Here is a 121,896-nt window from a genome sequence, read left to right on the forward strand (position 1 = left end):
ATATTTTTTCTTGTACAAAGATTAAAGTTGTAATTTATTTGATTTTGCCATCAGTTTTCAGACTCTCACCCTCGCCACTTTAAGTCGGAGTTCCTCAGAGTTTGGGTCGATGCACCTCCAGGTTCCTTTCTGGCTCCTGATTCTGGACGGAGCAGAAGCCGTGAGGAAAACGCCGCAAACCCACAAACCCGGCGCTCGGTTTCGTCCTACCTGAAGGCGTGCGTCTTGCAGTCCAGCCGTTTCTGTTCGTAGCACTCTCTGGTTCTGGGGAAGGTTCTGTTGGTCAGTTTCTCGCAGCAGTCCAGATTTATGATGGGGGAGAAGGACTCCACTGAACCAGCAAGAGGAAACGCAGCATGAACATGACTGTCTTCATGACAACGGCTCCCATAACGCTACTGAAAACGACGATAAATAATCTTTTGGGTTTTTTAAGATTCAGATTCCCTGAATGTGTGGCGTTAATTTCCTCTGTTAAAATAAATCATGTTATTTTTTAAATAGTTTTGGCTGATACACTGCAAAAACAAACTTTTACCAAGTGGTTTTGATCCTAGTCAATGCAAATATATTAATACATTGGAAATAAAACAAAACTGACTGACAGGCAACTGTAAGATATAGGGACTTGTTTTGAGTCAAAAATGTCTTAACATTGATTTAAAAAGTAGTAAAATATGTGAAAATGTCTTATTATAACTGAAATAATCTGCGTGTTGAATAAGTAGATTTTCATCAATATTAAGGCATCTTTTACTTTAAATAAGCTGCTATATCTTGTTGAAAAATGACTTGTAAGTTAGTTTTGTTTTATTTCAAGTGAACTAGGTTTTGTGTTTTGCAGTGCAGAATCTTTATTGCTCTGATCAGAAAATGTTTGAGTCGCTGCTAGAATTTTTCACTCTTATCTGTTGGAGATCTTGCATAAATACACCAAACTTTTACTTTTCCATCAAAAATGCAATTGGAAAAAACTAAAATTAAATGAAGTAACAAAAAATTACAGAAAATAAACAATGTTAGAAAACATGAACTGAAAGAAAGAGAAAATAGGCAACAAATTAAATGAACAAATTTGGTAAGAAGATTCTCATATGAATAATGTTTCAGTTAAAACAGAAAACATCCAGTTTTTACCTCCAGACGCTGAGATGAGCATCAGAGCAGCCAGGCTGAGCAGGAAGATCCAGGAGCTGCAGGAAAGAGACGACATGATGCTGAAACCTGGAGGAGACGAAGACAGGAAGGCTGCAAACTGCAATGGAGGAACCAGAGCAGGAGGATTTTTTATAGCAGCAAAATAGGAAGCAGGATGGTCATGAGACACATTTCTGTGGAAATGTCTGCTAACTGCAGCAGTAAGCAGACACACACCCGGGGAATCAGCCGCAGCGTGTCTGGATGTTTGGAAACGTACAGAAACCTCTGAGCTTCAGCAAAACGTCAGACAAACACGACAGGAAATAAACGTTTATTTCCTCTTTTATTTTAGCCAAGCTAAAAGTTACACACTGCAAAAACACAAAAGTATTTCTGCTCCGGTTTCTAGAACAAATATCTTGCTGCACTTGAAATAAACAAAACTAACTGATAACGTTTCAGCAACAAGTGGGAGCTTTTTGTACGTCAATAATTTATTGATATTGATGAAAACGTTCCAGTTCCACTGATAGATTATTTTATCTATAACAAGACATTTTCCCATGTTATGAGTGAAATAATCTGCCATTGGTAAAAGCACTTTTATTTTATAAATATTAAAGAGATGATAATAATTAAATTATTACTTCAGACACTACTAGTAATTTTTCATTAATATTAAGGAATTGTTTTTAAAAAAGCTCCTATTTCCTGCTGAAAAGTTACTTATTGGTTAGTTTTATTTCGAGTGAACTAAAATATTTACAGTTGAAAATAAACCAAAAATACTTGGAAATATTTTGTGTTTTTGCAGTGGATTAACTCCACTCACAATTATCAAATTAATAATTCAATAATCGATTATTCATGATCCTTTCAGTCCATTTCAGCTTCTTCTTTGACGATGTAGGAATCTCCCACACTGAGCATGAATGTAGTGACGTCGGGAAGGAAAACTCCTTTTTTGGTCATTATGCCTGCAGCTGTATTTTACTCCGCAGGGGGCCAGTTGTCTCCCTCATGGAGTAAAATGTATTTTAGGGGGAATCAGAAAACAAACAGGCCTCGTCTAATCAGGTCAGAGCAGAGGGGAAGTCGCTGCAGCTAAGAAAACCCCAGTGACTCAAAGCTTTTGAAGACCGTGAATCATTTATTTTCCACTGCAAATGATGCACCACTGTCTGTTGGGCTTTAATAAAACCTAATATACCTGCAAAAACAAGAAATATTAAGTATTTTGTGTTTTCTGGTGAAAATTTTAACATACTTAGATGAGACAAAACTAACTCAGAGGAATTTTTACAATACAAATTTGCAGTTCAAGGCCAAAGCCAGACTTTGACAAGACATGTCAGTAAATACGTTTTCAAAGCACTACACTGCAAAAACACAAAACCCATTATTTTTAGTGTAGTTTCTACTACTGCAAAAATCTCTGACCTTGAAATAAGACAAAACTAACTTACAAATAAGTTTTCAACAAATAATTTCTTGTTATTGATGAAAAATTCCGTTAGCAGATTATTTCACTTGTAATATGAAAAAAAGTCTTGTAAGTGAAATAATCTTCAAGTTAAAAACAAAACTTATTTTTAAAAATCAATATTAAGGAATTATTGACTGAAAACAATCAAAAATGTTTCAAAAAAGTTATTTGTAAGTTAGTTTTGTCTCATCTCAAATGTATTAAAATATTTACTTTAGAAATGAGATCAATAATATTTGAGTTTTTGCAATGAACACAATGAAGTCTGCAGATTTAATGCAGTTTTAGGAATTTAGATACTTTTGCAAAGATAAGTGTTTTTTGGAGGATTACTGACTGAATGACACAACGTTCCTTTGTGTCGTATAAACTCCAAACAGGGACATGTTTCACGTAATTCCACTCAGCGTTACACAACCGTCTTAGTTTATTAGCGTAACGACCGAGGCTTAAAATACTCATCTGGTTCTATTCTTGGGGACAGGAAATATGATTGCAGAAAGAATCAACAGTTCATCGTGTTATCTGGAAAAGTTCTTCAGGTGTAAATCAGCTCAGTTTACAACATCAGAGCATTAAAGTTAAAGTCAGTCACAGTGTTTAAAAACACAACATTTATTTTTATAACCATCCAACCTTGAATCAGACCAAACGTTTCTAGTTTTTGGTCAGTTAAGATTTTTTTTAATGATTTCTCTTAGAGACACAATAATAAGAAACTGAATGTTTTAGATATTTTTATATTCTTAAAATTCAATGGTTAACATACATTAGTTTAAGATTATTTGATAGAATAATCTGTTTCCTTCACGCAGCAAAAACAAAATATTACCAAAAACATCCGTCGACTTCCTGGTAGAAAAGTCTTAGTTTACTTGAAATAAGACAAAACTGACTTACAATGAACGTTTCTGCAAAATACAGGAGACTTTATCAGTCAATAATTCCTAAATATTTAGTTAAAAATGTTATTTCACTTATTAAAAGACATTTTTTCCTTGTCAGAATGAAATAATCTGCCATTAGAACTAGAACCTTTTCATCAATATTAAGGAATTATTTACTTAAACTCAGATATGTTGCTGAAAAATTATAAGTTAGTTTTGCCTCATTTTAAGTGTATTAAGATTAGAAACTGAACCATAATTACTTGGTGAAACGTATTTTTGCAGTCTGCTCCATCTTGGACAATATTTCTAAAGACTTCCTTTATTTTTAATATTTGCATGTAATTTTCCATGTTACAGAATAAAACTGAATCCTTTATATTCCTGGTCTGGTGCCTTTAAGGCCTGAGTTTTGTCCAACAGAAATGTGTCAGAAGTTATTAGTCATGTTGCAGTTGTTGCTCTTCTCTGTAAAACAAAGGAAATGAAAAACTGTTAAACATTTATTTCTTACCTCATGATCAGAAAAAAACAGATCCTCCATGAATGCATCATACAAACACAGTCAGAGTAGAAGATTATTAAAAAAAGCACCTCTTTGTAAAATAAAATTGAAAAATACATGAAAATAATAATCAGAAAATGTCCAGGTGCTGTTTGTTCTTTTAAATCTAAAGTTGCTTTTGCACCATAATAAATGAAACACTAACCAACATTTGGTTTGTATTTTTGTGTTTTGTTGAAATGTGCCAAACAAATAAACTTGATTAAAAAGTAGAATCAGCACTAAAAGGCATCGTAGTTCATGATGTGGGAGAAGTGGTGAGACAGTAGTGAGGTGTGCTGCAGGTCGGGATGCTTCAGGAATCTTGTTAACAGTAATTCAGGCATAAACTTCTGATAATCCTGCCAGCTGGAAGAAAACATTTGCAGACAATGTTGTAACCTGTAACCAGAGAATGGAGCATGTGCAGAAAGAAAGACGTAGAACTTCCTGTCACATGTGGTAAAAATAGACTGAGGTTAAAACTCAGAGAATGAGCAGGGAAGTATTTTAGTCTTTTTTTTGTTAGTGTAATAGACTGAAGAAGAGTCACTGCTGTTTGACACACACTGAATGTTATTTAAAGGAGAATTATTCCTGTGTGTGGAATGTAAGTCAGCAACCAGCTGCATCAGAAAATAACCTGAAAACCTTATTTTTATGGTTTCTTTCATAAATTAAAGGTGGATGCTTTGTGCTTTAATATTTTAACTGACTTCAAAAGGTGTTTTATTTCTCTTGATATTGGATTTATTGAATAAAATGACAATGTACTTTATCCTGATAAAACTCAACACTAGCAAGAAACATTGCAGATAACAGAAATTACATCACTAAACAATTAATGCATCGTATCTGCTTGAATTTCCCTCTGTTAGGAAAAAAGTGGGCATTTATGTTTTTAATTGGAAGATGATGAGAAAGAAACAGTAAATCTTATCAGCATGTTTGCATCATGATATGATAAATTTCTGCAACGTGTCTCACTGTTTCTTTGAGATGAGTCAATACTCTTAAACTTTCCACCATTCTTACCGTTTAGATCAACATTTAATCAGTAATCAACTGCAAAGTTTGCCAATTTTGATACCAAACTTTGAAAAATACAAATTTATATCTGAATATTAGCTTATTTTAATATCCTGGAAAGCTTTCACTAGTTGGGAAATATTAAAGACCAAAGAGGAAGAGTCATTTCACTTATGAAATATTTAACTGAGTATTATTTGACCTTTGATGCCAAATTAGGAAATGAAAGTTCATTAGATTACGATCACCAGGGAGTCATTGACTGTTTCACAACGTTTGTCTATTGCTAAAGAGTTTGAGAAAACCTACGTGGGACTCTGACCTAAAGTATTGCACCAACAACAATGTTCAGTACGTGAAGAGAAACAATTTCAGTTGATGTTAGCAAGTTTCAAATGACTAGGCAGATGTGTGATATACTCTTCAGGACGTTTAGAAATAGCCAATGAGTTCAAACAATTAGCTGGAATTTTAACATGGGAACCCAAATGTTTTTTACCAGTCGCAGCTTAAAAATTTCAATATGGCTGCAGAATGGATAAAAAACAATGTCATGTTTATTTCCAGTGCATGACATCGTGTGTGCTCCCTTAAAAGCAAGGAAAAACATTGTCATCAGCTCAGTCAGGAACCACATTTAATGAAACCAACTGGTAATCCAATTAGTCCTAATGGTGTACGCCTCATAAACTTGATTTAGTACGAACCACAACTTAATGGTGTTGTTAAACCTAAACTTACTGCGTATGAAAAACAGTGGGAAATGCTAACTGTTGTGCTACCTACTTGCATTTCATGCCAGAATATCCATCTTTTTCTTGTAATTATACTATTAATCTAATATTTGCTATATTTTATGATTATATTTATGTTGTTTCTTCTTTTTGCACCCTACACAAACGTAGATTTCCATTTATAAGTGTATTTATATTGGTCTCTTTTCAATTCTAAAGTTATTAAAAGTGAAATATTTTTTTTTAAATCTGCAAACCAAACACTTTTTCCTCTAGAATAAAATAATATTATTTATTCATGTTATTTTTTCCCCCCCTGTGTTCCTTATTTTTAAAAATCAACATAACTTCCCTCCCATCAACTTGATCAACAGGAATCTTTTAAAAATGAACGGTTTATTTTGTTATTGAACTGTACATCCTCACGTGTATTCTCGCGAGATGTGGTCAACAGCGCCCCCTTGTTTGTGTGTGGAGAAGCAGCACAGCGGCTAATGATAGCAACGAACACCAACGGGGAAAATAATTTAATATTGTGTTCTCTGACACTCTTAGGGTCCTGTAAAAGTTACGAGAGGAGTTAATTTTTCCTGTTCTATGTTACATTTTCTCTGAAATAGGAGGAATCTTTTTAATCCCGTGAACGGGGACGCGGCCTGCTTATGTAGCCGGCTTCCCGGTGCTGCTCAGGCGGCTTGCGCTGTCAGGAAAGCCCGGGGCTTCCGCTCGCTTGTTTTTCTTTGCCGCGACAGAACCGGCGAAGCTTTTTAATAATTTTTACTGTTGTTGTTTTCATGCCAGGAATCTATCGTTTCACCGCCGCCTCTCGCTGAGCCGGGGGTGCCGGTACTTCTCACCCAAAAGGACCATTTAAACCCCGGAGCGGCCTGTTTTGTTTTCGAGCCGCCATGAATCTCTGCGAACAATAACACAACCATAAATAACTAGCCTGCTACCGCCGGGGCTGCACCGCAACTGGAGGGTTTAATTAATGCATCATGCGCTACAAGCTGTGGACAACACGAGAGGAAAATGCATGTGGATAATGGATTCACATGTTGGAGCGCAGCGCAAACCGGAGCACTTTATCATGTGAATTTCGGAGCTGCTGCGAGTTAACCGGGCGAAAGCAGCGTCAAAAGGCGGGGGAAGCAGGCTCCAGTCCGGGTTCAACCGTCTTATTTTTCATGTCGTTTGGAAACAAGCGGAGCTGATGAGGATAAACCGACGACATGTGCATGATAGGCCCTTTAGGAGCTGCTCCTTGTCTCCCGGACCGGGACATCACGCCAAGGATGTGACTGGGGATGTGTAACAGGGATTTCTCTGCGCTCAGACTGTTATATATGTGGGATTTACCGACGGAGAACTGACCGAGGTTCCTGCCTCCATCTATGCTCTCTCCAAAGCCGCCGGACTCCCTCGACAAATATTTTTACCTCACAGAAAGCGGGAGTTGATCGGGGGTTAATTTATCTCTGTGTGGCTTCCTTCCTCTTTCTTTTCCCTTTCGTTTTTATGTGTTTTTAACGTACTGATCCACTTAAACGGACCGAGCCAGCCAGCGGAGATGAACCCGGTGAATGCGACCGCTCTCTACGTGTCGGCGAGCCGCTCGGTGCTGCAGTGCGACCCCGGAGATCCGCGGGAACTGGCGGAGCTCTGCAAGGTGCTGCCGTTTTTCCGCCAGTCCCTGTCCTGCCTGGTCTGCGGTGAGTCTCTCCTCGGTTTCAGCAGCTTTAAGCTCTTATTTCTGGGATAAAACAGGTTTCTCCCCCATTCCCATCCCCCCCCCTCCTGTCTTCAGCTAATGTGACAGTGGGGGCGAGCTTTTAAATTTATGCTGCGTTCAAGGACAGTCGGAAATATGAGCGTGTGTGATGATGTTTGGAGCTTTGCTGTTTGTTCCAGCCAGAAATATAATTTTAGACAAATTGAACAGAGCTAACACGTTAAGCTCTGTGGAGCTGGTTGGGTAAAATAACATTCCGTCATATGAAGAATTTTTTTAATTTTTTTATGTAGCTAATCTTCTTTCAGTTATGCTTATTTATATAGTTTGTTTAAAAAAATAAAACCTCAATCTGAATGTTCTCCAGGATTTGTTATTTCAGAACTTTCACTGAAGTTGTATTTTAAAAAAACGAACGCAAAACACAAATAATCCAGCGTGCGAGTTTTGAAGCTCTGAATTCCTACGCGCCATGAATGCAGCATGACACACCCCCGTATGTGTGGCGTTTTGGCTGCGGATGTTTACATTCACCAGACAGGACGTCTGGACGTCAGTTTCTCATCGCTTCTCACCTCATATCAAGAGATAAAAGTAAAACATTGTTACATAAGTTAACAGAACACTGTTTCGTTTACTTAATTATTATAAATATGTGAATTCATAAAGACAATTATTGCCTGAATTATTAAAAATTTGACTTTTTTTGTACGTATATTTTTTCGGTATAAATAAATTTTGTTTTTGATTTGTGTAATTGATATTAAACATAATTTGTGCTTATTTATAAACGTTCTATGTCAAAACCGACCAAATACTTATTAAAAAATTATTAGTATAATAAAATAATGTTAAATATTTTACATTTCATAGTTATTACACTAATGATAAAATCTTAATATTATAGCACTATTGTCGTAATTATTATAACACTACTATTATTATAGTAATAATGCTACTACCATAATAGTAACAGCTATTATTATTATTCAATAATAATAATATTATTAGTCTTATTACTGTTATAGTTTCATTACTTTACTGATAGTAGTAATAGTAATGCATAGTATTATTCTGATTATTATGGTATAATAGCAATTAGTAATAATAATAATTATTATTATTAATGTTAAGACTTACAGTGTTAAAATGCATTTTGTGGTTTGATATTTTTCTTTTTAGTAAAAAGTTATGTTTTTGTCACAAATCAGATAAAACTGGTTGATTCTATTCTTTATTCTTTTTAAAACTGTTTTTTAATAACTTGTAAATCATTGTAATCTGCTGGAGATCTTGTTTCAGTTGAACGTTTCTTTATTTGTCCTTTACTTCTGTATCTTTTTGAAAACCCGGACAGAACCTGATCAATCATCAAACCACTTCTAGTCATTAAAATAAACCCTGGAGGAGAACATAAATAACAGAACTGAAATATTATCACCGTTTTGATCGTTTTCCCAGCGCTTTCAGGTAACCTGCGTCTGTCAGTAATGCATCAGTGTGAAAGCCGACTGAGCTGTGTGTTAAATATAGACGTTGTGTCGTCGGGAGGCGGCGTCGGCGGAGTGTGTGCTCGCTTGTTTCTTATGAATGGACCTTCTTCCTTTCTCCCGTCTGCAGCTGCGTGCTTTAAAAGCCGGCGTTGCTAAGGAAGCTCCTCTCAAAGAGCAGCTGTCGCTGCGTCCGGCAGCGCGCCAAACACCGCAGCAAACACCGCTACCAACACCACGGCAAACACCGCAGCAAACACCGCTACCAACACCACGGCAAACACCGCAGCAAACACCACGCCAAACACCACGGCAAACACCACGGCAAACACTGCAGCAAACACCGCAGCAAACACCACGCCAAACACCACGGCAAACACCACGGCAAACACCGCAGCAAACACCGCAGCAAACACCACGCCAAACACCACGGCAAACACCGCAGCAAACACCACGGCAAACACCGCAGCAAACACCGCTACCAACACCACGCCAAACACCACGGCAAACACCGCAGCAAACACCGCTACCAACACCACGGCAAACACCGCAGCAAACACCACGGCAAACACCGCGCCAAGCGACGCTCAGGAGGTTAAATAAGGATTTAGATTCTCCTGCTGCTGTTTCTCCAGCCTGTCAAAGTGAATCTGCTCAGGATGAGCTGCCCTCCTGACTTACGCAAAAATATTCATCTACGCTTTTGATCCAGCTATTAGTTTAAATGAAGTTTCTTTTATGAGTCAATGAAGTTAAGTGTGAAATACTATTGTTTTATTCTTGTAACAGATTCTATATGGGAATTATGACTAGGCCCTTTGAACAAATAAATACTGATTCTCTGACCTCTGGATTTGTGGAACAGGTTGAGAAATTATCTTAAAGGGAGCAAATATTCACATGTTGCATGTTTTTAAACTAACAGGAACAGCTGAAGCATTTCACCAAAACCGTCCTGCTGGTTTTTGGCAATAAGTTGATGTTTTTCGGTGCCGTTTCAAAAGTTTCTGATAGTAGATGGACACTGTGCCGTTACCTAGCAACTCAAACTGAGTTTCATAAGCTGGTTTCACAGATGTACAATGGCTGCTGGAAAAGACAAGAGTTTAGTTGTTGACTCACCATCCAGAAACCACTTGCTTGATTTTTGTTGGTTGTGCAGGAGGCTCCAATTTTGCTTGTCAAAGATTTCTGTATAATTCCGAAAGCATCTCAAAATGGGCAGAACAGATGAGATTAGAATCTTATTATCTAAGAATAATTTTGTGCAAAAAATGGAATTAATATATTTCGTATAGACCGATACCAACCTGTTCAAGGAAACAAAAAGTGAAACAAAGTGTTTCACTTTGTATTAACAATTAATCAATTACTTAATCAGTTGACGATTATTTCAAGAATCCATTATTTACGATTAATGTGATCGATCAATTCAACTATACAATTTTTAGATTCTTACGTAAAAAAATATTTTTAAAAAATGATCGTTTTCCTCCCACTTCATAATTACATAATAACGTGCCGATCGCTCACAAAAATCTGAATTATTTTTTTGCTGAACATTTAAATTTGTTGTACAATAAATAGTCAATAATTCTAAATATAGCATACACAATAAATATAAATGATATTTAGGTGGGACAGGAACGTGTAGAATATGCATCAGCCGGCATTGGTGGCAAAGCTAACAGCAGTTAGCGGCTATCTGCTAACAGGTCCTTCCTGTCGTCATTCTCCTCTCAGGTAATCTGCTGCAGGACCCCATCGCTCCCACCAACTCGTCCTGCCAGCACTACGTCTGCCGCGGCTGCAAAGGTCAGCGGATGCAGCTGAAGCCATCCTGCAGTTGGTGCAAGGACTACGCCCGCTTCGAGGAGAACCGCCAGCTCTCGCTGCTCGTCCGCTGCTACAGGAAGCTCTGCCTCTACATCACGCAGTCGCCGCTGGCGCCGCACCTCGCCAGCGCCGCCAGCGACTCGCCGGACCTGCAGGCCATCCTGGAGGAGGGGCTGGCGCTAGCCGAGAGCGAGCCAGAGCCGGAGGTCAACTCCTGGTCGCCGTCGTCACCGCCGCCTAGGACTGCGCCGGACGAGGCTCCGCCCCCGACGGAGGTCAAGGACGAGGAGAGGGGCGCCACGGTGAACGGGCTCCACGACTGCAATGGCCTGGTGGGTGCGGACTCGCTGCAGCCTGTCGCGGTGGAAACGGGCGTGGCCAAGCAGGAGGGCTTCTCGGAGGAGCTGCCGGTGTGTGTGAGCGTGGCGGCCGGCGGGGGGACGGGGCTCTGCGACATCAGCCATTTTGGGGAGGAGCTGAAGCACGGGGGGGGCTCTCTGCTGCTCAGCGTGGAGGAAGTGCTCAGGACTCTGGAGACGGACCCCGCCGAGCCCAACTACCCCGCCCTGAACGGGCCGCACCGCCTCGACCCCGCCTGCCTGGTCCTGGACAGCGGCCCCCGGCCGTCCCACCCCCACCTGTTGCCCCAGCCCTCCGCCGTCGCCCCCCACGTCCCGCCGCGCTGCCACCGCAAGCGTTCCCGCTCGGAAAGCGACAGCGAGAAGGTGCAGCCCCTCAACATCACCAGCCTCCTGCGGGGGCCGGCGCTCCCCACCCCGCAGCACCACACCGCCACCGCCAAACACGAGCCCAGGTTCCCCACGGCCGCGCCCCACCCCCACCTGGTGCCGGTCCCCAATGGCGGCCCCCCAAAGGTTGGCAAGACGGTTCTGGTCCCCAACAAGGCCCTGAAGAAGACCATGGAGCACCACGGGCCCAACAAGAAGCCCTACACCAAGGCCCGGCAGGGGGCCCCCAAACCGCGCAACCAGCCCCGCGACAGGGCGCCGCCCCACCCACACCCCCTCTCTCACCCACCGAGCCCCTCCAAACCGCTCTACAAGAAAGCCGTGGAGAAGAAAGGCTGCAAGTGCGGCAGAGCAACGCAGAACCCGTCAGTGTTGACCTGCAGGGGGCAGCGCTGTCCCTGCTACTCCAACCGCAAGGTGAGACCCAAACTCATTATGATATTATATCATATTATATTATATTATATTATATTGTATTGGTTTTCTTATTACCCTCAGAATTACCCATGTCTTTGGTTTTTATCTGTTCTTAAATTAATTAATTTATAATTATTGATTAATCATTAATCAGTATTAATTTAAATGTTTCATAATAATGTAAAGTTTATGGAATAATTATGTATTTTTAATAAAACAATATTAATAAAGCTAATAACACTTTATCATGTTATTTAAACTGCACTTTTATCAACAATTCATTTATTCTAGAATTTTATTATTTATCCTTTAATTTGTTATTTAGATTCATTATTAATTTGAATCGTCAAATTCATTATTATTTAAACTAATTTATAATCAAGTTTATTCATCATAATAAATTTGACAATTCATCAGATCAATACATTTATTACGAGTGAATTATTAATTTATTAGACTTTCATTTTATTTTAAGTAATTTATTAATAATTAAATGAGTTAAATTTGATTTTAATGAGCTGAAATAACATCTAGTAGTGATGATGATGAGTCGGGTTCTGTTTGGTGGTTGAGTTTGTGTCGGTGTTTTTGGGTCAGGCGTGTCTGGACTGTATCTGCCGCGGCTGCCAGAACTCCTACATGGCCAACGGCGAGAAGAAGCTGGAGGCCTTCGCCGTGCCGGAGAAGGCTCTGGAGCAGACCCGCCTCACGCTGGGCATCAACCTCACCAGCATCACGGCGGCCGCCCTGCGGAGCCCCGCCGCCGGCTCCCCGGGCGGCGCCCTCCTCAACGTCACCACGGCGACCGGCGCGCCCGTCTCCGCCGCCTTCCTGTCGGGCGCCGGCCACGACAGCCGGGCCTTCGAGGAGTCGCTGGAGATGCGGTTTGACTGTTGAGCGGCGGCACTTCTTCCTACATTCCCGGGTCGACCTGCAGCGGAACCGGAACCGGAACCGGAACCAGAACCAGAACCAGGCAGCTACGCGGTGGCGTGTGGAGGAACACTGCAAAAAATTCACTTTTACCAAGTAATTCTGGTCTCGTTTCTACTGCAAATATGTTAAAATAAGAAAAAACAACTCTTCTGCAACCTATTGGAGAATAATTCATTCATTTAAAACTTTTTAATAAGTATTAAATTGTTTTACTTAAAACAAGCTCATATATATATACAGAAAAATTACTTATGAGTTGGTTTAGTTTTTTTTATCATAAACTAGAATATTTGCACTTGAAACCAGACAAACACTTGGTGAACTTTGTGTTTTTGCAGAGATGTAGCGTTACTGTATGCGCAGAGGTTTCATTTCACTTCTCTTTACTTTGTCTGCACTGCAAAAATTAAATCCTACTGAGGATTTTTGGTCTTTTTCTAGTGCAAATGTCTCAATACACTTAAAATAAAACAAAGCTAACTTTAAAGTAGCTTTCAGCAGGATATCCTGGCTGGTTTTAAATTAATAACTCCTTAAAAATGGGGGAAAATGTATGTAGGTGAAATCTACTTTTTTATCAATATTAAAGATAATGTGTTAATTTTGTTTTATTTGACAGAAAATAACTAAAAATACTCTGTAGGATTCAGTGTTTTTGCAGTGTATCGTGTTGAGCATGACGTCAGGATGTGTGTGTGTGTGTGTGTGTGTGTGTGTGTGTGTGTGTGTGTGTGTGTGTGTGTGTGTGTGTGTGTGTGTGTGTGTGTGTGAGAGGGCCCTGGTTTGGAGACAGATACTTCATCATCAGAGACTGGTGTAATTTATATGAAGACTTTTTTTCTACATCAGCGTTTTCTAACCAATCAGGAGCAGATCTGCATTCAACCAGAAAGTTTTCACACCCTGCAGGCAGACGGAGGAGCCAAAACTTTCTGACCCGCTTAGCTGTAGAGCCAGGATGTGACTTTAACCACCAGCCAAGGTTTAATATGCCTGTTGAATGTTTATACTCTGTGAGCCACTTAAGCTACTAAATATTACTCTGAGATGTTGTAAACTTACACAAACATGTATTTAAGTAGTAAAATTGTGAATTTTAAGTCTGGAGGAAAAATGGAAAGAAAAAAAAATCCCTGGTTTTGCTGTTTTTTAAATGTCGTCATTTTGTGTGTTTGTGAACATGAAGCACTTTCTCACACTGGTCACACACAGCTTAAAAACACACACACACACACACACACACACACAGCGTGTTTCTGCTCTGATGTGTTTAAAACCTCTGGTTGACTGCAGACGACGCTGTGCGCCGTTTTTCCACGAGCTTCTGGTCCCTGCTGCTAAAAACCCAACAGGACGGAGAGAGGACTCTTCTTCTGTGGTATCGCAGTATTTATTCTTCCTCCGTCACCCTTTCGGCCTCGCGACCTTTGCCCTTTCTGTCTCGGTTTAGTTGCAGTCGCCTTCTTTTGTGTCTGAACTGTTTTTGTTTTCTCCTTCTGGGCATTTAAATAACTGTAATATAACTGTAACATATTTCCATAAAAAAGAAAGGAAAATCAGAGAAAGTGTTTTGTTTTCTTTACATATTAATCAGCTGATTTGTAGCGCAGAATATAAACACTAGGGGGCAGCAGAGCGCTGGAACAGCCTTCATTACAAGACAGTTTTGCTACTTTTTACATTAATTTTTATGTTTTTTATTAAAAAGATCTCAGAATTTATTGAATTACATAATTGGACATGTGAAATAAATTTATGTTCTTGCCTGAAATGCATTAATAAACAGTTTAACTGCAAAAAGTAACTATACTTTGTGCAGGTTTAGCTTTAATACTGTTTAATATGTTGTTTTGTCAACTAATTTAATTTTTGGAGTCTGGATGCTCCAGTTAATCCATTACTACATGTGTTGACAATTATTTAATAATTGGTATGTATTTATTAATCCTCTTAATTATGAAATTTTTTATTTTTTATCTAATTATCAGCTTATTTAGCTCATAAATATACAAACAAAAAATAGATAGAAGCAGCATCATTCATTCACCACACAGTTCATTTTAAAATAAAAAACTTTATTACTGTTTATCAGAAATGTTTCTGCCTTCCAGACGATAAAACATTATTTTGGAAAAACGTAAAAAAAAAAAAAAAGCTTCTTCCTTTTAAAAATGTGTTTATTTCACATATTTAAACTCTGAAAAACATATTTATTTACATTCACATTCATGTGTTTTACAAATACTTTAGGAGCTTCAACTGCTTGAAGAATAAAAACTGCATTTTCAGCCTCGGTGTGTTTATCTGGTTTTAATATTCACATCAAAGTGAAAACCAGCAACAGGCCTGATCCCTTTTCTAAATCCCAAAACACATCCAGCTGTAATTAACCAACGGGAAAGTGAAAGTTTATGCTCTGTAATGACTGATGCGTTCACCTAACGTTGGAAAAAACAGTGTTTCTTTGTATCTCTGTCGTGTTTAGTTTATTAGAGTTGATTGCAGCTTCCTGCAGTTTGTTTTCCTCAAATGTAAACACAGAAAAGGAGGTAAAACATCTGATGATCATGTTTGTTTCCCCCAGGGAGCATCTGGTGTTGCTCACTGCAGCAGTTCATGACGCCATGATGGTTATTCCAGCCCAGCAGGTCGTGCAGCATAACACAATTACCAACCTAAGAGCTTTTAAACAGGCAGCAACGTGATGCAACCATCAGAAATGGAGGCAGGAGAAGGATTTCAGCGAGTCTTTTTGTGGCTTCAGGGTCATTTTGGAAAAAAATGGAAAAAGGTTCAGAAAAATAAAATGCACCAAGTACAGCTCAGTATGTACATCCTTTAAGAAAAACAAATCCAGGAAATCAGCACGCGTTTTTGACTGGACTTTGAAATTCACAAGTTTTTGCAAAGCATCAATCTGTAGCGTGAACTGCAGTTGCTCGGGTTGTCCACTAGGTGGCAGAAAATGAGATAGCAGCAGTAGAAAATGAAGAAGGTCCATCTTGTCCTCAGGTGGACTTAAATGGACAGATTTTAAAAGTCAGCGCTCTGCAAAGACAAACTTTTCCTCAGTCTGCCTTCCAGTGCAAAAACGACACTTAAAGTAAAACAAAACTAACTTAGAAGTAACTTTTCAACAAGATGTTGCAGCTGGTTTTAAGTCAATAACTTATTAATATTGATTAAAAAATACTATTTCCACTGGCAGATTATTTCACTGATAAAAAGGCATTTTTCCCAGTGGAACCAGTGAATTTTATACAAAGTAAGGAATTAAAATAAACTCTGGTATTCTGCTGAACAGTTACTTAAAGTTACATTTGTCTTATTTCATGTGTATTAATATATTTGCACTAGAAACTATACAGGTAAAACTTTGTGTTTTTACAATGCACATTTTTATCGTCTTCTAATGGTACAAAGAAGTTTGTTTACATGACACAAAAATGAGAAAAGAAAACAGATCTGGGAGTAAAGATATTATAAAATGACAGATATTTTGGTGTAGACGATCCAAACTTTTAATTCTTATATTTTGTGCTCTTGCGCTCTGCTTTTTATTTGCCATATTTATGAGTGAAAATGTTACTAAACTTTGAGGGTCATGGAAATATTTTTGGAAACAAAGTCAGATAGATTAGACAAATTAAAGTTAAGTAGTAAATTGATTTTCATTTTGTCTGTTAAATTTAGATCTGTAAAAGATGAACTTATATAAGTGATAACATTTTAAATATTATTCTTCTCCTTATGTTTGTAATGTTTTTAAGTCATCTTTAAACATGTGGCACATTATTTTCTTCATCCCCATAAATCAGGACTAAACAGCACCACCTTGTGGTTAAAAGTGAATTTGCTCCCTATTTGTTTGCGATTTTAATGGAAGCACTTTACCGCCATCTGGTGGTGGGAGTTATATCCAATTATAACTAATTACTAAGTCAGTTGTCAGTGCTATTTTCAAATTCACCATCCCTATGTGGCACAAACACATTTGCCTGATATAGTTTAAAATAAACTGAGGCTCAGATGTCTAAAGTGTTTGGCGGTAAAAATATAAATATTTACTGTCATAAAATTGTGAAATTGCAGTTTCTTCAAAAGGTATTTGGAGCAGAAGTCATTCAGTTCGTGTGGAAATCGGTTCTGGACCTGATCAGACCAGAAAAGTTCTCCAGATTTTGTCCTTGCTGTGTCCGGTCTCAGTTTACCCACGCTCCAAACTGTTGTTTTGGTCTCTTCTGCCAACCAGTGTTATCAAAGTTTTGTTCAGTTTTTGATCCCGTAAGACAACAGAGGAATTTCCTCAGGAGAGTCTGATGCTTGCAGCAGTTTGATCGATTTTAACAAAACCTCAATCGGCTTCGATCGGCCTTCTAACTGATGAGAAACGCTCCGAAGAAGCTGCTCTTTTCGTCCATGTCCACAGCAGAGGCGTTGGTCACCGTCACAAACAGGCGGTCGCCGGTGGTGAGTGGGAACAGCCCCCCCTGGTGGGCGGAGTGCAGAGAGAAGTCTGAACCGCGGGACCAGCAGGAGGTCCGGCTGGTCTTCATCAGCAGGATGGGAACCGGATAGGAGTTCACCTGGAGCAGAGCCACAGAAAACCAGACAGAAATACTTTCTGTTGTATGAAAGACTGAAATACAGCAGATCAAAGATTTTGTCAGCTCTTCTGATGAAGCAAATGCTTATGGTGAGCAAAAATAAAGCAACACAACTCCAACTGAAAACAGGTTTTCAGAAACAAGACTTTGGTCCAAACCCGGGGGGGCTAGCTGATTAGCATGTGGCTAAGAAATCATTGTTTATTAAATAAACTTGAACTGAACTAAAGTGTTTTGATCAATCAGGGATTAAAATTTGCTTTGAAAAAAGCAGTTTGCTAACACTGCTAACATGCTAAGTACCGTGCTAAATAGCTTAGCATGCTAACTATGCTAATACAGTTTATTTTCATTTATTTATGTGTATTTTGTTTGATATACATAAATAAATGTTTTTATGTATATTATAGAATAAAACATACTTTATTGATCCCCAAGGGGAAACTGCTGCTCTATTATTCTATATCAATAATAGAATTATAACAATACGATATAAAATTTATAGCATATGTGCCTAAGAGTGATGTAATTCAATATGACTGAATATAAATAAATAGCAGACACATGCAACTATGTTAATCTATCAATAATTTAAGTTACATGCATTGTAAAGCCTTAAAGTTTTATTCATGTAAAAATAAATATATCTTAAGATCAAAATGCCTGTAAATATGTTTTACCCAAATTCACATGGTTCATATTCACTAAAGGAACGCTGTTATTGCATTTCACGTAATAAAATGTTAATTTTCTGATTTAAAAAGACGGACCGTTAACAGACTTAACGTGTCTGTTAAGTTTCTTTCACAAATTAAAACAATCTATGTGAAAATTTTCTCCTTGAATTTTGCAGCCCAGAAAATCAATTTCTTTTGAGCCTCAACATCTGTGTCGGCGCCAGGAAAAAAGCAACACAAACCAGAACCAACACATGTGGGACGTCCTGCATGAAAGAGAGAAAATATCTGGAATGACGCTGTTTGTGAGGAAACAGTTCTCTCCAGAGCAGCTGATTAGAAAATGACTTTTTTTCAGGTGTGACTTTTAGTTTCACAGGTAAATAATGAGAAAAGTTTCTGTGAGTGAATGTAATTTGTCTCAGGCCTTTAATGAACTCCAGGTCTCACGCATGCTCTCTGTCTGACATTAGTCATCAGTTTTGACTGATCGAAGTCGGGGGATCAAGTCGGCGCTTTTGCTCATTCTCATGTGAATCATCACAAACTAAAGACATGAAATGTTCAGGACAAGCCGGCTTTTTTCTGAAAGGCAGGAGGTTTGGACCAATTATCACCAACATCAGCGTTTCATTTAAGTCTTAAATGTTTACTCAGATCCTTCTCAGCAGGGGGGGTGAGTCACCAAAAGGCAGATTCATGGTCCAATGTTATGCTAGGATAGATTAAAGCTCAGTTCTGCTTGTTTTGAGCTCATTAAGGAATGAGCTGTATAATTACATTATGCAAATGAGCTGCTGTGTTTACATAATTAGACATGTGAAAATGGCTCCAAATAGAAACACAGAGAGAAAAACAAAGAAGTGGAGCCTCCTGACCACAACCATCAAACCTTTAACCTCTGAAGGATTAAACACATCTGATGCACATTTATATCGTCACTAATTAAACTCTGAGGATTCACTTCAGCGCAGGGCGCCATGATGTGAAGACGAGCCGCTGAAATCAGCACAATAAGACAGTTTTTTTCTGCAAATATGTATTTGAGAGGTTAGAGAACAAACGCTTCTCCCAATATGCAAAAATATTGAAATACTGTCATATTTTGCGCAGGTACTGTGAGCAATGTAGCATCACAGACTTTCCCTCTGTGGATTACAAGCCTGTGATGCTACCAGGCTTTTCTTCAGGCTAAGATTGTTTGTTTATATTAAGTTTTTAAATGTAAGAATTTATAGTTGGTGTTTAGGAATTAATAGAAGAAACCTGCATCAGACACAGAGTTAGCAGAGGCTAGCATTCAGCGTTAGCTTATGCTAACAGACAAAAGATGTTGATGCCAAACAACAAAAGCAAACAGAAAAATGTACTTAAATTACCATCATTTGGAGTTTAGACACAAACAGTAGGAACAAAACCTTCCTCTAGTCCAAGTCTTTTGGTAAGTCCTGCCATGTACTGCTGGGAGTTTTCAGAGGAATCCTTCGTAAACTACAAACTACTGCAATGTCACAAAAACATTGCAAGTATAAATAAACTGAAGCCACGTAGCTCTGTCCTCCATGTCTGGAGGTAAATGCATCAACACATGCTGTGTCCTGCAGCTGATCAGAAAATATTTTCCTTTTCCAGCAGCCATTGTAGAGCGGGAGCTTGTAATGAAGTGGGTGGAAGTACAGAGCCATGAAAAAGTTAATTTTGCATGATAAGAAGCAGCTGAAGCGTGAAATGCAGCGGTATTGCTGCCAAATTAAAAAAGAGGAGTTCACCTTTTTGTAGACGTACTGCAGCAGGGGTTTCCCCCGGTCCTCCGCCTCCTCGCTGTTCTCCTCCAGGGAATGGGTGTGCCTGAAGTACGTCTGGGCGTAGACGTAGTAGAGGCCAGGCTGCGACACCACCAGCTCCCCATCCAGCAGCTGGACGTCCTGCAGGAACGCCAGGCCCTTCTGGCCCTCCCACCAAGAAATCTTCTGGCCCTGAACGCGTCGCCCTGCAGGACCTGCAGCTGAAACCAGAAAAAAGTTTCATTTTAAACACAAGTTGAGAAAAAACAATCTGGAATATATTGTCTCTGAAAAACTTTGAAATTAAATCATTAGCATAGCAGGTTTTGTGGTGGCTAAAACTTTTAGCAACTCAACGTTCATTTTATTAAAAGAAAGCAAAAAAAATTTTTTATCACCATTGCAACAATGACATAAATGGAAAATTTAAAAAAAATGAAATGCTTCTTGTTACATAGAAGCTTTGCAGTACAGCTAGTTTCAACAGGAATTTAGAAAAACATGACTTTACAATTTGTATTATTTGTAATTAAAAAAATTGTTAGCAAGAACGTGCAACAGAGGAGGACAAAATAATAACAAGAGCTGAATTCAAATCTAAGCATACTACTCCTGTTTACAGAGAAGCTAACATTAGCACTGGAGCACAGCTAGCTTGTACGAGAATTTAGAAACAACTTCACAATTGGAAATGTTGCTCAATTTGCAATTATTTAATCTCTTAGCTCAAGTTTGCAATGATAGAGGACAACATAAGAGAAATAATAATCTAAACATACAATTTTTCAGGTTAATGTAGAAGCTAGCACTCCAAAATCAGTTTGGTTGCAGCTGCTGATAAACTGAGCAAAGGAACGTAGAACATGAGGAAGCAGCGAGCGATCGGTTTACAGGAATACGAAGGCTCCTTGTTATTCAGCAAAATAATACAAGCGAAATATAGCTAGCATTGCTATATGATGCTAGCTGCATCATATAGCCACCACCAGCTAGCATCATCACCTGAAATGATGATGCTAGCTGCATCATATAGCAATGCTAGCAGGTATAATATAAGCTATACCTGCTTGTATTCACATATCATTAATGCAGATATTATTATCTCATAATGTAGGCCTGATATAATCAATGTATTCTTTATTATTACAAGGTTTGTTTATGTTGGACGCTGTGTCTTCAAGTATTCAGTTTAGTTTGTAAAACTGATTCAGGTCCAGTGAAAACACATTTAAAACAGGATTCTTTCTGTCAGATTCAGTCAGGAAAGGTCGTCTCACCTGCATCTCGCTCCAGTTTGGGCACAAAACTTCCCGTGACATGGGCGGCAACTTTGGGGCGAGGTGAAGCCCTGTCCTCCATCACTAGTGAGGGCAAAACGCGGGACACTTCATCTGTTATGGAGAGAAAAGATAAGGACACATCCTGTTTATTATTCCTGAAATGATTGACAGTTATTGATGATAGTTGATCAGCAGAAACAATACTTTCTCTAAGGTCAATGCTGATGTCTGGCATCATGTTAGCAAACACTAAGGATGCAGTTAACGATTATTTTAAGAATTAATTATTTGGACGATTAATTGATTAATAATATCTTTAAAAATGACAGATTCTACAAGTTTTTCTTTAATCACTCAAACTTGTTTATGTAATATTAGAAATACATTAAAAAAGCAAATAAACAAAAAATTCAATTCAGTTTTTACAAAAGAAATTAAACATTTCTTAGCCTAAAATGCAATAATTTCGCATTATTTTTAGTAAATCTGAACCATGATATTAAATGCAATATTTTTTGTAAGAATTTGGCTTTTCTTTGGCCTCTATACTCTAATAAACAATTAATTAATTGCTAAATTACTTGACAATTATTTAAATAATTGATTAATCATGATTAATCCCAATTAATTGTTTCAGTCCTGCTGTTATATATTTAATCTGACACTATTTTCACTCACTTTGTGATTCAGCTTTGTGTGTAATTTAGTTCTTTATCTATGTTTTGCTTTTGGGATTATTTAATCTCTTTTAAAACCCCGTACAGACTAGATTATTTTTCTATCATAAGGAGCGTTTTTTCTTGATTTTGTTGTTTTATTTTCCTCACCTCTCACTGCTGATGAAATCCGCCTCTGGTAGCGCTGAGACAGAGACTGCAGGAAGAACAGATGCAAACAATTATTTGGAGTCATACAGATTGGTGTTCGGTGCTTTGCTGGTTGCTTCAGTACCTTCACAAACTCAACAGCGTTTTTCTCTGACACATCTCACTTTAACAAGCCCTGAGGCATCCCATTGTGTTACTCAGTGCAGAACAACAACATGAGCTGCAACTTTAAGCCTTATCTGCAGCGAAAACAGTCGGCTCTGCCTGACAGGCGGCTGTTTGACCCTGGAAATGTGCTGACACCACGACCAGGAAGTTTCTTTCGCTGAATAACAAGGAGCCTTCGTGTTCCTGTAAACCGATCGCTCGCTGCTTCCTCATGTTCTACGTTCCTTTGCTCAGTTTATCAGCAGCTGCAACCAAACTGATGAAAAACGAAACTGAATTTAGAAGAAATGCAAGATTAAATTTAATATTTGAGCTTTTTCATTCTTGTTTCAATCAATGAAAGTCTTTTATTACATTTTAACTTTCTGAAATGTTGATATGCATGACTTTATCTGGAGGAATCAGTGTAATTTGGGGCTTAATACGAATAAATCTAGCAGTTAATTCTGCAAGGATAAATTGTGACTCATTTGGAGAAAAGTCCCTGGACAAAGAAACAGTGTGAAAAATCTAAATAAAAATCCATTCAACATAACATTTAGAAAGGAAACAAGTTCAGAAATGGACGTGTTTTAGCGCAAAATGTGTGAATAAAATCCAAAACAAAAGTGAAAAAGTTTGTGAAAATACGGGCTGAAGGGCCACACAGAGAGGAAGAAGCATCACTCCAAAAGTGACATAAAAAAACTGATCTGCACTTTGCAAAGTGCAAGTTAGAAAATGTGAAAAAGATCAGAATGTAACTAAAATTGAAGTTCCATCCAACAGTCAGTCGAATTTTGAGCAAATTTTTCAAATATTGCAAAAAGAAGAAAGAACAGAGAATTATGATTTATGTTTTTGGAGCGAATCAACCGGCAACACAGAGCTTAATTATGTCAGATATCGATGTTAAAATGTAGAGATTGCCAAGTAGAATGGACCACACATCTCAGAGAAATGGGTTGAGTAAAAGTATTTTATTTTTTTACATATTGGTTTAAACAGTCTCTATGCTGAGACAGTTTGGTTTGAAACAGATAACCTGTCAAAATATTGAGTTTTTCTGCCTCAATATTCTCACAGTCTTGTGTGATGCTGCTCTTTCCCCCCACTCTTTGCCACTGCTAGCGTTTTCTGTCATGAATGCTAGGCTAGTTAGCACCAGCGGATAAACGGTGTCCCTGTAACTTTTGATTGTTTTCCCGCCATACATGAGAATGATTGACAGCATTAAGACCCTCCTCTTGGCTCTGATTGGTTGTTTTCAGATTATCTGTCTCATATTTAACAAATATGTAAAAAACACTTTTTTATATGAAAGTACTGCAGCTTCAATGCAATAGTTCAAGATGTGAGAGAAATTAAAACGTGGAAAAATGGATCGTGTTGGATTTGTTTTAAACACTACCGAGTTTTAATTGTGAGTTTTTAGCATTTTTGGATGATTTCTCGTGAAGAACTGTAATTTTAAGGAATTCTCCATATCTGTAGGACTGACAGTTTTCTATAATTTATTCAAACTACAATTGATAAAACAACCAACTTAAGTTATTAAAGAAAGCAGCAAAGCCTGAGAAGGAGGAAAATGTGCAAATATGAACAGTGAAATGAAGAAACTGCGTGTGTGTGTGTGTGTGTGTGTTGTGTGTGTGTGTGTGTGTGTGTGTGTGTGTGTGTGTGTGTGTGTGTGTGTGTGTGTGTGTGTGTGTGTGTGTGTGTGTGTGTGTGTTGGAGCAGGTGAATGCATTCCTGCGCTGATTAGACCACAGAGGATCACATCACATCTATGAAGGAGCTCATTGTGCGTCTGACAGAGATTTGGATCATTTCGGCGTTTTTTCTGCCGCCTCTGTTCACAGGAAGCCACTGATAATCATATTAATAAGGATAACTGCCTGTCCTCCGCTCTGTGGAAGGAGCTTTCATTGTTCTCAGCTTATCCAAAACCTAAAGAATGAACCAAATTGTTGCAACAGTTGGAGTTTGTTTTTTCTCTTCTTATCAAAAGGTTGACATGAAAGAAGAAACAGCAGCGGCGGATAAAAGTAGCTTCTTGGAATCGTAATTTTCAAGGGCAGTTTTGAGTTTTGACCAAAAACTGATCAACAGAGGAGAGTTGAAGCTACATTTACTGGAGCAACGTTTTGCAAAAAGTAGTTTTACTACACTGTATTTTTTCACGTTTACTTTAGTAATATCTTTAACGAGGCCTGTCATGATTGTTAACAATAAATTCTCCCAGAAGTTATTGGGATAAACAATAATATTGTTGTTGTTAAAATGTCTTCCTGTTCTTCCATTATTATTATTATGCCATTATCATAAAATTACATGAAAATATTCTCAAAACAACAATATTATCATTTATTGCAGTAACTTCTGGGACAATTTATTGATCAGAAAAATTTATGGTGACAAACATTCATACATAACAAATTTTAACGTATCCATCTATTAGTTTCATTCTGGAAAATGTTTCTTTTGCTCAGATTATTTTGTGTTTTTGGTTCATCTTTAAGTGATAAAATTGGTCCATTTTTCTGTCTATCTAATATCATAAAATGTTATTATTTTTCATTTGACTTGAGTGAAAACATGCTGAGAATAGTCTGTGGGTAATCTGCTGACCAACAAGTGTTGCTGAGTTGCCGTGTTGCCAGGTAAGAGCCAGCCAGGTGTGGTACCTTTTGGATGAGCAGGTGAAGCTGCTGGGTCACCTGCCAGCATGGATCTCCTCGTGCAGCAGTGATACTCTGCAGGTCGGAGCCTGTCAGACAGGAAACGCTGCTCCTGGCGAACGTCTCTTTCATCTGTGCAGACAAAAATAAAACAGTTTCAAAGCCATTTTCCTGAAAATCCACCTCATGCATTGCTTAAAAAGGAGGCAATCTCTGTTTTCCTAAAAACCTGAGTCAACATAAAAGTTTCCTGGCAGGTGTCCCGTTCTTTGCTTCTTATCTGTTTATGTTTCATTTCCCACTTATTGCTGCTCCATTTTATGTGAGTTAATGATTAATTACTGTAAACACAGACCAGGAGTCTCTCTGGAATAAATCCAGGTTAGCAGAAGAAGCACGCATGCTCTGCAGAGACTCATAAAAACGGCTGCAACCCTTCCTGTCACCTCTGCGCATGTGTTTGCACAGGTTTCACGTGAACATGCATGGCTTAAAACGTCTGTCTTATCAAAATAGAAACGTTTTTTAGAAAAAAGTACAGTTTTTCAACATATATCTTGCAAGAGTTTGTATAAAAACGCAGAATCTGTTGCACCAGCATCAGTTTGACGCACAACGCGCGCTGTGCGCAAACAAACCCCATCAGCCCGCATCTTTTCCCCCGTTTGCTCACCGAGTTCAGAGCCGAGGTGAAGTGCAGCACCGTGATGGTGACGACCACCGTCTGCAGCAGAACCGCCACAAGCAGCAGGACGCCCAGCTTCGGACCGGAGCCCGTCATAACGACAGACCGCCGTCCGGTACCAGCAGCGCAGCAGCCGCGTCCCGACCCGTCTCCAGAACTCCACAACTAGAACAATGGCCCAGAGGTGGACTCTTTTTAACTTCTTGCCCTCCCCATTCCTGCACACAGGAGGAGGAGGAAGAGGAGGCGGGCCGGAGAGCGAAGAGCTGCTCCCTGTTTGAGTTCTGCGCTGAGAAAACACAGATAACTTTCTATAGTTTATTGTGAGGCTCATATCTGCACATCTACAGAAAAACAACTGACACAATAAAACCCGGACCAATGGCACCTGCGTCACTCATGTTAACATTTGAGCCCCGGATCAGGAGAGGAGAACTTTCTGGGTTTAACTGAAACTTTTCACAAATACTCACACAAATATGTTGACTTTCTTTTAGAAAGGCTAAAGTTAAAAAAAAGCTTCGGGAAATTATTTTAAGCGTGTATTTGTGGTTGCAGTTTACGTAAAAGCTAACATTAGCTTTTACGCAAAAGCTAACATTAGCTTTTACGTAAAAGCTAACATTAGCTTTTACGTAAAGCACTAGCTAGTACTAGCGTTATTACTAACGCTAGCTAGCTAGTACAAGCGTTATTACGAACGCTAGCTAGCTAGTACTAGCGTTATTACTAACGCTAGCTAGCTAGTACTAGCGTTAGGACTAACGCTAGCTAGCTAGTACTAGCGTTAGTACTAACGCTAGCTAGTACTAGCGTTATTACTAACGCTAGCTAGTACTAGCGTTAGGACTAACCCAATATGGCAACCGCAACTCCGTAGTTAAGTGGTTCAGTTGACCTTTCACAGTTATTGGTGATTGCTGAGTTTGTTATGACTTTCATTAATGAACATATTCCTTCAGAATTTAGGTGCAAAATAAATAAATAAAAACAACTTTAGCAAAAAATGACTTTGGACATTATTTTTGGAAGGTGACAATATCTAAAATATTTAAAAGAAAAATGTCACAGATACAATGCTACCTGATTGGGAGCCAATCCTGGAGCGTTATTTTTTTCCTTAGCTCTGATTGTCTGTAGCCTTCTGCAGTAATGTGTGGTAATGTAAATTCAGTTTTATCTGCTGTTAGACCTGTTAAAATGGTTTTAAAAAGAGTCGCAAGCATCTCATGAATGTAATATTACAAAGTTTCATTATTTGGTTGTGTTGCTAATGCTAGTTAGCCTGGTCACTGAGCAAAAATAATTACCAAATCTATGTGGGTGTAATAATTAGCAAAGCAATAAGCAAATCCCAGTAGTTTTCAGAGTTAAAACTGGAAAACGGTTCCACACAAAGCCCTGATTTCAAAATCCAATATGGCTGCCATACTTGTAAAATCTCTTTATTTGACCTTCTCATAGTTTGGGTTTCCTAAATTCATCACAAACTTAGTTCTTTACAACATTTTAATGAATGTGATAAATTTGTGTTCAAATGGCAAAAAAAATTAATCCCTCAAGTTTTCAGATTTGAAACTTTGCAAATAAAATCTGAACTAACAACTTCACAAACTGGAAACCGTGAAACGTAGCTGTCCAACTTGGACTGATTTAAACTTTTCAACACTTTTTAAATACTGAAACTGCACTGACTTCAGGGAAGACGCTGTTTTTCTCGCTGACCTCTAGAAGCAGGGAGTTCCCCAACTCGAGGGGCCCGGACCACATGGGTGACCTTTAAGGCCTGTCGAAGATTTAGGAACCACATTAGTGAGGCTGCACCAGATGATCTAGAGCAGTCAGCACTGTGAGTCAGAAGATTACAGATGCAGGCTGGAGCCAAAACAAAATATACACCCAGTGCTAACAGCGTTCGAAGGCCAACAGGGGCAGGAATGTTGTGCCATGTTTTCAGAGTTTGTCCCATTAGAAAGGCCGACGTCTCTGTATCGAACAGAGCAGACATAGTTCATCCGCCTCTTGAAGACAAACAGAAAACACAAGGTCAGGTTCTGGAATGGAAATAAAAGTCGGGGAAATCCGTTAACTCGGTTTACTAAACTGAAACCACAAAAACGAAGCTGAAGTGTTGTGTTCAGGACAGACAGAAGTCAACAAAACGAGGCCGTCGACAAACAGCAGAGGATTATTAGCGCCATCCGGAGTGTCGCCATAATCAAACTAAAGATTATTTTTTCTGTTTCCCTTTGATTCACGTTGGGGAGTTTGAAAGTGTGTTTCTTCTAAAAGCTGTTCAATCTGAGTCTTTTAACAGTTTATCACTTATCTAATAGTATCTTGTTCTTTCTCTGTACTTTCACATTATCATTGTCTGTCATATCAGTAGTATTAATGTCAGATAGTTATATAAACCCAAACTTTCACATTGGTGCCATAATTACTGCTAAAGATTAAAAACTGTTGCGATTGCTTAATGGTGGTTGGGGCTCATTTTTCCATTATTGTTTAGTTTTATTACATTGTGACTTTTTGTTTGTCTAATTCATAAGTTTTAGTTTTTCTGAGTTATTATCCGTCAGATGTTGTTTAGTTAGTTTAGAGTTTGTGATTATGCATACATCACTTTGGTGATTAATACTCAACAGAAGATGCTATTTTTAACAAATAGATTTAAATTGTTGCCGCCATCTTGTTGCAGCCGCAATTTGCAGACAGCTAACGTAAACTGCTAACCTGCTCAGTTCAAAAGGCTGATAAATAAATTTATAAACACAAAAACAAAGGATATCACTTGCAGAATGTTAGTGTACTTCCAGCTAGTTATAATTCTTCTTAGGTAATCTCTGCTTTTATTTATTTAAGCTAAGAAAAATGTTTTCTGAATTCCAGATTTTGTTATTTTATTAGTTTTAGTGAACTACAGTAACTCTCTGCTATTATTTAATGAGTGAGAAAATAGAAACTTTGGAACAAACTGTTTTAAACCACATTTGACTGCAGTAAAATCCCAAAGGCTGCAAATATTTCAGAAATGAGTACAGGCTGTACTGTAAATCCGTCCCTCACGTTAAGTTTGGCATCCAGAGAAGCTCTGGTCGTTGTTATCAATATATTGTTTTGCAGCAAAGCGGCCTGAGCCTATAAATGGATCGCGGTCCTGCTGGCTCGCTCCTGCGTCTGCAACATCTGGCCTCAATCTGGCTCGTACGCCCCGCCGTCCCGGGGGAGAGCAGCTCACCACTTAGGTTTCACTCCGCTCCACCCGCAGGGCCTGCTGGGGGTAACGCAGGGAAACACAAAGAGCATCATCTCACAGGCGCTTTGTGTCCCACGTTCAAATAGCCCAAGCGTAAGTAATGCAGTTTAGGCAATTTTTGTCCCCCCATTTATATTAATACAAGCTGAAAAGCAGAGTCAGAGTGGCTGAAAGGCGGCCAAGTTGTGATGAGGGAGAGCTGACTCCCTCCTACCTCTGTCGCCTCACAAACTCTGCTTCATTCTTTCTTCGTCTGCCGAAACGTTTTTGAATTATCTCTCCGTCCTAGGCTGAATTTTTTCCCTGAAATCCTCAGTTTTACTGTCAGTGAGCACGTTTCAAATCATTTATCACCGGCCCATGCAGTTTATTATGACTCAACTTCAATGCTTTTATTGTCCTCCAATTGGGATTTAATAGAGGTACAAATTTATGCTTAGGCTTGTTCAAATATGGCTGTTTGGGTCAATTCATAGAAGGAGTTTCTGCACATCTGGCCTAAAGACGCACGTCTTGTTTATATTTCCTCACAGTTTTAGCAATTATTCAGAAAACAGAAAACTTGATTGCATTTCGTTTGAAGCAATGCAACCAATCAAGGTTTTGTTTTTTAAACAAATGTTGCATATCTTGTTTTTTGGTTGTTTTTTAAAATCTGTTAACTTAGATTGAAAGTGTGTTTTATATTTACGGGTGACATGGTGAAGTATTCAAAAACAGTAGCCAAACTCTCCGTAGAAGATATAAACGTAATCTTAGTTTAATTCAGAGAAATGCTAATGCAAGCAGGTTAGCTAATCGCTACAACTGGTAAGAGCTAATTGGGTTAGAATTCAACTGAGCTAAAAGCTACCAATGTTAACATCTAACTGAGCTAATAAATACTGACACTAGCAACTTCTCACAGCTAATTGACATAAACAGCTAACAGTAATAACTATTGTGGTTATACAAGCTTTATAAAGCTAACAGCTACATGAGCTAAAAGCTACTCCATTGAAAAGTTAATTAGGTAGCTTTTACCTCAGGTAGCTGTTAGTTAGCTTAAGACATGGTTAGGATGCCATGCTTAGCTTTAGCATGAGTTAGCTCTACTAGCTGTAATATCATGTAGTATTTACCTGAAGTAGCTTTGAGCGGCAGTAGCTGTTAACTGGCAGTTAGCTCAATTTTCTGTAAAGTAGCTGTTAGCATTTACAGCTCTTACCTTGTGATGATGTTCATATCAAAAGCTGCTAACTTAAGTGGTTGTCTTAAAGCAGATGAAAATGTCAACTGCTTGAATAAATATTTTTGCCCAAACAACTGACTTAAATATTGCTGCTATGCTAATTGCTAGTTCAGTGACTCTAAAAGCCGCTAATGCTAGTAGTTTCTCAATGCAATAGGAAAACTATTGCATTAAGAATGACTTTGATCAAGTAAAAAAATCTCAAGTTATCTGACACAGTGTAGCTTTGTAACTCCAACCAGGAGTTTTATTAAAGTAATGCAGACTTACACAGTCCAGCTGTATGTTTGTCTCACATTAACTATTCTGACGTGACAGCACAGTAAATACATAAAGTTTGTGAAATGCATAATATTTCTGCAAATTACTTATGAGTATCTTCGGACTCATTTGCTTTGCACGTTATAATATACTGGCCACCAATAAACCATTACATAAGAGAACATGTCAGAGTCCTCTCAGTTAAATATCACTAAAGACAATCATTTGGCACAATATTGAGTTTCAACAATACCACAAAAATCTAGTTAAACCTCTAAAGCTATAATTTAACCCTTTTCAACCTTCAATCACAAACATAAGTCAGAGAAACACCCTATAACCGTTAAAACTAAATTTATGTGTGTGAACCTAATTCCAGTGTTTGTTGGTGTAGATTATTAATCTAAACAGGCACATCATTTGTAAAAACAATGACTAAGAGCAGGAAAATTTGCCAACTTTCCCTCCTTCTCTGTGTCTCTGAGTGTCTGCCAAGGAAAACACCCTCCCAACACACACACACACACACACGTTTAGGAAAACACACTCTGTTCATTTTGTCCACGCCAGCAGAGCACAGCTCTGAGTGAGGAACAATATTACTGATTTGTGGCTCCAAACACTCCCTCACACGCCTCAGGATTCGAGAGGTGGGAGAACCGAAGCCGCCAATCCGCTTGATGGAAAACCCAAAGTTAGACCAATGAGCACACAGGAAAAAGCTAGGGGACTTTTTCCAAAGTTCCCAAAATTATTCTGGCTCCGTCGTTGTTTTCTCAGGGATTTTTTCTGGTTTCTGTGTTGTAATTTAAGCCGTAGAAACTCTATTTCTTTCTGCCTGTGTTTTAAAAATTTATGTTGTAATGACGTGTAACAGGGAGTCGTAACTCAAGGAGGGCGGGATGTAGAAAACGGTCAAATTTGACTATATATTTTGTTTTGTTTTTTTTAGGTCAGGTTAAAAATCTGAATGCAACCAACCTCAAATCCCTCCAAATAAAAAAATCTATCCCTATCATAATAATAACACAGCTCATAAACGTCTACATTCATGTTCATATTATTAGTTTTATTGCTGTTTATGCAGCACAAAGAACAACACACAAAAAAAACACACACAAAGAAGAAAGAAAACAAGCAATTTCCGGGGGTTGTATGCAATGGTTATGAACAGTCAGTATCTTACCGTAAACAGTAGACGATTTTAGCTGGAAAAATTAGGCAAACATGCTAGCAGGTAGAGCAACTGAAGCTAATCAAGCTTAAAACAATTCAGAAAAATAAGGCCTTATTTAAATATTATTTGGAACTAAAAGCTGCTAACTTAGCTTAAAACTTAAATATTAAAATATTAGCTTGCTAACAAACATTCAAGCTAATTGGTAATTAAGCTAGGTAATGGTGAACTGTCTACTAATTCAACACCTTTAGTTTTTTTTATTTCTAACCTACTTATCTGGACAAATATATTTGTAGTAATTTCAGAATGAAAAATACTAAGATGATGCAAATAATAATAATATTAACGATAATACTAATAATACTAATAATAATAATAATAGTGTTTTTCTCATAATTATTGTATAAAAATAAAATGTTTGACACAACTGAGGGAACAAAAGTGAAAGTTCTTTAAGCGTGTAAACCTCAAAGGAGAAAAGCTTGACAGCAGAGATACTTTACTGTTATTTTCTATTGTGATTAATTCTTCTGAACTGCTGATAAATTATGAAATAACCTTTCGCTTGATTTGTGACCCGAATCATTTCCGAGAGGCACCAGAGGACACATTTTGACTCGCCGCTGACAGCTTCAGTTCTCATTTGATTAAACGTACAAATAGAGTTTTAGTGACATGATTAATATATAACAAGATTTATTTTCTTCTCCTTTTATCGTTGAATAAACACGTCGACAGCAGCTGAGGGTGAACGTGTGTTTGGCTTCGTTTGCTCACTTCTTAAGTTGGGAGGAAAAAAAGCGCCTATCTGGAGCCAAATCCTGAAATTCCCATGAAAAATCTGGGAGGAAGATATTTCTGCTGTGCATATTTCCTCAAATGTTTCCTCAAATAATGATGTAGAAGAGCAGCTCAATCAGACAGCATCCATCATTCAGCAGCTTCTCTGCCAAAACGCAGCAAAAACTGGAGCGTTTAATGTTTTTCAGTAACTTTCCTTGAAAAGCAAATGACTAAAGAATATTTTATAAAAGAGGGGAAACACAAAGAGACGATATTGCTCAACATAAAGTGCTGAGAAAACTTATTGCTCAATACAGATTTTGCATATTTTAGCACTTAAATACTTCAGGGAGAACATTTTGTTCTTGTTTAAGTTGTTGAGTAGAAAACATTGTGATTAACACTCTTTGATTTTTTTTTCAAATAAACAGAAATATCTTTGAATCCCGTTCAGACTGTTAGACATCAATCAAATGTGTTGTCTTTTAAATATTTTTTGTCCGACTTCATTTTGCATCCAAAGTTCTCTTTACGGCCGAAACGATTGATTGTGATTGATTATTAAAATAATTGTCGTCTAGTTTAGTCATCATTTAATCATTAATTGGAGTTTACAGACTCAGAAAAAGGAATATGCATTTCTGACAGAAAAATGTTTATATTATTATTTAAAAGAGGAATCGTATTTGAAAATTTAATAACTGAATGCAGAAAAATTCCTGAGGTTAAATCAGAAATCTGTAGAATGTGTCATTTTTTAACCAACTGATCGATTAATCATTAAAATAATCAATAAGTTTGTATAAGCCTGGTTTTCTTCAAGCTCCAGAATAATTGAAAATTATTACTTTTAAATATTAACAGTTTAGTCCGATTTGTCAAATTAACAAATTATCCTTCACAAAAAGGTTAATTGAGACTGAAAACTTCTGTCAACAAGTTTTAGGAAAAAGAAAACAATTAATCGTGCAAATTGACATTACTGAGTTTCCTTTAATTTATAATGCAAAAATACTTTTTTAAGTCATAATTTGATTTAATTTAAATGGCAGCAAATAAAAGACATAATAAAAGTGATATTTTGTGTCAACATGCTTCTTGCTTTGTAAGCTGAACATGAGCACTCCTCCCTCCCTCCGTCTCTCTTTCCTTTCCTCCTCCTGTCAGGAAGAGGTGAACAATATGACCTTTAGTCACAGCGATAACATTCTCCTTTCACATTCTCGTTGGTTTGTTTTCACTCGCAGCAGCTCTTGTTGTTCTTAGAAATGATCTTCTGGGCACCTGTGATTGACGAGCCTCTGCAGGGTCCAACACGCACGTGCGTGAAAAACACACTTCCCGATAAGTTTTCTCCTCTCACGTGCCACCGTCTGATTTGTGATTTTTTTTTAAATTAGTGTGAACAGTGGAAAGCTGCATGAAATTCATTTGAACCCATTTTGCCCGCATGTGTTGAGACCGGAAATGAGGGTAAATTAGAGCCAAAATGAGGCCCCTGGGTAAATCACGTGTTGGAGGCTCAATGCCTCCAGACCCCCCAAGTATTCAGACAGTATGGATACTGTGCACAGACAGCAGAGTGCACAGAAAGCTTTGTATGGAGCAACATTGGGGCCATAATGTTTGCTCAAAAGAAGTAAAATTATGTAGAAACTGAAAAGTACTTGTGTGATGTAAGCTAACTATTGTTAATGTTAGCAGATATGTTAAAAACATAAACAAATACACAAAAAGCTTTATATGGAGCTACATCAGGGCCATAAAATTTGTTCAAAACTAAAAAATTGAAACTCAAACATTATTTTGAAACTTTAAAAAAAAAATTCAGCAACCTTTTTTGGAAATGCAAAAAATATAGTTTGCATTTCAAAATCCAAACTTTATTTTCTAGTTTGCTACTCTTGCAAATTTAAAATCAGTCGCCACAAAAACACTGGTGTGATTTTATTTATTGATGCTAATGGTAGCAGATATGTTAAGAAATAGAGCAGCTTAGGAATGATGAAGAATCTGGTGTTGACATGATGGTATGCATGGCCAGTGAACTATTTTGTTTTTTTGGTTGTTTTTTTTAAAATTTGTGGTATTTTATGACCTCATTGCAGGAACTTATACTCACATTTACAATCCAACACCATTCAAATCTGAACAATGGGGTTCCGTCTCCAGGTAAACAAAACAGAAGAAAAGTCAACATTTGTATTTTTTTCAGTTGTTTGAAACGAAGATGTTGCAACATCACAGCGCTGGGTCTCACAACGTTAAATCCTCTGAGATGTTTCCTCAGAGAAACTGACATTTCCATCACACACACAGATCCGTTGAGCATCCAGAGTCTGGAAAACCTCCAGAGAACCAAGCAGCATTCAGCTTCTATCCTCCACAAATCTGCAACAAAAGCAGCCAAAACACAAAACAGTTCCTTTAAATCAAAGCTAAAAACCCACATGTGAAGAGCTGCTTTTCAACACTGACCAACACATGTATCATGATTTTGATGATTATGCTGCTGGTTTTCTGATTTGTTGACCATCTGATGTTTTTTATGACTTTGTATTTTCGTGGTTTTATGATGTAAAGCCCTATGTTGCTGAAATGTGCTATAGAAATAAATTGAACTATGTAAGAGTGAGTTGAGCCATTTTCCTACTGATTTGCTCTTTAAACATTGTGAAAACCAATGAAGAAGATGTAAAGTATTGATTTGGTAACTGTAACCACAGTTGATATATTTGCATTATTTGTCTGAAAGAAAACTGTCACCACAATAAGCAATAAGTTAATTAATTGTATAGATTAAGGCAATATCAATATATTTATTGTTTTTCTCTTTTATTTCTTTTTACCACAAACTAAAGTCTTCAGTCTGGTGTTTTGTTATCATTTAGCCCCTTTATTTTTTAAATAATTAATAAATTTGTTGTTGTTTATTTTGTATATTTAGCATTTCTTCCAGCTCCAGTGTTAAAAGTCCATTAGAAGTTAAAGTTTATTGATTTCTGACATTATTAAGCCGTTATTATCTGAAAATGGTTTTGAAACAACGTTAATAACTTCTGGAACAATTTATCAACCAGCAACATTTATTACTGTGGCAAACGTAATGGTGACAGCTTCAACAAATATGTTTTTTAATAATATTTAAATAAAGTTACATAGCTTATTGAAAACCACAGATATGTTTGATTTAAAATCGCTTCCCACTGGCTCTGATGTTTGTTCTCTTTGTTCATTTGTTTTTACCACCAATCCGACTTCATGGGATTCAGGTGAACAAACTCTGAGCATGCATCCTGACTTCAGGTGTTCAGACGAAGTCCTGCCCACCTTCTCGCTGCCAACTCTCCGTCACATGATCTGAAATCCCCTTTCCATCGTCTGACAGTTTTCTGTTTCTCTGCAAGCCTCAACTTGAAGGACGAGCTGCAGACGAACTTCTTGGAAACCAAGGAAAGGACAAAAAGTCACTTTTCAACAAACCCTATGCTCTACACAATGGTTTTATTAGCCTCCAATGTTTCTGGGTGTTAACTTACAAGTGAAAAATACAAATGTGTTCGTGAATTATAAAGTATAAGGGAAAGAAACACTGAATGAGTGAGAAGTTAAATCTGTGCAACCAGAATTTTAACTGTTGCTCAATAACATGCAGAGAGAAATCTGGCGCCATCGTCTGTTAACTGTTAACTACAATCTGCTTTCTTCAAAATGTTTATGATTCAAAAATATCAGCAAACTAGGAATAGGAAGAAATAAGGACTACATTTATGGGAAAAAAAAGAAAAACCTTTAGAAATTTTCTGATTAATATCAGAAAAAAAAACTCCAGAAAAATGTTTTTAAAAAATCCAAAAAGTGGAAAATGTTTCTTATTCCTAATTATTGATAGAACATTTATGAGATTAATCTCAAAATTAAATGTTTTGACATATTTTCAACTTTTCAAACATCAGAAATTTTCAAGTTTAATTTTTTTGCAAGGTTTCTGAAATTAATCTCCAAATTTCATTTTTTTTTTGCCATTTTTCAACTTTTGAATCTAAAAGGAAATCAAGTTTTTTTTCTGAGTTTTTCTAGCAAATTTTAAACTTTTCAAAATGACTAATTTCTGTGTTTTTTATAGAAAATTTCTTAAATTAATCTCCAGATGTCTGCGGTTTTTGGCAGAAATTCACTCCTAGTTTTTTCCTCCTTCAGTTCAAACTGGTTATCTTCCAATATGAAGGGATTATTTACGTAAAACCAGCTCCTACTTCATGCTGAAAAGGTGCTTGTTAGTTAGTTTTGTCTTATTTCAAGTGTAGGACGACATTTTCACTAGAAACCAGACAAAAATACTTGATTAGACATTGTTTTTTTTTTGTTTGTTTGTTTTTTTGCAATTATTGGTTTTACTAAATACAATAAAAGTTGCAATATGAATGAAATGTGCTGTACAAATAAACTTGATTGACTGATTGGCATTATTGCATTCTGGTTTGTAAATACATTTGTTCTATATGCAAAAATATCAGTCAGAAACCACTACAACTAACTAAAATGTAATTTCTTAGATTAAATTTTAAGTCTGGAATCACTTCTTCCCTCAGAAAAGAAACTCCCAGCTCCTTCCCTGAAGACTGGAGAAGTAATGACCACAATCAGGTCATCGGTTCTGCTGCTGGCCCACAGCCAGAGCCGTGTCCGTCAGGCGCTGGCCGACGTCATTTATTTTATTGGTTTTTAGGACAGCGGTGGAGGAGAAAGGAAACATGAGAGCCCACCGGGGATCTGCTCTCTCACGGCGGTACAGCAGTCTACTAATAGATTTCACAGCCATCATCTTGGCCCTGCATGCAGCGATCTCCACGTTAAGGAGCGAGAGGGACGCACAGTATTGCACAATGCTGAGTATACACAGCTGTGAACTCTGGCATACTTTTACTACAACACACAGACATAACTCACACTGACTTCTAGTTACATGTGTCAGCAAACCTCTGCAGTCTCTGAGGGCTTTGTTACGGAGCAGGTCGACGTTCTTCAACCTGGAAGCAGCTTTATTCAAAATATTAAGCTTTACTTTTACAAAGTGCATCATCTTCAACCTGCAGACCATTTTTAAACAGTGGAATAATAATTAAACAGGAAAGCAGATGAAATGTTTGAATTATTGCATTTTGCATTGACAAAAAGTCAAATCATCTTTTTTTTAAAATGTAGGTCAAAAAGCTTCCTTGCTCTTTGAACAAAAGGAAAGGAATATTATATTTTATTATGCAAACATTAGTCTTAGAGTTGTTGCCTGATTAAATTTAAAAATATAGTTTCAAATATAAGATATACTGAAAATACAGTTTCCAAAGCAACACAGGCGAGAAAAAAAGAGACAAACATAAACAAATGTTTCAAATAAAATTAGTAGAGTAAAAAAACAAAAAAAATATAATCTTATCTTAATCTAAAGTTAAGTTCTTTCAAATGATGAGCTTTTAAATGTAGCTGAGCTCTAAGCACCTTTTAGCATCAATAGCTGTTAGCTTGGGTCATAAAGTCATTATCTTTAGCAACTGTTTTCCAGTTTTAGTTTAAAAATCTTGACAGCTTGAGTGGCTAATAACTAGCAGTGAGCCTAACAAATCACTAGCCTCAACAGCACCGAGCTTAAGTAGCTCTGAGTAGATGTTAGCTAGAGCAGAATAGCTTCAGTAGATATTATCTTGAATCACTGTTAGCTTAAGCAGCTAAAAATTTAACTAACTGTTAGCATCAATACTTTCAAACGCAAATAGTTATTAGCTTGGGTAGCTGTTATTTAATCAACTGTTAGTTTGAGTTGCTATTAGCCTAAATTGCTGCTAGCTAAAATGCTAAAACGGAAAGATTTGCCAACAAAGTCCAACTTTGGGAGGATTTCAAGTTCATTTTTCCAACTGGGAAGTAGTTTCCAGCATTAGCTTCACTACATTTCAGTTTGTTTAGCTGTTAGCTTATCTATCTATATCCCAGACTAGCAATTCAGTAAGTTAGGTATTAGTTTGCGTAGCTTTTAAATAAAATATTAAGTTTGAGCAGTCATTAGCCTAATAAGTTATTACCACAAGTTGTCATTAGCTTTGGTAACTGTTGGATTATTTTGCTGCAAGCTAAAATAAATGCTAACCTTTAGTTAACATTGCTGACCACTTCAGGGACTTTTACACAGCAAGGTTTAGAATAAGTAGCAGCTAGGTCAGGTTAGCGTTAGCTTGGTTACAAGTTAGCTAAAAGAGCTAATTGGTATTAGCCATTCGTTTGAGTAGCTTCAGTTTGAATAACAATTTTGTTTCTGAAAGTTCATCACTTTACTTACTGTCACAACTTTAACAGTAACAGTAACCTTAAGTTTAGATGCGTAAATCCGAAAGTTTAAAGACGTTTTGTGAGGATGGAGTGAAGTTATAACTCACCTCATAACTGAGTTATAAATAAAAATTTTTTTAAAAAAACACAATAAACATGTTTTGTACTTCAATGTTTATGGATTTCAGGAGTCAATAAGTGGCCATATTTATTGCATTAAATTATATAACTAATGTATGTTTGTCTCATGTGTAACAAATTTAATTAATTGCAAAAAGTAATTTGAATAAGCTCAGCTGCTTTGTGCTGTACGGCACCTTATTGTGTCCAATTAAAATGTCAATTAATCAAAAACATTAACTCTTTAAATAAAATACATAAATAAATCAGGAAAACGGCACATAAATAAACTAATTCACAAATATATCAAATAAAATGTGCCAAAGTACAAGTTTATAAATTGTGCAGAGAATAAAGTAAAACACTGATCCGTTATGCATTTTGTCTAGTGGCTGACTTTGTTTTTTTTATTAAGCATGTGTGAATTCATCTTCTTTTAATCCAGTGTAAAACTAGCTTACGTAAAAAGTTTTTTTTTTTTTGAAATTTCAAGAAATAAATAAGCCATAAATATTTCTCCCTCCTCCTCGAACTATTGACTCATAATAATATTTGCTTTTCATAAATATCTTTTTTGCTCTGTTTTCAGTAAAATATTCAGATCCAGTGAGTTTTTTTAAAGCATTTCTGAAGCAGTAAATGGGATCATTGTGTCCGTTTGCACTGCAAAAACACAAAATCTCACCAAGTATTTTTGGTCCAGTTCTAGTTAAATACAGCAGCGGACCTGAAATAAGCTAAAGAAAACCTTTCAGCAAGATATCAGAGCTTGCAAGTTTATCTTATTTTGTGTGCAATAAGACATTTGCACTAGAAACTGGACCAAAAATACTTGATAATGGTTTATTTGCAGTGTAAAGATGTTTACACTGCTGCTTTTGTTTTGGGTTTTCTTAACACCAGTTTTTAAAAATTCCCCTAACAGCTGCCATATGTGTGGAGTTCTGCTCAGAGGTTCTGGTCCAGCCAGCGAATGTAGTTCCTCGTGCTTCTCCGTCCGACGCTCGACATCATTGGCAGGTTCGCAAACACCATGCAGCCATGGAAACCGTCCTCGTAGTGGTCACTCGTCACCTCGACGCCGGCGTCCCGCAGCCGCCTGACGTACATCAGCCCGTCGTCCCGCAAAACGTCAAACTCGCACGTCATCACATACGCTTTGGGCGTTTTACCCAGAACCTCCTGCTCCGCCAGCAGCGGCGCCGCCCTCAGGTCTACCAGGCCCGGCACCGCGCCCACCACGCCCGGCGACCCCTTCTCCTTAACGACCGGCTTGAAGTTCTTCTTGCGCTCGGCCGGCAGCAGAACGGTCCAGTTGAGCTTGGAGCGGGTGGCGGCGCTGATGGCCCGCTGGTCCAGGGCGCTGTGGTTGTTGGCCAGCAGGTCGGGCTCCAGGGAGGAGTCGGCGCCCAGGTACTGCAGCCAGAAGCGGGCCATGTAAGGCCTGTAGAGGATGGGCACGGCCTGGTTCTGCTGGTACGACGGCGTGTGGAAGTCCAGAGCCTGCAGAACCGGGTAGATCAGCGCCTGGGCTTTGAATTTCACCTGCAGCGAGTCATTCAGGCTGAGCTGCAGGAAAAAAATAAAATACACAAGTTTAGACCCAAACTGAACCGGACCAGTAACAAATGTCACCCAGAAGTTACTGTTGTTTTGAGACAATTTCCAAGTAATATGATGGGAATGGTACAATAATAATAATAATAAAGCAACAACACATTCTCAAAGATTAATAAACTTTAAATTGTAATGAACATTTAACACTGGAACAGAGGACATTTTAAACAATCAAAATAAATCTACAAAACAGAAAAGACTAAAAAATGTCCATCAATAAAAGCGCTGGTTGAGTTACTTCACAGGTTTTCTTGTAATGTTTGAAACCGTTTTTAATGAATGGCTCCACAGACTTTAAGATGTTTCATTGCTGATTCTGCAGACCTTGTACTATTTGTGTTTTTTACCTCCTGCGCCGCAGCAGCAGCCAGGTTTCCTCCAGCGCTGTCTCCGGACACACAGAGCCGCTCCGGGTCGATGCCGTACCGCTGCAACAGTTCAGCAGACAGGAAGGCCCGCGACGCTGCCACGGCGTCGTGGTACTGATCCGGGAACACGGCCTCTGGAGCCAGGCGGTAACTAAGACAGGACAAACACAGCAGGGCAGTATTTAAAGTCTAAATGGCCTGACTTTTCTGGCTCGTGTTCCAGTTTCTGGGCATCTCACTGGTCTCATCGGTTCAACCGTGTCCATGATGACTGAACGAACCCTCCGTTTGTCGGGCGGGACACAAACTCACCGTGAAGTTTAACATAAAAAACCTCCTGTTTCATGAAAGCCACAGCAGCACTGCCGTTAGCAAGGAAAAGAAAATAAACTGAATGAGTTTGCTGATTTAACTCCCAACACTCACTCCACAGACATTACGACGGCGTCCAGATCCTCCGCCATTTTCCGACAAAGACGGTCGTAGGAGCGCATCTCTGCAAAACACAAACGGTAACATTCACAAATACGGAACGTTGTGGCGTAAAAGACAGATTTACTAAGTGCTTTCTAGAATAATTTGACATTTCCTGGCATGTAAAGGAACAGCTGGTGGACAAAAACAGGAGAATGAGGTCACTTATCAACAATGAGGCAATATTTCATGCAAAACAAAAACGTAAACTTTGTTCCAGAAGAATCAGGGAAAAACTACAGCATGTTTCCTACGAAGACTATGACTGATCCAATAAGCAATAAATCAATTGATCACATGATAAATTAGAACAAGAGCAATAATTTCTTCTCTCTACCAAAACCTGGATGATAAAACTAATGTTTTGGTCTCAACTAGATCCTGTTTTAAAGAACTAATCACTTTATTTATCTGTTGTTTTGTTTTTTATTTTGGATATTTCAAATGTCTCCTGTTCCTTGAAGAATATTCATTAAACTTCTGGGACCATTTATCGTCCAACAGAATTTGTTTCGGTCTAAACTTTTAATAAACCATTAAATCTTGAGATGTTTTGTATTTAAGTCTCATTTAAACTGCAAGTTTTCCTAATTTACAGCAAAAAACATCAAATCTAGGATGAACCCACTGGCGCTGCCGAGCGCCCAGCCTCCTCCGTGGAAATAGATGACTCCTCTTCTCAGCTTGCTTTCTCCGTTTGGCTGAAACACGCGGGTGGGGACGCCTCCCAGGGTGGAGTCGGTCACGTTCACCGTGGGACTGGAGCGAGGCTCGATCACCTCCACCCAGGACACCACCCGGCTCAGCAGGTGAACACGGTGGCACACGCCCAGGCTGTGGGCCGCGTCACTCTGAAATGCACAAACAAGCCGTGTTCAGAGTCTGGATTCAGTTATACATACAGAAAGTTGAGTGGAAGGAAAAACGGTAGCACAAATAACACCCATTTAAGAGTGGGGAGCTTCAAACTCCCGACTGCAGAGAGTAGACCCCAAAAATCGTGTTTTTGTTGTTTTTTAAAGCGTATTATTAAGTATGACGTTAGATAAAGTTGATGGGAAAAATTCTCAATTTCATAAAAATGTGTTTACCCTCGCTTTTTTTGAAGTTCTGACGTAACAAATTCCACTCGTTGGTCTGTGCCTTTCACAAAACTTGTAAAAATGTCAAGATTTTCAATCATTCTTTTATTTTTACAGCCAAAATCCTGGATGATTCACGTCAAACCAGAAAATGGTAAAAAAAAAAAATAATAATAAAAATAATAATGATAATAAAATAAAAATGCCTAATTTGTATTTTCGCTCCAGATAATCTAAAAATAATCACCCTGTTGGAAACAAATCCACATGAACTTAATGAAAACTAAATGAACTTTCAGCTACATTTTGTTTTGTAGAAACTCAATGGATGTGAAACCTGCGTGAAACCTTTCACCCCTCTGTTGAGTAACAGGTGAACTCACTGAGCTGGTGCCAAACCTGTCCTAATGAACACACAGGAAAAACATGTTGCTCCAGATGCAGGCGCAGCATCGGTTGCTGTGGAGGCAGGTTCTGTTTCCCAATAAAAACATTAACTGACAAACATAAAAATTCATTATTATCTGATGCATTAACAACTATTTTAATTTTATTTATCATTTTTATTAGGATGCAAACAAACAGTTCCTCTTCACAGCTTAAACAGTTAAATTTGGCTTTCTTGATGCAAAGTAAATATTTGCATCTGTGTCAGTTTGTGAGATGCACAACCAGCCAGTCATTTCATGCACTTTCTCTTCAGTACAAAACGGATTCAGATTAGAGACAGAACTGAAAACTAAGATCATTGCAATGTTTCTGTTGGAGTCAAGAATCCACATGTGTTTTATTAAATATTTTTCCACAGTGTTTAAAACACTAAAAGCATTTCTGCAAGAGCTGAAAATTTCAATTCAATCATCTCAATTAATTCATAATTTACATTTTTCACACGACAAACTCAAATCCCATAATTCTGCAACAGCAAAACCAGTTCTAACTGTAAAAATAACTGAACAGGTGTTTAAACCTCGCTGTTAAAATACTTGAGTCACAATTTATGTACCATTTTGTTGCTGTTGTTGCTCTTATTTTGTATTTTAATCTCCTCAAAACCTGATTTAACAGCTCAACTCAGTTCAAACCACATAAGTGATTCATTATTTAAACTGGCGAGCAGGTGCCCGGTGACCGGACCGCTACCTGTCCGCCACATTCAGCGCATCTCTCCGCCACTCACCGCCCGCATGAAGCTCCGGAACAGCGCGTCCAGCAGCATCAGCTTCCACGGCTCGCTCACGCCGCTCGGCAGCGGCAGGTACACGTAGTAGGCGGCCGCCGCCAGCAGCACGGCCCCGGCCAGACGGAGCCTCATCGCGCAGGAGGAGAAGGAGGAGTGAACCTGCCCGGGAGAATCATGCGGCTCTGCCCGCTGTCAGGTCGCCAACGGCTGGGGAGGAGGGAGCGGGGCGGCTGGGAGACTCGCCAGGGATCGACGAAACCCGGAGGAATGACCCCGATTTTAAAATAAAAGCACAAAATGGCACCCAGAGCGAGATTTCTCACGATGGACAGAACGTCTTTGAGTTTTATTTTGAAATGCTCATATCGGAAGTCATCTAATCCTTGCGTAAGGACTTGTGCTCATGGGAGTTGTAGTTCTATGTGGAAAACGGCCGCCAGTTAAGTCTGTGGCTAAGCTAGCTACAAAAAAGAACCACCAAGCTGGAATGTTTTTAATTATTTAAACTGTTCTGCGTTTGTGACTCATTTAAGCAACCAGAAATTAAAATGTACCAACAAAAAGTTTCTCAGAATAATATAAAAGAAAAACAAACAACCGTAAAAACAAAAATGCGATTGTTTTTTTTACTCGTATATGTTTAACAACCTGTTGTTCTTCTGTGAACCTAATTCATTTATTTGTTCTTTACTTTTACTCAATTAAATTTATTATGTATACATTGCTAATGGTATTTTTTGTTATACTTGATCATGTTGTTTTTCATGTCTCCTTTTTTCTTTTGTTCCTCTTATAATTAATTGATACATATAGATATTATTTATGATGTATCAAAGTATTGTTTATGTCATTTAATTAGCTCTACATCTGTAAGGACATTAAAAAAGATGGTGTTTTATAAGATCATTTTTCTGTTACGGTGCTAGAAATGCCGAAATTAATAGTGAATAATAAAGACTTTGTGGCGTTCTTATTTAATAACGTATTTTTATTAGTTATGTTACCACCTCCAGGCCACCAGAGGCAGCAGCAGACCCGAAAAGATGCGACTAAGAAGCAGATTTAGAAGTACACCGAAAGGTACAGAATTTGTTAAAAATTGTGAGCTGCGCTAACGTAAATAAAAAAGAGAAGTTCAAATACATACAGAGAGAGAAACTCATTCCTAAAGATGAAGGTATAGCACAGATTTCAAAAGAAAATAAGAACGGAAGGCCGCGGATAATATAGAAATAGCGCCCCCTTCACTTCCGGAGTGCAATGGTCCAAATAAGGTATGAGACTGTCAGTGGTCCGGCCCCGCCCCTTTCTGTTTGCTGCAACGAAGTCCTTCTTCAATACTGACCCCTGGGGAACACTACATCAATCAATCAATCAATCAAATTTTATTTGTATAGCACATTTCAGCAAGGCATTTCAAAGTGCTTTACATCATAAACGCAAGAACACAAAGTCATGCATCATACTTGTTGGGCACTACATGTAGTTGCCAACAAGTACATTGCTTCTTGATCAAATAACCTTTGATTGAAACCAGATTTGGGTAATCCCGTGTAGTTTCCATGGCTCCTTTACCCCTCAGCAGGAATCGGTCCGTAGAAAAACCTCAGTTGCCTACTGAGCCGAAGTTCCCAATAGAAGGTCCAGTCCTTCCATCTAACACACCAGTGCTTCCTGTTGAACCCAAGTACCCAATAGGTGGTCCAATCCTTCAGTCCAAACCACCAATTCTACTTGATGAGCCAAATTACTCAATAGGCTATCCAGGCCTGCTGTTCAACCCATTATTGTTTCCTGTAGCCTCAGGGTACCCAACATGATTCCAATCCCTCTCTTTAACCCACCAATTATTCCTGTTGAGCCCACGTATCCAATAGGAGGTCCAGTCCCTCCAGCCAACCCACCAAAGCTTCCTGTTGAGCCCACGTATCCAATAGGAGGACCAGCCCTTCTGTCCAACCCACTAGTGCTTCCTGTTAAACCAAAGTACTCTATAGGCCTGCTGTACAATCCATTATTGCTTCCTATAGCCCCAGAGTACCCAATAGGATTTCCAATCCCTTCCTTCTACCCACCAGTACTTCCTGTTGAGTCAAAATATCCAATAGGAGGTGCAGTACCTCAGGTCAAACCACCACACGTTCCTAGTAAGCCTCCTTGTTCAGAGGAGAGTCCCTTTAGTGTTTGTAGGCCACAAACATTCCCTGTTAAGCCCAAGCACCCTATAATGGTTCCAGTCAGCCACAGCCTAATGCCTTTTTTTCCAAACTTTGGGGTCTGGCAAGGTTCCTGCAGAGCATTTGCATTATGGATATCCAGGATGCGATATAGCAAATGGCCGTTTCTGCAATCAAAGCCCTGCTTCTAGAGCGTTTCAGAAGGTTGGTAATTTTATGAAGAGGAACTTTTACTTTCTAAAGTCTTAACTTATCTATATTTTTCCTTCTAGGTCCAGAAGCAATAATGAGACTAAATCATTCACCTCTTGCAATAAAGAACTCATTACACTTGTTTTCATTTTCATAAAGTGGCTTTAATTTTTATCTACTTTAATAAAAGGAAACCTGCCTGCAAAACTTTACTGTGCTGAACTGGTGTTAATGTGACTAGAACTTTGCATGTTCCAGTTGTTTCTACAGTGTTAAAGGTAAAGTAACAAGACCATGGAGTTGGTTGTAAACTTGAATTTGAAACAGGCTATATTTCCAAGTCAATGCAATGCAGTCCAAACACTTAGATTTTACCCAAGGAGTGAAATGTACCAAAGCAGAAGTATGTTGTCTGTGGCCCAAGAAACTGAGGTCTCCAAACAGCCTCATATTTTTGCTACCCAATATAGTAGCCCAGTATATTAAAACAAGATTATAGGTGCCAAAGAATCCCCAGCAGACTGGCTACTCAGGCAAGCAGTGAGGGGACGATAAACTGGCTCCAGAAACCCTTTTTCCATCAATTGACCAGGTCCACAACTAAACAAGATTGTATTATTGATGCAAAAGTAAACATTTGGTGGGTATTTTAAGTTGCCAGTTTTTTTTAAATCTCAAGAACATTCCTGTGAAATAAACTTTATATTATGTCCCAAGTTCATGAAAAAATGGCTCGTTGAAATCCAACTTGCTGGTGATGGGATGAGTGCCCTGCTTGAAACAGTTAGGGTTTCACATTACAGAAAGCAAATATTCTAATGGAGCTGCTCAATAACAGGCAGAAATCCAGACCAACCAAGGAAAATAAATGCCGCTCCTGAATTGGCTGCTTTGAAAACACCAGTGTGCATTTCAATGGGATATTTCAGTTTCCCAAGCTGCTCTTTCCTTTTGTATTTTAATTGTTTTATGGAAAAACCACAAACAGCCGGGTCTCTGAGTAATTTTGAGTTAAAAATCTGCAAATAGCTACTGGACTCAGACAACCAACAATTATTCAGACTTTGTTCACAGTCTGTGAGGAAGCAGATACAGCTCACTTCAGAACAGATGTTTGGAAATTTCTGTAAAAATTTAATTAAAATTAAATTAAAGCTAACAAAAACATTCAAGCATTAGGGTAAGGGATAACCTAACCCTAACCCTAACCCTACCTAAGTTTGGGGAAACTTGGCTAAATCTAAAAATGGCTAAATCTATGTACAACTTGCTAAATCTATGCAAGTTGTACATAGATTTAGCATTTGAAAATTGTCTAGAATATCAACGGGATCATCTAAACATTGAAGTTAACCACATAGTGTACAGCTTTTACATGTGTTTATTAATTGAACTGAATTAACTAATTAATTAAAACAATGGAGTTTTTGGCAAAACCCTGAACCTATGAGTGAAACATTTTACTTTGCTGATTTGGTCTAACAAACAGGTGTGGTGTTGAAACTAACTACCACCACACAAGGAATGTTTACAAAGTTGAGTTTTTAAATTAAATTACTTTTATTCCTCATAGAACTTTCTTGTTACTCTTATTTGTGTTGTAATTATTATTTTGTGAGTGACTTGAGAATCAGAAAGAATCGACTTTTAGCCGTTCAAACTTTTTCTGACTGGCCATCAGGGTAATTTCTGACAGGAAAACATGCAGTGTGTCCAGATTTGGTGTCCTTCATTCTGTTTGGTGAGCACCATCCTGGTTAACTGCAACAAAAGAACAAAGAAACAGAATGCATCATAAAAAAGTGCCTTCCTCCGCTCCGTTAGGGGGCGCACACTACTGTGATGTGTAAACATGCTCTCAAAAAGGAGAACGGAGAAGCACGATTCTACACCAATCATATTTTAGCATCTCGGCCCTAAACCAATCGGAACAATGCCCATGACTCCAGTGGGCGGGACCAGTGACTGTCGTTGGACGTCATTCATTCGCCTGCTTGTTAGCGAAAAGACAGACCTCTGGGTTATTTCAAGTCATTTAACTGGTTTTAAACGGCTAAAGGTACTGATCGTGTATCTCGCAGCTCCAGTGAGACTAACTTGGAGGTAGACTAATTCAGTGGATCGGTTTAGCTTGTATGCTAACCAGAGGCTCTGACAGGGCAATTATCCGGCTGTCAAACGCAGCCGAACCGGGACATTTCTGGGTCTGTTTCTAGGTAAATATGGCGCCGTTCGTAAGAGAAGTGTTTGTTACTTTCTCCTCCGGTGTTTCAACGTCTCTTTGTCCGCCCTGCTCCACCGTAGCGGCCACCATGGGTGAGGTGGAGCTCTCCTGTCGGGCTTATGTGAAGATGTACCTGCACTCCTGCCTGTTCCCCCGGTGCAGCATCAACGGACTGCTGCTGTCCTCTAGCTCGGCAGGTGGCGCTGTTTGCGTGACGGACTGCGTGCCGCTGCTTCACTCTCACCTGCCTCTGGCTCCCATCACACAACTGGCCCTCACGCAGGTGTGAAGTTTGCAGTCGTGGCCCGTTTCTCAGAAAGGTCCAGGATGTGATGGAGATCCAAAATAAGAGAAGTCTTTCAGTAAAAACGAGAATAAAGTTAAAAATGTAATTTATTTCTGCAATATAAAAACTCCAAATTCAAATTGACATATAATTGGATTTACATTGCTGCATTTTCTTCCCCTCCATCCCCACTTTCAAATGTTATAATTGTCTATTTTCTTTTAGTTTGGAGTATTAAAAATACCTGATATATAAATGACAGAGTATTTGAAGATGAAAATAATAGTGATGTGGTTAAGAAGGAGTAGAGTCACCCAAAAACTCATGAATTAATTTCACTTGTTTATAAGAAAAACTTTGGATGTTCTCTGAGGTTAAAAACCATATTAGAAAAAGAAATTAAAAGACATAACTTGTGGTTAAATGAAAAATCTGCAGAATGTATTTTTATCTGATTAATCAATTTATCAAAATAATAACTAAAATATTTGCAGGCTTACAAAGGTAAGCCTGCAAATATTTGCCTCTTTCATAAGGTTTCATAAGTTTCATAAGGTGAAACTCAAGTTTCACCTTATGAAACTCAAGTTTTCAATAAGGTGTTAATCCACTTTTATTTTTGTGAACAATCTGCTGATTTAATCATTAAATATGTCCTGAAACACGTTTATGAGGCGTTTTCAGCTTTAATATCCTCCTGAAGCTGAACAGAAATCAGCTCATTTACTGAGAAGTTATTCAGACATGTTGTCTAAAATGACTAAACCAGCTGTTTTCTCTCTTCTCCCAGGTGGATGTTTGGTGCGCTCAGACTCAGCAGAGGATAGTTGGATATTACCAGGCCAACGCCTGCGCATCAGACTGCAGGTGAGTTTCCTGGAGGGAGAAACTTCTCCAGGACTGAAGCCGATCCAGAAACCGTTTCAGTGGTCTGGTGTCTGTTTGCAGCCCGACCCCGTGCGCTCTGAAGATAGCCGACAAGATCTCCGAGCAGTTTGAGAGTGCCGTCTTATTAATGGTGACAGAAAATACAGTTTAATGAAGAGATTAAATGTTTTCTAAGTTTATGAGATGGTTTAATGCAGTTGGTTTGTTTCCGTTTCTTCCTGAAGCTCGACGGCAGCAAGATGTCTCCAGATGATCGGGTTCCTCCCATCGTCATGTACGAGCGCAGAGACTCCAAATGGGTTCTGAAGGACAAACACACGTAAGAACTGAGGGGAGGGAGAGTTATAAAGGATAAAACGAGTAGGTTTGGGTTTAAATACCAACTTTTAACAGACCTGTGGGAAGAGTTAATACAGCTTTGAGCTCAGGCATCTGTCCAGCCAGTTCATCCTTTATCTATCAAGAAATAGATGCAGATTCCTTTCAGTCATATCTGGAGGAACTTGGAGGATATGAAATTTAAAATAAAAATCATTTTAAGTGGCTCGAATCTTCAGGAAGCTGCAGGATATTTTAAATTGGAACATTAACTAATTTATCTGTAATGTAGTTCACATGAAAACCAGTGAAAGGAGAGAAAATAATCCAGTTTGCAAAGAGCTGAAATACCTAGAATGGCCAGCAGAGGGCGGACGTGAGGTCAGGGATTCCATCCATCCATTTTCTAACAACCTTGTTTGGATTTAGACTCCATTGTTTTGAGTAGTAGCAGCTTCCTGTTCGTCAGTCTAAAGGACTTGTGTCACTTCCTGTCCAGGATCATGCTGCGGCAGTGGGAGGAGACGCAGGCCATCGCCAGCCAGATGCTGGAGTCGGGCGACCACGCCCTGCTGGTGGACTTCGATGGCCACCTGGATGACATCACCAAGGACTGGACCAATCAGACGCTCAACGCCAAGATTGCTGAACTTTCCTCGCCGGCCAACGGAAACATCTGACGGCGACCCGGTTCCCCCGACACAAACACACACCCAGCAGATTCCTCGGAAAAGTTTTTCCAACAAAGACAAACATGCTTAAATGACAGATTCACGTCTGGTGCCAACCCCAAAAAACGGATCATTTTTTAACAACTAATCCACCTTAAAATATAATTTAACTCCAACAATCAACTTTCTGGTTTTTATTTCTAAACACCTGTATTTCTTTATTGTGTCACAAAATATTTATCCGAGTCGGGATGATGATGATTTGTTTAAAAAATATTTGTTTTATTTGGTTAATTTTCTCATAATTGCTGCATAAATGTCTAATTTTATAGTTGTTATTATTACACTGTGATTAATTACATTAGTAAGAAGTTTTCAACTTTTACAAACCTTAAATGTAACAGTTTTAATTATTGAATATAAACTGAGCTCAAAGAATAAATTTCCTTCTTCAGCTTTTTCTCACCTTGAATTAAAGAAAATCCGCTTAAAATCGATACAAACTAAATGCTCTAAACTTCAGTGCAATATTCCCATATTTACATTTTACACCAACATCAGATGAGAAAATTTCAGATTTAAATAAAAAAAATTGTCAGAATTCTGAGAATTTTTAGATTATTTACGTTTAAGTGATTGCCATTTTCAGTTTCATAATTCCAGATTTTCCCCACATTCCAATTATATAATTCCTTTGTTTTATAAATAAACATACATAGTTGGTATAAATATGACAAAGTATTGGGGCTATTATAGATGAAAAATATAAAAATGACATCACAGGAGTTGATTTTGACCAAAAACATCAGAAATGTTGTGAATTATTTTCACTCATTTGCAAGAAAAAAAACTTCTCTGTTGAAAAGTTGCAAGATAAAAATTTTCCAGGATAAAAGATATTTACAATATTAAAATGATTATTTGATGTATAAAGTCAGAAATTTGTAATAAAACTCAAATTTGTCAAGAATTTTCTAAAAAGTTGTACATTTGTGACAAAATGAGACAAACGACAGAAAGAGTCGAAGCACTACGTCTACAAGATTCACACCTGGATGTTTCCCAGAGTTTAAGGATGAGGACTGGGCTTTTTTCTGGACCAGAACCGGGTCTCCTGGAGACTTTCTGATCCAGGAAAATAACCCAGATCTTCCCTTTGACTCTAGAAAACATCCAGATGTTCATCTCCTAAATCTGCCCCCTCAATCTTAGGTGACTTCTGCCATTTTCTGTCACAAATGTCCAATAAAAAAAAATTGATAAATTTGAGCGTTTTCTTACAAATTTCTGACATGATAATACATTTGTTTTAAAACTAAATTTAAGACTTTAATCACATTTTGAAAAATTTCAACAGCAGAAAATATCCGAGCTTTTCATCTTGTAAAAATGTGAAATTACTCAAAATTTCTGAGTTTTTCTGCTGAAACTTTCTCCTCCATGGCCTCATTTTCATTTATTCTTTTAATCTCCACTCCACTGCCTTTTTTCAGGTATTTTCAAACTTTTATCATGTAAACTGAACAAAAACTTAAGTTGGTGCTGCAATTTTTTTTGAGAAATTATTAAAATACAAACTTTAAAAACTATTTTTTCTTCAACAGATGCTCTGAAGGTGGCATCATAACAACCTCCAGCCAGAAATAATCCAAATAAATTAAAATCTGAGTGGAACTTCTTAAACCAACCTTTAAATAATAATCTACTAAAGTTAGAAATTCCTTAAAGTGAAATAAAAATCTGCATGTTTGAGTAGTTTTACCTAAGAAAACAAGAGGGAGAAAAATGTTATGCTTTTACTCGTTAGCGAATTTAATGCAGTGAATGAGGGAAGATTTAGGAATCGTGAGAAGGAAAAACCATTGGATGTAATTTCTGCTGTAATAATGAAGTTCACAGTGAAAAGTGTTTTATTATTTAATAAAACGAGTGTTTTCAACTAAAACTCAGCTTTAAGATTATTTTATAATCATTCTGGATGATAACATGTAGCTAAAACTATTAATCTATGCTATGATTGGAGTACAGTACAGCAAACATGCCTGCTTTTAACTTTACGGTCCCTTTAAAAGAGTGTCTGGGTTCTAAGCACCAACAGAACAATAAAAACGGATTTATAGAGAAACTATTTTTAAATTTCTCTAAAATGCACAACCTCCGCGCTGTTGGTTTTTCCTGTAGTGTTTCCAACGCACCGATCCCCGCAGGAAATGAAGAAAATCCATTTGTTTAACCCCAAACGTCACCGTTTTAGCTCCAGAGTTCAACAGATTTTCTTTTAAGTGCTTCAAAGTCTTAATTTTCGTGTGCAGAGAAAGCAAAGGCTCTTATTTTGAAAGCTGGGAATGTTTCAGAGTTTGCTTGTGGAAACTCAGATGGTCTGACAGGCGTCCAGCTCGGAGGGCGGCGACGGCACCGTGACGAGGTTCAGCGTGATTTCTCCCAGCGGAGACTGGCTGGCCAAGGTCCGGAACACCGACAGGGTGTTGAAGACGGAGAGCGCGTTCTGGACCTGCTGCTCCGCCCACGGGAGGGAAACCTGCAGGCAGGAGGAACAGGCCACCTTACAGAGGAACAATCAGCTTTTATGCCTCACAGTAGAAAAACTAGACGGAAAAATGTATTGTTTTTAGATTGTAGTGGCTTTATTTTATAAAATCTGACGCTAAACCATCAGAACTGAACTTAAAATGAGATTACTGGAACAAATACAGCAGGAAGTTATCGATCAGAAACACAAATTTAGTTTCAAATAACAGATTTTACAAAAGGAGATTCTTTACATTTCAAATTTATTCCTATAAAATTAAAGGAATAACTAAATTTGCACCAACATCACGAATACTTTGAGATTAATTTTATTTTCTCTAATATGGAAAAAAATGGAAATTTGTGAGAAAATAATTAAATTTACCTTAATCTTAGATGATTTCTGGCACTTTTTTCTCACAAATTTCCAACTTGATATTGTATATTTAATATTTATTTTCTTCTGCAACTTATCAATTTTCCAAATTTTTTATTGAAAATATGAAGCATTAAAACCAAATTGATCAAACTGATCGCCTCTGTGTCCGATCATTTCATCGACGCTGACGGTCCGGAGGGTTTACCTGAGCGATGATCAGTTTGTGAGACGGATCTTCGGTGTTGCTGAACTCTTCTCCAAAACACAGAGTGAAGCTGCACTGAGGAGGCTCGCCGCCGTTGGTTCGGAAAAAGTCCAGTTCTGAGGAAACACCAGACCAGAACCGGGTTGAGTTTTCATTTTTACCTGCTGATGAAGTTTTCCAGGTCAGTTTCAGGAGCTGGTAAAAGCAGAGCCTGAAATATTCTTTAAACGAGGATCCAGCTCATGTTTGGAATCACCAGAGCTTCTGCAGGTTCTACCAACTCAGATTTAAGACCAGAATGGTGGAGCTCCAGCACATTTAGTCAGCTGGTTTTAATGTTTTATTTGTTGTACAATGGCTGCTGTGTTGTTGACTGAATCTCCACCTTTTCAAACAGGTGTGGTTGTTATATTTTCAGCCACTTTAATGTTTGAGTATTTGACATTTGGGGGCGTGGCCAGCAGCAGCTCAGGTGGATTTAAAGTGACAGAGGCCCTGAAACATTTCATTCTGAAAGGAGTTTGAATTGATCAGGCTGAATTTTCATTATCTGAGAATAATTGTGTGCAAAAAGTGTCATTTTTTTACATGGATTTATCCCAACCTGTTCAAGAAAGCATAATAGGTTGCCTTTACAACATGACATTAATGCATTTAAAACCAATTTAATGTTTTTAAAAATAAATGTAAGACTTTTTAAGGATGCAGCCAGTTATACCCTGATCACTATTTAACCCGGCAGCTCAATGGACTGACAATAAAAGCCAGACGTTTAGACTCACGTTGCTTGAAGATGTCTTTGCTGAACAGCAGCACCGACTCCATGTTCCTCTCCATCCGGTGAAGGCCCGGCGTGGTCGTGTGCGGTCCCGTCCAGAAGATCCGGCCCTGGCAGAACCTCCTGCCGTACACTCCCTGCGGCGTGGACGTCAGCGCGATGCCCTTCGCCATGAAGGGCAGCAGGGTGAACAGCGCCTGCAGCTCCTCGCCCGCCGTCAACGTGGACGGCGGCTCCGGTAGCAGGATGCGAGGGAAGCGGCTCAGGGCGACAGGAGTCGGGGGGACGGAGGAGGAGGGCAGATACAAGATGCGGACATCGGGGCCGCTGATCTGACGTTTAAGAACCTCCTGGCCAAGATAATGAACCGTCACACTGAAGGAGTCTTGATCTGTTGGAAACAGGGGGCGGAGTTAACCGAGGGGGCGGAGTTAACCGAGGGGGCGGAGTTAACCGAGGGGGCGGAGTTAAGGCTGCAGGTTTTCTCCTGCTGTAAACGTTGCCTACCTCCTGTGTTGGCGGGGACGCTCTCCTCGATCCGAACGTCCAGCCTGAGCTCATCCAACGCTGCAGAGAGGAGGACAGAAGAAATAAACCAGTTACTAAACAAAAAAACTCATAACGAGGCTTAAAGGTGATTGTGAAATTCTGCAGACAAAGCAACAGCTTGATAACAACCTTACTGTGGTTTTTACAAAATATGTTCCTTCTGAATAACGTCATTAAAGAAACGCATCAAAACAAACAAACATATTTAGTACATGAGCCTCTGGCATCAGAGTTGAGAAGAGTTTAGCCCTTCCTCTATAAAGCACGGTGTCAGTTATTGAGCATGGCAGTGGCAGCATCATGCTGTGGGTCTGATAATGGACTCACTGGTGCACTGGGCGGGTCCTTCTGAAGGGACCGGCTGGCTGTCCTGCTGCTGGTCCTCTTCATGCTGTGAATCAAGGACAGAAGGTTAGTTGTCCACCTGACTTCAGCAGAGCGAAACCTTGACCTTTGACCTGAGCGTCAACCTCACCAGCTGAGAGGCGACCGCTTCAGTTTTGATCTTTTTGACCGGGCAGTCCGAGCTGCTGCTCCTTCCCTTCAGCTTCTTGCTGCTCCTCTCTTTGACCTTCGGCTCAGGTAGCAGCACACCTGGAAACCAGGAGGAGGAAGATTAACAGCTAATCCAAGGGATTATATTCCAAAACCTTTGAGAGACGTCACCTTTTATTTAGCGCAAACTACACAACCTGCTGTCACAATCAGGTGGTTGAAGCAAACGACAGAAAAACCTTCAGAGAGGCGAAAGAACAACTTTCCTCATGATGATGATGAGGAAAACAAGTTAGGAAGAACGATTCAAGACTTTTGCATAAGACGACGCAACACACAGCTCCATTTCACCTGTAGGTAGCTAAAAAGGAAGGAAAGAAGGAAGGAAGGAAAGATAATGAGAAAAAAGTAACTAGAAAAGGCACAAAGAAAAAATAATACTGTAAATTAAGTTTTAGATGATAAGAAGTAAAATAAAGGAAATATTTTTCCACTTTTCATTTAATCCAGACCTGAAATTACTGGAATCCACAGTCAGACTTTCCCAGAGTGCATAGGAACCCTGGATGTCGTCACTTTTTCTCATTTAAAGTAAAAAGCATTTAAAATCTGCATAAAAACAAAGATTAGCTCAAAGTTAAGAATAAAAATGCGATGCAGGATCCTTCAGTCTGACCTTCCTGGTCAGAAGCAGCTGGCATGTAAATATTTGTGTTCTGGTTGCCATAACAAAATGTAAACAAACTGGAAACTCATTAGCATGAATGATCCCAGACAGCAGCTTTACAGCTGACACGATAAACCTCATAACTTTATTACTGATGAAATATTAACGTTCAATGCGACTCCTGAGGTTAGATCCCAGTTAAGCTCTTTGTTTTACATCCCTGCTGTCATCATCATGTTTAACTGCTTCATACTTCCTCTTTCTAAGGCGGCCTTTGAATAAAGCTTCTGAAAAGCTCAAATAACAGCTGAACTTTGACCCCACAGGAGGTGGAAAGGAGGCTTCAAGGACGCAGAGAGAGAGTTATCCCCTACTCTAACATCTTTCTAACCGTACAGAAATTTAAAGAGGAGCGGCAAAAGCAAATGAAGTGGCTCAGCAGAGATGATGTGTCATTTCAGTTAGCATAGTCTGGTTTCAATATGGCGGCGCCCAACTGGCTGCTGTTCGTAGTACGTCTTACGAACATCGTTTCAAGCCGTACTTTCCACCACGTTTTATCTTTTCAGCTTACAGTTTCCGGGATTACATGTAAAATTTATTTTAGACGCACTTCTACTGCTGGAGCAGCGAGAAGCGGCCATCTTGGGTATTGAATTTTCCCGACTCAGAAGCTGGAATTTCCTAGTTCCAAAATGGAACGCAGCATTAAAGAGGAACAGCAAAAGCAAATGAGGTGAATTAGCAGAGCTCGTTAACAACTGATGATGTCATGACAACAGTCTTCAGTCAGAGGCCTCTACAGATTGGAATACTGACTGCTACTGGAGATCCTTCCTACCCAAAGCAGCACTATGATTCTGTTGTTGAACGTTTATGTTTGTAACTTTTCTATTGTGACTTCTGACTGATATCTGAATGAAGAGTGGCTTCCTGTCGGGAAAATAGGAAGTAAGTTTGAAATGAAAAGGTTGCAGATATTCAAATGAGGGTGAGGTGGAGCATCAGCTCCATTTCCTCCTGAATCTTCAGGCCAGCAGTCGACGAAACACCCGAAGCCGACAAAGAGCAGAGAAAACCTCAGAGCAGCAGAGCTCTCGCTCCTGGTTCCTGCTCTAAATAAAACCCTGCTGACTGGTGTGAAAGTTCACCAGTCAGATCTGAAGAATCAGCAGCTGGAGTTTTATCTGGACCAGAACCAGAATCAGAACCAGCTGCTGGACAAACACCAATCGCTCCTGTCAGAGATAAACCTCTGCAGAAACGCCTCTGCTCTAAAAATAGATTGGTTTGTGCAACGCGTTGCTCAATGTTTTCGCCGAACCCAGACAGCCAGAAAACCTGGACCGGGTCAGAACCGGCGCGTGGGTCTTACCCTGCTCGCTGATGGGGACGAGCCGGTACACCTTGTACGGCTCTGAGATGTCCAGCTGGGCGCGCTCCATCACCTCCTTGAACTCGGGGCTCTTGTTGAGGGCGCAGCGAAGACGCGTTTTCCACGCCGCAGGATTCTTCTCTCCGTTCGCCAGCTTCCCTTTGAACTCGGCCCAGGCCTGCAGAACCAGAGGCACCAACGTTACCAAGGATGAAAAACGGATTCATTAAAAAATGGATACATGTTGGAGGGATGGACGGACAGATAGAGGAAAAAACTGACAGATGATGGATGGATGGACAGGTGGATGAACGGATGGATGGATGGGAGAGCAGATTAAGGAACAGATAAACGGATGGATGAGTAGATGGATGTTGGACTTTAAATTCAATCTGAGAATAGAAATATTTTCCAGACTCGGTCCAGTCCGGTCACCAGGTTCTGATCCGGTCCAACTCATCCTTTAACTAAAACCCAAAGTCAAAAAACATCAGGCAACCTCTGACCTTGAAGAGCGCTGCGTCCTCGTCCTCGCGGAAGTCGTGTTTCCCTGCGTGTTTCCATGGGATCCTGAACATTGTTTTGGCCTCATCGTCCCACATCACGCCTGGATACTTCCCGCTGCTCACCTGTCGCACGACAAACGCCAACGTTTGGTTTCCAGCAACGTCTCAAACATCAACAGGAAGTTCCTCCATTTTGCCCGGCGCTACGCTCTGCTAACGGCTCGACAGACGCAGATCTCCAGCTCAGACCAGACCAAACAGAATCCAAGCATCACAATAATCAGAGCTGCAGTTAGATGGTGTTTTAATATAATAACTAAATATTTCAAGGATCAGACTAAGATTTGGAGCAAAGCTGTCAATTTTTGAACTGGATTGAGCTTCCAGTTAGTAGCTTTATCCGTCAGAGCAGATCTGAAATGTGTTTCAGATCATTATCCTGTTGCACGGTTTCAGTTGCCTCAACCGATTTAATTTCTCTGGGTTATTTTAATCCAATTATTTTACAAATTTATCCGATTTTTATCGTGCAATATGATAAAACAAAAAATGAAAAATAAAAAGTAGCAAAAAGTTTCTTAAACTTGAATAAATTTCTGTAAAAAAACGTGGACATTTTTAGATTCATTCCACGTTTTCAGAAAAAAATTCAACAAGAAAAAAATGATGAAAAGAATAAATTTACAATATCAAAATAAAAATTTTCTCTGACCTTGAAAGTCATAAATTTGCATAAATCAAAATAAAAATAAAAAACGCCAGAACACAACAGAATATTTTGGCCACAATAAGAACATTTAAATAAATGATAATATCAGGAGATTAAGTAATAAAGTCACAGTTTCACGACTTTAACCTTGAAATATTACAACTTCACTCTCTTATTATTTCGACTTAATTCTCATATTGACTTGCAGTTATCTAGTTCAACTGCAGGAGAAAAATCCATAGCTATTCATATAGATTTCCAATCTGGGTCACAGCTTGTTGTTTACAATAACAGACAGACTTTAAACCTGGTTTCTGTTTAATGTCTGTGACAGATTTCTGGCTCTGAAAACAGATTCAGGTCAAATAAAAGCATCTTATTAAACTTTCAGCAGGTGGTATTTTGGTTAAAGTCAGTTTTAATAACTAATTCATTTTAACTTCTGAAAATTAGACTTCCGGTTGATATTTATATGACCTCATAAACAGGGACAGTTTTAAGGACTCTATTAAATAGAGACTGATAGAGTCTATTTGCTTCCCCTTCCCTTTATTAACACACACACACACACACACACACACACACACACACACACACACACACACACACACACACACACACGCACGCACACACACACACACACACACACACACAGACCTGGTCCACTATCCAGGAGCGAAGTCTGCGGGTGGATCTCATCCTTCCTGCTGCCATGATTCCCTTTTAAATACATAAACATAAAATAATAATTAGTGACACATTCACTAATATCTAACATCGCTCCACAGGCAAATTTGAACAAATAACTGACTGAAGAAATAAATTAATTTGATTTATGACAGAAATGAGCCGCGTTAACAACTAGAAGTTGTTTTTCTTTTTAAAAGTCGGACAAACAGAGCCGAATTTTGCTGAAATCAAATATCAGAAGCGAATCTCCGCTGCGGTTCTGAGGACTTTATCCAGTCAGAAATAGAAGCTAAAGTGTCAAAATGGAGGAAGTAGGTTTAAGTTTCGTTTACCTGGGTTGTGCTTCCTCAGCGGCGCCTTGCAGACTGAGTGAGCAGCAGCGGAGCAGCGCAGCTCTCAGCACAGCTGCCCGTTTCCTCGAAATCACGTGACTTCGCAGAAACACGCCGCGTCTCCACCGCCAGGGGGCGACAGAAACCCCGCTCAGCCTGCAGCTTGCATAACAACACAGACAAACCCCAGATTTTTTATCCTCAATGAAACTGCAGATCGTTTTAATATGCATTCGTGTTTTAGTTCAAGTTATGACGAAATAATTAGACTTAATCTCTATTTTAATAAAAACCTGACGAGTGGGACACATTTTTCTTATTTTTATGCTTGATCTTGGTGAGTTAGTTGGTTGGTTTCTGCACTAAACACCTTGATTTTTACCAGTTGTTAGTTAAAATACATCATCTTGACTTTGCTGGTTTATTTTGCCACGAGTGTCAATTTTTTTCTTAAATACCTTAAAGTATCCCCTGGACAAGTTCTTAGAAAACCTGTTAAAGCAGCAACAAACGGGTTTTTATCTATATGAGGGAATATTGACTGGTCCTCTGTGAGGGGCGTTGGCAACACGACACTCAGATCTCTACTTCTTCAGATGTCCCAATCAGAGGGACTGGATTTCATCCAGGATTCACTTTCTCCTTGATGTTTCCATGAATAGAAGCAGCAAAGCGAGTCGTTTAGTTAAGGTAACCATTGCTAACATATAAACACAATAACTTCAAGCATAAAAGCTCCTATTTGTGTTCTGGGTTGTTGTGGTCCTTTAATGGAGAACGCCCAAGTGTTTGCAACATGCACGGCTCTTCACCAGAAGTGCTGCATCATCTGGCGGAAATGCAGGGGGTGGAGTCACTGTTTACTCATGACTGTACTGTGGCCTGGCTGCATAGTTACTTTACAGCTTTATTCAATTAAATACGTTTTTACAAAGCCCAGCAAAATACGACATGTCTCATTTTATTTTTCACATTTCTGCCCTCCAGTAACAAAGATAAAAGTGGTAAATAAAAAAGAGAATTTCCTGAATTTTTCCATTTTGAACCATTTATTGATCTGGTTTTAAATCTGATGTTACCATATGAAAACCAAAGAAGAAGAAACATTGAACATCTGCAACCAAATCTAATCTTTAACATCATGTTTTTATTCAGCTTCGTTACTTGAGTATGGAAATAAAACCGTCAGATTCCTGCAAAACATGCAACACAGTGAATTAAACGTTTTAATTAAATCCAATTGAAAAGGCACAAAACGAAAGAAAATGTGCAGAAAATGTTAAAACAGATTGTACTTTAACAAAATATACATATATGGTTCAGTGATTTCTATGGATTAATCAATCAGATTTCAACTCAGCAAAAATAAAAAATCCCACCAAGTATTTTTATTCTAGTTTCTGGAGCAAATGTTTTAGTAATAAGACCAAACTGATAACTTATAGATAACTTATTAGCAAAATGCAGCAGCTTGTTTAAGTGAAGAATTTCTTAATACTGATGAAAAAGTTCTAGCTCTAAATAAGTTATAGGAAAATATTTTGTTAGAGGTGAATTTATCTTCCAGGATACTGAGAACTTTTTCATCAATATTAATGAATGTCTGACTGAAAACAGGCTCCTTTGTGTTAATTAGTAGAAACCAGATGAAGATACTTGGTAAGAGTTTTTTGCAGGGCAGGGATTTCTTCACTTATTTGCTTCGAGGAACTTTTTCTCCAAGAGGAACCTCCATCAGTTTCTGCAAAGCGGAAACAGAACAGTTGGATTAGCAGTGACTCCGGGTTTATTAGAGCAGGTGAGTTTAATCCAGTCTGTCCCCACCTTCAGCTGGCGGGCCCTGAAAGCGTTGTCGTCCTCCCCGTCTCCTTTCTTCAGGTCCCCCAGGTATCTCTGGCAGGCCACATCCAGCTCCTGGGTCTCGTAGAGAACCGCCGGGTCCAGAGAGTGGTCGTTTATCAGGCTCACCAGGTACTCCCTGTAGTGCTTCCTGCAGGACAAACAACAACCTGAGACTCAGAGGGTTTCTGTCAGAGCTGCTTCAGTGACACCTGGAGAAGATTTATGTGAAAATGAAAACATAATCAATCAGAGCAGAAACTAAATGATGACATTAATTTAAAACTTTAAAACCCTGCAGATGTTTTAAACAAACCCCATCGGACCGTCATTTTCTTTTTCTCTTTCCGAAACGTTTTCATTAAATAACTAAAAACCAAAATGAGTGTCAGGAGGAAGAGCAGCTTCACTTCGCTGCAGAACCTCTGGGCTCGATCCGACAAGCAGGAACCGTCCGCAGGTTCTGTCCGCAGGTTCTGTCCGGTTCTGCCGACTCACATGCAGAGCCCGGCTTGGCCCGGCTGGGTCTGGAGGCCGCACGGCGAGTCGGCCGTCTGGCCGCCTTCGTCCTTCTGCTCCATCACGCCGCAGGCGTCTGCGGCACAGAGACCGGACCGTTTAGACGGGAAAACTACAATTATTTCATCAGCAGAACCGGCCGACACTCACCGCTTTGGGTTTCATTGGAAGTATCCGTGTTGAAGGGCACGCCGCTCCGCTGGTGGGAAACCAGACAGGAAATTAATTCACGTCTTAAATTAAACAGAACTCCTAAGAGTTCTGGTTAGCATCTCTTCTGGGGTTCTGGTTCCCCTCTCCTCCCAGTTCAGAGCTGGAGACCCAGTTACCTGCAGCAGAGCCTGAAGGCGGTCTGCGTCCCAGTCCCGAAGGTAGAACAGGCAGTCTCTGGGGTGGTGGGCGTGCAGCCCAGGGAACTTACACTGAGGAATCTTACACTCCATCTGCAGCAGGAACAAACACCAGCATCAGAAACTGGGAACACTGGGACCAGACGGGGGGGAGGGAAGGAGGGAGCAGAAAGTTTACTGGAAGGACAGAAACTACTGAAAATTATAAACAACCAGAAAAGATCCTACTCTAAACATCCTGGAAGGAAGGAAACAGGAAGATAAGAAGGAAGGAAGGAAACAGGAAGATAAGAAGGAAGGAAGGAAGGAAGGGAGGAAGGGAGGAAGGAAGGGTCAGAGGAGCGCCACGCCGCGTCACTAGCTCCGCCCAGGCTGCTGAGTCACCATGGGATCCCACCTTGTAGTACGGGTTGTTGCAGCCGCTGCAGAACTGGTGGCGGCACTGGGAGCAGGTGAAGTGCATGCAGCCGCCTTTGGTCAGCGCGTACTGGAACTTACACTCCGGGCAGGCTGCAGGAAAACACACACTGGTCAGATCAGATCAGCTTTAACTGGGAACACTGGAAAAACACAAAATATCCCCAACTAGTTCTGGTTTAAACATCTTATGAACTTTAAATAGGACAAAACTAACTTGTTTTTATGGAGCCCCTTGTAGACACGGGGAAATGTTATTCTTAGCTTCTTTGCTAAAGAAGAACCTAGAGTATTGTATCCAAGTATATTCCCAGAAAGTTGAGTGGAAGGAAAAAAATTACATTTCTGTAAATCTATATGTGAGTTTCATGATATTTGAAGATTTTAAGCTGTACCTGTAGACTGAATGAATGTTTTTCTCCAAGCTAATCGCTGCGTTCCTGCTTGCTGATGCAGCTGGGTCGTACTTACTGATGCCGTTGTCCCTCAGGTAGCCGGCCAGGCCCTGCCTCTGGTACTCCGGGTCGTTCTCCCTCTTCCACAGCTGGAACTGCTCACAGGAAACGTCCTGGTGCTGAGGCTCCCACTGGAAGGGAGGCACAGCGGCTGAGCGGGGGCCATTTCTCAGATAATTATCTGCGCTAAGGAAGCCGAGCGACTCCCACACACATTCCTGCCGAGGTCAGACTCACTGGTTTCTTGCACTGAGCGCAGAAACTCTTGCGGCAGGACGGGCAGGTGACCTTCAGCTGGTTTCCATCGTTGATAAAACCGGAGGTGCACTGAGGGGGAGCAAGAGAGAGTGAAATGTTCTGCCTGTCTTCTAGTTTTTCTTTGATTTTATTGCAAGTTTGTGATAAAACTGCATCCTGTTTGCTTTTCATTTAGTTTTAGAAACAAAGAACTTGGTTGAACAGGTTAGGATCGGTCTATGGCCTATACAAAACATGCTAAACACAGTTTTTGGACAAAATAGTGAGTTTTTAGTCTGTTCAGTTCTGCCTACTTTGTTTTTATTGCATCTTATCACTTTAAATCCGAATAATGTTGCTGCTTGCCACAACCCCCAACTCAACGTTTACACTTACACTTGGAAATGGATGCGCAGCTATACAACCGTACACCTTTGAAAAGCAGAAGTGGAGCCTCATGTGCAACCAACAAGAATGAAGCAAGTGGTTCCTGGATGATAAGTCAACCACAAAACTCTTTCTTGTCCAGCAGCCATTGTGCAGCACAGCTGACCAAACAGCTGAAGCTCAGTTGCTAGGCAACGGGTGGAATTCCGCTGGGGTTGCTAGGTAACGGCCTGCTGATGTGTGATGTTGCGTTTCTATGGACTCGTTGGCCAGACGCTAAAAACATTAACTTACTGTCAGAGTAACGGCTGGGTGTGTTTTTTAAGCACAGACTGTACCAAAGGAAGCGGATTACGGCGCAAAGGAATTCTGGGTAAACACAATCAAAACAAACGTGCTGCCCTAGCGCTAAAGGCAGAAATGTCTCGTGGTCTTTTGCTAAAGTGAAATCCTCCAACCACTAAAGTCTGTTGCCTCTCCATTTTTGTTTGCATTTCATGAAACAGGAAGTTCTGCTCAGTGTCTTCTTCAGAGGTTTTAGTGTCGTTTCCTTTAGTGCAGCGCTCCCCTCAGGTGAGGAGGGAAACAGGTCGATGAAAAGGTTTGTTTGGTTTCGCTCAGTGCAGTCAGACAGTGAACTGCAGCAGCTGGAAATGTAATAAATGTTGCAGTTTTAGTCTGAAATCAAACAGAATGTACTATACTATCATTGTGCTCTTTGTTTTATTCCTGATAGTGGATCTAGTTACCTCACTTCATCAACAAAAAACTAAATCTAAGTAATTTTGGTCTAGTTTTTAGTGCAAATATCTAAGTACACTTGAAATAAGGCTAAGCAGTAACTTTTCAGCACGATATAGAGTCCTGTTTTAAGTAAATAATTTCTCAATATGGATGAAGTTCTAGTTTCATTAGCAGATAAATTATTATATGGGATTATTGTAAGTTAAATAATCTGCCAATGAAACTAGTTAAAGTTTATTTACAGAATATTTAGTGTCTGAACGATTAAAATCCTCAGCGATGAGCATTTTGGATTTGGATCCATCGTAGATTTAAACTATTTGCAGGCGGCTCTGTATAAAGTTTCAACCTTTCCTCCCCTGATGGATAAAGATATTAAAAATGTTTAATCGTGTAAAAACCATAAAATACATTAGCTGATTAAACTGATATTTTAAAGTCTAACTTTTTATAAAAAGGTGAAATTTGTGCACTTTGTGAAACGTCATGTTAACGTACAGAAATTATGTAAAAAAGGAAAGTATAGAAACAAATGTGAGCAGTAGGAAGTTATTCAATGCATTTCAATCAGCAATCTCATTAATAATTGACAAAATATGCAACTGAACAAGAACTTGTTTTATAACAAACAGATTTTTATGAAACTTTTTCGCCTCCTCTGAGCATAATGGACCTGCAGTATCCACACAGAACCACAGCGCCCCCTGTTGTTCACGTTTAGCACCAAAACTGTGTGACAGTTAAACTATCCATCCATCCATTTTCTGAGCACCCTGCTCCCTAATGGGGTCGGGAACAGTTAAACTAAATAAAGCTAAATTATAATCTCACTGTTGTTTATTAAACAGGAACTGTTTGCTACACAAACCAACGTAATAAATAAAATAATTTGTTAGAAATTCCTTTTTGTCTGATATTAAAATGTGTCTAAGAGTCTGAAATGTGACAAAGCAGCAAAAGAAAATAAATCTGAAAAGGGCTGGATAAGTTAGTCCCATTTATTACTATTTATTTTAAAACACTTTTACATTGGAAAAGTGTTTTAAAATATGAGTGTTGTCAATATTGAGGAATTATTTACTTCACTTTATTTTGCTGAAAAGTTACTTAAGAGTTTGCTTTTTCTTATTTCAAGAGTGCAAAGATATTTACGCTGTAAACTAGACCAAACATTGCCAGACATAATAATTTGCTTGTATTTCAGAAAACAATTTAAAATGACTGAGCAAAGTGCAGCTGAGCTTGTCATGACGGCATCAGTAACCTGCAGAGGGAGGAGCAGAGCTCAGACTGAAACACAGAGAGGACAGATTGAGCTCTGGATGTTTCTAAACGACTCACATGGCAGCACCAGAGGAACTTGGGGTCCTTCATGAGCGCGTGCTCCGTCAGCTTCTTGTGGAACAGCTCGTACACTTCAGGCTCCAGGCAGTCGCGCAGCTGCAGAACAAAACCACAACAATTCGGTTCTTGTGTTTCGGTTGAATAACACTCAGTTACACTCAACCCTGGTTCATTGACCTCTGACATGTTGACCTCCAGGTTTTCCTTTCAGAACATTTTAAGAAACATTGTGTTTTCCTTTGACATAATTATTTCGGCAAACAGGTGCAGAAAACAGCAAGATACAAACACATGAATGATGCAAAGAGATTAGTCTGTAGATCTGTGTAAATTTAGTTACTTCTTACTTTGACTCTTTATCAGGTAAAATCTACCTTTAAAGGTTTTCAGTGTGATTGTGTCTCGTTATCCTTCCTTTTCTGCCAATTTTATTTTAGTACTTTTATTGAAAAAGTGAAACCATTCAGACACAGATTGATTAAAGATAATTTTTTCTCTCGCTTCCAGTTCACCTGGATGTCCAGGGTGGAGAAGTAGCTGTCCAGCTGCTCGGGGTCGTTGATGTCCGGCTCGCTGCAGGCGGGACACACCATGTCCCGGATGTGTTTGTCTCTGACGGCGATGGTGAAGTGCTGCCGGAAACACTCGTGGCAGACGGAGCACTGGCAGGACGTCAGAGACTGCATCTGCAGCAGCGACAGGGAAAAACAGAAAATCAACGAGGTTTAAGGGCTGCTCACTCTGCAGGAACCACCAGGGTAGCACACTAAGCGCATGTATCTCTGTGAAGGAACAGTAATTTCTGGTCCGACTCGCTGCGACTCACCTTGCTGCGGGGGAAGATGCTCAGACAGACGGGACACTCGGTGTTCAGCAGACGCCGGATGAACTCCCGGTCGTGAGACTCCTTCACGGCCTGCACCACGTCCTCCAGGGAGTAGTTCACGTCCGGCTCCTGGAGCAGCGACAGCGCGAGCTCGCAGCGCCCCCAGCTGGGCAGGTCGTACAGCGCCAGCAGACGCCTGCACATCCTCTGAAAAGCAGCGGAAGCAGCAGCAAGTGAGGGAGGAACACAAACCTGACAGAGCAACAGACATCCCAGGAGACGGACAGATCCGCCTGACCTGCTTGTCCGGGTGTTTGGGGTTGATCGGCGGCTCGGCCTGGTCCAACCAGATGCGCTGGTGGAACGGCTCCATTAGGGGGCGCTGCAGCAGAGACAGAGCGCCCTTGATGTCCCCTCCGCTCTGCCGTAGAGCCTCTTCGCACTGCGACGTGTCCTGGAAGCCCAGGGAGTGAAGTTCCCTCATCTGGACACAAAACCGGAACATCTCAGTCACAGCTAATCATTATTTCAGTAATCAATTAATTGATTATTCTGACGATTAATCAGATAGAATATGGCACATTCTACAGATGTTTCGCTTAATCTCAAGCTTTTTTTTTTTAAATAAAATATTGGAATTACATTAAAAGATGCAAATAAACATTTTATTCTCTCAAAGCAATTATATAAAATTCCATCAGTGAATTTGAACCGGATCAAATCAAATGTGATTCTTTTTTAATTGTATATAATTTTTTCCAAAGTTTAGCATTAATTATGGCTCTATGTTGATTTTTCTCAGCATGTCGCTTCTCGCTAGCGATTAATCAATAGCTAAATTAGTTGACTATCATTTCCCTAATCGATTAATCGAGTTCAATCCAGTTAATCCCTAGAATTAACTTTTTCTAAACTTTTTCTAGACTTTTTCTAGCAGCCATTGTCAGGGTCCTACCTTGACCTGTCTGTCCCTCAGCAGCTGTCTCACAGCCTTGTCCTTGTTTCCGCCGGCTGCCAGCCAGGCCAGCTTGGCCTCGGCTCTAGACAGCTTCATGCCGCCGGGCGCGGCGTTCTGCTCCTGCCCGTCCCTCTCCACCGGGAGCGCCGAGCCGCCGTTCCCCGGCCTGCAGGTGAGCTGGACGGAGGCGGCCATGGCACAGATCTCGTCCAGCAGGTGCGGAAGCTCGGAGGTCAGCCAGTCACAGGGGTTGATGCTGCTGCTGCCGCACATGCTCAGAGCGGCGTAGACCTCCTCGGGGCTGACGCCGCGCTTCTCCGCTTCCTGGAGACCAAACAGGATCAGAGTTCAGAAAGGAAGAAAAGAGGAAATGAAAGAAGGAAGGAAGGAAGGAAAGAAAAAAGGAAGGAAGGAAAGAAGGAAAGAGCGTGTTTCCTACTCTGATCTGGTGGATGAGCGCGAGTCCGTCGTCCCTCATCGTTTTCTGCCTCTTCAGCTCCAGGTTGACTCGAGGCCTCGGCTGCGGCTTCGCGCCCAGGTTGGGCTGCTCCTTGGTGAAGGAGGGCGGCTGCTGCTGCAGCGGCTGCAGCGGCTGCTGCTGCAGCGGCTGCGGCGCGGAAACGGCAGACGCATCTTTGGATGGCAGACTGCACATGTCGCACACCGCCGAGGGCTTGGAGTTCATGAAGGTGCAGAACTGGCAGGTCCACTGAAAAAACACAAATACATAAAATATAAGAGGAACTAAACCACCAGGGGGCGCTCCAACAGAACGTTAGACACAAGGTGAGAAAAATATAAAAATAAAAAATTTTATCCCATAATTTTGTAAACTTCCATACTATAAACATTACAGAGTGGAAAGTGACGTTTAAACAGCACCAGGTCTAATAATTATCCATAAAACATTTAAACTGAGAAATATGACATCGTCAGCAGAGACCTTTGACCCAGACTCCGGAGCTGGAGGGACAGGCGGGCGAGTGGCCAGACGGGGGCGCTCACACACTTCACAGAGGATGCTGCTGCCTTGGTTCACCACCGTGCAGCTCTTGCACTGCCACTCTGAGGGAAAACAGACAAAAATAAATAAAAACGACAAACTCCGAAATGAGAACAGATTTTGTCTTGGAGGCTCAAATATATGCAGTTCTACTATAAACACCAAGTGGAAACCAATTAATTCTGTTTAGCAAAAAGTCAGAAAAATAAAAAATAAGTCAGGCTATTAAACTCCTAACAAATAAATGCTTGCATTTACTTTTTTGTAATTTTCTGCCAACATTTGCTGTTTTTGTTCAATCAAATTTCTTAAACGTCTGAATATTTAAGTAAGAGATGTGGCATCAGGGCCATTTGTGGCCCTAAAGTGAACAGGTTTTTCCCCAATTTCCTTTAGATCGACAGACTACAGATCTTAAAATTACAAGAAAAAATGTAAACATAAAAGTTTCTTATTTATTGTTGTAATTTTGTAGAACCTCTAACATCCAGCGACATTTACTTGGACTTTAGCTCAGAAAAAATAGAAATAAAACAATTATTTTTATGTTTTACATTTAAAAAATGTCAAATCTTACATGTCTTAGTTTAATGAGAAGATTAAATAATATTGGATTTTTTTTTTTTACATTGAACAAAAAGTTAAAAAAAGAGGCCTGCACTGTAAAAACACAAAATCTTTCCAGGTATGTTTGTCGAGTTTCAGGTGTAAATATCTTTATAAAACGTGAAAGACAAAACTAACTCAAAAACAGCTTTTCAGACAGATAAGTTTTAGTAAAAATGTCTTGAATATCAAATTATTTTAACATGAGAAAACATGTTTTGTTATAAGTGAAATGATCTGCCAGTGAAACTAGAAGTTTTTCTACAGTATTGACCAACTTAAAACAAACTCCTGTGTTTTGCTGAAAAGTTACTTGTACGTTAGTTTTGTCTTGTTTGACGTTTCCTGAGATGTTTTCTTGTTGTTGTGTGTTTTTGCAGTGCACCAGTGCTTTTCACTTTTTTTGAGGACAAAACGTTTCGCCACCACTGAAAGCCTCTGTCCAGGTCGTGACACCTATTGTGTTGCAGGTTCGTGTATCCGAGGCCCACCGGTGTTCTGTGACGTCGGACCGGAACCGTCCTGGCCAGCGATCGCAGGAGTGGCGAGGCGAGGGCGGTCGCAGGTCGTGCAGAGGACGGCTCGCATCTCGTTCTCAGTGGTGCAGTGAGCGCACTCCCAGGTAGACAGAGACGCACTGGGGGAACGACAACAACACTTAGCAGCGGTTTCCCTTACAGCGATGGCGACGAGGCGGGATCTGCTCACCCTGAGGCGGCGGCCAGGTTGGTCCTGCTGTGTCCTCTGCGGTCCGGATGGGAGTGGAAGAGCCGGTCGCAGTTCAAACACAGCCTCTGGATGCAGGTGGAGCAGTGGATGCTGACAGAAGAAATGCCGCAGATGCTGCAATTCTCTGCAAAGCGAGACAACATTCAGAAATCTAAAATCCAAAAGAAGTTTTTCTGCATCAGTTCTGTGGAGCAGCGTGACGCACCCGTTTGGGTTTTCTGTATTTTGTCTCGCTTGTGATTGGCTCTGGAGGGGTGGCGGTGAAACAGGTCGTCACATGCGTCGCAGAAAGGCTTGTCGTCGCAGGACGGACAGACGAGCGTGGACGATCCGCCGCAGAGATTACACTGACCAACTGCAGGGGGCGCTAAAAACAAAAGAGTCAGACAAAAACCTGGACGATGAAAGAAAAACTTTTTATAGCGCCAAACTTTTTGTTGTTTTAATCTCCAAGACACCAAAATATAAGGCTTTTAAATTGCAATAGCAGTTTCCTTTTTTAACTCAATTTCTTGAGTTTATTTTGCTACAATAATGTTATTTGTCACTACTTTATTTGATCCTAAGCGTGTATCATTTGAAAATAATGTTAAAAATGATCTGCATTTTAAGCTGAATTTGTGTTAACAGCTGTCAGTAACATCATCTAAAGATGAAGATCTCCTAGTTTTGCTGTGATATCTGCAGGCAGATAAAAACACATAACGACAGTTTTATCAGAAGATAATAAAAAATTGGGAATTAAAACCTGTAAACGAATGTTTTTTCACGCTTATTTTTGACTTTGCAGACAATACAAGCTAATTTTATGCTTTTGAAGCTGTGAAACTTCAACTGAGACGTGAATATTTTCCAATATAAGTGTTGATATTCTCCAGCAGAGGCTCTAGGACTCCTTTCATTTTATTCATTGTGCAGCACCGACTCACCTGCTGGTGGTTTTGAAGGTTGAGCCTGCCTGGGTAAAGGAGTCGGTTTGACTAAAGGGGGCGGAGCTTGAGGTTTATCTCCTTGTCCGTCGTCTCCAGACAGAGTGGACTCATCAGTCTGCTCCTTCTGCTGAGGAAATGCAGAACATTTAGGATGTTTCCTGATGTCTGGCTGACTGGGTCGGGTTTTTCTCCTGACCTGCAGGGTGAGACCCGGGATGATGTCTTTGAAGCATTCTGGGTGAGGATGGACGCCCTGGAGGTTCAAACAACAAAACAACGTTTCATCCAGAACAGAAAGAGAAACAAAGAGCAGGGTTTTCCCGGAGCCGGCACTGACTTTCAGAAGCATGTCCACTTCGGTGCGCAGCGTCATCACCTCCAGCGTCACCGCAGCAACGACGTCACAGTTCGGCTCGGTGACTTCGTCGGGGAAGCTGAGGCCGTCGATCTGCTGGTTGGTGTATCCGTACAGAAACAGGACTCTCCGGCCGCCCTGTTGAGCAAAACGAAATACAATTTCTCTGATGAAACTAAAGTCCAGCCAACTAACAATTATTTTAGTCAGATAAAAAAAAATAAAAACAGGCACATTCTGCAGAATTTTCATGAGACCACTTAAATTATTTTATAAAATGTTAGAAATAGATAACAATGCAAATAAATAATCCTATTTCTTTTTTAAGTAATATAAATTTTACTGCATAAAATGCAAAAACAAGTACATCGGCACGTACTCCTTTCTGCTTGACTTAGCATCAATACAGTGTCGGGTTAATCTGCTGATTATTTATTGGATTCACCAATTAATAAATTGATATAAAAAAGGTTCTTAATAGGATATTTAATTTTTGCAGAAATTTGAGTTTGGTGAAGCTAAAACTGCAACTTGATTATTTCAGCTCAATCAGTTTCACTGATTGAGCTGCTCAATCAGTTATAGCTCAATCACTATAAAAAATCAGTTCAGAATAAACTGCCTGGCAGCGCAGCATGGCTGTGTTAGTCTGTGGGTTTTACTCACCTTGATGGCGTCCACGGTGGTCCTGAAGACGGGGTTGTTGTGTTTGACGCTCCTCCAGTATCTGGGCCTGGTGGGACTCGTCAGGTTGCAGCCGTATTTCTCCAGGATGCTCAAAGCTTTGACAAGTCGACTCAACGACTCTGACACCTGGCGAGGAGAAAAGAACCAAAGGGAAAAATATTAACATGACAATCAATTTATATTCATTCTGTTGACCAGAGGAGGGTAGTAACTCGTTACATTTACTCAATTACATGTACTTGGGAAACGTGTTTTATAAATGTACTTTTACAAGTGTTTTTACAATGTTGTACTTTTACTTGAGTAACTTTATGATGAAGTATTTTTGATCTCACTTCAGTAAAATTACTGAATTTTCTCCTCACTGAATGAAAAACAAACAAGTTTTAACCAAAAACCCACCAGACTCAGACACACAACTGCAGTTTCTGTTAAAGTTTCATAAGTTTTTTACAGAAAAAACTGATTTGGAAACATTTTATTTGTTATTTTTGCAACTTATATAAGTTATTGTCATTTTGGTCGTTAAAACACTAAAAATTACACGTAACTTTATATTTTGGTCTGTCTGATTATGTAATTTTAAAATATTAAATGATTAACCATTTGATCACTTATTAAACTTTTTACCAAATACTTTTTTTCTCTTACTTGAGGTTTTACTTCATTAAAACAATGCTGACATAGTGCTATTCTTACAGCACTCTATCCACCTGTGCTGTAAACTGATAAGAACTACTTAAATAGAACACATTTTTCCTGATATTGTGGATCCCAAAGCTAAAAATTAACAAGACAAATGCAAATTGTGACCCCACTGCTGCATATGGAACAACAGAAATCATCAGCTGCATCACAGGATGCAGTAGGAACAGAAGAGAAACCTCGAGGCTGTTGCGACCGGCCGTGTTCTCCTTCAGCATCTCCTCTGCTGTCAGATGGCGGTACTTTTCTGAAACAGGCAGAGAGATGCTGGCCAGCGTCAGGACTTCGGCCTTCACATCCTGGGCTAAACCCGACGACGACAGCAGGGACCGGGCTCTCTGCCGGACCTCCTCCAGCTGGACCGACTCGGCGCTGCCGCTCATCGCTGCCGGAAAAACAGACACCGGTTTGAAAATTAAACTGTTACAGCTTTTTAAAGGCAGAGATAAACTTTTTACTGAACATAATTGCACGATTTGACATTGTGAAAACAAATGTTCTTACTGGAAACATTCCAATTTAAAAAAGTTTAGCTGTATTGAATTTGGTTTATTTCACAAAACTCAAAAGAAAACACTTTTCTCACATCTGAGGAGTCACAGGATCAACAACTGGATGTTAGCCACTGGCAAAAACCACAAAGAAGAAGATGACAGGAAGTTGTTGGAGAATCATGGTACCGAATGTTTTTTACTGACTTATTGCATAAACAAACTTATTGATACATGATTTTAATTTGTTCTTATTTAAAGGAAACACTGCACTTGCAAAATTGCTTTCTTTTTTTACATTTTTAGCATAATATCAATAATCTTTTCACACATTTGTTTCCTCTGACTCCATGGTTGCAGAAACTATAGCTACTGTTTTATTTGCTAAAAATTAAAAGTTTGTTCTTTGTCTTCATACTGACATGAATTATGGTTTTTTTTAAACAAACTTTCCATTCTGAATTACTCAAGAATTATTATTGAAATCAATTCAATTACAATTCTACTACAACATTTAATTCAAATTCATTTGTTTTTATTTCCCATAGTATTTATTGTGTCTAATTGTTTTAGTGTTTAGCTGTGTCTCTTTCATCATCTGAACACTAGATAGACATATTGATCCAATTAGATTTATATACTGTTTTGCTATTCTAGAGAAAGCTCCTTTCACTCAGTGCTTTTTGTTTTGTTGTTTTTATGTTCTAAATAGAGGAATTCACAAAATGTTAACTTTGCATTCACTTATTTTTTAGTCAGTATCAGAGAGATTTAAAGAGGAGTGGCAAAAGTAAATGAGGTTGATAAGAGCTTGAAAACTAATTGTGTTATCCAGGAAAAACTAATGTGAGAACTCATCTCTGCTTTTTCTCTGCAAGAAAACTAATGTTTATATCAAATTTAAAGAACATTTTTTGTAGTAACCGTAACCATTTTCTCCTGTTGCATTAAATGAAACTACAGATTTAAAACTATTCATGTCATTATAATAACATTTTTAACAGAAAAATGTCCACATTTATGACATACAAGCTCCAAATCCATCTGCATACCTTTGAATTAACTCTGTACATGACATAATGGGAAACTCCAACCTGGGCTAATATTAGTAACAGAAATAAACAACTGACAAAAGCGAAATGATCGGTTTCAGTGACGCTATTTAAACTAAATGAGACATTTTATAACTGTGTTATAACGCTGTTAGACCAATTACTGGTTAAAGAGGTCAGTGGAGCTGAAAGTGAAACCTGAAATCAGAGTCAACAACAAGCTAGCTGTTTGGCTCGTTCACTCACCTCTGTCGCTCTTTGACTTTGACAGTTTTTTTCCTGCTTCCGCTTAAATGTAGAGTTTTTAACTCTTTATTTTGTCCCAATAATGTCTTTAACACACCTCCATCTCACTCGGACACTTCTGTCTGTGTGTGACCAACTGTTCATGCGGAAATACAAATTTTACGACTGCAGACGAAAAGCTACTTCCGGTTTGGGTTTTAATTTGTTTTTCAAAGTAAAAGGGGATTATCCGGTTAAATCGGTTTTAAAATAAAAATGGGAACATTTTGTGTTTTAATAACGTTTCTCTTTAGTTTACTACGTAATTTTTGTTGATTATAGTTCCTTTAAATCACATTTAAGTACTGGCTTTAAGCACTTTGAATTGCCTTCGTGTTGGTCTCATATGCTTGTAGTTTAGTTTCAGATCATTTTTGTTACGCGAACGGAGGCACATTGACTTCCTGTTTCTACTGCGCATGCTCAGAACAGCCTTCTCAGTTCATGTCGTTTGGGAACTACTTTCATCAGAGGAGGGACACAGTCGGTGGGAGGTGCGAGGTTTAATCGAAAGTAAACTGAATGAGGAAATAAAATAACTCACAAGCCCGGACGAGACAAAAAACCCTCAACTGCAGCCGCCTAGAAATATACATTTAAAATCCATTCTGTGGGTTTATTTATTTACATCGTATTGTTTTTAAAGCGGTAAAGTTTCATCATGTCAAAGGCAGCAACCCTGAAAATTAACAGAGACTTCGCAGTCAAGGTGAGTCGACTTCAGGAGTTGGACCGAAACTTAGTTTTTAAATGAAACTCGGTTTTTGTGCAAGTTTTGTTCATATTCGCTGTAATAAAATGCACTTGGAAGTTGTTTTTGAGCGTAAAAGCAGCGGAAAGTCCCGTTTCTCAGAGGAAAACGAAAGTAAACCCAAAAGGCTTTCTGCAAACGTGACTCAGCAGGTCTATTTTTCTTTTTGTCTCCAACACAGGTGGAAAACTTCCGCCAGTCCATCTATCATGAGGTTTGTATCCCTTGATTGTTCAGAAAATTGAAATAGTTCCCATTTTAATCCTCCTGGGTTTGTTTTGTGATTCCAGGCTGAAAATCTGTTTTCCAGTTTCATTCCTGTGAAGATAATTCAGCTGGACGCTCTCCTCAGGGTTCAGTATACAAACTATTTCTTATTTTTTTAAAATCAATCTCTGACTATTTTTATTCAATTTCTGTTTTTGTTTTTTCCAGGATGACGCTCTCAGCATCACAGACATGTCCTCACTCCAGGCTCCTCTGGATATTCCCGTCCCAGATCCTCCTGCTCCAGAAGACGAGGTGATCCCTTCATTCCTTTGATTTAGCCATAAACACTTTGAATTTGTTTCTATTATTTATGCATGCTTCCTTCTGGACAGCAGTCACACATTCATGTGCTTCAGCCTTCATATAAGTAAATTTCTAGTAGTCTAGTTTGTTTCTTTACAGCAAAATTAAACTTCATCCAGCTCTAATCATGAATTACTGAGGTATAAAGGGCAATTAAATCAATAATTGTCACATGTTCTTTGCTTCTTTTGTAAAAACTAAGTATATTTTGATTCTTGCAGTTATTGTGTGAATTAAGATGCTGGTTTGAGTGACTGAAAACACAATTTCAAGCATTTTAGCTAAAGAAAAAAAATGTTGATTCTAACCCAACAGCGTCTTTAACTTCATGTCCAAATTAAAACATAAGTGATTTTATGTCAAATGTGAACAGAACTGCTATATGATGCAAAAAGATCTTAGAAAAGTTGCTGACATAAAGAGTTAATAACAGCTTCCTCACTTCTCTTTTACTGTATATTTCCCAACTGGTTTGTTTAGTTTCTATTTTTCCTTCTAAACTTTGTTCATTGGCATCAACCTAAAAACATTTAACCTGTAATTTGTATATTTATTCAGTAGGAACTAATAATCCAGTGGTGAGAAATACTTTATTCCAAAAGAACAGGTGCCTGAATTATTGGCACCCTCTGCAATTACTGCACAATAAATATTTACTAGATGTTATGCCTTCCTTTATAAGCTGATCTGTGTTTTATTAGTGATATATTCCTAAGCAACAGCTGCACAAAAAAGGTTTCACATAAAGTCTGACATTTCTGACGTTTATCTTCCAGGAAATGGAAACAGACAAGAACGAGGAGGAAGAGAAGAAGAAGAAGAAAGGTAAAACGTCCTGATGATTCTGTGTGTGAAGGTAATATTTCTATACAGCTGGAGAAAAATCCCTTCAGCTGTTGTTTCTGTGTCCCTCAGCTCCAAAATGTGGCTTCATCAAAGGAAACGAGAAAATCATGTTGCTTCTGGACAGAGTGAAGCCGGAGATCATGCATCTCAGAGAAACCATCCTGACGGTAAATAAACAGCCAAAAGATTATCAGTGGTTTGGATTTTACTGTAATTACTGTGGATGCTCAGATTTATTCCAGCAAAGAATCGGTTTTATTGCTCAAAATTGTGGGAAAAAACAAGGATTTTAGTTTTAGTTTTTCACTTTAGGCATAAATATATAAGTTTTAGAATAAATAATAAAAAAGCATATCTAGTTCTAACAGTATATAGTTTATATCCAACTCTTATAACAATTATAATAGTTCAGAATACATTAGGATGTTTTATTTGCTTTTTGTTTAGCTAATTTATGTTTTTTTTCTGTAACCTCTGTTTGTCCTTTTCTGTTTATTTATTTACTTTTCATCCATTTTATTGCAATAGTATTTATTTTTTATCGTTGTTTTTTTGTAATTTACAGTTTTTTTTGTTTATTTTTCTTCGTCTCTGCAAACCTAAATTTTATCTTAGTAAAGTTTAAAAGTATTTATACTATTCTTGGATGAATTTGTATTTAATATAAATAGTTAAAATAAAAAACTACAAAGAAGATTATTAAAATGTTTCCTAAAATGTAAAGAAATAGTCCTCTGATACATGAAAGGATGAAAAATCAATGATGTTTCCATTTGATGTCTGCAGGTTTCCTGCTGGATCCAGCACCTCATTCCCAAAATAGAGGATGGAAATGACTTTGGCGTCGCCATCCAGGTACATCAGTTCTTCTGCTTGGCGTTGATTTTACGAGGTTCGGCTGTTCCTGCAATCTTCCCTCTTAACTTAAAATCTCTAATTGAACCACAGGAAAAGATCTTGGAGAGAATCGCTGCAGTTAAGACCAAAGTTGATGGTTTTCAGACCAACATCAACAAGTAAGATAAGGACGAGGTTTTTCTGTAAAGCATCTGTAAAGTAGATTATGTATTAGCGTTCAACTGTGGTTGTTTCTGTTTGAACAGGTACTTCTCAGAGAGGGGGGATGCTGTTGCTAAAGCCTCCAAAGATACTCATGTGGTATGAAACTGTTTAATTTGGATAAACCTTTGGGAATTTATATAAAATGTTTTCGTCATTGTGCTAAAATATTAGCTTCTTTCTGCCGTCAGATGGACTACCGCTCACTTGTTCATGAGAAGGACGAAGCAATCTTCTCCGAGATCAAAGTGATCGTCCTAGACATCCGTGGATTTTATGTAAGTAACTAGAAAAACATATTAGAATATAAGGAAACTCATAAATAAGCTGTAATGTTGTACTTTCTTTGGTTAGTTGAAACGCGCATAAAAATATAATCATCCAAATGTCCTAATGATTGTTTCAAGCATTCAGCATGCCGATGTGAGTGAATCCTTTTCAGCGCAAAAGTATAGAAGTATAAACTTATCAACATAACCCTCCTTATGCATTTATCAGCTGTATAATTCATACGTATATATGACAACTAAACCTAAGCAGTTAACTGATCAATATAGTATTTATTTAATTGTAATTATGGTGGAGGAACAACCACTAAAGTTAAATAAATATGATAATGTGCTATGTATGTATTACAAGGCAATGTTCCAGTATTATTAATATTTTCCATTTCGGTACGAGAAGAAAATGCAGTATATATTTATTGTGAAAAATTCATATTTACTTATGGATTTGTGATTTATTGCAGTAGCAATAAAAATGTTTGAAAATCCCCAAAAACTTAGAATATTATTCCAATTGTTCCTGTTATATTGACATGTCTAAAACTATTTTATAAATAAGTTATTTTATGTTTTTTAGCAGTAAAGATTGGATTTCTGTAGCTGGTTTATTATTTATATTTTAACAGCAGTGTTTGGGTTTGCTTTACAAAATAATAAAAAGGATTTGTTTATACTTTTTTTTTCTTACACTTATTTCTGTCATCATGGCAACAAATACCACAAAGTATGATGATTATAAACTGTATGGAAGCTTCATGCTACATTAATAACACAAAATATACCAGACATGTTTGAGTTTGAAATGATACAGAAACCCTCCCAGCCATAACCTGTTCTCCCTGTTTATGCTGCCTGTCAGGAAACTCACACAAAAAAATCACATCAGTTTTTCTCTCACTGCTGATCCTGTTTATTGGACCTCATATTAAATTGAATTTCTGATTTTAATATCTTTAGAAAGTGGCTTATATTTTAGTCAAATCTTCTGTGAGTTGTGTAAGGCCAGGCCACTAGAATTTTTAATTATCAGAATAAAGACGCAATTTTACCAGAATATTACCAGAAAAAATTATTTTAATGAAAAAAAAGCTAATTTATCAAGATCTGATGTGAGTGTAGAAGTTTTTTCAAAATATACAGTTATTTGCACATTTGTTTCAAAGTCCTGATACAAATAATAGATTGATGTTGATGTGTTAAAAAATAAAGTATTTCTACTAAATATTATCTGTAAAATTTATAGCAAAGTATAACTTAAGATGCTCAACATTCCTCAAACTATTAATACTTTATTTTCTTAATATAAGTCAATAAAACCTTGTTTTATTGACTTAACTTAATCTGGTAATATTAGAGCTTTTTTCACCTAACATTATAACTTTGTGGTAATATAAATTTATTCTGGTTATATTGATTTTCCTAATATTACAGATTAATTCTGTTAATGACTTTATTTTCCTAATTTTACAACTTTCTCCAAGTAGTGACTTTTAACTTTATAATTGTAATATTGTGATTTAATATTAATATTCTGTGGTGGCATTGACCTGAATTCAAAGTCCATACACAGAGAAGTTGTAAAACAAGAAGGCCGCCCTGGGGATGCTGACATCACTTCCAATTTTTTTTAATTTAAACCTTCAAAATCCACAAATTTAATGCACTGAAAATAAATTGATCATCCAGCTTAAATATTCCTCTAAATAAGAGTAAATAAACAACTTAAATCCATTGAAAAGCCTAAAAAGCGAATCTCGATTTCTCTCATCCGTTTTCCTCAGGCTGAGCTCTATGACATCATCACCAAGAACCTGGAGAAGGTGACCAATCCGAAGGGAGAGGAGAAGTCGTCGATGTACTAATCGCCAACAAATCAATCCATGCTGTGAGACTGAATCCAGTCTGACCGGAGTTTCCTAATTTTCCCTCTACAGTCCTAAAGTAAATTACCTGGATGTTGGTTTCATTACTTTGCTGCAACACTTCATTTCTGAGCCAACATTTGCACTAAATTGAACTCGTCAATAAAAAGAACTTTTTTATTCCAAGCTGTAGGGAATTTTCTTTTATTTGAAACAAAAACAACTTGACATGATGCATGTTTTATTTACCGAACACACACACACAAAAAAAAAACACAACAAAAAGCATTTTCCTTTTACAAAATCAGAGCGTATTAGAAAGTGAGGAGCGAACGCAGGCGGCTGGACGGTCACACCTCGGGTCCTTCTCCTCCAGGGATGAGCTGCAGGGAGGAAACATTTCAGAGTGAATCACTGAGAGAAATGCAACGCAGCCCGGCAGAAGGCAAGCAGCGGCCATGTTTTTTACCATGGTGATGTTGTTCCCATTCAGGAGGATCTGATCCAGTTTGGTTATCCTCCTTCCCTCTGGGGTGATCTCACTGCAACGGACCAGAGCCACACCAGATCAGAACCATGAGCAGAACATTCATATAAAGTGAAAAATGGATGAATGGCGATCTGGGTGGATGGATGAATATGGATGGATTATGGATGTATGGATAAATGGACAAACAGATCTGGGTGGATGGATGAAAAAATGGTTAAATGAATGCATCCATTTTTATGGATGGATGAACATAGGAATTAATAGATGGATGGATGAATATGGAAACATAACTTACAATTCGGTGACATCCTCCAGCACCATGTCTGAAAGTCAAGAGTTAAGGAGCAGAACTGAGGGTTCCTAGGTAAGGGGTGTGGCTACAGGTGTAGCTGCACAGTCCTGTCATCCAGGCCTCACCTACCGAACACCTGGTGGTTTCAGACCAGAACCCAGGCCTGAGTCTCAGAAAGGATACTGACGAAGTCATCGAAGCCGAGCAGCGTGCCGACGATTTCTTTGTCTGTTTTCATCACTATGTGTATCCTGGAGCCGATACATTTATCCACAAGCTCTGTAAAACCGAGAAAAACATGTTACATTTGTTGGAATGCCATTTGCATTTATTTTAACCAAATTTAAGGAGGAGAAGCAAAAGCGCAGGAAGTGGATTAGCAGTGCTAGCTAACACCGGATAGTGTCATCTAGGACTTAATACTGTGAAATATTATCTCCGTCTCCTGGATATTGAGCTGCTAGCATGTCATGAAAGTAATTTAGCAACAGTCTTTAGTCAGAGGCCTCTTCTGATTCGTTGCAGGACTGACTGCTACTGGAGCCATCATTTTGACAGAAGCACAGGTGTCTAATTAGTTAAGCGACGTTCATCTTAGAACATTTCTGCTTCTGTGGATGTACTTTTAGAAACTGAATCCAGCCCAAAACATTGTGTTGTCTAAATTCGTCTTATTTTCAAAACGTGTGTTTGATAAATGGCAGCTTTACTCTTTCACCACATCTGATCCTCCAACATGAAGCTCGTTAAATTTAACATAAACACATCGCGGGCTTTACTATTTCATTGTTTCTGACCCACATCCGGAGGTTCTGTTACCTGAATCAGAAAAACACAGAAATTAAGATGATTACGAACCGAGTGGGAGCAACTGTGAAGGATTCGTTGCTGGTGTCGCCGCCATCTTGAATCGAAAGCAGTCAAAACCAATCGACCGAAGATTTAAAGTTGAATCAGGCAAAAGCAATCGGACACACCACAATCAATTGTATAGTGGCTCATATGTATTTGTCTATCAAACAACAGGCGCTTCATTCTAAAAAGGGAAACAAAACTCGCATTGGTTTTTAATATATAAACACATTTTCATTGGGGGACGGAACCTGACTCCACATGATGGCGAAGGTTGAAACAGTTTATGTTTGACGGCATTTTCAAAGAAAATGTATCAGCAAGTCAAGATAATTCTCTACCGAGTCAGGGAAACAAAATGTAGCATAGCATTTATTTAGTTTGAGGAGAAAGGCCCATGTAGAAAAAAGTAAAAGGTCTCATTTCAAATAGAATTGAAGAGAATGAACTTCATTTGCATTTACACAAATACATTGGTGAACAAGTGGTTTGAATCCCTGCATTTTACTCAGTCCAAAAATAAAACATAAACAAAAGTAAAAGAGATTAAACATCCTACACCTGCAATGTTACAACAGTAACAAAGGGTGTATTTACTCTAGGGATGCACTGATTGCAGTTTTCTGGAAGACAAATCTGTTCACTCTTAATTTAAAAAACAGACAAATGAAACAACTTAATCTACATCTACAAACACACAAAAAATATCACACTTTAGCAAAGTTCAATGAACATTTTGAACTGAGATAAATTCCAGTTGGATACTTTCAGCCCAGTTAGAGATTTAAAACTGTCACTTGAGATTTTCTCTAATTTTTCTAGAATGTTTATCAAGCAATGATAATAACAAATGACTTAACTTGAAATAAACCTATGCAGTTTGGTAGCCCCACTTAGCATATGGGAATCTTAAAACAATTTACTCGTTTATCATTATTATATATTTATATTTAGCTACAAGACTTCAAATGAACACAATCTTAAAGTTTATCAAGATATAGCTACAACAATTGATATATTTTTGACCCAATTTCAAATAAATGTCTTTAAAGCTAAAGCTAACTTTGTTAGCTAGCTAGCGTTTATGAAGCTTTCAGAGGCAAAGCGAGGGCGGAAGTACGCTGCAGGGAACCCTCTCGTTGATCCGGCTGTGAGTCGAGCCAGCTCAGGTTTGTGGCTGTTGTTGCTGCTTGTGTGTGACAGACTCGGGGCTAGAACTCGGCTCTGTGTGCTGTTTACACCGGACTCCCGAGGGGAAACCGAAGCTGGACCGCCAGAACTGAACACTAACGGTCGAAATGGAGTCTCAGGGCAGAGACGAGATGAAGGGGCCAGTGCTGCACATCGTGGTGGTTGGATTTCACCATAAGAAGGGCTGTCAGGTAGCTACTCGAAGCTCCTGCTTCATGCTAACTCCGGCTAACTATCTGTCATTTAAAGTCGCATTCCTACTAAAATTACCCCCGACGTAATACTCTCGCTGTGGATACATCTGGATAGAATATTGTAAATAATAAACATGATTTTTGGAGTCTTTCATTGGTATGGAAATGAAGAATCAGCTGTTTACTTACTTTCACTTACTTTCTATTTCCAACTGAAATATTTTTACAGTTCAGTGGATCCACCGGATCCCCCATCCGGTTTACTTTAATCATTTTAAGATTAATTGATTGATTAGCAAGGCGATTGGCTGCCCACTCTGTTTTTGTTGCAGTTGTTTCAGTTGCATATTTATCAAAACTATGAAATACTTCCTGAAAAACAAGATTAGTTCCGTTTTGATTTCATATCTACTGAAACACGCATATCTGCACGTTTAATTTTAAAAAACATTGTAGCAACAACACAATCTTAATGAAATTCCCCTAGTGGTTTGTTGCTTTGTTGTGTTTAGACTTCAACTGTGAATAAAAACACCTCATTATCAATGTTTTGAACAAAGATAAATGCAAAATTTGATGCAATTTATTCACTTCAGTTGAGAAACAGTAATACATTGTACACATTTTGTCCCTGGAATATCAGTGTGTGTGTGTGTGTAATATTAATCGTTAAATTCGTGGAGTCACAAACTACTGCATTGCATGCAAATAACATATTTTGTAGAGTTCCAGTATTATAGGACAAATAAACACTTTATTATTTAATATTGAGAAAACAATATAAACTGCAAAAAAGCCACGTTTCCTCGTTCTTTACTTTCATCATGGTTATTCTCCTTGATAATTAGCATCTTTGTGACTAAGGTCTTTATTAGGTAAAAGTAGTTTTGTGCCAAATTCTGTGATGTAACGCAAAACTTTGCAGGAATGGGATTGATTTGATCATGTTGGCTACTTTTATAGAGAATTAACAGCATTCTCTTGAATGTTTCTCGACTGGGAGATTGGTTTGTGAATGAACTGGAACATTTTTGTTAATAATCCAAAAAGGGCAATCAAAAAGTCAAACATTTCTGAAACACTTCCTGGATGGTTTTTAGCATAGAGTGCAACACAGCCAGTCTTTAAAAAAAATTCAATGAATGAAACACCTAGCTTCATGTTTTTGAGCCATATTTTCAGATTAAATTCATTTCTCAGCCCAGACGTTGTCTCCTCCATCTGCTAATCAGTGAAAGTGGACATGCTGAACATGAGGTATTCGTCCTCTACTTCCCTTCTTTAAAATGCATGACCTGGTGAACGGACGGCCATAAACCAGTTTGCCTCGGTGTTGTCGCCGCTCTCCATCTGTCTGCATCATGTCGCTCTGCAGCCTCAGGAGCAGCTGCTCGCCATCTTGAAAGATTAAAAAAGAGAGAGAGAGTTTTTTTTTTTCTCACGTAAAGTTGAGAGCGAGGACAAAGTGCTCTGAGGTTATCTGATCAGGGTCAGCGGCCTCCTCCTGAGTATCAGACATTTGGGTTTGTGGCCTTCTCTCTCCCTGGGTCTGTAGCTAATGATTATTTTAGTAATCAATTAGTTTGGTGATTAATCAATTAATAGGATAATAAAAAACAGGCATTTTCTGCATATTTGTAATTTAACCAAAGATTTTAAAAACATAAAAAAATACAAACGTGCCAATAATTTAGATACTTTTATTTTTTTGCCAAAAATGCAATAACATAGTATTCCTTCAGTAAAAATTTGATTATTTGTAGCAAAGGATATATCTGCAGAAAACATCTGTTGATTATTTTGTAAATTAATAATTCAATATCACAACATGATTTAAAGGAAATTTCTTTCACAGAATATTAACCAGGGGTAGCTAATGATGCCACTTGATGAGTTCAGAATATAACAGGTTTACAGATAAAAAAAGGTTTTTCCTTTTAAATGCGAAATGTGTTTATACTTTGTACAGTTTTGGCTTAATTGCTGCTCTGAACTTGTTAGTTTTTTTCAGCAAATATACATTTTTACAGATGTAAACTCCAGTTAGATTAATCAACTACTAAATTAGTTGATTAATTAATTAGAAAACAGGCAAAAGGGGCAGGATCGACTCAAGTAAGATAAAAAGATGCAGAAAATAACTACTTCTTACTGGGAGTCAAATGTTTGCAGCATTTTTCAAAATGTCGGCTTTTCAACAATCTTATAGGAAAGCATTTCTTTGCAGATTGTTGTCCAAATGCAAATTACCCATCTCTTTTTAATTTATCATCAAGTGATTAATTGATTTATTGCTTATCGTGTCAGGCTTGCGACGCCTCGGCCTGGAGGAGTTGCTCCCATTTTTTCCTGCAGAACTGAGTCATTGTTTGTGGGTGTGTGCTGCGTTCAGGAGCAACAGGTTTTAATTCAGCACTGCAGCTGCGGAGGGAGAGTTTTCTTTGAGCTCAACAAAAACCAAACAAGTTTTGTGAAACATGAGACGTTTTAAAGAGGAGGTTTAAGCAGCTGAACCATTTCCGTAGCAGGACTTTAGTGTACTGGTAGGACTGAAACGATTAATCAATTATTTAAATAATCGTTAACTATCTTGGTAGTTATTCATCTTTAACTGAAGTATGCAGACTCAAAAAAGGGCATTTGCTGAAATTTTTTTTTTTTATAATTAAGCCAAGACTATACAAAATTATACACATTTTGCATTCAAGCTTTTTCTAAATATGTTTGAGCCAAAACTGATGGCAGTTTTAGCTTCACCTGGTTCAAATTTACTAAAGGAATGTTGTATTATTGCATTTTAGGTAATAAAATGTTTGCTTTTAATTTATTTACTTGCATCTTTTAATATATTTAGTGAAATAAAAAATCTGTAGAATGTGAAATGGTGATTTATAAAACCGATTAATCATCAAAAATAATTGATTAATTGTCAAAATAATTGAATATTTGTAAGTAATCAGCTGCGAGCAGCGAGCGAAGCAATTGTTGCTGCCCATCAATCTGGGAAGGGTTCAAAGGTCAGAAAGATGATGTCTATATCTGCTCTCGTACAAACCGATATCTTCCAGCTGGATTCAACAAAACGATCTGAAAAATGAAGAAACGACAACTTTCTTCCTGAATGACAGGAAGTGACCGAGCTTTTGCTTCCTGCTGTCCCCAGGTTGAGTTCTCGTACCCCCCGCTGATGCCAAACGAGGGTCACGACAGCGGCCTGCTGCCGGAGGAGTGGAAGTACCTCCCTTTCCTGGCTCTGCCCGATGGAGCACACAACTACCAGGAAGGTACGGCGCCGCCAGATCCACAGAGATCTCACATTGAAAAAGCTTTCAAATACTGGCTTTCTGGATCATTTTCAGTGTGTTTTTCTCAACTAGCCCGTTTTTTAGTTTACAAATACGTCATAATTAATTTCAGTTGCTGTTATTTGTGGTGTTTTGTTATTTTGTTCCAGTGTTATATCTTTATCTGAATTTATCGTTTATAATGAATAATGTCTGGGGAAATATGAATTTTTCTTGAAAACGTTTTATTTTTAAACCTTTGTCAAAGCTGGCAGAGTGGCTGTGACTTCCAGCTTTTCCTGCGTGTGAAGGCAAACATCAGGCTCTGAGCCAAAGTTAATATTCAGGCTGGAAAACCTCCTGGTTTCATCTTCCTGAAACCAGATTTCCAGTCTAATATTTAACTCTTATCTCTGCATCTTTCTGGATTCTTATCAGCCGGTTTTTCACAGCATAATAAATCTTTTATGCCTGAGCCGCTCATAAAGCAGCCGCGTCTCAGGGAGGCTGCTGGGTTTTGGTTTCATAGCACAATGGTCAACCAGTGATAGCCATAGCAACATGGGCTTAAAAAGATGCATCTGGAATCCTCCATCTTGTTTTCCAAAGGTTTTAAGGTCTGAAAGTTTAGTTCCTGCTTCAAGATCCAGTTCAGAGATTTCTTTTTCTCTCTTTTTGCTGCAGATCTTCCTGTTGGCTAAATTTCGTTTTTCTTCTTCTTTCCCTGAGGATTATTTGTCATTTTGCAGAATCCTGTTTTCTTTAAGAGCAGCGACTCTGCGATGTCGCCGCTGGCGCCTCTTCTCTGAAATCTTCAGTCTGTGTTGATCAACTCTGCTGTCGCTCTGAACCACAGAAAATCTCCTCAGAAACACTCAGATGGAAATGAGGCTGACCGTTGTGACATTTTGTTCACCAGGCAAAATCAGATTAAAACGACTGCAGGCGAAGAGGACTCCAAAACCAGTTTAATCAGCGTTTACTCCTTATTGATTTACTATTAAAACATGATCTGTTCTTAGTTTATAAGGAGAAAATGTTATAAAACATATCTGCACGTTAATATCAAACCAGTTTTGCTTATCGAGCTGATATAGTTAAAAAAAGACTAAAATCAGTCTTTACTTATGTTGGTTATTGGTTGCTCCAAAAGCAGGAAGTGGACTAAAGAGCAAGGAATTCTGGGTAAATACAAGCCAAACAAATGTGCTGTTTTTGTGCTAGTGGGAGAAATGGCAAATCGTCAAAATAGAAATCCTACAAGCTCTAAAATTTGACACTACCTCATTTTGTGAAATAGGAAGTTCTGCTCAGTGTCTTCAGAGGTTTTTGTGTCTTTTCCTTCTGTAGTTCTTGGTGCAGCGCCCCCACAGGAAAGGAGGGGAACATGTCTTTCAAAGTTTTTGGTTTGTTTGATTCAGTGCAGCAGCTGAAAATGCAAATCTGTTGCAGTTTTTGTCCCCAATCGAACCGTGTTTACCTGGACGTCAGGTGTGAAAACAGCTTGATTTACTTTCTTCCTGTTTTGCAGACACTGTGTATTTTCACCTGCCGCCTCTCAGTGGAGACATGAAGTGCGTCTATGGAGTGTCCTGTTATCGCCAAATAGAGTCGAAGGTTAGTGAAACTCATTTAAATAAAATGCTGTAGAGGATTCTACAGGTTGAACTTTGACCTCATTGATCTAAGTGTTGCATGTTGATGGAAACTGTTGGGTTACCTGCTTGTTCTTCATCCATGTGGATGTGATTTCAGGCCCTGAAGGTCCGAAAGGCGGACGTTACCAGGGAGACGGTCCAGAAGAGCGTCTGTGTCCTCAGTCGAGTGGTGAGTCGCCGCCAGCTTCAGGTTCAGCTCAACAAACCGAGACTTCGCATCGAATTGGACTGAACTTAAATCAGTTGGATCAGCAAACCTGATCTGGGGCAAAGGAAAGAGGAAAACAGGGGTCAGAGGTCATTCCAGGAAGAGTTTTACTCTAAAGACACATCTATCCATTTAAACATCCAACCCTTCATTTGACCCTCTGTCCTTCCTTTATTCCTTCCTTCCTTCTTTCGAGTTATTTTTTGTCGACCTTTAATTTTTTTCAATAAAACAAAAGAAGCAACAATCCTGGAAACTTTGTCAGATTTTTGAGTTTTTCCCTGAACCTTTGGGGATTTTATTGTGTTTATTTTATCTCCTCTGCTGTTCAGGAATGAATCTGGTTTGATTAAAGTATTTTTTTCTCTGTCTGGTTTTTCACAGTTTAGCGACGGTTTACTGGCAGCTGCTGCTGATCAGCTGATTACAATCAGTAGATCTCATTAGTTGGCAGGAACCTCAGTGATTCATGGATCTGTGTCCCGGTCGGGGGAAAATCCTCCTCCATGTTTGGGTCATGATGTTTCTGAATCACTGCTGACTCTCTCTCTCCAGCCTCTCTACGGTTTGCTCCAAGCGAAGCTGCAGCTCATCACACACGCCTACTTCGAAGAGAAAGATTTCTCCCAGATCTCCATCCTGAAGGTGAATCTAAGATACTTTATGAGATTCACTTCCTGTTTCCTGTCGTGACAACCCCTGGCTTCCTGTTTAGGAGCTGTATGAGCACATGAATGGCTCCCTGAGGGGCTCCACTCTGGAGGGGTCGCAGGTTTATCTCGGTACGCAGACTCCAACCTCCAGAAACGCTTCATCTTCTCCTGGAAAACTCCTCATTCATTAGTTTTTTTCTCCTCAGGCTTATCACCGAGAGATCTCATCCTGCACTTTCAACACAAGGTTGTAACAAAAACATTCACAAGATGCTAAAATATCAACTTTTCCTAACATTTTTAATCGTTTTGCAGGTTCTCATCCTCTTCAAGCTCATTCTGTTGGAGAAGAAGGTGAGAAAAGTCAAATTCTTACTCTGTTGTTTTGGGTCTCCACATGTGATCAAACAGAACTGACTGTCTGTTTCTGTCTGCAGGTCCTATTCTATGTTTCTCCTGTAAACAGGCTGGTTGGAGCGCTGATGACGGTTCTGTCACTTTTCCCGGGTCAGTAACTCCTCAGAACATCTGAGCCATTTTCACTCCCTCATCCAGAAAAATAAACCACTAATGTTGAAAAACACAAATTATGCACATTCATGAATATCTTCTGAAGGGAATTTGTTCTCATTTTTAAAGAGACAATAATTCTATTCTTATTTATAGAATGTAAAACAGAAGAAAATGCATATTTTCTTTTATGGAACCTGAGAAAAATTACACATTTTCATAAAAATCTACTTTAAGAAAGAGCATCAGTCACAAAAGCCATTTGTCCCAAAAACCGGTTCCCACAGAAGCTGCATGCTGCTGGTATTAAGCTGCAGCAGTTCCTGGCAGGTGTGGCAGCTGACCCCTGACCCCTGCCGCGATGTGAGCTTACCGTCTCCGTCGATGTTTCTGCAGGTATGATCGAACACGGCCTGGTGGATTCGTCGCACTACAAACCAAAGAGCAGCTTGTCGGACGACCTGATTCTGGTGGAGAGTGGCTTGGGAGCCGAGGAGTTCGTCTCCGTGTCCGTCACCGACATCGCCCAGGCCAACATGGAGGCCACTCAGCCGGCCACTCAGCCGGCCACAGAGTCCCTGTCATCAGGGAACGGCGGGCAGGACGACAGCAACCACCTCAAACCGCCGTCACGAACCTCTCCAGAGTCTTCAGAGAGCGACTGGGAGACTCTGGACCCCAGCGTGTTGGAGGAACACAAAGAACCTGGAGCTGGCAGCAGCGGGTCGAATATGCCGGACGCCTTCGACTCCAAACCGGGAACTCCAATCACGGTGCAGCCGCTGGGGGTCGGCGGTCAGGGAGGGGTCATCCAGGGTTTGGTGTCGGGTCTGGAGGAGGATCAGTACGGCCTGCCGCTCCCCATCTTCACTAAGGTAAGTAAAACCAGCTGCCTGGTTCTAACGGGACATGTTGTGGTTCCTAAACTGGAGTCATGTGTGTATGGGGTTCAGACTGCAGCCTCCTTACAGAAAAACAAATAATTTCCAACTTTTTCTGTTTTGTTGTCCAAATTTTTGGCGTTCTTGGCTCGTGGTTCAGGGCTGAACAACAATCCTCAGGACCACAGATTGCTCTCGGGCCACATTTTGATCACCCCTGGTCTACGGGCTACAAAACATGTCCATTTCAGCTTTTTGCATAAAATTATTCATAGATGATGAGATTTCAGTCGGGTCAGTTCATCACAGAATGAACTACTGTCACTTTAAATCCAAATGATGCCCCCAAGCTCAACATTTTAATGTGAAAATGGCTGCAAACAGACACGCAATTATACAACAGTTCATCTCTGATGATAAGCAGAAGTGGAGCCTCCTGCACAATCAACAGGAATACGGCAAATGGTTTCTGGATGGTAATTCAACAACAAAACGCTTTTTATGGCGGTAAAACCAGCCGGCCAATCGGGGTGCAGCTCTGCTTGGGTTGCTAGGTAACCGAATACGACTTTTCAGATATTAACTTGTTGCCCAAAAACCTTTGGGCAACAAAGGTTTTGGGTGGGTAATAGAGGCAGTTGAGACCAAAGTGGAAGTTGGAAAACAAACTAAATGGGGATTTTGAATAATAAGTTCCCTTTAAGACGTTAGCTCTATTATTTTCTCTTTGCTTGTGTCGTTGCCAGGGCTACCTGTGCCTGCCTTACATGGCTCTGCAGCAGCATCACCTTTTGTCGGACGTCGCCGTTCGAGGCTTTGTTGCCGGGGCGACCAACATCCTTTTCCGCCAGCAGAGGCACCTCAGTGACGCCGTCGTTGAAGTGAATGCTGCTCGTTCACGGCGCCTGTTTAATCAGGAAAGCGGGCGCATTAATCTGAACGCCTTCGCTTCTGCAGGTGGAGGAAGCTCGGATCCAGATCCAGGACCCAGAACTCCGGAAGATCCTGAGCCTGACGACGGCTGACCTGCGCTTCGCAGATTACCTGGTGAAACATGTGACGGAGAACAGAGACGACGTGTTCCTGGACGGGACGGGCTGGGAGGGAGGAGACGAGTGGATCAGAGCTCAGTTCACCCTCTACCTGCACTCCTTGCTCTCCTCTGCGCTACAGCCAGGTGGGAAATCTGGAGAACATCCTGTGATGTCATGATTTCATCCCAGCCTGACTCCTTGTCCTCTTTCTGTCAGATAATGAGAGGCTGCTGGCCGATTATGGGGTGCCGTTCATCGCAGCGTGGAAGAACACCCACAACTTCCGGGTTTGGTTCAGTAACAAACATCCCGGCATGACGGCGATCACTCCAGGGTAGGTGGACCAACCCGGCCACCTCATCTTGCACCGCAGCAAGACAAATAAAGATGTTTAACTAACTGCAAATATATTTTATAAATTATGGAGGGAACTGCTAACTAAGATGTGATTTGTGCTAACGCTAAAGCATGTGCAATAAACACTAGTTCTGCTAATGCTAAAGTGCTAATAATATACATAGCTTCTGCTAAAGCTAAAGCAATAAGTGATAGGTTCTTCTAATGTTTAACTATAAATATTAGTTTGGCTAACTAAAGGATTAACCATAGACATAGTTTCTGCTAACACTAAAGCGCTAATGATAAACATTAATTCTAGCAATAAACATTAGTTTTATTAACCCTTAAGTGCAAACAATGAACATTCATTTTGCTAATGCTATAGCACTATTGGTAAACATTTGTTGGGCTAACACTAACGTTAGCAGAATGAATATTTAGCAGAAGCTAATACTAAAGGAAGTGTTGAAACAATCATTTCAAAATAAGAGCATGAAAATAAACATCTAACTACTTTATCAATAATCGAAACTTTAGCACAGATGCTGAATTTGATTAAACTAAAAGTTTAAAACTCAGCCTGTATTTATCCCAGTGAAAAATAAACCTCAATGGAAGCTAAGTGCGCTAACATCAGTGTTAGCAAAAGCACAAATGAAAAGTTAGATGCTATTAGCCAATTAGCTCCACTACTGGAGGCATTAGAAGAAACTGAACTGGAATTCTGGAAAACAAGAAAAATATTTTGGTGTTTTTATTAGAAATTATTCAGAAAAACTATTGATTTGCTGTTATTTTAGTTTGATTAAACATTAAAAAATGTAAATATTTAGAATATTTATGATATTGCTTCTTGCATTAAAATGATTATTAGATCAGATTGAACCTTATTAATCCCTCAGGAACATTTTTCTAGTAAATTCAAGAAACAGCTTTGTAGAAAACATAGGGACTTAAATATAGTACATATATTAGATAAATATAGTATTTCTGAAGTTCCTCTCAATGTGTTGTGGATCGGATGAGGCAGGATGACGTTAATTGGATGTCGCTGTGTTGCAGCCACCCGTTCCAGGGCCAGTACAGCGTATCAGACGTCAAACTGCGGCTCTCACAGTGAGTTTAATTTTATTCTCCTGCTTTCAGCGTCTAAGGTGACAAATCTTTAAATTAGACACTTTCAAACCCAGCTGTAGATCCGTCTCTAATCTTCAAAGATGAACTCAAAACGAGGGATCTGCTGCCCTCTGGTGGCCAAAACAGTTCACTGATCTCTCACATCAGGAGGAAGTTTTACGTCACGGATCATTTTCAGAAGCTCCTCTGTAACTTTTGCTGCTTCTTCGAACATCTGTGACAACTAGTGGTGATATCTTTGGTGGATGAGGCTCTTTATTTGGTCTCTATCATTTTTATTGACAGAAAGTCTTTAGTTTCTGTTAATTCTTGGCCCATTCTGCATGAACTGTTCATTTCAGATGTGGCCCAATAATGACGAGATCAGAAGACGGATGATTGGATTTTATTTTTTAATAACTTGCTGCATTCACTCTGCAATCGCTTTTGACCAGTCTTAGTAGTGAAGATGCCTCCAAATTAGGGCTGAAATTATTAATCAGATTAATTTAGTAATTAATAATTAAAATATTCCTCCCAGAACTCCACATGTGGGAATTTTAGCTTCATCTGGTTCAAATTATGTCATTAAAAACATTAAGGATTGTTGTTTTGCATTTTTAATGTATTTTCAATATAGCATAATTAAAACTGCAGAATGTTGCACATTTTTTATTTGACTAATCAATTAATCTTCAGAATAATCAATGGGATAATCCAGTCCTAAAATAATTGTTGGTTGTTACAATTATTAAAATGAAAAATATGTAAAGCATGTCAGTAGATTCAAGCAAAACCAAAACAAAAGTCTCCAGTCTCTCCCTCCTCCCAGTTTGATTTTCCTTCAAATGGAGATCCAACTCTGAGAAGCTCTTTGAGTTTTATGTGCCCATATAAGGAGTTAAAGACAGAATAAATCAGAAACAGTGATCCTGCAGCTGTGAATGCCTGATGAATACTGTATGCAGCCTAATGTCTGTGCAGGAGTCATTAATAATGAGCGAGCTTCATTCTGAAAAACCGAGCCGGAGCCTCCGACTCCTTCGGCCCTCGGCTCGGCTTTCATTCCAGGAAGCGCGGCGCGCCGCAGGTAGAGTTACCTCCACACGAGGAGGAGCAAGTCGGACTCGACTCGCTGGCCGCGGCTCTCGCCTTACCTGCAGGTGTTCGGTGTCCCAGCGGCTGTGAAATCCCTCGTAAAGCTTCAGTAAACAAACAAGCTGCAGAGGGTCGGCTCAGCTCACAGCGTCCAGCTAAAACACCGAGTAAAATAAAAGCATGTTCAGGTGCATGCAGTGGAAAATACACTGCAAAAACACAAAATCCCACCGTTTCTAATGCAAGTATCTTAGTTCACTTGAAGTAATAAAAAATCTTCAAATATAGGAGCTGGTTTTAAGTCAATAATTCCTTAATATTGAAGAAAAATTACTGATTAATGGAACTTTATTTTAGTAAAAAAAGTTTTTTACATCATTAAGAAATTATTTACTTACAAGTTAAAATTATTTACTTAAAATAAGTAAATATTTACTTACAATATTACTAAAATTGCCTAGGTAACTTGTAAATTTACTGTCTTATTCCAAGATATTTTCACTAGAAACTATATAAAAATACTTGGTGAGATTTTGTGTTTTTGTTCTGCAGTGTTTCATTTGAGTTTAATGCGACGGGCCAAAGTCGTGGGATCAGTAGATTTTATTATCTGAAAACAAATGGTGACACTTTTAAGATTTTCTATTAAAAAAAAGAAAAAACACATTGACTTCCTTCTGCTTTGTGTTGTTCGATCCCAAATCCCGATAAAGTAGACTGAAGTTTGTTGTTGGCTGATTTAATTTATGGGGAAAAACTAATTTAAAGTGTGAATACATTTGCAAGACGTTGCACTGAAACCAAAAGGGCTGGAAAACACATCCCTGAGGGACGCCACAGCATGGTTTATATGCAATATGGTAATACTCCATGATGGAAAGTGATTAATTTGTTCTTTTTGTATTTATTTTTTCTAGTCTAGAATATCTCATTCTCTACGTCATCAAACATTATTAATTTCCTGATTGTGAATATTTTCCACACTCAGCCTCAGTAATAAACAGAGTTATTTTCCTGAAACCTGAACCTGGATGACAGATGAAGGGGGGAAAGTAAAAGCGCCAGGCTCGTCGCTGGAGCTAAAACATAAAAAGGAGGCAGAAAGTGGGAAGCTACGGTTGACTTGATGAAGCCCTGAGGGCAAAAACGAAGCTTGTTCCTGGACAAAGAGCAGCTGGTGGCAGAGACGTTTTAGGAGGCGAGTCACGTGACGAGCCAAAGCGCCGCCGGCCAATTGCATCTTTCTTTATTGCAGCACATAAGATGTTTATCTGGGTCAGCCCAGGAGACAGAAAGTGGACACAGAAGCAACCTATTTTTCTCCAGAAACACACTTTAGGGGTAAAGGTCAGAATCATGACTCCATCCTGCAGTAAAGGAGTTGAGGTGCAGCGTTTAGCCGACGGTTTGGCTGAGATCAGCTCGCATTTTCAAAAGTGAATCATTGATTTAATTCAAAAGCACAAAATTCTGTTTCTCTGAATATTTTAAAATACAATTAAACATTTTTTGAATGATCATATTAATGGAAAGCTTAGTGGAAGGAAAAAGCATGTTTACATTTGCTTTGGTTCATTTTAACTATGGCTTACAGATAATGACAGCAGAAGATTTTATTATTCAAAAACTGAATATTCCACAAAACTGTTAATTAAAAAAAAAAATTGGTAATGGAAAGTTAAGTGGAAGGAAAAAGTGTGCACTGTTCCAAATCTTCAACAGAATAAAGCAGGAGCTGCATTTCTGTCCACTTTGCTTGGGAAACATCTAAACATCTGAAAACGAAAGTTTTTTGTTTTCTAATTTCTGATTCTGTTTTTTCTTTCTGCAGTTCGGTGCAGAACAGCGAACGAGGGAAAAAGATCGGAAACGCCATGATCACGACCAGCCGCAGCGTCGTCCAAACCGGGAAGGCAGTGGGTAGGAAAACCTCCAAACGTCTCACGAAAAGCTCCACTGAAAGAAAAGCGTTTCTGATGGAAATGTTGTTTTATCAGGTCAGTCGGTGGGCGGAGCCTTAACGAGCGCCAAGTCTGCGATGTCTTCCTGGTTCTCCACGCTGGCTCAGCCTTCACCTTTGACCCCATCCTCAGGTCCAGAACCGGCCTCCGAGGTGAAGCCATGACAGTTACCCTCCAAACGTCCGTCTCCTAGCAACGGCAGCGGAGTATGGCCGCCGTAGAAAGAAAGAACGAGGAAATCTCAGCCTGATTCTTCAGAAATTTTGAAATTAATCTCAGAAATTTTCGAGAAAAAGAAGTGACTGTCAATAGTCAAAAATTTACTAGAAACAAATGTGAAATTTTTAGATTGATATCAGAAATATCTGGAAAAAAGTTTAAACTTTTTTAGAAAACTTACATTTTGAAATTAATTTCTGAAAATTTCTAGAAAAAAAGAATATTTCTGAACTCCAAAAGTAAAAACAGTTCCCGGGGGAAAAAAGATCACAAAATTTGAGATTAATCTTGGAATTTTTCTGGACAGAACTTGAAAATTTCTTTGTTTAAAAAGTCAAAAATCTTTTAGAAAAAAAATTCACAATTTTCAGAAATTTCCTAGAAAAACATGAAATTTCTGGGTTTGAAAAAATAGTTTCAAGAAAAAAACTCAAATTCTGAGATTAGTCTTAAAAATTTCTGAGCTTTAAAAGTAAAAAAAATTGATATGAAAGATCAAATTTTTCTTACTCTGAGAAATTTTGTAGAAAAATAATTCCATTTCTGAGTTTCAAAACAAAAATGTTCTAGAAAAAATGTATATTTTGACATTCTCAGAAATTTTCTTGGAAAAACTTTGATATTTATGAGTTTGAAAATCTAAAATTTCCAAGAAAAAAACAAAATTTTTAGATTAATAAAGATTTGTAGAACATTTCAAAAGTAAAAAATGTAACTTTTGGAGCTCAGGAAATTGATTTTTCTAGAATATTTCTGAGATTAATCAAAAGAATTTCTGGGTTTTTTGTGGGTTCACTCTTTGTTTTCTGTCTGCACCGGCCCTGCATCAGCGGATGGAGCATAAAAACAATCACTTTTCCTCAAATTCACACGGGAATCTGAAGGATGAACCCCGGATTGTGGGCTTTCTGCAGCGCGTTAGCTGGATGCGCCTGCAGGCGCTAAATTTACTCTGCAGCCCAAAATCACTGTGAGGTGGAAGCTGCCACTGCTTTGATCAAATCTGATCATTTAAGAGGCTTTTGGAAGTTAAGAGTCTCTGTGCTGCAGTTCGTGTTGCTGTGTTCACTCTTCGTACTTTATGGTTTGTCAACATTTTGCTGGAGAAGTTATTTAAGATGCCTTGGTCATGGGATTTTACTCAGTAGATTGAGTATCTCACAAAATTGGAAAAATTTGATTTTAAATTGATTTTTGTTCCACCAATGACTTTGTTGTGACACTGTGGTTGTTTTAATTATGTGAAATTTAATCAACTTTCACTCATTGAAGTGCAACAGAAACTTATGTGTTTACAATAAATGTATTATTTTTTACTAAATTGGAAGAAAAAGGATAAAAATTCAGGTTTATATGTTAGTAAATTTAAAAAATAAAATGCTTATTTGAACACTAAAATCAGGGTTTATTTTTGTTTGTTTGATCTTTTGTATAAAATAATTAACAAAGGGAATAAACAATATTTAGCTGACATGGTGTGTTTAGATTTATACATAAACGCACATATTTACAAAAGAATTACCTCAGTTTACTCAGAAACCAGTTCTAATCAAAATGTAACCAATAAATTCAATAATGTTCATGTTCCTACAATCAGGTTGTAGATTTTGTTAGCATTAGATGCTAGCTAAAATACTAAATGCTTTAGTAATTTATTATATATATTTTTATGTCATAGATTTTCAATATAAACTTTTAAAAAGGGTCTTATTTGCTCAGAATTTATTTTAGCTAACTAAATAAATTGCTACCAAGTCTTTATTTTTTAAAACTTTGAAATCAATTATGAAAAACATTGTGCATCAAATACATTCATAAGTGTATTTGTTTCATTAATAAAATGATTAGTTGCACATTTGTTTACCTACAATTCCTTGATAAATATTTTTTTCCAGACTCTTGTATTTAAAGTTGCTTTTATATATTTTTAAAACTGAAATATTTAAATCATATTACCATTCACAATAAAACCAAAAACTGTTTAAAACCATGCTAATATTAAACCTCAGCATTGTTTGAGTGTTTCTTGGCATCACAGGCGGATTAAAGGGATTATTTTTATAAATGAGTTAAATAGACTTTTATTTCAAATGAACATTGATGCTGAAACAACCGCAGTGCTGCTACAGAAATCATTGAGGACAAAAATGATTTGGTGTAAAAACATCCTCTGATTATGAGGGAGGTTTGTGTTTGAAGGCTGTTGGTAACATTTCCCAGACCTTTTTGTACTTTTAAATGAATATATATTTGGAGAACTATATTTAATAAGACCTAAAATAGCCTGAAGACTTATTTATTGATGTGTAGCGTGTTATATGAATAAGAAATATATCCATGTTGTGTCATTGTAACACTGGACCACTGTGTTTATTTGCACAAAGCAGCCACTCTTCTGTCTGTGGACCTTTACCTTGTGACTGTACGTTTTGAGGTGCGTTCAAGATCGTTTCCCTCCATGCTGCGAACTGTCGTCCAGTGAGCATGATTGACCAGTACGTCGTTTTTCCACATAGTTGTTTGATTTTAAATGTTTTGGATTATTTGTGCTGTTTTTTTCTTTTTTAATCTGTTATCTTTTCATTTTGTATTTAAACTGAATGAATGTATTGTAAACTGAAATATTTTTCTGGAAGAGAAGGAAGTGACGAACCATGATGCTGCATTAAAAAGAAATAAAAGTTGCATTTTTATTTTTCTGGCCTTTTGGTTTTAAAATATTAGTGAATAACACAGTTTATATAGTTAACTAAAACCAACAAAATGATTAAAACTTAATTATTAAAATCTGTAATTAATAGGAAAAATTACAATTAACTGCAAGGTGAGTTTATAAAACTAAAACATACTGAAATTCTAGATTTAATATCCTTTGTTTTTGTGTTTATAAATCTATTTTTTAGCCTTTTGAAATGATCTCGTTTTATTGTTTTTATCAAGGGTAATTTATAAAAATATGAGTTTAAAGATGTGGGTATGAAATGGTTAATAGTGTTTAAAAACTGAAGCATGAACAAACCAAACACCAGAGGCCATTTGCAGAACGTTTTTGGTATATTTTTTAATAAATTAACGTTCATCCAAAATACAGTGCCAAAGGAAAAATGATGCAGCCAAACATGCTAGTAAGGTTTGTCATGAAGCACCTGTGCTCATGTTTTAAAGATGTTTTAGAAGGAAGACCCCCACCCACCATTTTATCGAGCTCTCTCCTCTCTCAGCCAATCAGCAGCAAGATTTCTCAGTACTCATCCAGAAAAAATGTAATCGGATAAGAAGATGAAGATCTACAATCACACTACAGTAATGTCGGGTATTAAATAATAATAAAAAAGAAAGACACTAATACAAAATAGACCTGGTTACGCCGACCCATCCCTTCCACACTGAAACAGCTGTTTTAAACATATGAAAAATATAGTTTTTATATATTTATATAATTCAGCAGCTTAGAAATAAAAAAAAATGCATGAGCCCAGAACCTGTTTGTTTTTTCACTGCGAGTGGAGTTTTGTTTGTTGCATTGAAAGAAACAGACAGACTGAGGTGTGAACTGCTGGTTGTGTGGAAGACCTGTGTGCAGCAGACGTGACGTAATGAGGGGCGGGGTCAGTTGGAGGAAGAGGGCGGAGCCTCAAGCGGCGGAGGCGGGGCTACGAGTGGCTGGACCTGCAGCCACCCCGTCTTGAAGCAAACTGCTTCCGCCTGCCGCTCGCTGTTTCCGCTCGGTCCTCCGGAAACGACCCGCTCGTCTGCGAGGCCTTTTAAGGAAATGCATGATCCCATTTTTATTTATTTTTTAAAAGGAATACTCCGCTAAAAATCAAAGTTCAAACATTGTGGGACGCTTCTAAGAAAAAAAGTGAGTTTTCTAAATACATTTTCTTTACAAATTCTTGTTATTCTGTGCAGTTTACGGCCAAAAACAAAAGGGATGATTTATAACGACCGAGTTTGTTAGCCTGCTGTCGGGAAATGTGGTTTTATTACTCCAGTAATAATGTAGCAATAGTAATTAGCTTGTTTTAGCTAATTCAGGCAGGCTTACATATGTGCTGTCAATATGGTTTGAACATAATTCCAAACCAAAATAAGTGAATGAATTAAATTTTGGGATTTGAGCACGTTTATGAATTAATAAAAAAGCCCTCATATATAAACTAATATGCAATGGTTGAAGGCGGAAGTATAAATGGAGACAGATTTCTGATTGGTTGTTCCTTCAACATTTATCATGACTAAATTCAGCCATTTTGTTTCGACTTCGGTTCAGTTCACCGCTATATGGAAAGCTGACGGTTTAAAGTCATTTTAAAATCGAAGTTTGTTCCATTTTTTGCATGTCAAATGACCCAACAACAAACAAGAACACGACGGTTTACTGGTTAGCTTAAGCTAATGTTAGCCAAAGGGATCAAAATGACGTCACCAAAATGAAACCAATTAAAAGCATAAGCTAAATTACATTTAATTTCACATCAGATTGGAGTATTCTGGTGACTTTTCTAAACATTGTTAACCGTATTTTGTTGGGATATTTTAGGTGTTTAAATCCACCAGAGGCTAAAAAACTGGGTTAAAGAAACCAACTTTAATCAGCCCAGCTACTTTATAATACAAAATGTGGAAGGCAGTTAAAGTCTATCCAATATTTCATAAAAGCAGTTTTTTTTTTCAGCTTCCTTCTGGGTATGAATAAAGTTTCCATCTTTATTTAATGTTTAAAAAATGAATTACAAAAAAGGGAATAACTGAAATGAAAAGGTAGACGTGTGAAACGAAAGCCGGAGGTTTGATGCATAAATGGGGAATATCTGTTAATTCCTTCCTTTAAGGATGGATCATAAACTGTGTTTATAGAAAACTCTGCAGCACATTTTCCTTCTTTATGTGTTCCAGTTCTTAGGGGGAAAAATTAAACAAATGAGAAGGCAACACGAGGACAAGATCCAGGCCATAGCTGAGATACCACCCAGTTTATTCCCTTTGAGCGCAGCTGCTTCACTTTTATCATTTTCTGAACTTTATTTTATTAAAGCTGCATAAATATTTATAAAAACTCAAGTCTTCGAACAAGAAGACGCTGAAATACCTTAAAATTCAACATCCAGTTGCAGTGATCTTTGATTTTCTGTGGAGTATTTCTTTAGCAGAGAGGAGAGATTTTGGTACAGTTTCCGTTAACCAGAAGGTTTACCAGTTAAGTGCATCATCATCGTCACAAAATTAGTTTGAGATTATCACATTGTAGAAACAGTATGACCGACATAATATCTAACAGATGTCACCACTGGCAAAATAAACCAGAACCAAAAGGAGGATGGGTTTATATTCGAGGGGAATCGAGTCCGGCGGACCCTCCGCACATTTCACGCTAACGCTACAGCCCCCCCCCTTCCTCAATGTTCCTCTGCTGTGTCATGGAGGGGGGGAAGTAGAAGCTATACGTGGGGGAGGGTCACCAGCTCTCCGTCCACCTCGAACTCCTCACCGCCGTCAGGGGAGAAGAGGTACGTCGGCGGTTTCCACGGAGACTCCTCCAAGCAGGAAGGGTAAAGTTTCCCGACGGCGCAGCGGAAGTCCTTCCCCAGATCCCAGAGGACGCGTTCGGACACAGGCTGCCGCCGGAACCAGCGGTCCTCCTCCGCATCGTACTGGTAGATGGCGTACTTGGCGCGCTCGTTCATGTGGGTCTCCCTCATGAAGATGCAGAGCGAGTTGAGCAGCACCACAGCGCGCACGCACGGGTCAGAGTAGCGCTTGGCCGGGATGTTGGCGGCCAGGCGCCACTCGTTCTTGTTGACGTCGTAGATCTCCACGGTGACAGAGGAGCCGTCGATGGTGCTGGTCGGCATGCGGATGCCGGAGTTGCTGACCACGTGGAGGCCGCCGATGTAAAAGATGAGGTCGCCGAAGGCGGCGGCAGAGGCGAAGCAGCGGCTGGTTTTGCGCATGGCCATCTCCACCCAGGCGTCGGCGCGGGGGAAGTAGCAGTACATCAGGTCGTGCGTCATCACGTAGATGCAGTCGTGTGCCACCACCGAGGTGCTCCAGTTCCAGGCGAAGGGCAGCGGGCTCATCATAGTCCACTCGTCCTTCTCGCGGTCGTAGCGTTCCACCGTGCGCTTGTTCAGCTCCCCGCCCACGTTGTCGCCGCCGATTGCATAGATGTAGCCGTCGCAGTAGACCAGCGACGGCTTGATGCGGGCGCACAGCATGGGGGTCTTCGGCACCCAGGCGTTCTGCTGCGCATCGAACCAGAAGAAGCTGTCGACCGAGCGGAACACGGCCTGCAGCTTCCCGCTCCTGCCATGGTTGGCTATTGAGTTTTTGAGGGGAATCTGACCGCCGGCGATGTAGACGTCGTTGTCGGGGGTAACAAGGGTCCCGACCTTCTGCAGGTCTCCCGGCGGGTTACACAGCTTGTACACCTTCTCCGCCTGCGGGCTGTAGCACACTATCGTCGTAGGCGGCGACGTCGACGTGACGTAGCTCTCGCCTTGCGTCTCCGACATGGCCTCCATGAAGATCAGCATCTCCTCCTTGGTCATGCCCAGGCGAGGCTTGAAGAACTTGGGCATGGACTTGTAGAGGCCCTGCACCACCACCGACTTATCGTTGGGCGGCAGACCCTGGAACCAGGCGCGCTGGGTCACCTCCGACAGCGCGTCGATGCGGATCTGGCTCAGCACAGAGGACAGGTGCTGTGAGCGTGCCTCCATGTTGAACTCTAACCACAACATGGCCGCCTCGCGCACCGTCTCCTCCTTCTCCACGTTGAGGTTGTCGCTGCTCAGGATGTCGATGAGCAGCTCATGGGAGAGCTGCAGGAAGGCCTCCTGTCGGTAAACTCTGGGGAACTTGTGCTCCACCATGCGCTTGGCGCTCTGCTTTAGCTCGCTGCAGCTGAAGAGGTCGCCGATGCTCAGCATGCGGACGCAGTTCTCAGCGTTGATCTTCTTCACCAGGTAGTCTCTGCACTGCAGCAAGACGTCTTCCACCTGAACGAGACAAACGCATCACAAATCTGTCCAATAAGGTTCCAGTACACACCCACTGCAAAAACACAAAATCTTACCAAGTTCTGTTGGTTTCGTTTCTTCTGTAAATATTTTAGTACACTTGAAATTAGATAAAACTAACTTACAGATAACCTTTCAGCAAGAAATAGAAGCTTGTTTTATGTCAGTTATTCCTTAATATTGATGGGAAAGCATTTGTACCATTGGCAGATTATTTCACTGAAAACATGGGAAAATATCTTGTTAAAGTGAAATAATTTGCTAACTGGTACTTGTTTATTAGTAAGATACTGTTTTTTGCAGTGCAAGATATTTAACACAAAATACAATAAATACCAATATATGAAACACTGATAACGTGGTAAGTTTTTTTATTTTTCAGTCTACAAACCAGGTAAAAGTAAAACAACACAAGATTTTTTTAATAGCTAGAAATCTGAACAGGGTCTTAATTCGTCTTCCTCAAGCGTTGTTGCTGAAAAATTTCCTCTGGAGTTCCTCAAGGTTGAGTAATCAGTGTCTCGTCGATTATTTTGTTACATGACAGCCAAATTATGGAGAGTTGAAGTTTGTGTTTGTATCTCAACAAAATGCTAAGATACTTTAGCGAGGGGCTGCGAGACGTACCTGTAGGAAGCAAGCGGTCTCGTAGAGCGGCTCCACCGTGCTGTCGCTGATGGCCAGGTGGCCCGTGTAGGCGTAGGCGATGATGATCTTCAGCGTGGCGGGGTCCACGTTCCTCAGGTGGACGTGGGTCTGCTTGCTCTCACTGAGGCCGCTCATGAACATCGCTCTGCAGTGGAAACACCAGCAGTGGTGGGCAACATGGACTTATTATTATAATTGTTTGATTTGTTTTACTATACTGCACAAAAACCACTAAAAACCCAGACATGTTCAGGGAAAAAAATACAGCCTATCCAAAAGAACAAAAAACAAGTCTTAGTAGATGGGTGGTTGAGGATGCACCTCTTTCAATGAAAATCTATGTTTAGTCACCCTAAGTTATGCTAATAGCACTTAGCATTCATGAGGACTCATTGCGGTGCGCTAAATTTAACAAAGCTTCAAGGCAGATAAATTAGGAATTTTAATAATGGAGGGACTAGAATCAGCCACATTCCTACATAACCATCAAATTTTAGATCAAAATTTTTCTAATCTTTACTGCCCTCTCTTGGTCATTTTTCTCATATATGTCAAATTAAGTCACAGACTGGACCAAGTCAGAACAGATGTTTCTGTTTGGGTCTCCAAACCGGGTCATGTTGGCTGTTTCACAACCCAGCGTTGTTCTTTTAAAAACACACAGAGCCTCTTAATGACGGCTGGAAGCTCGCCAACGCTCCCAGCCGGAGCCTGGGTACCTGGAAGCGGCCACTGCTGGAGTCCAAACACCGCCGTGCTGCCCGTGTTATTCTACACCAGCGTCCACACGGCGAGTTACGTAACCCAACCAGGAAACTACTGAGCCTCGACAGTTTAAAGAAAAACAGCACCTTTCCCAACTACTGGCATGTTTTTGAAGCAACTCTGCAGTAAAAAAGATGCAGCTCTGATGTTTTGAAAACCACTGAAATAATTATTCAGAATCCTAAACGGTCAGGATTCACCATCTCCTTCAACATTTCCCACAGAAAACAGAAGCATTTTCTGATGTTAGGAGATTCCTGATGCACTAACCAAAGCATCTGTGATCAGCTCAGAGAGGAAAATCTATTCCTGATCAGCTATTTTTACCTCAGCTGTGACTTTAGCATGTCTGAAACCTATAAATTAGCTTTTTCATTTTTATTTTTGTCGATTTCACAAGTTGCTTTTACCAAAGGAATCTTCTGTCAGAATGAGGGATGTACTGGCCGCCGTAGAGACAGCTGACGATGTGAGAGAGTAAAGGACAAAAGAATGGACAGACTGAGGGACAGCTGGACATTCAGATGGATGGATGGATGGATGGATGGACAGTTGGATGAAATGTTGAATGAATGGCTGAGCAGGAGGATGGATGCATATCCTCCATGTTAAAAGTGAATCTAGCTATAACTCCTGAATCAAAAATCATTTTCCAGACTTCCTGACTAGAACGCCGCCATGTTGAAACCTCAGCAGCCAATCAAAAGGTTCCTGCTCCTCCTCCTCAGGATGAAGACCAGATAAACCTGCTGTTGGGATAAAACCGCCCGCTTCATGGTGGGAAGCATGATGTCAACCAGCTGCTGCGTGATTGTTCATTTCATTCAGAGGACGGACTCATCTGGAAAACATTTCACCAGTTTCTGCCTCCAAACTCAACATTAAGGTTCACCTTTACCGACAGATTGAATAATCCAGAAAAACATCAACACACAACTCAAATTATCAGGGATTTCAACGCTTTTGTAACCAAAATGTAAAAAGAAAAAGAAGAAATGTGATTTTTGAACAATACAGAGGAGGGTTTTTTGGGTGTGTTGGCCTCAGCAGGGGCTAAACCTGCCAGGCTGTATTACGCAACCCTGCGGAATTACCCCTTTTACCCCCTCCATCTCTTAACAAGAGCTACGTGACCAGACTCTCCCTCCCTCCCTCCCTCCGCCTCCGCTCTGCGGTCCGGCTGCTCCCCCTGAAGCCAGGCGTGGAGGATGGAGAGGAAGCAGGAGGAGTTCGGCGGAAACGCAGCGACATCTCCGCACCCCGAGGGGGAAACACTCTGTCCGCACCAGACAGGCAACGCGTGGGGGAGGGGGCATGATGCAGCAGATTTCCAGCCGAAACGTACAGACTGCTGCATCTCATTATGCAGCAGCGTTGCATTATGCAACGCTGAGCACATGAAAGAGGAAAACGTCTGGTTGCAATTACTTCATTTTTTTCCCTGAATCTACCAGGAACTGGTTGGAGAACAAGAGCTGGAACTCTAGTTCTGCAGCCAAAGCGCGGTCCGGGGGCTCATTGGTGGACCTTGATATGATTTTGTTCGGCCCAGGAGGTCAAGTCAACAGTAGCTGCGTTTCCTTAACAAATTTATCCAAAACTTTGTTGATATACGTATAAAGTTGAATTTTTTTTTTTAGAAACTGCGTCTTTCCATTAAAGTGACAGTATTTTGTGTTTTCCAGGCACAAATCACCATTTTATTAAATAAAATAACTGTGACTTTCAGTTCAGCCAATTTAGCGCCTTGAAATTGGGCATCTGTCTTTTTAAAAACTCCTGCTCTTTCTGAAACTCTGGCTTCAGGAAGTCATCACAACATGGCTCCATTATTATTAACAAAGCTTTTAGAATGATCTCAGCAGTTCGACCAAGTGTTTGCCAATTCCAGCTGGCTAGTCTGAAGGAGCTGAGAGGGGAAGGGTTGCTGTGTGAGGTGGAAACTCCAGGAGGCGCTGCGGCTCCAAGGCGGAGCCAGGTCCACCCAGCCATGGTTTCCATATTGTAACATTCCTGTACTATTGTATCCAATTTGTATGAAAATGCTCAATTACCTCTGTTGTTTCTCCAACTTCGAACAGTTGGAGCCCCTAAAATGAGCTTAGTTTTACGTGAAAATTATAATTTAACTTTTTCAGATTGATTTTCAAAGTGGATAATCTCCTTAAAAATATTTTTATTTCCCCCAGAAATCTGGCTAAGTGCTGTGGTAGGGCAGTGGGGAAGTTCATCATTTGCCCCACTGTGTTTTAGTGTTAAAAAATGTCAAGTTGACAGAAAAATTTGTAAATAAAACAGAAAAGAAAATGGACAAAATATAATTACTGTTTCTGTAGGCCTGTCAAAGAAACAAACTTTTCTGGATGATAAATTGTCCCAGAACTTATTGCAACAAATAATTCTTTTTTAATTCTTCACACCATTTTCAAGTATTATTATGGTAAAGGCATATTAACACAGAAACACATTCTGAAAGATCAATAAACCTTAAATTACAAAGGATATTCAACACTGGATCTGGAAGACATTTTAAATATTCAAAATAAAGAAAGAAAACAGGAAAAAAAGACAAACAGAGCCCCAGTTTCAAAACGCTTAGCCTGGCACGGGTAAGTAAAGCCTGGTGGCCCGCCAGGCTGAATATACTCTGGAGGAAACCCTGACAACAATTAAATAAAGCAGCCTGCTCACCTGAAATAGGAGCTACATGTGGCCAGGACCATCTTGTGACACGGGAACTCAGCGTCCTCCACCAGCAACACCACATCCGTCAGCAGCTTCTGCTCATAGAAGAACTTGAGCTGCTCCAGCAGCGAGACGGCGTAGTCCGTGTTGACCGGCCTGCGCTCACTCAGACCCGACATGGTTGCATCCCAGGAATCGCGCCCCAGCTTTGAAAACTCTCGTGGCCGGCAGAACCGGACTCAAACCAACCAGGAGAAATTTGAAAAGGGGGGATTTATTCTCTGGTCCTCCACACCTCCACAGGAACAGGTGGAGGTGTCAGGCGGTGGGGGGTGGGGAAATCTCAGGAGTTCACAGGAAGTGGGGGATGCAGGGTGAGGACAGGGTTTCCCCTCCGAGGGTCAGCGGTCATCGGACGTCATGCGGCGAGGCACGGAGGGCGATCGGAGGTAGAGAGGGCAACTCCGCCACGGCGCCGTCACATCAAGGGCAGCTGGAAAACAACAGGAATTTTTATTATTAAAAACACACTGTAAAAACAAAAGTTTTGCAAGTATGCTTGGTCTATTTTCTATATCCCACTACATTGAAAATAAGACAAAGTCACTTGTACAAGTAACTTTATAGCAAAATACAGAAGCTCTTTGTAAGTCAATAATTTCTTAAAATTTATGAAAAACTGCTTGTTCCACTGGTTTCAATTATAACATGACATGGGAAAAATAACTGATTATAAGTGAAAAATAATCTGCCAGTGGACCAGTACAATTTTAAGGACTTACTGACTTAAAACCAGCTCCTTTGTCTTGGACTGCACTGGGCTCTCTTATTCCTTTGTACATTTTGTTTTGCTTATGTTCACCAAATCCTAACAAGTGCATTTGATTTATATCACAATAAAAAATATATCTACATAAAAAGGAGGCATCCAACAAAATATACAACTTATCTTTCACTTGTACACTGAAATAAAAGGTGAGGAATTTTTATCTATATAGCATATTTTCAGCAAAGGCAATTCAAAGTGCTTAAAGAGAAAGTTAGCAGGTTTTGTACACCAGGTCTAATAGCAAACATTTTGTCCTGATGATATGACTTCTAAATTAAATCTGACATTATTTTTCTTTGATTACTTGACTTAAAAAGACATTTTCATATCAGAACCTATTTCCTCCACACTTTCTTTTCTAGACAGAAATTACAAGTGACAGAAAATAGTTTCAAAACGTGACTTTTCTCAATTATCCCTTCTGTAAGTTGTATACAATGAAATATTAGAGCCAGGCTACAAAGTTACTTAATTATAATCGCAATATTAGCAAGTTGAAAATAATTTTACCAGAAAGAAAATGTCTTGGAAGCAGCTTCAGGACTTTTTCCTGTGATAAGAATTTTAATATAATTACTAGCATGTCCTAAAAAAGAAAATAAGGTCATAAATCCCAGAAACTGTAAAATTTGTGTTTTCAATAGTTTCTATTCTTTTTTGCGGCTTTAAAAACTATTATTCGGCTTCAGTTGGAAGATTGCAGTTCATAAATCATACATAACATGATGTCAAAAGCAGCATAAACATTTCATATTTAATATAAATCAAGTCTGTCCAAATTTCTAACTATTCTGGTTTTCCTAATCCCTAATATGGAAACGGAAAAAGAATATTGTTTTCACAAATTACAGTGTTTTCAAGAATCTAGCTTTAATATTACACAACTTAGTGCAGGTTTTTAAGCAAATCTATCCAAGTTTATGTATATCAAAATATCATGCTCTAATACTAATCCTAAGCAAAATCAAGGTTCCATATTATAATCTTCATTAGAATTGTCCGAAATGATGCAGCTGCCAAGGTCAGCATCACTCCCAGCTAACTAGCCGGTTTATTTTGATCTAGAGGCTGACATTTTGCGAATCTGTCCCGTTAACATGTTTCTGTTAGCCCAAAGCTAATTAGCTACATTAGCACGCTATCGCCATAGGAACAACCCGATTGAGTGGCTTCATTCCGGCCTGGATAAAACAAAAAGTCATGGTCAGATTGGCCCTCGCTTTATAGCGGAGTATTTGGTAATCTGAGAGGAAAATAAAACTGTCAGAACTGAAGCAGCGGCTCTAGTCTGATTCACAGCATGTTAGCATTAGCATGGTAGCTTTAGCTTTCCCCACTCTGCACAGTTCCGGCTCGGTTTAACGGGGCACTCGCTGGGGCACACTGTCTGGTTGTCAGAGATGAAGGAGTCAGATACCACCATCCAGGTCTGGTGTTCTGACAGAAGATTGTGGTGTCAAAAAACATGACAGGGAAATCAAACAGCATCCGCTAAGCTAATAACGGCCAGAGCTACGCATCGCCTCTTCCGTAAAACACCTCCGACAAGGAAGAAAATACTACATTACTTACTTTATCCTCGGCGAGTTCCACTCACTAAACCTTCCTGATGTTATTCCGTTGGTATGAAGAGTAAACTGGACCCTTGAGGCCGAACTGAGACGGTGAAGACTGTTATGAGTCGGCGCCGAGCAGCGGACAAACCTCTTAGAGCATCAAAGGCGCCTCTACAGAGCAGAGGCCAACTGAGGATACTGCACTCAAACCCAGTGACCTGCCCTTTTGTAAGGAGAAACGGCGCCCTCTGCTGGACAGACCATAACATAACAACGGTAGAATGGCGACATGGCGACCTCTGCTGGATAGATTGTGATACCACAGTAGTGAAAGATTTTTTTTCTACAATTTGAATTTTAAAAACAAATATTAAGAGCACAAAAATATACATTGCGTCATAATTATACGCATAGAAAATAATTTAAGTCGATGAATATTGGAAATCTATTTTCCACTGTTAAAATTTATTCAAAAAACAAAGCATTAACATCTATATATATATATATTAAAAAAATCATCAAATTTAAGGTAGATCAAGTAAGCACAAAAATTGACTGTTTATTGACAATTATAAAGTAACATGATGTTTTAAGGTTGTGGAAATGTTTAAGAAAAAAACAGAAGGTACATTAAAATATCTTGAATTCCAAAGTTAAACAAACCAAATATCTACATTAAATGAATTGAAATTCAGTGTTTTTATTATATATTTACGCAACAATTTAATATTATAAATATTATTATTTTTAACTTATTTTGACATAAGGCTCCCTGTTGACCCCAAAGGCAACATTCCTAATGGGTCTCAAGCTGTTTGCTATATAACTAATTACCTGCAGCAGGTCGGCTTTTTACTCAGTAGAAATGACTGTTGTGCTTCATAGAGCAACATTTTTCTACTTCTGTTCAGTCATAAATTGTTAAAGTAACTTATTTATTTTTCTGAAACTTTGGGATGTTTATTTATTTTCATCCCTGTGTGTTTTATTTCCGACAGTCAGCGAGATTGTGAATGAAAATGGAAGGTAAGTCGTTTTTATTTTCAACTTTAAAATGAAGCAATGTGTGGTTTGAAGCTATTTGAATCCGTCTTGTAGATCCAAGCAAACAGACTCCCCCCTTTGGCAGTGGAGCTCAGAGAAGTTCCCATCCCAGGCCTTTCTTCTTCGTCCAGCCACCTTCTCAGCCATATTATTTCTGCCCTCCCTGGCAGCTTACGAACCCATACAGCCACTTCGGACTGCCTGCAGGTATTCAGCCATTCACATATGTAGATCATGCGTTCACATAGTGAATCTCAGAGCAATTTTTTCAAACTCTATTCATAGGTTTTAACTTTGGCCGCCCCAGCCTGCATCCTTACCCCTATATGCCTTACCCTGGCTTTGTTTTACCACATGCCCCGCTACATCCTGTAGATTACAGGCGGATGTTTGAACCGAGATTCCAAGCACCAGCTTGGGGAGATGTACCTCGTCAACAGTACCATCCACAACCTCCGGGACGTCGTGAAACTGCTTGTTCAGGGGCTCAAACTGACCCTAATGATGCCATAAACAAGCTAATCGAGTGCTTGGATAAAATCCGAACCACAGAGCTTCAGAGCACCGACCGAGAGCTGGACTCTGGCGTTGGTTCTCAATCCTCGGGTGTCTTTTCTCCTGTAGAAGAAAAAGCTGAAAAGCAGGGTTACCCACTGCGGTTGGAGCCAAATCATGGCCCTTTGGAGTCTCCAGGTGTGACTTCAAGTGATTCCAATGCAGGGGTTTATGATGGTGAGTCCAATAAAGTTGTTTTGGACCATTTGAGCCCAGAAGGAGGTTGGACAGGAAGACTGGAGGAGGAGCTGCCTATTGACAGCTCTTCATTTCATGAAGAATGTCTCCATCAGCTGGCACCAGACGAACACTTTGTCTCACATGAGACAGAGGTCCCAGATATTCAATCAAATATCTCGATGACTGACTCAAGTGTTCCAATTTATGATACTGAGAAGGTCCACAAATCTTCACTTCCCTCCAGTCCGCTGGTCTTTACAGAGGCTAAAGTCTTAAAGGTAGAAGATTCAATGACTTCCTGCGATCAAATCAAACCCGATGAAGACTACCAGATCATCAAGCTACCGTTTGATGGTGTTTTTACTGCCGGAGCTGTGCAGCTCTCATCCCCAGCTGCACCTTACTATTACAATTACCTTCCCATGCAGACTACACATGAGCGCATGAGTGTCCTCAGTCCATCTTTGGACGAACTGTCTTCCAGAGATGAAATGTTCTCTACAGATCTGGACGACACGGATCTCTTCCCAAAGCATATGTACGCTGGGAGGAAACTTTCGGCAGTCATTGGAGGATCTCCTCCAGCGGCAGACGATGACGAGGAGGCATGGTTGCCAAAGTCGAAGAGGGTCGCGTGTGCTTGTTGTGGAAAAAACTTGGAAAAGGGGACAAGCAGGAGCAAAATCCATAGCAACAAAGTGTATCATGATGAAGCTGGAGACTCTGAAGAAGAGGGTGCATACGGGAGAGGGTCCGAGCAGCCAATCAGAGTGGTTGTCAGGAAGCATTCTGCAGCAAAGAAGACTCAAACTGTCCAAAGACATTCAGCTAAACCTTGGTATAAGAAAGGCCAGTACAAAGAGCTGCCAGACACCATGAAATGGGTGGAGAGTCATGAGGCCTGTCAGCAGGAGGTTGCTGAAGCAGAAACCGAGGAGTTGGACAGCAGGGAGCTGCAGTGTAGAACTTGTCAGGGTAAGTAGAGAATTGTTTTTTTTGTTGTTTTTTTTTAAAGCATTCAGCAGAAACGGATGGGACCCATAAATCTGCTCACAGATGGACTCTGCAGAGCGGATGTGGCCACCGCAGGCCCAGGCCAATGGCCGGCTGGAGAAGCGATTCCCCGTAGAAGACATGCCACCCCTCTGGAAAGACAAGGTAACATTTAGCACACCCAAGTTGTCAATTTCTTCAGTTTTTTACCCCCAACAAAACAGTCTTTGCCTGATCAATGGTTTAATATCCTTTTTCATGTTTATATCCTTCATGTTGGCTTCATTAGAAAACTTGAGGTTTATGTTGAATTTGAATTTGTCATGTTTAAAAGAACAACTCCTGGGACTGAGCACACATCCTTGAGGGACTGATTTGATCAGTTTGGAATATGCTGTTCTACTTTGTATTTTGTAGGTATTTTAGTAAAAGACTGTTTGTTTTAGCTTCTTAATCTTCTCTTAACCCAACTATTTAGAAGTAAGCCCTCAGTGGAAAGTGATGTACCACAGGCCTAGAGATGATGATCAGGACGGTGAAGAAGAGGTGCTTCCATTAAGTTGGGAAAGAGGTACTTTTATTTGAGCAGGGGTTCATTTTTTGGGTCATTATGTGAATGTAAAATGTTGATTTGTTTTTCAGGCTCCACAGTGAGAGGAGAACCAAGATGTTGACGTTTTCCTTGACTGAGTTTTGAACAAAACGGATTGAACTGTAGGTGGCAATCATTTCAAATGACCAATAGTTTTAACATCTATTTACATATTTACCACTTTTTGTTTTTACAGGTCCCCCCTAAAGGTGTAAAGGTTGAGGGATAATGGAGCACCAGGTGTAATGCACTGCACAAGAAGCATAGTTGTATAAAAGAACAAAAAAATTGCAGTGATTCTGCCTTTCACCAAAGATAACTTGATCTCACAAATGGGCTAAAAGGTTGTTGAAGATGCCACTGTTTGGGGACAGTCCAATAAAATATAAATATCCAAACTTGTTGTGGTGCTTTTGTTCTAAACCAGCCACAATGGCTTGCTCTTCTTAAATGTGGAATCCTAAAGGACTAGAAATATGGGTAGCTGGAATTTTGCAGTTATAACACCAAAATAAAAACTTATTGGTGTGAACTGATAACTTCATTTCCAAAAGTAATCAGCTGCCCAATGGATGCTGTAAAGAAAACTTCTAAGAAACCAACTATTTTTAGTATAATTTAATCATGAAATTTTTCAAATACTAGCTATCCTGACAGTGCCTATGCTAGCAGCTATGCTAGTAGCTAAAAGGTGCCAGCAAATGTATAAATGAAAATATATGTTCTTCAACCTAAGACAGGTTTGACTTTTTGAAGTTCTGCTCCTGAAAACTGTCATTTCTTTGCACCAGTTCTTGGTTTGGGCATCAATGCAGGTCATCAACCTGTGGTTCTGCTGAGGGGTAAGGAAGTCCAGGTTGCTTTGATAGCTGAATTCAGTTCATCTTATCGGTTCAGGTGTCATCTTGCCATTGACGATACTCCATCGACTCTGGTTCTGGTCAGACCAGTATGCTGGTGAATCACCCACAGTATCACGGTGGTCACTGGACCAGCTTTTGGTACCTTTGGCTCTGTGGGTTTGTACCAAGTTCTCCTGGAAAATTAATCTGCATTTCCATAAAGCTTGTGGGCAGAAATACTCTAAATGTCCTGGTAGATGGTTGCATTACCTGGATGTCAGAAAACCCAGTGGACCAGAACCAGCAGATAACCTGGAGGTGCCAGACAATCACTCTGGACTTCAAGCAATGTGGATTCTGTATTACTCCACTCTTCCACCAGGTGCTGAGACCTTCACTTCCAAATAAAACACAAACTTTACTTTTATCTGAAAACTTTGGACTGTAGAGTGATGGTCCAGTTCTGGTTCTCCTGCAACACAGTGGTTCTTGTGCCTCAGTCTACTCTTTGAAGTGATTCTCTGTTGTTGTTGCACCATTTCCTAGCATAGGTTTTCCTTCCAACCAACTTTCTATGATTACTCCTGTGAACATCCAGCACATTTGAAATCAGCACTACAATATTTTACTCTTCAGAGAAATGCTGAATTTGAGGTTTTCATTATCTCTAAGTCATAATAAAAAGTACAGGAAATACTCTATTTCTAATGAATCTATATGCTATACAGGTTTCACTTTCTGAAATAATTCACAATATTTAACTGGATACTCACCAACACATTCTAAATATAGAACACAATTTATGTACATTATCCAACATTTGAAATGCTGAATATATTTGTGGTTAAATGTCTGAGTTTAGATCTTCTAGTCAGACAAAATATCTGAGTTTTGAAAGTTGTATCTGTAAAACAGTTTGTTTCCAAATGCTTCTAATCTGCAGTTGAGTTTTAGAACAAGTTGTTTTGTTCTCCATAGTTTATGAATAAACAGAACTGGTTTTGTTTGATAATTATATGCAGAGTTGGGTAGTAGCTACTTATTCAAGTACATTTATGTGAGGAACTTTTTTTTATTTACTTTTAGGAGTATTTTTGCTATGCTGCCTGGCTAATCTTGAGTAAAATTTCTGGATTTTCTTCCCACTGAATGACAAAACAACCATATTTTAACCAAAAACTCAGCAGACACAGACACACACCTGCAGTTTTTGTTAAAATTTTATGTTTTTTATTGAAAGAAACTGATTTGGAGCCAAATTTATTTGTTTTGCCTCATTTTACTCATTTCTGTTACTTATATAAATTGTCATTTTGCTCCTGAAAATACCCAAATTTTCACTTAACTTTATATTTTAGTCTGTCGGATTATGTCATTCTAAAATACTCAATAATCTATAATTTCATCACTTACTTGGATGGCTACTTTTTACTTTTACCTAAATATGTTAAGTAGTGCTATTTTTATTCACCTCTGATTGTCCAAAGAGAAACAGATTCTACCAGAGATGTGTAAAAATCAAAAGGATTTGACTTTTTAAGCCTTTGTGTCATTAGAGAATTGCAGCTGTTTTCTGGAACCATGTGAGTGAATGGTACCACACCCACCTGTTTGGAATAAGCCTCTGTGATTGGTTCACACAGCTGCTCATTAAGCTCTAATTGGATGATCATCACCTGGTAGCTTCTGCTTGTGAGAGTTTGGTTTCCACTTGAAAGCATAAAGGAAAACTCTTCCAGGTTCTCTGTGGATGTTTTCTTCTCCTTTGCATGTAGGTGCAACTTTATCCCCAGGACATAATCTTGACTCCTCAGTCATACCTGTCTGTCTCTCTTTGTGCAGGTATGGAAGCAGCCATGCCTAACTTGCAGCATTCCTTCGGTATGGGCCCTAGAGGTCAAAACCTGAACCCAAAGCTGGGACCTGAGCCTTCTGCTCCTGGTCCGCCTCGTCTGGAGGAGCAGCACCATAAGCCGTTCTTCTACATCCAGCCTTCGCAGCAGTACCTGCCGATGCAGAGTCTGCAGTGGCCGGTAGCCATGCCTATGCCCTACAACCCATACTACGGCTACCCTGGCTTAGGTGAGTCTCTGATTATGGCTTATTAACATTTCTGTTGCAGAAAATGGGTTTGTACAATAAGAGACACTTGGGGCGCTCTGATACAGGGGGTGCCAGAGAGATGGCAGAAAAAATAAATTCTTGTTGGTATTTTCTGCATTCAGCATCCAGAGTTGGGTAGTAACTAGTTACATTTACTCAGTTACATTTTCTTGAGTAACTCTTGAGAAAGTACTTTTAGGAGTATCTTTACTACATTGTACTTTTTATTTTTACTTGAGCTTAATTTTAAGTGTTTCTTTTTAAAAAAAATTCTACCCATTGAATGAAAAACACTTAAAATGTAAATGTAACTGGCTCAAAATGTTAACTTTAGTCCAGTATTGTAAGATTTTTTCAACTATTATGAAAAATTTCCATATTTCTCATGTCACTGCCCTCTGGTGGCCAAAACACGCAGTGCAGGTCAGGAAACACGTGTCTGGTTTGACATCCTGGGCAGGTACTCGGAAATTTTCTTAATCTCTGCAAAAGTCTTCTTTCCCATCTTTAGAAATGTAAAAGTAAAGACTTTGTGGTTGAAAGTGTGAATAAAAAATCTCATAAAGCTGTAAAACTTACGTTTTGCACCATTGCTTCATTTCAAATGTACAGTTGTACTACTGTTTGTACTATAGCTTTCTAGTCTTCCCTCCCCAGCCTTGGTCATGTGTTTAGAGGCCCAGAGTGTCACATGTATTCTAATCTGTCATTATTTTCTACAAATTTCACTAGCAGAATGATATATTTTCCTTTTTGCCAAAGTTGAATATCTCTGTGTTGTTATCAAGGGCTTGGCCTACCAATGATGCCCCACTATCAGCCGAACCCCTACATGGAGCCACCTAGCTTTGTTGTTCCCCACACCCACCTCCATCTGATGGACTACAGACGCATGCTGAACCCCCAGTACTACCACACCATGGCCTATCAAGCCCGCAGGTTTCGCTACCAACACAACTCTGCGTCGAAAGAAATGACCAGCTCTGAGGTTCAAACTGAGCCACTTCTCTCAGTCCATAGGACCAGCACCCCAAGGTCCAGTGGCGACTCCACTGGCGACTCCGCCGACAATGCTGCTACAGATCAACTCCAGTCACCGGCTTTTGCCGTACAGAAGGAGGAATACCCTTCAGAACTCCAAGAGAAGGCGCCCTCTTCCACTGCCGGGATGCCATCAAATGACACCTTTGTGATTCAGACCGAGGAGGTGAGGATTGAATGTTGTGCCACACCAGTGGGACTCCAACTGCTCCACGCTCAAGAGGCTCCTGAAATGTCCCACAGCTTTCCCCAGGATCTGGTTCAGCATAGTTCTCCTACCCAGAGTGGTATCCTGCAGGATGAGGGTCTTGACCTTCAAGCAGACCAGTGTGAGCAGGAGCGCAATGTTTGTCCAGACATCTTGGTAGTTGGGAAGCCAAACACTGGGGAGAAGAGTCTTCCTCTAGAGGATCCCATGAACCAAATGGATCCTGTGACTGTAAACGAATCTGAAGAGACTTCAACTGATGAAGACTTGAATGTGACCCCAAAAAGCTTTCACCTCAAAGTTGTTCAGGTGCCATTTGATCCAACATATCTGGATGAACTGAGGAAGATTGAGTCCACAGTCTGGTCAGCAGAGGAATCCTTCATGACTTCCCCTGTCCAGAATGCCTTCATGAAGGCTTCCAATAAAACACTGAATGCTTCAACTGAGGAGTTGGAAATGTTGACACAGGAGGTTCCTGCTGAGGAAATCACTGAAACCGAGATGCCTGCACTATCAACAGTTGAACTAGAGGAAATTGTCTCCACTGTAGAGATGTCTGAAGCAAATGTCTACCCTGCTACAGATGGTTCTCCACTGCCTGAGCTAACAAACACAGTAGAGGAAACTCTTTCAACCAATATCCTTCTACCAGATAATTCCCTTCAGGAATCAGACAGAGAGCATCACCAGCTTGAAACTACAAATGACCAGGATCATCAGGACACCTCCTTTGAATCTTTGCCTGCTTACCTTCCCTCCACCAGCTGGATTTCTGACTTTAATCATAGCTATTACTGCAAAAAGACCCCACTAGCTCCAATGAAGCAGAACAGACCAAGGAATCTCCATAATCTGGATATGTCTAAAAGGAGAAGAAAGCTTAACATGGATTACAAAGAACAACCTAATGTTCGGAAACCAAAAGAGAGGTACAAACCCAAAGGCAAGGTGGATCGACAAAGTCTTTCTGACCATGAATGTTGCCTGAGCAGAAATTTCAATGAGAACATGTTGCGCTCTCGCTGGTCCAACAATGAGCGACTCTGTACCAGATGTACAGCGAAACGTAGGATCAGCACATCTCCAAGTTCAGCGTGTGAAGGCCGAAGCTTGAAAAGGAAAGCGGTTCCTTTCCAGCAATGGAACGATGTTCTTTTACCAACATGTGAAGCCTGCAAATCTCACACAAAGAGGCAACTCATGAGAAAAGACTCCAGTCTGGATCTTTGTTCTCCCCATTATGGACACGACACAGAGTGTGACTCTTCTGGGAACAGCTCATGTCGGACGGGACAGGACTGCAAGAAGCCGCTGGCACCAAGGCAGACGGCAGCTAAAAGTCCTGTGACAATCCACACAAGGGTCAGACAGAGCAACTGCTCTCATGACGATCTGCAGAATCAGTCGGTTGGCTGGGAAAGACTCCGCCGATGTCCGCATGGGAACACGATCCAAGAGATTGACGAGAACTGTGTCAAACCAGTTTCCCATGAGGAAAAGTGGAGTAACCTGGACCAGATGTACCTGATGCACAGACGGCAAAGTGGTAAGCCAGCGACTTTAACAAATCATAGGGCTACATTTATTTAATGGAGACTCCAAGAGTCTTAAACTAGTTTCAGGTGAAGATTTCTAGATCTGGTTAAGCAAAATGATCTTTTTTTCATGGAGCTGTTTATTTCAGTTCAGTGTTTAAAGCAGTTTTAAGAACAGCAGCAGCTAACCTCTGACCTCACTGTCTTCAGCAGAGAGGTCATGGAGAGACAAAACGCTCAACACTTACAATGGCTGCTTCTTGAAGGAAGCCACCTCACAGCACTTTAACCACAAGAAAACTCAACCACAATCACAAGGTTTGCTTTTAAAGTTTCACTTTTCTGTTTTTCAAAAGAAAAACATCAACACATTAATAGTTGTAGCAGCTTGACAACAATTTCACTTTGGGAACAACAAAAGTATATTTTACTGCATTAAAAAAAAGACTTGTTTAAGTACTGCAGTCCAACTCCTTTATTTCCTTATTTGTTAGAAACATATGGTTTAACTTTCATTGTCTCGATTTTAACACTTTTTCCATCTTTTCTTCAGGAATCTGCACAAAAGAAACAAGATGCTGATTTGCACAAGAGCACAACTTAAAGTACAGCCACTGTTTGTTTTAATGATCAGCACTTAAATTAAGTCTTTTACACTTTTTTGGATATGTAAATAATCACAATGTTCACTATTTATTCATATTGAAATAAACACCGATTTAATCATTTTTGCAAATATCTTGAGTCTTTGTTCCTAATTTGTCCACCAGAGGGCGCTGTTTCCGTTCAGAAAACTCAATCTAGTTTAGTTTAAACCTCTGCAGGGTTGACAAAAATGATATTTGAGGAAGAGAAGTGCTTTAAACAAGGTTTAGTGTAGAGAAACTACAAACACATTACTTGTATAGTTAAATCTAAGTAAAAACTACCACCTCTGATGCCATTCTGTGAAACCCTGATGTTCTCTTGTGGTCAAACCTGCAACATTTTGGCAACTTCAGCGTTCTGGATCAGCTTTTTGTTTTGCCCTAAAGGCAGAAGCTGTGAAGACGGTTGCATTGTACAATGCAACCAAATATAAAGGCATGGATGAGTTTCTCCAGATCTTAGTGATGCATAAGTCCTTAAATCCTGGAAATGTTCTGCAGGCAATGAAAGGCTGACTTTATAACTATCTCTCTGTGGCTCTGAAGGTTCAGGTTTGATTTGATCACATCCAGATGTTGGGCCTGCTTGTTTTTCTTCTGGATTTTAATTTTTAAATTAAGTTTATTGATGTGTCAGAATGTGTTCTTCCATTATTTAACTTATTATATAATTGTTTATTGCAGTAACTTCTGGGACAATTTGTTGTACAGAAAAAATGTCATTGTGACAGCTTTAATTCTCCATCTTGTTTTTGGAGATGTCTTTAAAGGTTTAAAAACCAGTTTCAGTTTTCTGTTTTAGTGAAAATTTTGGTAAAAATCTGTACTTCAGATGCTCCCACTGGTTATCACATTTTCTAATTTGATATTAGTCCCTACTTTACAGTAATATAATCAAACCACCTTTTACCTAAAATGAGAAAGTAATATTAGACAGATGTTGTCCCACCTTTGCTCAGAACTTAAATGAAAAGTGGCTAAAATAAACATATTGTTGCCCTTTTATTGATTAGGTCAGCAAAAATGACAGGAACACAAGTTATTAATGATGTTTGGGGCAAAGACTTTTGCCTCTGGGTTGAATTAGTTAAACGAAAAAGAAATAATTAGACCAATAATTTTTCTTATCAAGCTGCTAAAGTGGCTGTGGTGTAGTTATTGATCGTTGAGCACAAAGTGCTTCTCCCCGTGGGCTTAAATACACGTTTGTACTGAATAAACAGTAAATCACGGCGCAGCAGACCATTAGCACTAGCGCTGCACAACGCTGCGACACGTTCAGGTAATGAAACCAGCTGCAGCGACATTGTTCTGGATGAAACATGCAACGTGTTGCCAAAATGGCCTCCTTGCTGCAGGGGAGGTGAAACCAGGAGTCATGTTTCTGTCTTGCTTGTGTTGGGAGTTGATGTGACTTTCAGGACCTTGGAATAGGCCACCACTTACTCGGCTCACTCAATAAATGCAGAGTGGGTTGTAACTAGTTGCATTTATCTGAGTAACTTTTTAAACATTTTTTTTTACTGTTTAGTCATTTTATTAAGTTTTTTTAATTTTGAGTAACATTTCTAGATTCTCTACCCACTGAATGAAAAACATCTTTTAACCAAATATTTCTGAAAGACTGATTTTTAAACATTTTTCTTTTGCCTGATTTTACTTTTTATTTAAAAGAATTATGGTATTTTTTTATCTTTAAAATACCAAAATCCTCACCTTGCAATGATCTAATTTTTTAATAGTAAATGTTTGGTCATTTGATCAGTCATTCTGAACTTGTACATTTTACCAAATACTTCTTTACTCTTGAGTAATTTCTTGGAAGTTGCTTTTTGTTTCTACTTGAGTAAAAGTACCTGGAAGTGCAACTCCTGAGTACAATCTGGCTTCTCCACCCACCTCTGCTCTGCTTTCTTCTCGGTCTGCTTTGTTTGAAGCGGAAACAGTGGAGAGGTTTTGGATTTTACAGAAAGCTGCTCTTTAGTGGTTTGCGGTTATCAGGTTCTGCGAAGCTAGACGAGATTAGAAAAGCTGGATCGGTGGAGCGCATCGCATGATTTCCCTCCAGATCTGCTGGTTTCAGGGATCGGATCTAAAGCCCAGAGTGGATGGTCTCACAGCTCATATCTGACTTGTTTCATTCCGCTGCTCCATCTTCATGACATCTGCATTATGGGTAAATGTGACGGAGTGATTGGCTCTCAGGGCTTTACAGTAGGAGGTGATGGTGAAGTTATGTTATAAACCTAAAAAGGTTCAGCATTTTGTGTCAAACATTTACATTTCTCAATTTAAAGTCCAGTTAAAATGAATGGGGAAAACGCTTCCAATATTTCTGCAGCACCATAAACCTGAATGTTAAATTGATCAGACTGATTAGTCTGAGCCTGAAGAATCATTCTGTTTTGGTTGTATTTACCCAGAATGCCCTGTGCTGTAGTCCACTTCCTGTTTTTGGAGCGTTATATTCATTCAAACACCAGAGTTGATTTGAATCCAGTCAGTTATCAATTATCATTCACACCTCCTCAAACGAACCCGACCTTCTGGGTCAACACTTGTTTGATTAGAGCTGCAGTATGTAATTTTATAAAAACATTTTTTTGTCATCATTTGTTCAAAATGTCTTTATGGTGTGACAACCAGCGAGAGCCAGGAGGCGGGCTTTAGCTTCTCCCTGTCCGCACAGCCTGTCTTGAATGCTAAAGCTACTTAGCATAGCCACTGGTGATGGTGGAAAAATGTTTTTTCTTTAACTGTGTTTCTTCTTGATTAGCTGCAGCACATTCAGGAGCTTGATTGACAGCGCTAAGACCCGCCTCCTGGCTCTGATTGGTTATTTTTGATGCATT

At 39.4% G+C, this 121,896-nt stretch overlaps 12 protein-coding genes and 1 pseudogene across 13 annotated transcripts; 7 read left to right on the forward strand and 6 right to left on the reverse strand.

Moving 5' to 3' along the window:
• The first annotated feature begins 6,286 nt into the window (after positions 1-6,286).
• On the forward strand, positions 6,287-13,403 carry msl2b (MSL complex subunit 2b). The gene is made up of 3 exons (XM_055059428.1): positions 6,287-7,532; positions 10,786-12,044; positions 12,642-13,403. Exons 1-3 carry the CDS (start codon positions 7,391-7,393, stop codon positions 12,939-12,941), a joined length of 1,701 nt encoding a protein of 566 aa, XP_054915403.1. The 5' UTR covers positions 6,287-7,390; the 3' UTR covers positions 12,942-13,403.
• A 1,872-nt stretch (positions 13,404-15,275) lies between these two features.
• Positions 15,276-26,215, reverse strand: tnfsf10 (TNF superfamily member 10). Its single transcript, XM_055059429.1, has 7 exons — positions 26,142-26,215; positions 25,657-25,952; positions 24,990-25,115; positions 22,156-22,201; positions 21,326-21,439; positions 20,034-20,269; positions 15,276-17,566 (listed from the first exon to the last, which is right to left on the reverse strand). Exons 2-7 carry the CDS (start codon positions 25,762-25,764, stop codon positions 17,357-17,359), a joined length of 840 nt encoding a protein of 279 aa, XP_054915404.1. The 5' UTR covers positions 25,765-25,952; positions 26,142-26,215; the 3' UTR covers positions 15,276-17,356.
• A 10,818-nt stretch (positions 26,216-37,033) lies between these two features.
• Positions 37,034-43,877, reverse strand: LOC129378970 (neutral cholesterol ester hydrolase 1-like). The gene is made up of 5 exons (XM_055059480.1): positions 43,548-43,877; positions 41,914-42,136; positions 41,238-41,307; positions 40,791-40,962; positions 37,034-40,395 (listed from the first exon to the last, which is right to left on the reverse strand). Exons 1-5 carry the CDS (start codon positions 43,680-43,682, stop codon positions 39,775-39,777), a joined length of 1,221 nt encoding a protein of 406 aa, XP_054915455.1. The 5' UTR covers positions 43,683-43,877; the 3' UTR covers positions 37,034-39,774.
• A 1,235-nt stretch (positions 43,878-45,112) lies between these two features.
• On the forward strand, positions 45,113-45,918 carry LOC129378907 (uncharacterized; annotated as a pseudogene).
• Positions 45,919-47,901: 1,983 nt separating this feature from the next.
• Positions 47,902-52,107, forward strand: emc9 (ER membrane protein complex subunit 9). The gene is made up of 6 exons (XM_055059462.1): positions 47,902-48,135; positions 48,224-48,426; positions 49,220-49,296; positions 49,378-49,447; positions 49,542-49,636; positions 50,135-52,107. Exons 2-6 carry the CDS (start codon positions 48,232-48,234, stop codon positions 50,313-50,315), a joined length of 618 nt encoding a protein of 205 aa, XP_054915437.1. The 5' UTR covers positions 47,902-48,135; positions 48,224-48,231; the 3' UTR covers positions 50,316-52,107.
• Positions 52,108-52,210: 103 nt separating this feature from the next.
• irf9 (interferon regulatory factor 9) lies at positions 52,211-59,598 on the reverse strand. Its single transcript, XM_055059461.1, has 10 exons — positions 59,521-59,598; positions 59,156-59,218; positions 57,790-57,912; positions 57,284-57,461; positions 55,222-55,340; positions 55,074-55,137; positions 54,705-54,764; positions 54,202-54,588; positions 53,420-53,535; positions 52,211-52,845 (listed from the first exon to the last, which is right to left on the reverse strand). Exons 2-10 carry the CDS (start codon positions 59,210-59,212, stop codon positions 52,678-52,680), a joined length of 1,272 nt encoding a protein of 423 aa, XP_054915436.1. The 5' UTR covers positions 59,213-59,218; positions 59,521-59,598; the 3' UTR covers positions 52,211-52,677.
• Positions 59,599-60,647: 1,049 nt separating this feature from the next.
• On the reverse strand, positions 60,648-74,572 carry LOC129378969 (E3 ubiquitin-protein ligase RNF31). Of its 2 annotated transcripts, none has more exons than XM_055059479.1 (24): positions 74,403-74,572; positions 72,793-72,998; positions 71,888-72,034; positions 71,204-71,359; positions 71,063-71,119; positions 70,864-70,990; positions 70,140-70,301; positions 69,914-70,058; positions 69,697-69,842; positions 68,540-68,661; positions 68,036-68,305; positions 67,594-67,920; positions 66,937-67,122; positions 66,639-66,845; positions 66,325-66,498; positions 65,810-65,908; positions 63,338-63,427; positions 63,117-63,231; positions 62,626-62,738; positions 62,208-62,321; positions 62,029-62,077; positions 61,858-61,954; positions 61,345-61,510; positions 60,648-61,261 (listed from the first exon to the last, which is right to left on the reverse strand). In XM_055059479.1, exons 2-24 carry the CDS (start codon positions 72,994-72,996, stop codon positions 61,214-61,216), a joined length of 3,321 nt encoding a protein of 1,106 aa, XP_054915454.1. In that variant the 5' UTR covers positions 72,997-72,998; positions 74,403-74,572; the 3' UTR covers positions 60,648-61,213. The 2 variants fall into 2 exon arrangements, with proteins under 2 accessions (XP_054915454.1, XP_054915453.1); XM_055059478.1 differs by having other exon boundaries at positions 70,864-70,993.
• Positions 74,573-74,912: 340 nt separating this feature from the next.
• On the forward strand, positions 74,913-80,002 carry psme2 (proteasome activator subunit 2). Its single transcript, XM_055059488.1, has 11 exons — positions 74,913-75,150; positions 75,374-75,406; positions 75,483-75,545; positions 75,628-75,714; positions 76,542-76,590; positions 76,681-76,778; positions 77,398-77,466; positions 77,560-77,627; positions 77,715-77,769; positions 77,862-77,948; positions 79,736-80,002. The coding sequence occupies exons 1-11, from the start codon at positions 75,103-75,105 to the stop codon at positions 79,814-79,816; spliced, it is 738 nt and encodes a 245-aa protein (XP_054915463.1). The 5' UTR covers positions 74,913-75,102; the 3' UTR covers positions 79,817-80,002.
• A 1-nt stretch (position 80,003) lies between these two features.
• On the reverse strand, positions 80,004-81,584 carry lsm5 (LSM5 homolog, U6 small nuclear RNA and mRNA degradation associated). The gene is made up of 5 exons (XM_055059489.1): positions 81,457-81,584; positions 80,782-80,877; positions 80,602-80,629; positions 80,286-80,358; positions 80,004-80,199 (listed from the first exon to the last, which is right to left on the reverse strand). The coding sequence occupies exons 1-5, from the start codon at positions 81,500-81,502 to the stop codon at positions 80,167-80,169; spliced, it is 276 nt and encodes a 91-aa protein (XP_054915464.1). The 5' UTR covers positions 81,503-81,584; the 3' UTR covers positions 80,004-80,166.
• Positions 81,585-82,594: 1,010 nt separating this feature from the next.
• On the forward strand, positions 82,595-98,489 carry avl9 (AVL9 homolog (S. cerevisiase)). Its single transcript, XM_055059422.1, has 16 exons — positions 82,595-82,832; positions 85,999-86,119; positions 87,651-87,736; positions 87,875-87,946; positions 88,541-88,630; positions 88,701-88,767; positions 88,845-88,885; positions 88,954-88,992; positions 89,076-89,145; positions 89,545-90,023; positions 90,776-90,910; positions 90,987-91,206; positions 91,280-91,397; positions 92,465-92,518; positions 95,448-95,536; positions 95,614-98,489. The coding sequence occupies exons 1-16, from the start codon at positions 82,749-82,751 to the stop codon at positions 95,739-95,741; spliced, it is 1,893 nt and encodes a 630-aa protein (XP_054915397.1). The 5' UTR covers positions 82,595-82,748; the 3' UTR covers positions 95,742-98,489.
• Positions 98,490-98,831: 342 nt separating this feature from the next.
• Positions 98,832-109,479, reverse strand: kbtbd2 (kelch repeat and BTB (POZ) domain containing 2). The gene is made up of 4 exons (XM_055059424.1): positions 109,318-109,479; positions 106,923-107,409; positions 103,446-103,611; positions 98,832-102,797 (listed from the first exon to the last, which is right to left on the reverse strand). The coding sequence occupies exons 2-4, from the start codon at positions 107,093-107,095 to the stop codon at positions 101,238-101,240; spliced, it is 1,899 nt and encodes a 632-aa protein (XP_054915399.1). The 5' UTR covers positions 107,096-107,409; positions 109,318-109,479; the 3' UTR covers positions 98,832-101,237.
• Positions 109,480-110,189: 710 nt separating this feature from the next.
• Positions 110,190-113,026, forward strand: LOC129378919 (bucky ball-like). Its single transcript, XM_055059425.1, has 7 exons — positions 110,190-110,327; positions 110,400-110,552; positions 110,631-112,055; positions 112,137-112,238; positions 112,552-112,644; positions 112,716-112,787; positions 112,862-113,026. The coding sequence occupies exons 1-6, from the start codon at positions 110,315-110,317 to the stop codon at positions 112,745-112,747; spliced, it is 1,818 nt and encodes a 605-aa protein (XP_054915400.1). The 5' UTR covers positions 110,190-110,314; the 3' UTR covers positions 112,748-112,787; positions 112,862-113,026.
• A 2,185-nt stretch (positions 113,027-115,211) lies between these two features.
• On the forward strand, positions 115,212-119,104 carry LOC129378920 (bucky ball-like). Its single transcript, XM_055059426.1, has 5 exons — positions 115,212-115,278; positions 115,350-115,589; positions 116,399-118,408; positions 118,608-118,715; positions 118,951-119,104. The coding sequence occupies exons 2-5, from the start codon at positions 115,352-115,354 to the stop codon at positions 118,977-118,979; spliced, it is 2,385 nt and encodes a 794-aa protein (XP_054915401.1). The 5' UTR covers positions 115,212-115,278; positions 115,350-115,351; the 3' UTR covers positions 118,980-119,104.
• The last annotated feature ends 2,792 nt before the right edge of the window (positions 119,105-121,896 follow it).

Source organism: Poeciliopsis prolifica, unplaced genomic scaffold (assembly GCF_027474105.1).
Source record: "Poeciliopsis prolifica strain line A6 unplaced genomic scaffold, Auburn_PproV2 SCAFFOLD054, whole genome shotgun sequence".
In the NCBI taxonomy this organism is placed as follows: domain Eukaryota; kingdom Metazoa; phylum Chordata; class Actinopteri; order Cyprinodontiformes; family Poeciliidae; genus Poeciliopsis; species Poeciliopsis prolifica.

What these genes read in the sequence shown, in the direction of transcription:
- msl2b (XM_055059428.1), top strand. Translation starts at nt 7,391, where the DNA reads ATGAACCCGGTGAATGCGACCGCTCTCTACGTGTCGGCGAGCCGCTCG. An exon ending in CCTGTCCTGCCTGGTCTGCG is followed by an intron (nt 7,533 to 10,785) that starts GTGAGTCTCTCC and finishes TTCTCCTCTCAG; the next exon opens with GTAATCTGCTGCAGGACCCC. An exon ending in CCTGCTACTCCAACCGCAAG is followed by an intron (nt 12,045 to 12,641) that starts GTGAGACCCAAA and finishes TTTTTGGGTCAG; the next exon opens with GCGTGTCTGGACTGTATCTG.
- tnfsf10 (XM_055059429.1), bottom strand. Translation starts at nt 25,764, where the DNA reads ATGACGGGCTCCGGTCCGAAGCTGGGCGTCCTGCTGCTTGTGGCGGTT. An exon ending in TTCACCTGCTCATCCAAAAG is followed by an intron (nt 22,202 to 24,989) that starts GTACCACACCTG and finishes TTCTTCCTGCAG; the next exon opens with TCTCTGTCTCAGCGCTACCA. An exon ending in TGCAGTACGTCTACAAAAAG is followed by an intron (nt 17,567 to 20,033) that starts GTGAACTCCTCT and finishes GCTCTGCTCCAG; the next exon opens with GTGAACTCCTATCCGGTTCC.
- LOC129378970 (XM_055059480.1), bottom strand. Translation starts at nt 43,682, where the DNA reads ATGAGGCTCCGTCTGGCCGGGGCCGTGCTGCTGGCGGCGGCCGCCTAC. An exon ending in TCCGGAGCTTCATGCGGGCG is followed by an intron (nt 42,137 to 43,547) that starts GTGAGTGGCGGA and finishes TGTGCATTTCAG; the next exon opens with AGTGACGCGGCCCACAGCCT. An exon ending in GCCGTCGTAATGTCTGTGGA is followed by an intron (nt 40,963 to 41,237) that starts GTGAGTGTTGGG and finishes GTCCTGTCTTAG; the next exon opens with TTACCGCCTGGCTCCAGAGG.
- emc9 (XM_055059462.1), top strand. Translation starts at nt 48,232, where the DNA reads ATGGGTGAGGTGGAGCTCTCCTGTCGGGCTTATGTGAAGATGTACCTG. An exon ending in CACAACTGGCCCTCACGCAG is followed by an intron (nt 48,427 to 49,219) that starts GTGTGAAGTTTG and finishes CTCTTCTCCCAG; the next exon opens with GTGGATGTTTGGTGCGCTCA. An exon ending in GTTCTGAAGGACAAACACAC is followed by an intron (nt 49,637 to 50,134) that starts GTAAGAACTGAG and finishes CTTCCTGTCCAG; the next exon opens with GATCATGCTGCGGCAGTGGG.
- irf9 (XM_055059461.1), bottom strand. Translation starts at nt 59,212, where the DNA reads ATGGCAGCAGGAAGGATGAGATCCACCCGCAGACTTCGCTCCTGGATA. An exon ending in GCTCCTGGATAGTGGACCAG is followed by an intron (nt 57,913 to 59,155) that starts GTCTGTGTGTGT and finishes GTCGTGCGACAG; the next exon opens with GTGAGCAGCGGGAAGTATCC. An exon ending in ACAAACTGATCATCGCTCAG is followed by an intron (nt 52,846 to 53,419) that starts GTAAACCCTCCG and finishes TCCTGCCTGCAG; the next exon opens with GTTTCCCTCCCGTGGGCGGA.
- LOC129378969 (XM_055059478.1), bottom strand. Translation starts at nt 72,996, where the DNA reads ATGAGCGGCAGCGCCGAGTCGGTCCAGCTGGAGGAGGTCCGGCAGAGA. An exon ending in AACCTGGCCGCCGCCTCAGG is followed by an intron (nt 69,843 to 69,913) that starts GTGAGCAGATCC and finishes TCGTTCCCCCAG; the next exon opens with TGCGTCTCTGTCTACCTGGG. An exon ending in GCCTTCAGGCTCTGCTGCAG is followed by an intron (nt 62,078 to 62,207) that starts GTAACTGGGTCT and finishes GTTTCCCACCAG; the next exon opens with CGGAGCGGCGTGCCCTTCAA.
- psme2 (XM_055059488.1), top strand. Translation starts at nt 75,103, where the DNA reads ATGTCAAAGGCAGCAACCCTGAAAATTAACAGAGACTTCGCAGTCAAG. An exon ending in AGCTGGACGCTCTCCTCAGG is followed by an intron (nt 75,546 to 75,627) that starts GTTCAGTATACA and finishes TGTTTTTTCCAG; the next exon opens with GATGACGCTCTCAGCATCAC. An exon ending in TCAGAGAAACCATCCTGACG is followed by an intron (nt 76,779 to 77,397) that starts GTAAATAAACAG and finishes TGATGTCTGCAG; the next exon opens with GTTTCCTGCTGGATCCAGCA.
- lsm5 (XM_055059489.1), bottom strand. Translation starts at nt 81,502, where the DNA reads ATGGCGGCGACACCAGCAACGAATCCTTCACAGTTGCTCCCACTCG. An exon ending in CGGCTTCGATGACTTCGTCA is followed by an intron (nt 80,630 to 80,781) that starts GTATCCTTTCTG and finishes CTTGACTTTCAG; the next exon opens with ACATGGTGCTGGAGGATGTC. An exon ending in CTGGAGGATGTCACCGAATT is followed by an intron (nt 80,359 to 80,601) that starts GTAAGTTATGTT and finishes GGTCCGTTGCAG; the next exon opens with TGAGATCACCCCAGAGGGAA.
- avl9 (XM_055059422.1), top strand. Translation starts at nt 82,749, where the DNA reads ATGGAGTCTCAGGGCAGAGACGAGATGAAGGGGCCAGTGCTGCACATC. An exon ending in ACCATAAGAAGGGCTGTCAG is followed by an intron (nt 82,833 to 85,998) that starts GTAGCTACTCGA and finishes TGCTGTCCCCAG; the next exon opens with GTTGAGTTCTCGTACCCCCC. An exon ending in GGTTCTGTCACTTTTCCCGG is followed by an intron (nt 89,146 to 89,544) that starts GTCAGTAACTCC and finishes ATGTTTCTGCAG; the next exon opens with GTATGATCGAACACGGCCTG.
- kbtbd2 (XM_055059424.1), bottom strand. Translation starts at nt 107,095, where the DNA reads ATGTCGGGTCTGAGTGAGCGCAGGCCGGTCAACACGGACTACGCCGTC. An exon ending in ACATGTAGCTCCTATTTCAG is followed by an intron (nt 103,612 to 106,922) that starts GTGAGCAGGCTG and finishes TTTCCACTGCAG; the next exon opens with AGCGATGTTCATGAGCGGCC. An exon ending in AGACCGCTTGCTTCCTACAG is followed by an intron (nt 102,798 to 103,445) that starts GTACGTCTCGCA and finishes TGTCTCGTTCAG; the next exon opens with GTGGAAGACGTCTTGCTGCA.
- LOC129378919 (XM_055059425.1), top strand. An exon ending in CCACTTCGGACTGCCTGCAG is followed by an intron (nt 110,553 to 110,630) that starts GTATTCAGCCAT and finishes CTCTATTCATAG; the next exon opens with GTTTTAACTTTGGCCGCCCC. An exon ending in GCAGTGTAGAACTTGTCAGG is followed by an intron (nt 112,056 to 112,136) that starts GTAAGTAGAGAA and finishes ATCTGCTCACAG; the next exon opens with ATGGACTCTGCAGAGCGGAT.
- LOC129378920 (XM_055059426.1), top strand. Translation starts at nt 115,352, where the DNA reads ATGGAAGCAGCCATGCCTAACTTGCAGCATTCCTTCGGTATGGGCCCT. An exon ending in CTACGGCTACCCTGGCTTAG is followed by an intron (nt 115,590 to 116,398) that starts GTGAGTCTCTGA and finishes GTTGTTATCAAG; the next exon opens with GGCTTGGCCTACCAATGATG. An exon ending in GATGCACAGACGGCAAAGTG is followed by an intron (nt 118,409 to 118,607) that starts GTAAGCCAGCGA and finishes CACTGTCTTCAG; the next exon opens with CAGAGAGGTCATGGAGAGAC.